Consider the following 139,151-nt stretch of genomic DNA (forward strand, 5'->3'; position numbering starts at 1 on the left):
TACAGCATATATATCTAGAGTTGAACATTTTCAGATGTTCTTTTTACAGTGCAGGAGCAGACAATGATAAAAGCAACAAATCATTTAGCTTAAGACAGTCAGGAAGACGTTTCCCCTGTTCAGAGGATTTATGACTGTCTTGTGTCTCAGGGTTTCCCAGTGGAGGGAGGATTAACCATCCGGCTGGCAGATCTGATCAAGAGGTCCAAAGCACAGCAGTTCCACGGCCTGATGGGAAGAACTCCAGGTAAAACTATCAATCAAAATTATAAATGCAATACATTAAAAATCAACGCCTGAGCTCTTTTTTTCTTTTTTTAATATGTCTTTCATATTTTATTTCAGGTGCGTTAGCAAGACTGGGCAGAAAACGTGAGTTTAATCGCATCTTAGTCGTACTGACGTCTTCGAAATGAATGTTTTCCCTTCACCCTTTCCTTTTGTCATGTTTCTTTTTCATCAGGAAATAACAACAACAAAGGCGAGATGTTTGTTGGACTCATGGGCAGGAGAAGTTTAGGAGAAGGTAACGCCGCCTCGCTCTGTCCGGAGTGAAAACCTTCTTCACGCGTTCCTCGTGTGGACGTTCTTGAGGGTTGAGTAAAAAAATATAATCGCTCTGCTTTCCCCCCCCCTCCAGACGGCGACGAAGAGTGGAAACCTGACTCTTTCTGAAGATGACAAAAAAAAAGATTAACAAAAAAAAAAAAGAAAACGTCACTTTAATGACGTTTTCTATTCAGTACCTCTGCAGAGCCACAAGACGCGGTGATGCACACCTGCAGCAGTGAACGTGAATAAATGCAAGATTCTGCAAATTCATGTCATTCAGATCTTTGCCATAAATCTGTCATCTTGTTGTATGTTGCTGATGTTTTATTTATACCCATTTAAATCCCGTCAGTGGATTTATTCAGTAATACTTCTAAACACCTGACAGATCTGCCATCTGTTTGCAATTTCCCACATTATGAGCAATGTTGTTGAAGTGAACAGTTGCAACACAGTGGTATCTTATTTTTGTGTTGTTTTTTTTTACATTTTGATTAGTTAAAGCAAATTTGTCATTGCTTGGTATTGAAAAACAAAGTTCCAATTGTTTCATAACAGCAAAATACATCATATTGTTGCATATTAATTGATAAAACTTGGTTTTGGCCACACGGTTTCTTGTTCGTTCCTCTCCGATTACGTATGGTGGAAAATGTCGAGGCTCAGGCTGCGGAAATATCCGACCTAGCAGCTGTTAGCAAGCATATTAATATCACAAGAACTTTTTCACATTTTGTCAGATAAACGTTTGTTTAATTTAATGTGACAGACCAACACATATCTCTGCAATAGAAGGAAAACGATACACCAATAAAGTAATGAATCATCTTTGGGTTGGATGCTAACGTCTGCTGGGCAGCAGGTGGTGTACAACCACAACAGGCTACCAGTCCATCTTGGCAAAATGTTTTACCAATAAAAAATTGGTTAGTAAGGTGAGCATATTTATTGATCGCCAATGAGTCAATAATGTCAGCCCACCTTTCAATGGAAGGTTTTTGGGGGTATGTGTCTTGAGCAGGCTAGCATTTCTAGGCAGTCAACATTTTTGCAGTTTCTTTTTTGTGAAGTAGCTCCAGGTTATATAAATTTGCTGTAAAACATTAGCGAACATAAATGTTCAAGTTTTGCCACTGCTTCTAATTTGGATTTAAGTCTGGACTTTGACTGCGCCATCCTAAGTTGTGATGTACAGTACAGACCAAACGTTTGGACACACTTTCTCATTGAATTCAATGAGAAGTTGTGTCCAAACGTTTGGTCTGTACTGTATGCGATCTAAACCATTTCCATTCCCGCTCTGGCTCTAGGGTTTATATTAGGGCTGCCGTCTTATAGGAATGTGAACCTCTGTTCACATAACAGTTCAAATACCAAATATACCTTAATATGAATTAGTACACAGGGAAACTGTCTTAACACTGCATCCACTCTTGGATCGGGTGCTTTGTAAACACCAGCCAGTATGTCAAGTTCCATTGACACTCTGGCATTTTCTCTCCCCACTTTTTGTGCTTTCTTTTGTGGTTTCGGGAACTGACGGTCTGACGGGACAACACACCCCTCTTCAACCTCTCCCCTTCCCCGCTGTACAAACGTGATATCTGCCACGTTCTTCCTGAGCATCACGCTAAGACCGCAGGAGGGCTTGAAGAGAAAAATATCCACAAGCAGGCAGATTTTCCAAGAATAATTTAGAGTTGCCTTCCACAGATAAATCCTTGAACGTGCGAACGGACGAACCCTGAGCAGGCGTAGGCACCGTTCTGCTCATTTGAATTTGTCTTGCATTCCAAAGAATAAACTTCATCACAAACTCAAGGATATTTTTTGGTTTCAAGGCATTTCTGAAATGACAAAAAGAAAAATTGCACCAAAGTCCATTGAAAAATAAATGGTGAAAATAAAAGGCCTTAGTTTTGTTGCATGGCTTTCTACTTATTTCCTGCAAACTCAACCTGACTGAAAGTTTTTATCGATTTCCCAGTGACTTCTTAGTGTTGACCTTCTTTAGCGCGATCCTGTCGCAAAGTGAAATAGACCGACACACAAACACACCAGGCCATGTGTTTCAACGATTGCATTTATTAGGTGGAAGGGGGCAAAGCAAGTGCAAAAGCACAACTGAGCTACATACCAATGCCAATTTTTGCTACTTTTCTGTGTTGCTGCTTTGTGAGTATATAGTAGCAGTATACAACAGCTTGCCGCCGACTGATGGAAAGATACTTGGTGATATATATATATATATATATATTTATATTTAGGAAGGTGAAGACCTGTAACAAGTTTGGAAGCTGTCTCTCTATAGCTGCCATTGGCACAAAAACCAAAACAAACACAAAAAAAGGTAAAAAATAACACAAAAACAATAATTGGATTAAAAAAAAAAAACACAATACAAAAGAAACAAAATGGATATGGTGACCTCAAGGCAGACAAAAGACACGATGTGAGAATATCTCACCATAGTTACAATGGACTGACAAGCTCAACACAGAGACTATTTCTGACAAAATAATCTGTGGTGTGGAGCCCCTTATTTCAAGTTTATTTCATCATCAAATGAGAATTTCATGTTCTAAAATAAAGTAAGAGGTAACACTTTATTTGAAGTCATAAACATGACATAACACCTGTCATGAACATGAAGGAATCTTCATGGATGTTTATGATGTTGTCATGAAGTGTCATTCGGTTAATAATGACACTTTTAATGCATTAAACGTCCATTAAAAATGTCGGTTTTGCATTGGAAGTGTCATTATTTGCCGAATGACGCTTCATGATAACAGACGTAAACATTCCTGAAGTGTCTTCATGGTCATGTTTATGTCAGTCTTATACCATTCAAATAAAGCGTTACTAAATAGGATGTACTCCTATTGAGTTAAAAACAAGGTAACAATTCTCCCAGGTTTAAGAAATAGAAAATAGCTTCAAGCTATGGTTTGTTGTAAAAGACCAGAAGATTCAGTCAAGTATGAAAGTCATGTGAAGAGTTTCCTTGGATAGACTTTTGTTCTTTGACAACGTTAAACCAATGGAGTGTGCTTTGCCTTTAACGGTGGGCACAAAAAATAATCCTTACTTAGAATTTAAGTAAAAACATAGTAAGATCGCCCTGCCAGCCATGTTTCTACAGATGCATGAACAGAGGAAACAAAGAAACAGTAAGGACATCTTCAACTTCACATATTTTACAGAAAGAATATATTACACCACACTAGACAAAATGTACAACCAAACTACAGTCTGGCAGAGACAAAAAGTCAGCAACTAAAGGATTAAAGCTCCAAAACAAAACATCAACTGGAAAAAAAATACATGTTTTGTGATCAAATGATGTTGAGAATTGATTTTCATCACGATGTTGTTTCTTGTTGCTTACAAAACTAAAAGCTAAGATAGCATGCACTTATAAGCCAAGTACACAGCTAAGCTAAGCTAGCAGTATAAAGCAAGCTAAATACAAATTTAAGTCAGTATCTACTCAGATTGCTGAGGTAAATAAAAGCTAAGTGAATGCAGCAGTCATTCAGCTTAGCTAAGTGCTAACCCTGTGCTAAGCAACCACTCAGTTTGCTTAACTAAAGACAAAGCTAAGACAGCAGTCAGTCAGCTTAGTTAAGTACAAAGCTACGCTAAGCTACCATTCAGATTGCTTAGCAACCACTCAGGTTCAAGCACTAAGCTAAGACAGCAGTGAGCTAGCTTAGATAGGTTAAAAAAAACTATGCTAGGCTACCACACAAATGTAAGCTAGGACATCAATCAGTAAGCTTAGCTAAGTACAGAGCTATGCTAAACAATGACTCATGTTGCTTAGCTGAATACAAAACAAAGCCAAGATGACAGTCACTTAGCTTGGCTAAGTACAAAGCTACGCTAAGCTACCATTCAGATAGCTTAGCTAAACCAAGTACAAAGCTATGCTCAACAACCACCCAGATTGGTGGTTGCTAAGTACAAATCTATGCGATAGTGGTTTTGCTTAGCCCAGTAAGAAGCTAAGTAAGGATAGCTATAAAGCAAAAAAGTGCAAACCAAAGCTAGCAGCTGGGTAGCTAAGTACAAAACTAACAACTGACTGAACTTCTCAGTTTGCTCATCTTATTTCAAAGACTAAATCGAAAAGAAACTAGAAGATTGACTTTGTTCAAAACAAGGACCCATGTGAGTCTCATAAATATGTTCTACATTTGGTTTATTTTAAACTGTTCAATTACAGGAGCAGAAGAAGCAACAACCTGGCTAGCTAATGGCTCAAAGTCTTTGTGCTAATCTAACGAAAACGGTAGTAGGCCCTAGCTTATTTATCTTACAGCATATTCTCAAAAATAATAAACTGTGCATTTAACAGATTTTGACTAATCACATAAATAGAATTAGATCAATTACCGATACAAATAATAAAACAAAGCCCCTTTCGGTCCGTCAGTGTGGGCTGCCAATCATGCTCATTTAAACCCTATTCATCCTTGTCGGGTTTTTTAGCTGTAACAAGTGGTGACAATGTGCAAAAGTGACACATTTTGACTCAGTCTTATCACTTATAGCAGGCAATAAGCCTCTGAAATGTAAAAAATAAATAAATAAATTTCTGCCACTGTTTGGTGGGTTGGATGACCTGAAATTCTCCTTTTCTAAACGACCTTTCAACTTTCAGATCTACATATTGGTCTCACATAAATATATTTACAAGAAAGCCAGTCCAGCTAAATAAAACATCCCTTTATGCTCTACAGTTAAGAATATAAATACCCCCAAGAGAAAAATGTAAATAATAGCATTAATCCAATTAAAAGAAGGGAAAGGCCAAGTGGATTAAACCACTAGAAAAAAAAATTAAATAAAATTGTCAACACATGGTAAAAAGGAAAACACAGTACAACAGTTGCTTGAACTGTCAAACAGTAGTAAACCTCAGAGATAGAAAAAGTATAAAACTGAAATGAGAACTTTTAAAAACGAAAGGATACAGAACAAACGTGTGTAGCCTCAGACACCGCAAACATCACGAGTGATACGGAAACGAGTAAAAACAGGCAAGAGGTGATGCCACACCCACATCCAGGTGAAAATCTGTCCGACAGCAGAGGGCCGTCTGAATGTGGCCAGTGGCAGCTATAGCTTCCTGGCAAACTGACCGCCGAGACAGACTGAACGCAAGACACGAGACGCGTAGAGATTATTTGCTTTGGGTTCAAACAGACATTTTTTGATTCCATTTCTTCGACGTTACCAGATGAAGGGTTACACAATCACCGCAGGCACAGGTACTGAAATATTTCCAAATCGATATTTTCTCTTTTGATATTTAGTGGGATTTAAAATGTTGACTTCAGATGCAGATGGGTAAGAAGTGCTGGTTCTCTTGTACACAGTAATTGGAACAAAAGCAGTAGATTTTACAACCAAAGTCTAAGGAAATCGTCCCATTCAAGTCGGAAACAATGTGTAAATGAGTTTCTTTAGATATTTGAAAGACAAATAGTAATAATCTTAACTCTAAACAGGTTTGTAAGACACAATTATTTTTAAAAAGTCCACTTGTTCAGAGCTCCTATTTTCTCAAACTGTGTGTTTTCAGGGTGTGTCCTTCTAATTCCCAGCCAGGCCAGCTGGTTTGCTTCAGCCTGGACGTGTTCGCATAGGTCAACGTGTTGCCGACCTGCGTTGCATCTCCACAGCGGAACGAGGTGCAGCTCCAGGTCGATGCCGCCCATCACAGATTGGATTAGCAGGCGTGCCTGGTGCCCGTTACTAATTGAGTGAGGAGGTAGGCGAGCGGCGCTCTATTAGTTTCACTTTTCAGAAACACATGGGCTCATTGAGACCTAAGACCAAACTACACAGTGATTCAGACATCCTGCATGCAAAGACTTCATAGTTCCTTGCAAAACGTATTCATACTCCTTGATTTATTTATTTTTGGGTCATTTGGGAATGTTTTCCTTCAGCAGACGGGAAAGCTGGTACGGGTTGGACGATGGGTGGAGCTAAATACATGGAAATCTTGGAGGAAAACCACTTACAGGCTACAAAAAGTTCAAGACCGAGGAGGTTTGATGTAAAGTACGTCAACATCAGTGGGTATGAATACTTTTGCAAGACACCGTCGGTCCAAATCTAAAAAGAAACGATAAAAAAAATCCTTACACGTTTAACTCTGCTCTCAACCTAAAATTCATAAAAAGTGTAAAACTTTATCTACCCTGTACGAACATTTGGAGGTCAAGTCTTTCTTTGCATAAATTAGTTAATATATAGGAACACCATAAGAGTTCTTCACATATACAGCAAATATCACAATTTATATCTTGATGCAGCCATTTTAGCTGTAAAAACTTCTCATTCACTAACCCATACATTTAATGGCCTAGTCCAAGTACAACTTCTATTTTTCTTCATGTCATCAGTTCAAGCCCTATTAAAATCCAGGTCCAACTTTGTCCACATTCTCCCTACTGTTCCTTTTCATGTAAAGTATTTTACCATGTGAACCCCAGGAATAATAATAATAAAAACCTTTAAAATTTACATAGCGATATATTTGTTCCACTTAAGTCAACACATAAAACTGTTTGAACCCAAAGAAATGATGAACGGCAGTCAGATGTGGCTGTGCTGCAGCTGTGACGACGCCAGTGAACGAAGGAGGAGGAAGAAGGAAGCTCCTTTACGTCCCTTTAGGCGGCGTCCATTTTAAGGCCGTGGGGTCAATGGTCTTCCCATTACCGCGTTTGGTCTCCTTCGCTTTCCAGTCGTCAATGAGGTCCTTCGGAAAAAGAAGAAAAAACGAGTTAGTTAATGACTAGATGGGAAAATAAACTGTAAACCAAAGACAACGGTCCGAGTTCTTCACCTGTCTCTTTAAAACCAGGTGTTTTCCTTTCCAGTATTTGAGCATTTGAAGGGACTGCAGTGTGCTGACAATGTCCACTGGATTCACTGCCGTCTCCTGGCTGATCTCTGCAACAGAAAGGGAGAAATTAAAGGAGTTTAGGGTAGTGGGGTCAGCAGCGCCTGCTGAATCCATGGTCCTCAGTGGTTCAAATACTGTAGGTCCGACTGATTGGTACCAATATGGCTGCTACCAATGAGCCATATCGGTACCAATATTGGTACCAGCCATATTGGTCTGTACCAATATAGCTAGTATTTAAATGACCAAATTAGGATGGTCAATTCTAATTTGACAATATAATTGTACAAGTCAGAATTACAAAAATAAATAAATAAGCTTAATGGAAATATGCCAATTTTGAGAGAAAAAAAAAAGCATCAAAATTATTGTATTTTGCTAAACTGCAATGGAAACACTTTTTTCACATCACACAAGTCATGTGATCAACAGTTTGATGTTACTACTGGCAGAAACGACAAAGCAGACGACAGGAAGTGGTAGGAGGAGGATGTGCAGCATGTTTTTTTTAATAAACAACCCTATCCATATCCAATTTTAATTTTATTTCTTTTAAAATAGAACAAAGTTTTGCGCAAATTTGAAATGGAAACGCAGCTAATGAGAGATGCTACGGTAGAGATCTTGCTAAATATTTTAGCTCTAGAATGTGACTTCAGTGCTTTTTCCCTTGAAGCATATCGACTTCAAAGGCTTTCAAATACAGCAATTATACTGTTAGTACTATTAATGACGGATTAAATTTGTTAAATACATACCTCATCCATGACAGAGCAAATTGGAAATGAAAAACATTTTAATTTCATCTTCTCAAAGTAAAGTCAAGTTTACTTCTGTACCATATTTCAGCAAGCAGGCAGTTCAAAGTGTTAACAGTATAAAAATATAACACAGCAACTAATTTATGAAACAAGATTTTGTCAAATGAGAACATCAAAATCATCAAGCTCATATACTTTGACTGTATTTATTAATGTTCCAGTTATTATGAATCAAACACAGATTTAAATCAAAGGGTTTTTAGCCTTAATTTAAAAGAACTGTTTTGGCAGTTTTTCTGAAAGTTTGTTCCAGATTAGTGGTGCATAGAAACTGAATGCTGCTTCTTCATAGCAACTTTTCAGACAAAAAATTTTTAAAAATTTGTATTGCTCAAAATCTGGTTTATAAACATTGGTGATTGACCAGGAAACTGCAATCAGTGAACCCCTAGTTTTCACTCATACGTCTGAAGCCATGGTGTGAAGAATTGTACGGAATTTTCCTTAAAAATCTGTAATCTGTCTCTCTCTATAAGCACATTCAAGCACATCAGAACTGCTTCTAACTGTTGCATGACCTTTGCTGCCTCTTGGCAAGTGCTCTCTTGAAAAAGAGGTTTTTAATCTCAATGGGACTTTCCCGGTTGAATAAAGGTAAAATAATAATAATAAAAGAAAAACATTCCGACCTTTGATGGAGATCTCCTTTCCCTGAAAACTGTTGAGGTACCGCAGCAGAACATCTTTCCAGTAACTTCTGTAGCTTATCAGACCCAGGTCGGACAGAGGGCGCTCAGGCGAGCCCACCTTCTCCTCCACCTTGGACAACAGGTAGCCTGTTTGTTGTTTTTGGACAGGAGAGAACGTTGTTTTTAAATGAGTTCTCTGCGCATATCTTAGTGCAGACCAGAAAAGACGTACAGCAGTTTTGATGAACGTTTTCTGAGAGGCGCCCTCCAAAATCAGGTGACATTTATCAGTGAATGAGAGCAGTGCTGGTACTCACTGAAGTCAATGAGCATCTTTCCGTAGCCTTGCCTCATGTACTGCGGCATGGTGAGGATGCAGGACACGTTGTAGTTCAAGAACGAGTTCTTCTCCTGTGGAAGGAGAGGAAACTGCTGTGACAGAACAGGATGTTGCCCCTGGGTTCATACCCAGTCTTAACTGGGTACGAACTGACGATGACAGGTTTAATACGTCCGCTGGGCAGTAGCTCCATGTTGCTTATATTCATAAAAATCCCAAAATAAAAAGTACAATGTCTGCAAAATATGCATTCCTTAAAAAAAAATTACAAAATAATTTGTGGGTGCCCTGGCTCAGTATCTGACAGTATGAACTAGGGCGGGACGGGAAATATGGCTTAAAACTAAAATCTTAGATTTTGTTTTTTATCCAAGATAACATTTCCAACTTTAATCCATTTCCCCCTTTTAGTTCTTTAAAAAAAGAAGGAAAAATACAAATGACTGGCTTTTATTTCAATCATTCTTTCTTTGAGTTGACTTGAATTCAAAGTCGAAATAAATAGAACCTGTAGGACAGGCTTATCGAGCAAGATGGTAGTTCTTAGACGGGCTAACATCACTCTGAACTATGGAAGCCCAAGCAGTCCATTGGTGGAAAGAAACAAAAACTAGATTTTCCAAAAATCTAAATTTGACAAATCGATAAACTCGATTTATCGAACGGCCCTAGTATGAACTCCTCCAACTTCCTGGGGCTTTAAAAACTTAAATAATTAGCTTGGTGTTGCATTCACAGGCTAACATCACGCGACCCAGTTTCCACAAAGTGAGGAAGCAGTAGGCTTCTGAAGGCGTTACCTTGGAGAAATATCCGACCAGGTGACATCCCGTGTTGTCGGCTTCCGTCATGACATAGAAGAGGAACGGCTCCACGTCGTAATACAGCGTCTTGTGGTCCAGGAAGAGTTTGGCTAGCAGACACAAGTTCTGACAGTAAATCTGGGAGTGGAGAGAACGCAACGGGTTGATGAAACCGATTCGTTTCGACTGACAATGGTTAGCAAAAGGGATTACAGATGTAAAGCTTTTGCCTTGTTCTTCTTTCCGTCCACCTCAAAGACAGAGATGTTCCCCTTTCTGTAGATCTCGTCACCTGGTGGATGCTTCCACACGCACTTGGCCTTGAGTAGCAAAAACGACTTCAGGTTAAAAAAAATTGTTCAAAACCAAAATTTTTACTCAAACATTGAGCAGTAGGGGTGCCCTACCATGTGCCTGCGCAGAATGGTCTGGCTCTTCATATACTTGAGGCAGAACTCGCACATGAAGAGCCTCCCCAGGCGGGCGTACTCCTCGGGGTACGGCGAGTGGTACCAGGTGTCCAGCTCGAAGCGGCCGAACACGATGGTTTTGATCATGTTGCTGCCCTCCGACACCTGGCCGGCCAGACGGAGCTTCTCCTGCGCAGCCGGGTCGGGACGGACGGGCGGGGCAAACGGGACAGAAGGCGGCGGAGAGGAGACGGGGAGGGAAGGAGGGAAGAAAGATTCAATTATTGAAGGGAAGACAAAGGAACCGCCTGAGTGGAGGGAACCGGCCAAGACAATTAAAGGTGCAGGAAGAAAAAGTCAGATGAGGAAGTAATGCTTTAAGCTTCACTTGGATACATGAAAGTCATCTGGACTGGAAAAAAATGTAAATAAATCTGAACGCTGCAAAAGCAATAAATCGTACCAAGTATTTTGTCTAGTTTCTAGTGAACATTCTTGAATATCACCGTCACTAAATACATCTTGTATTACCATGTTTGTTCCAATGGTTTGAACTTTTATTATTACATATGCATACGTTGATTGTTTCTGTGTTTTCTCGGTTTTCTTTTCTCTCTTTCTGCAGGTTTAGAGGCAGACTTCCAGAGCCTTGACTTGTGTTCCCTTTATGCTTCTTTCTCTTATCTACGCTTTCCTCTTTTCCATTCAAACCTTTTCCCCACCTTTCTCCCTCTCTTTTTTCTTCTCTGTGTCCATTAAATTAGGAATAAATCCAAAGGAATTTCTAATAAAGTTTCTTCTATATATCAAAGGGAGCAAAAGGCAAAAGCAGTAATCCTGCACTTGTGAAAGTAAATCCGTTGGGCCTCACCTTGACACACTGCCATACAGGACATGTTTAAAAATATATATATATATGTATTAAAAATTATAAGCTCCCTTTAGGCCTGTTACAATAAAAGTTGCTGGACCACAAGCTGTCCCTGTTATTATTGCAATAATCGATATTATTGTTGTTTTGAGATCGTTGTCAAGTTATATAATGATGATGGCATAATAATGCAAGTTTTCTCTCTCAAAAAACAGTAACTTTAAATTTTGCATAGAACACTTTGAACTGGAACTAGAAGATTTTTTAAAATATCCAAATTAAAACACGACAATCAAAAAGCAATAAATAAAACGGAAATAAAAACCCCACACAACTGAATCCGGAAATAAAACGGATTATGATGTTTCTGTAAACAAAATTGCCTGGTGAGAAATATGAATCATCAGAACGGAAATGATCAAGTTCATTTTAATTGATCATGTTATTAAATGGTTAATTACTTACTGTGACAGGCACAGTTCTACAAAACGTCTTTCCCATGTTATAAATTTAAAAACAAAATCTGTTAGTAGAACTAGACTTTTTAAAATCAATATTCAGGAATTATTGACTTTAAAAACATATCTTGCAGAAAAATTCCTTGTCAGTTAGTTTTGTCTTATTTCAAGTGTATGAAGATATCTGCACTAGAAACTAGGCAAAAAATACTTGGGTGAGATTTTGGGTTTTTGAAGTGAATTTACTGGGTTATTAATATATTTCATTATCAGCTAACATCTGGTAAATCCCTCTCATCTGAAGTATCAGAAATGAACATGGAATGACATGAAGTGATCGTCCAAACTACCAAATCTATCTGAGACTCCTGCTGTGGCTGCAGAGGAAGGTTTTCAGACTGAAAAAGAGAAGAAGAGAAGTAAGGTAGGAAAAGGGGAGAAGCGGGGGAGGTTAACAACAAAAACAAAAACAAAAACAAAAAACGGAAGGAAGGAAAAGTGGAAGGGTGGGAGGTGATGATGAGTTTTCTCTCTTACAAGGTCCTCCGAGGCACGTGCCTGCGCTTTCCTGAACAGCTCGAGGTCGTAGTCGCTGGTGATGTTCTCCAGCATCGGCTCCCGGCTCGTCCCGTGGCTCTGTCGGTGTTCCTGGGAGCAAGTGGGGAAAAATAACAAGAAGTGGGATTTTTATAACGTGGAGAAGATTCAGTCTGACGTCTCCTCTCTGCTTACTGTGTATTTCTCCTTCTGCTCCTTATTGAGGCCAGAGTTCCTCTTCCTCCTCAGCTCTGTCACCTTATCTTTGTAGCGCTGCTGTCCGTCTGTGGGGGCCTGGAACAAACACAGTTGGTTTGAACGAAAAGCTGATTTGGGCCTTCGCAGATGAAGATTATGGGCTGATTAGAGGTATCATGTAAAAAGAAATGTTGCTTAAATTCACGCCTTCACACCAGTCAACATGTTAGCTAGCTGCAGAGTGTGTTTTCATAAACTGATTACTTATAGCTTATTCGTTGTTTCTACCAGTTGCTCAGAATTATACCACAAACACAATCTGTATTCTGGTAATATGACTTTATTCTCCCACTGCGACTTTATTTTCATATTATAACGACTTTATTCTCATAATATTACTACTATTCTGGTTTTACTACATAGTATCAGATTTGTCATTTTTTGACCAACTGAGATGCAGAGATGCGGTACAGTTTTGATTTTTGGCCAATTGATTGTTACATCACTAACAAGACAATTACTGGTACCAAAGTATGACAAGGTTTTAAGAAGTTGTGGTTTTAAAACAGCAAAAATCTTAAACTGTTTTTTTTATGATTAAACATAGACAGCCGCGGCGTTGAAGATAAAGTGGCGACATCCATCACTCCAGGTTTTAACGCCACACTTGGCCAGCTGTTTTAAACCAATCAATTTAAAAAAATAAAACTAATTAAGTGTTTTAGTTTTAAATATTTATCTAAATGCAATGATAATTTTACACGAGGTTATATCAAAAGAATAGAAAAAGATTTCGAATCAAGTAAAAAGAACTTGTTTGTTTTCTCTTTGGTTATTCCAATCTCATAATCTCCTTTCAGACATTTAGAACGACCTGTCTTATCAAATCAAGTAAACAGGTGCATCAGACGTGGATTTTACTGTGAACCAAGTGACAGTAACCCGTCATCGCTCTGACCCTGCCACCCTGACGACCAGCGGTGCGATCTCAGCTGCTCCTGCCTCAATAGCAGCGCACCAGTCAGAAGGGACACAAACCTGTGTGCATGTTTGCTTTCCAGCACATTACCTGGTGCCTTGTGGAGTGTCTGTTCTCATCCTGCCGATGCGACAGCGCCCTTTCTTCGGACTGCTTGTCGCGTGTCGTCGCCTTGCCCTGTCAAACAAATCAACACTGTCTGGAGCCCCGTAGCAAAAACACAACAGCCGCCTCCTCCATGTTTCTACAGCATGCCAATTTCTATTTGCTCCTCTTGCTTTTTTCACATTCACTCACCGGACACTTGGTGTGACGGCAGACCAGAGGACCAGTTCGACCATCAACACGTTTCCTCAGTAACGAGGAGAACGGTTGTCAGATTTATGTTTTATGTCAGATTTATGTTTGTGGATCGCAAACATTAAACCACAAACAATGTAATGTAGAAGTTTGTGGTTGTATCATAAATTATTGAAAAGTTCCAGGGTGTGAAAACTTTTGCAAGGAAACATATGCAGCCATGTAAACGTGTAAATGTATCGCTTTGGGCACTTTCCAGCCATTCCAGCTTTGTGTGACTATTTTTTCATAGTTTCACACAATTTATCTGAAATCCTTGCAGATTGTGTATTGAGTGTATGTGTGTGTGTGTGCAGTCTACTTGTATATCTTTATTTAGGGGATCACATTCACCATTTTTACCCACAGAAGAAGGTCTTCCGTAATAAATGAGGACTTTTTCCTGAATCTCATATTTTTCGACTGCTACTTTGGTCTACTAGCTGGGTTTAGCAGTATGATGTGAAATAAGTTTTGGTTAAGGTTAGAAATAGACTAGGACTAGTTATGAAAAATGTCTTGGTTAGGCATAAATACAGTTACTACAATGAATGGAAGACAATACAAAGTCCTCAGTTTTATTGAAGTGCACAGATGTGTGTGTGTGTGTTCTTGTATTTGATACATTGTGAGGACCATCGTCCTAACACATCAGTTGTGGGGACTGACTGCTGCTCTTGGGGCCCAAACCTGAGTCCCAGAAGAAGTGCTGTTTTTGGGTTAGAGGTTAGGTTTTGGACTAATGTGTGAATTGAGTTTATAGTTAGGTACAGAGTTATGCATGTACTGGTGATGGTTATGTTTAGGGTAAGGGTCAGGGCTAAACTATAGAAATGAATAAAAAATAATTGAAGAAATTTCAAAGTCCTTGTGACAGAAAGGACTTTGGACCTTTAAGGACTTTATGTGTACCTGCCTGGCTCTTTAGGACTATTTATGATATTTTACTAACCTCTGAAAACTGATGGGCCTTAGGGGGACCAAAGTCCAGTCCTGATACGGTAGACCCCTTTGTTTATGTTTAGCAGTTAGCTTTAGAGTTGAGGTGTGAATTAGGTTTTGGTTAAGGTTAGAGTTAGGAAAAGACTAGTATAAGTCAATACAAAACCCTAATATGTATGGAAATACAAACATGTGTATGTGTGTGCGTGTGTGGTGCACGTGTGTGTGTGTACCTTGCATTCATCAGCAGAGAGGTTGTGGTACAGCGGGCAGCCTGATATGGAGAAATGTCTCTCATGTCTTCCTGTTAGATGACCTGGGAGAAAAATCGGACGGGTGAGAACAAGAGGAAGATGAGAGGATGTTTGCAGATGAAAGGCAGTAAATTTAAAGCGGTATGACATTTGATCGGGGGGGCAGCGGGGAATCGTGGCTGTGTGGAGTTTAGGTCCTCTCACCGAGCGAGTTGCATCCTGGGGTCGGACACTTCATGTTAAAATTGTAGCTTTCGTGGAATCGTCGTCGTTTGGGTCGATGGGAGAGGTTGTGGGCGGCGGCCTCTTTGAGCGACAGCTCTTTCGCCAGTCTCTCGTCCTCCTCTTGTGAAACGACAACATTGTTGTTAGAAGACACGTGGTCATTGCTCGGACTGGAAACGTCAATATCTGACTCCGAGGATGGGGCGTTGCCTGTCGGGGTCCGCGGGGGCGTCTCGTCCCGGTCCGCTCCTTGTTTTGTGTCTGCTGGGCGAGTTGAGGAAGATTAAAAATCCCAAACTCTAACGCTAATTTATTTGAAATGAAAGCATCTTTACAGCTTTTACTCCTTCTGATTTATTTTAAGGGGGGGAATCTCTGCAGGCCACATATGTCCACACGTACAGATGCAATGAAACAGCCTTCAGCAGTAGCAGCACTCAGATAAATCCAATAGCGAAGAGTGATGTTACTGCTGCTGAAGAACGGGCAGCTGTGAGACCCTGGCTGCCAAATGAAAGCACATATTTCAACCTGTTTTCTTTTATCTTTTAGCCTTCAGTTAACACAGAAGGTGTGGTTGTGTGTGACCAGCATGTTAGAGAAGCAGCAGCAGCAGCAACTCTGAATATGGTTGTGAAGGAAAATAGCACAAAAACAGATTTTTTTCTGTTCTCTTTTGTTTATCTTTCTATTGCGACCAAAGTCCTCTTTCTTTAAGTTTGCATATAGTTTTATGATGATGTGTTAAGAAAATTGGCTTGTTAATAGAACTGGTCAATCTCCATCTCAATTAGCCGGTCACAAACCATAGCTAGTTGTAATTGTTCTGTAATGTCAACTAGTATTGGCGAATTTACATGCTGTTTGGAGACGTAGTGTGAAGGAAAAATTTAGTAGCAAAGTTTAAATAAATTTGAATGTACACTTTATGATGTTTTTATTAAAGGTTTGCACTCAGTTGCAGCTCAACAGGATATATGCTCTTCTGACCCGCCTCAAAGAAGTGAAGAACAGGGTGTTCAGCAGTTAGAGATGTGAGACATGGCTAAGGTGATAAGCCTAGGTTGTAGAAGTTCAGTTACTAGTATCTGTTTAGCCATCAGCAGAGAGGCCTTTTTGGAGAAACGCCTAAAGTTGAGCTGTGAATGTGTATGCAACTCTGCTCCACTGAAACTGACAGATAAGTAACGTATAGATTTTTACCTGACACTTGAGCCACGGGGTGTGACTAAGTAATGTGTGATGTATCCTATGTAAATGAGGGGACGTTCAGCCCCAAGTCAGAACTCATCCGATTCTCACTGAGATGTGAGCTTTGTATGTTTTCTCCATTTGCAAATGTTAATTAAAGCTGTGTTTGTTCTCTTTTAAAGCTAAAGTTTGGTCTCGAATTTTGTGCAACTTAACAGTAGAGAAAGAAATGCAATTCTAACGCACGCCAACAGCAGAAACATCTGATCAGTCATGTAAAGGACAAGTTTCAGCGCTTTCTGTTAAATGTGTTCCCGTCTTCTTTAGCGCATTTTTTGGGAAAAGCTAAAAGCCAACTCAAGCAAGCATAAAAACCTTTTTTTGAGGAAGTTATTTCCCATTTTGCCGTTTCCATCAACCTTTTTTAATGTGATGCTTCAAAATGTGCATTAGAAAAATGTTGAACAGTGAAGGCACCATACTTAATCGCTGCAACATTGCGCCAAACACAACCACATTTACCTCAGACACAACATCCAAAGTGTAGAAGTTGTTACTGAAGGAAAAAGACTCAAAGTTGGCAAATTTATACTCCAGTAAGATGTTACTTCATACATGTTGAGATATCACTACTGGTCTGTTCAGGCCGTCATTTAAAAAGAGAACAACAGAACTAAAAGTATAACAGCAAAGTGGCTTTGTTAAATCCTGTCAAGCTTTCAGGTTTCATCTGTGGAATATTCTGGATTTGGAGATAAGCGGCAACCTCATTGGAGTTTCAGAGTCTTCAGAGAACACACACAGAAATGTCTGTTAATACTTAGCATTGCTAACCATGCTAATTTCAAATATAAGATGCTAAAGACAGCTAAAAATTTCAACTCTGCAATAATTTCTAAATTTAATAGACTTAGGAATGCACTGATATGAAAACTTGGACCAATGTTGCTAGGTGATTTTAATACCACCCCTAATCAATATCGTATTATTTTGAATTTTGTCATTTCCATCAACCTTTTCTAATGCGTCACTTTAATATGCGCATTAAAAAAACTATTGATGGGAACACAGCTGGTATCTCTAACAATAAAATCAATTGCTTTAGCAGTAGGACAGAAAAGATATTCTGAATGCCATGAATTATTGTTCTTCTTGAACATCTGGAGTCGGCTTAAACCTTTATCATCAGGGGAAAGATTTCTTTCAAATAAAATCAGGGATGAGATTCAGCTCCATCTCCAGTCTTGGCACGCAATTGGTAAACAGATCCATCAGATTTTAAAAGTAGATATTTTATTTATGCAAAACATTTCCACAACGTAAAACCCCACCTGCTCTGCATCTACAAGAGACACCACTCAGTGACAGTAATTAAAGAGCGGGCTCGGGGAATCTGACGTAACAGTTTCTAACAATAGATTTCACACTAAGTCAAAGCAGGAAGCTGGACGTCAACTCAATAAGTCAAACGAGGTTTGCTGGCTCTAGCTGCAGGTTCATATGTAAAAGGCTGGGGTTCGTGACAAATGGTGAATACGTAACAAAAAAGGCTGCGAGTATCACGGCACAGAGAAAAAACATTATGAGTTTTTATCATCAGTGTGGCCACTTTTAGGAAAGCGGGAGTTTTGACAATGTCGATGTGAAAAGAAAGAAGCAACAATCTTGGGAAAACAACGGCTGCTGCTGATCCATCTGTTGTAACGCTATTTCTACATTCAAATGTGTTGAGTTTATTATTCTACAGTGAAAAAGGAAAACATCTCGGTAAAGTCCAGACCTCAACTTAACTGAAATACTTTGGAAAAAATATCAAGAGATGCAAATAAATGACCTAATATATTAAGTTTTTTTTTCCATTAGAGGTTATATTTGTCTAACGTTTCAACTTGATATGAGTCAGATCTTTTTATTTTGTCCCAATAAATAAGATGTCAAAAGTAAAAGGCTGATCTTTTTTTTTTTTTTTTTTTACCCCTCCAGGGGGTCTTTTGTGGGCTCTAGTGTCCCTTATATGACAGTAGGCTGACAGGAAACGGGGAAAGAGAGGGGGGAAGACATGCGGCAAATGTCGTTGGGTCCGGGAGTCGAACCCGCGACGGCCGCGTCGAGGACTCAAGGCCTCCAAATACGGGTCGCGCTAACCGCTACACCACCATGGCATGCCCCAAAGGCTGAGCAGCTGCAGTTTTCAGGAAGGTTTGTCATTGGTTCCTTTGACAAGCCTCCAATTTCAGGCAACACTTATTAGTCCCCTTTCTAACCAGGAACAGACTGACTTCATATGACTTATATCAACTCACCTGCATCATAAGAAAGAAAGAAAGAAAGAAAAACATACAGATCCTCCGCCTCTCGTTCTCCCTTCTTGCCTCTATAAGCCACTTCCTAAAATATCCCCTAATGCTGCTGCTTTGCTTCACACCTTCATCTCTTCTTCATGCCTCTAATTCAGATCTCATCTTATCTTTTTATAAAACAGAAAGGAAGAACGGCGGCTTACCATTGGCTTCTGTGTCTGAGCCAGACGACCTGCTCTGACGCAAATGGTATCTTTTGGCTTTGGGGTTTGCCGCCCCCTGCTGGCTACGTGTGATCCTGCGTGCAGAGGAGAAGACGGAGGCAGGCGCTGCTGCTGCTGCTGCTGCTGCTGCTGCTGATGATGGGGCCGACTCTGCTGCAGAATCAGGGCCCTCATCGTGAGCGGCAGCAGCCGGGGAGCCGCTGCGTAACGAGCTGGAGTTATCTAGAAGGAAGAAGGAAATGCCACTTTTCTGAGACGAACTTTAAATCACAGACATGATATTTTATCAATTCAAATCTCAGAGGTGGATCCAGCTAAACACAGGATGACCCTGGAAGAAAAGCTGTTCGAGGACGGTTCAGTCAAATCTTTACAACTCATGTTAGGGCCATTGTAGATGGGAAGAAAAGAAGTACATTTCAAATATTTTTTTTAACAATTTAATAATAACATTTTTAGGTCAATCTTAAAAATTTTCTTTAAAAACAAAAATCTGAATCTCTGAGTTTCCAAGTACAAAATTTGATTTAACCCCCCCCCCCAAAAAACTCTGATTTTGAGACTAATCTCAAAAACTTTCTAGAAAAACACTGGAAATGTCAAAACTTTTCAACTTTGGAATATGTTCAAAGTTTCTTTATTACACTAAATTGTTACAATATTGTTTTATGAATTAAATTGCTGTGATCATCCAGATTCAGTTTCGACTAAAAAGTCTGGATTCTAATATAAGTTCTGTTATAATATCAAGTTAAAGAACGATTTTAAAAAGTACGTTAATAAAGTGTAAATAGTAAATACTGACATTTCTTTAACAAAAAAAGAAACAGTCAAAAACTAATCACTCAATTCCTTTGAGAAGTGGAGGACTTATTAATTCATAATAAAACTTTCTCAGCTATATACTGATGTACAGATCCCATTAGCATTTAGGCTAAGTACTGATGTACTGTTGTCTGTTTCTCAATAAATTATTGAAATTATTGTATTGTCCAGCTTTACTAACAACTGAAAAGGGTAGAATTCTAACCAAAAAATAATTATAGACAATTATTGGCAACATTTTGAAGGTTTTTGTGACTTTTATTCAACTGTATCTGGATCTTCAACTGTCACTCGAACAAGAGACAACGGCCTCTATAGCCAAGTTGCACTGATGGGAATATATTTTTTTAAATGGTAAATTTTTGCTATGTTATGACATTTTACATATCTTTAAGAAGACACTAACAAAGTAAAAATCTGAAGTTTCATAACATAAGGGTTTTTTTAAAGACACATATAGCCTTTTTCCAATCTGAAGTGTTTTATCTACCTATAAATAAGTAGATAAAAATTAGGCCCTGAAATATTGCTAGCAACCCCGAAAAATGGTAAAAGTTTTAAGAAAGAAAAACTTTTCCTTTGAACCACAAGTTTGTTAAAAAGACTCATTTTATTTATTTAACAGTGGTAGGAACGGTTTACCTTGTGAGCTCTGGCTGAGGCGCAGGGATGCGCGAGTCAGACGCGTGCTGCTGCGTCGACGAGCCCTTACTGCAGCTCTGATGTGTTCGAGGTCGGCGGAAAAATCAGAGTCCTCTGTTCCATCCGAGCTGCTGCCTGCCGTTCTCTGAGAAACCAGAAACAGTCAGCAAATGTATGTCTTTGTTTTGTTTTTTAAATAAAAAAACACACAAATATGTGTGTGTGTGTGTATATATATATATATTTATATATATACACACACACATGCAAAGAAAAAAAAATATATATATATATATAAATATAATATATATAATAAAAAATCTTCCCCCTGCCTGTTTCTTTTTACCAGTGATTAATTCAGCAGAGATCCCATGTCGGACGGGAATTATCGCTGTTAAGCACCTTTTGCTTTCCAAATATTAATTAACTAACTAACAGTACAGTATGACAGATAAACGTAGTTTGAAAGCAATTAACAGATTGTTTTAATGACAAAAAATATATTTTCATAATGAAAATATGTCGTATAGATACATTACCAATTCTTTGTAAAAAAGAAAAGTTTGGAGTGAGCACTCCTACGTTTCACAAAGATTAGTTCCAATTACGTATAATTATTATTTTTTTGGTTTGCTTTTTTATACACATTTCTCTACTTCAGATTTGAAAATTAATAAATAGATACAATAAACAACAACTCAAACACTCCGAAAAAATATTTTTAAATAAAAAAAAATATGCCCTGCGTATGTATACAGTTATATACATACTAAACAAATCCTTAGAACCACAAGCATAGAACTTATTCATAATTCTCTATGGATAGATATACAAGTAAAGATTTTTTGTCCCCCATGGTTACTTGTGAACCAAGACAAGCTTACAGTCAGATAGGCTTAGCTAGAACTGCCCCCTCCATTAAAACTGCCTGGGGCCTCATCCAAGATTGGGCCGCCCCTGCCTCCTTTAAACATGAATACATGTAGCGAATAATGTGCCACAGATAAACACAACTACAGCAGATAAAAATACACCTCACGGAACTATGGAGGCTATTAAATACGTAACTGTCATCGATTATATACCAAAAATCAATCAATTATACACTAGAACTGTAAACTGTAAGGATACACTGACATCAGCGGACGTACAAGCAACAGTAAACATTCGCGTTGGTAGAAGAGAAATAAAGCTGCTCTGGTCCGTTTGCTTTATCCTCCAAAAAGAAAAATGTTCCAAGACGCGACATCCTGGTCGAACCGTTTGATCCAGACGTAAATATGAGTAATTGCTTTGGCAGCATGGCCGCATATTTGACAACTTCACAACAAGAGGGCAGTGCATTCCATTTGCATCTCACCAATTAAGTGAGAGGTGAGGCGGGACTTGCGCAAGTCCAACCAATTAACGCAGGCGTAGTTCAAACTCCGTCCAATCGGAGCGTTGTTTTGGTGTACAGCGTTCTGTCCTGAGGAAACCAAAAAACAACCCGTCCTCATCCGTTTGCTAGAGACCGTTACAAGCCGTTAAACTTTGGTCTGCCCGTAAACACGGCATGTTGGAGGAAGAGTCAACCTAAACTAGCAATCAAAGAGTAATAAGAGGTTTAAGAAACAGCAATAATTTCTTGCAAGTACGCTGTAAATGTGAGCTAGCTTAGCTTAATAGCTCTAGCACAAACATAACTCTTATTGGAGGGAGTTATTAAAAACATGCGCAGTTTGTTATTAACACCGTGTAGAAAAACATTCAAGCGCCTCAGCGGCGTTCGTTTTCCAGCCTCAGTTTCATTTCCACGGCTAACATTAGCCATGACGTTACACTGCACTGCCACAGCCTCTAACGTCTTCTCTCACCTTTCTCCGTGGCATATCTTCAGCTGTGGAAGTATCTTATCCTTTACGTTGGGGGAAAGTATTCAAGCTTCCATACAGGCTGCAAAAGAGAAACGCCACCAAAGCATAACATGGACCAACTAGGCTAGAAGAAGCGCACAATTTCCCCCGCACTTCCTCGAGTGCGGAGCAAGTTCGGTACGTTGACAAAATAGATCCGCCAGATGATGCCACACCAATGAGCTTAAAAAGTCGTTTAGATGTTTTAATATTTTTATAACACAATATAAATGAATTAGAATAAAAATGTTTTTTTTAAATAATAATTATGTATGTCATAAAGTGTTAATACTTTTGTTTTGCACCTCGACCACAACACAGGTGTCACGTTGAGATGGGTCTTCCCCGCAAGTTGCGCCTTTACACAATATTTTACGGCTTCGTTTTTATCGCGAGGGTTCACTTAATGAACTCCTACATGAGAACACCGGTCTCTTGAAATAACTTCAGAAATGACTACCAAGATCTTTTCAGCACTTTATAAATAACATTCCATGCCATTTAAAAATAAATTTAACTGCTTTACATTGGTTTTTATGAAATTGTCATTCTCTTTTTTTGAAAGCGAATGATTACAAATAATTAAAATAAAATTATTATCATTACATGAGTATTTTTCCGGCATGACGTTATTTCTTTTGAGTCAATTTCCTAAATGGTCTTACATCTACCATGACTTGACCATAAAACTCTACAAATAAGCGCAATGATGTGATTACTTCATGCTACCGAACACATTTTGGTGGTGGAACATGAACACCGGAAATAAGTAGGAGTGAACCCTCTCGCGGTGGATATAGAGCAATAGGTCGGTGGTCTTGTCTTATAATCTCCAATTCTTGCTCTATAGTTAGACCCCAAACGGAAACGGCGTGATTTCCCTTTTATACCGAGTCCTAACTATTATGGCTGATAGCACCAACCCGACGGTGTACGACATTTTTCAAAACATGGAGCAGGGACCGGCTGCAGCTACTAGCACTGCCACTGCTCAGGTGAGTTTTCCAGTCTAATTTACTGCGGCTAACGTAATAAATTCGCTGTAGTTGCGTCAAAAAGCCTATATGTGGCTGCATAGACATGTATATATAGCAGTGGTGCAGGGCCAGTGGAGCCCTGTTTGATCCATTAACTCATTAACTGTTAGCTGACTGTAATTCACAAGGCAAACATGTGACTTCTATCAGTGGACAGGAACAACGTTAAATGAAGGAGCTACGAAATATCTGTAACATATGCAATTTTAATTATTGTATATTCTTGGAGCCTTAAAAAATAGCCTGGAAAACAGAAACAAAACTATAGTAACTTCTTCTAATCAGGTTTAAAGAGAACATTTCTTCCAGTTATGTGTTACGTGCAATGAAAAGCTACTATTGAATATTTCTGTTTTGTAAAAACATTTAGCTTGTAGAAACATGAGCATGTTTTGCAAACATTGCATTTATATATATATCTACTTGGCCCATATGAGCTGAGTTGCATAAATATTTTTTTTTTTTGATGAATTTAAACTGTACTCAAGTATTTATATATTATCAAGTTATCGTAAATATTTTGGACTCAACATGGAGCTGCTGGCCAGGGAATATATAAATTATTATCATCATTGGGTCATTCTCAGTGATACACAGGACTATTTATTAATTCATATGTAAAATACATACTTTTCTTTAATGGATAGGGCACCAAATCTGGCTCCAGCCCAGGGCCCCGGGTTCTTGCAGATCCGGCCCTGGTTTCGTTCCATTCTGTCCTACAGAACGGATTAATAGCTGGAGAAAACTGAAGACTTTCTATACGTCTAGAACACAAAACTACGGGGGAAAAAAGTACAGTTCAAGGTTCAGCTCTGGACTTTGATGTCTGTCAATAATTGCCACGGTCCATCCAGTCTGACCAGTCCCCGTCAAACAGAGGAGGCATCCTGGTCACCAATAAACTGAGAGCCTCACTTCGAGTCATTCTTACCCCTTTTGCCCCATCAGAGCTTTTAATTGCTGAAAGAATGTATTGTGAGGCAGATTTGTTGGTATCATTAGCAAAGATGTGTAAAAAGCCATAACATTATCAGAATAATCTCCAACTGACTTTTTTTTCCTTTTTTTTAAAGAAATTCAACTTGTTGGAGAGAAAAATTCCCACAATATTTAAACATGTGTGTTTTTACCACTATAATTCTTTTTAAAATAAATGTACCTGAAGCAGTTATTTAAAATCAGAATTTCTAAGAACTTATTTAAAGAAAAGTGATGAGTGAGTTCCTTGCTGCGGAGGGTTAAGACCAGATATAAGAGATGCTCATTACTTTTAGCCAGTAGGCAGAAATTAAACAGTTTGTTTTATTTAAAAAAAAAAAGTATTATATAAGTAACATATTTGCTAAGGGGAAAAGTATAAAATAAAACAAAAATAAAATCAAACTACATGTTTACCCATATTTAGAATTACTTTATTGATTTTAAATCCCATATCTGGACAGGAAGTGGGAAGAAGTTTACTCCCATCTAATTCCAACCTTTTCTGTAAATCAGCAGTTTCAGTAAGATTAAAACTTATTATGTAACTTTAATAAAGATGTGTTGTTTTTTTTTTTACATATTTGTTAAAACTATTATGACAGTATAACATGAGACAAATAATCAGTGAAAATAAAAACACTGCCTCCTCACTGTGGTCCTACTGCCATCTGCAGAAACACACCGCTCAGTCAGAAATGACCAATCAGAGCCAGGAGGAGGGGCTTAGCGCTGTCAATCACGCTCGTGTATGTACCGCTCGATGTGCTGATAGTGCAGAAACAACTTACAGTTAGATTGAAACTGCTCATTGGCGGCCATGCTGACTAGCCTTAGCATCATTGAGTGATTGACAGCGGTACAACCCCCTCAACCCTCCCCTCCCCAACCCTTCCGCTCTGATTGGTTGTTTCTGACTGAACGGTATCTGCAGACGGAGGCAGGCGAATCTCTTCAAAAAGAATTTCACAGATCATTTGTCTCATGTTATATGCTAATGAGATAGTGACAGTTTCTAACAAATATGTAAAAGTAGTATATTATTCATATTGTTTAAAAATTAATTTCTGTTCCTGTTCTCCATCAGGCCTGGCTGGACCATCACTCCCGTTCTCTGGGTTTCTTCATGGATGGGAAGTTCATCCTGCCAGCAGACAGACGGAGCCTCTCCCTGACTGATTCCAAAGGTGACGGCTGCGTCCATGTCAGCTGACGACGTTTGATGAGAAATATGGTTTCATGTTCCGTCCCGTTCGTCCCCAGGCGGTGTCGTGTGCAGCACGGCGTGCGCCGAGGACAGCGACGTTTCCCAGTGTGCTTCTTCTGCCACCGCTGGCTGGACGTCCTGGAGCAGCCTGAGCTGCTCCCAGAGAGCCAAGGTCCTGCTGAGGTTCGACTCGCCAACGCTGTACCCAGACCGCTCTGCCGGGCTTTGTTTGAGCCGCTAACGTGGAGGCGTCATGTCTACCCCGAACAGGTTGGTGGGCGTCCTCGGGCTGCACGATCAGTGTGTGTCGGAGCTGTGTGCGCTGTGTGAGGCGTCCTGCTCGCCCGCCGCCCTGGTCAGGCTGCTGCAGTACTACAGCGGCTGGGCTCAGCTCAGAGACACGCTCATACCCGGCTGGACGCCTGTCGGTGAGAAATCAGTGATGCTGTGTCATTTCTTTATTTTTATTTTTTCAAGGTTTTTGAATTAATTTTATTGTTTTGTCTTCCAGGCGTGGTTGTAGTCGTCTCTTCTGATGATTGCTCTCTCTATTCTCTCATGCTCAGAGTCCTGCCGGCGCTGGCCATGGGTAAAACACACACAGCTGGACCTCAAATACAGTTTTTGTTTTACATCTAAACCTTTAAAATAGTCTCAAACATTCAAACTTTGTCCACACGTAGCTGTGTTTTGTTTTTTTTTATGAAAACGAATATCTTCGCCACATCGCTTAAAAAAATATATCATGCCAAACCCATAGGGGGCAGTGTAGCACAAAACTAAGACCTTCATCAGCCAGTCAGATTGCTTCAAAACATCCCCAACTTCCTGTTAGCAATTAAACATGGCACCAAAAGCTTTATTTGTCTGGAAAGATTTATGTACATAGATTGAGCTCATTTTAAATACTATATTAGAATAAAAAAATTTAAAAAACAAGAAAATGTCGATTTTGAATCATCAATGTGTGGACGTAGTGGTGCATTATTTGTCTCAGACTGTAATGCGAATGACACCAAATCTCTGTTTTTCCATGTACACACGCATATCTTGACTTTGGAAGTAGTTTTTCTTATCAGTTTTAGGGATATTAAACAGTTTTGGTGTGGATGAAAGGAAAAGAAATTGCATAAAATGTATTTGTTTTCCCAGATGTTTGGCTACGTGTGGACGAGGCCTAAGATGTTTTCATTGTGCCTTGAAAAGCTTTAATACCCCTTGAACTTAACCACAAGCTTTAAAATGCACTTAAAGTCTTAAATTAATGTTCTGCGCCTGGAGTTGGAGGGGCCTGCCAGTAGCTAGCTGTTAAAATATTATTGCTAGTTATCTTTTTTTGCATTTGCCATTTGTAATTTCAAATTTATCGCCAGTTGGCTGGACAAAGTTTGCGTGGAGATGTAGGTTTTTATATCCATTCATAATGTTTTAGAAAGTTTTACATTCTTGTATCTAAAAGATTAAGGCTTTGAAATGTCTTGGATTCATTTTAAGAAGCAAGTCGGCCTTAAATATGGGATTCTGGTTTCAGTTTTTATTTTTAAGCATAAAAAAATCTGCAATGTCTTACTTTGTGTTGGTCTTTCCCATACATTTCTTGTAAAACGTTGAAATTTGTGTTTAGAACATTTTTACACAATGTAAGAAAGTTAAACACTTGTAGCAGGTTGCTGTACCGGTGCTCCCTGTTTGCTCCAGGTAACTCGGTGATTGTCGTTCCCGGTCGGAGCGCCGCCCCTCCAGCGCTTCTCTTAGCGCAGCTCTTTACCGCAGCAGGGCTTCCTGCCGGGACTCTTAACATCCTAACAGGAAGTGATGTCACGCTGGGCGCCAAAGTGTCCCGGAATCCCGACGTGAGATTGATCGCTTACTGTGGTAACAAGCAGGTGTGTCACATGTCTGACGGTAGAATTAGCATCTGTTTGTTGGATTATTTTTATGTCTGACCTTTCACCCTGCTCTCTCAGGATGGGCTGGCTCTGTGTAAGGCCTCGGCGGGGATGGGCGTCCCCGTGTCCGTCTCCTCATGCGTTGGTGCCACCTGCCCCTTTATCATCTTCGAGTCAGCTGACATTGACAGCGCCGTGGATGAAGTCATACAGATTGCTTTCAAGAAGAAGAACGAGGTGGGAGGAGAGAAGCGGCTGCAAATTGTCTCTTGTTTTCTGTAAATCCACCAAAGCGTTGCGTTCTAAACTATTCTCTGTGCCTTCAGGTCCACTGGGTGCTGTGTGTTCAGGAGAGCGTGTCGGACAGCGTTGTGGCCCGGCTAAAGCTGCGCATGGCGGACATGAAGAGTGTACCACTGAGCAGCGACGCGGACAGGGTCCTGGTGGATGCTGCAGTACAGGAGGCTCTGCAGCAGGGGGCGACGGTTAGTTACAAAGGCTCAGGAAGCTACAAATGCTTAAAAATGTAATGCTGCATTCCAGCTGTAGTCGAAACTATGGTAAAGTCAGCTGAAAATCTCTCCGAGATCGCATCCCCCCCACTGGGAAAATGGGATCAACTCCGACTACCACCAGTTACGACTTATAAGACCGACTTCACGTTTCAAAATGGCCGCTCCTCACATCAGTAGTAGTAAGCTGTGGTAGAAGCAAATTTATTTTACAAGACACACATGTAAAAGGTGCTTCTTAAATTAATGTTACATTCAAGCAACTGCACATATAATCCGAACAAATGACAATTGATGTTTGCTAATGGAAAGTAAAGCTCAAAACGATGTTTGCAAACAGTGTTCATGGGCGTCGCCACGTTGAAATTCTGACTTCTCAACCAGAGCGCCTTTACCTGGAGTCAAACCCAGCTCTGGGTTCCCATTTCGCAGGTGACTGGAACGCAGCAAAATGGACCCCTGTGTGAAAGCAAAACCCCGCCTCCAGACCGGTTCCACAAAAGTGGGTGGGGCCAGGAGACACTAAGGGGCGTGGCCAATTGTTAGGTTGACAAGAGAAATCCTTATTGCCAACTTATTCAGTGTGTCTCTATATGTAGCCACTTTTCAGACCCCACTAAGAACTTTTTTTTTTTTTAAGCGACTATCAACAATGTGACTTGTGACTTTTTTCTTTGTTATTGGAGATTTTTATGGCATCAACATGTGAAAGCACCAGATTGTTTTCGAGCCTAACATTTGGCTCTGTGATGTAAACATCGACCAAGAACTTCCATCCATCCATTTGCTTACACCATTTTCCCTAGTGGGGTCGGGAGGTGCTGGTGCTTATCTCCAGCTAACGTTCCGGGCAAGAGGCGGGGTCACTGTGGACAGGTCGCCAGTCTGTTGCAGGGCAACACAGAGACAGACAGGACAAAAAACCTTGCACACACACACACTCACACCTAGGGAGAATTTAGAGAGACCAATTGACCCGACAGTCATGTTTTTGGACTGTGGGAGGAAGAGGAGTACCTGGAGAGAACCCACGCATGCACAGGGAGAACATGCAAACTCCACACAGAAAGACATGGGAATCAAACCCTGGACCTTCTTGCTGCAAGGCAACAGTGCTATCTTCTGTGCCACTGTGCAGCCTCCACAGTGGAACTTTTGTCTTGAAATTTCAATGCTATAAAAAAATCTGACAGACACTTAAACTTTCTCAACATGAGTTTTATATCCCAGCTGATGGAATCAGGACGAGGTTAAAATGTTTTCCCGTTTTGTGTCCCCGTCCTCAGCTGGTCCAGCCCTGCGGTGCCAGTAGCGGGGCCCGGTACCCGCCCACGGTGCTCTGTGGGGCGGCCCCCTCCTCTCCGTATGTGGTCTCCCCCCCTCCTGGACCGCTGCTGCCTCTGCTGACGTTCAGGAGCAACACAGAAGCTGTGCTGCTGGGTAAACAAACAACTCTTTAAACAATTTGCCATTCTGTCAAACTCCCCTTTACAAAAGCATTTTTGAAATTTGGGGAATGGCATCTGTTGCTGAAACATAATGGCTTTCTACATGGTTTTTATTGTTACTCACTGAATCAGTCACATATTTAAGTAGAATTTGACCCCGTGTGTTTGGCGCCGTCATTGTTGTCGCTCTGTTTCCACACAGGGAACCACAGCCCTCACGGCCACGCAGCGTCCATCTGGACTGAAGACCTCACCCTGGCTCTGGAGACCGCTAAGAGGTCCACATTGCTATACATGTTTTCATTACGTCACCGAAACGCATCATCGCATCACTCTTAAAGGGGCAGTATTATGTAAAAACGACTTTTTTGAGCCTTACATCATGTCGTAATGTTAGTCCTTCATTAATCGCTTGCTGTGATTCTTTCATGCATGATTGAGAAATCCTTTGATCTCCATGGCAACCATTCAGCTGCGCAAAACACCTGGGCAGACCCAGCTCTGCCTTGGAAGACGACGCTCCTCCTCAGAGCTGCAATTTCCAATCTTCTTCCTGGCAGAGCGGCTGTACTCTGCTCCTTCAGACTAGCCAGCAGCAATTAGCAAACACCTGGTGGAACTGCACATCTGCTGAGCTCACTATATGAGCTACTTCTCAGTGCAATGTTAATTAAATAAAACGTGAAAGGTTTAATAGAGAAGCCATGTTGTGATGACTTGCTGAAGGCGAAGTTTCAGAAAGAGCAGGAGTTTTTAAAGACACAGTGCCAATTTCAAGATGTTAATTTATGAAGTAAAAGTTATTTAAAGTTATATTTGACATATACCACATTTTTATAGGAGCTGAAGGTAATGTAGTTACTGTATTATGCTATAAAATGGCACTATGTGCCTGGAAAACGCATAACACTGCCCCTTTAATAACTGAAAATATTTTTAAAACTGTTAAGTTAGTTCCTCCAATTTTTAACAGTTTCTCAATCGTGGAAATTAACGCAAAATCACCAGACTCCAGAATTTTTTCACACTAGTGTATAATTATTACCTTATTGCAAATTTTCTGGAAAAATTGTTAAAAAACAACTTTGGATTTAAGTGATGCCAACTCCCACCTGCAGGTGGCAGTACTTTTTACTTCTACTAAGCTGCTGCCTCAGCCTTATTTCATATCCATGATTGATATATCGAGTAACACGTAGTCACGTTTACTGTCATTATTAAGTGGAAATGTTCCAAAATTCCTTGCTAATATTTGTAACGTAGAAGCCCCAAAAATCATGAAACTCTTGTTGATTTTTTTTTTTAACCCACTTCCTGTGACTGTTTCCCTCCAGTCTGTCTGTGGGCTTGGTGTGGGTGAACTCCAGCTCCGTCTCAGATCCCTGTTTTCCCGTTTCCGGTCACAAAGACAGCGGAACCGGCACCGACGGAGGACAGGAGGTGAGTTTGCCTCTTTTTTCCGCCATGGCAACAGTTTGACTGTTGAGACCTGTGAAGCCACACAGCTGACTGCAGTAAAACACAATAAGCAATATTTTTCATTTCGAACCCCCTTTTTACTGCTAACTAATGGAATAAATAGACATATGAGCTCAAAAACAAATATTTATAGTTTTTAATATGTTCAGGTTATTTAACCATCAGGAACAAAATGCTAATCTGTCCATTCAGTGTTTCAGAGCTACAGGATATTTTCCCCTTAACCTTTTTGACATGTTGTCACATTACAACCATAAACATCAACATGTGGTTTGGACAATACAACACAAACAATTCTGTAACTGCAAAGTGAAGGACGGTATTCAGTCCCCTTGAATCATTCATTGCTTTGTAGAATAAGAATCATCTTTAAGCTCACGCTCAGTCAAACGGCACAGAGAGCATCTGTGAAGATTGAGTTTAAATTTTTGCCCCAGATTTTTCATTGGCTTTAGCAACTTTTCAGACAAACAAATCAGTATCGATCAGAATTGGAGTCGGCAGGCCACGCTATTTAAAGATTTTTGATTGGTGCAGTCCTACTAATAACGATTCTTATCTCTCCTCCAGGGTCTGTACCAGTTCCTGCGTCCTTCCTTTTCGTCCGCTCTTCCTCGCCCGTCTCCTGTTTCTTTGGAATACTCAAAGTTTGGAACAGAAGCTGCCCAGGTTGTTATTCCTGATAGCCCAAACGGTGACAGGCAAGTTTTATTTCTCCCCAGATTAAACAGTACACTATGGAGCAGCTAGCACAGAGGTAAATGTTTATCTCTTTGTGTGACAGCATCCCTCAGTCATACCCTCAGTTTGTCGGTGGGAAAGCATGTAAATCGGTGTCAGGCTGCAGTGTGGCTGTTCAGGCACGAGGGGGCGACAGCGTACTGGTCTTTTGTCCCGATGGAGGCCGCAAAGACGTGCGGAATGCCGTGGAGGCCGCGATCAAAGTTCAACCTGGGTGAGAACTTTGAGCACATATTCACGAATAAAAACAAACAGCACAATGAAAAGAAACATGTTCTTTAACTAAGGAAGAGAGACAGTTTTTATTCAACTGGTTACAAGAAAGGAAAGGGGGAAAAAAAAGAAACAAAAAACAAGAAAAAGACATGAATGGAAGAAAAAACAAAGGAAGAAAGAGGAAAAAGAAAAAAGCAAGAACGGAAAAAACACAAATGCACAAAGAAAAATACACACAAAATATTTAAATAAAAGAGGACAAACTTGAAACCTTCAACAAAACTGATCCCTCCCTCTAACGTACAAATATTTTCATAAACCTACATCTGTAAGGTTGCACAGTCAATAACCAGCCCACATCTGTTTATGCAAATATTAAAGATGGAAAGGAAAAAACATTCAGAAACTAGATTTTGTCCCTTTACAGTTGAGTAAAAATGCAGCCAACAGGAAGAAAGTTAAAAATAAACACTAAACATTTCCTGTCATTTGTATCACGTAGGCTGACCAAATGTATGTTGGAAACGTGTCCAAACATACAGAACCTAGCAATGGTTAAACGGAGCTTTTCAAGTTCAGACACAGTAGAAAACACATTTTATTATTTTCCCGTGCTCCTCTTGTCATTCCCCCATAGTTCAATGTGATCGAGATAAGACTGTTCCTGCTGAGTCAGACAGTGTCTGAACAAAGTCCAGAGATTAATCATCAACAGAGAGTGATGAAACGATTTGTGAAAAACACATCGTCTCCGATCCCGAACAGCTGCTGGCAAAACTCTGTAAACCTTTAGAGTTGGTGATCACACGCTAAAATCTGACCGAGCAACACAAAGTGGTGTGTGTGGCGGAGTAGAGCTGCAGCCAGCGATTAGTTTAGCAATCAAATATCCTGTTGATTATTCCAACGATTAATCGATTGTTCCAACAATTAATTGATTATACCAACAATTTATTTGATAAAGAAAATTGCCACTTTCTGCAGATTTATTTATCTGCTTAAGTTTGTTTTGTACAAAATTTAAAAATACATGAAAAATGGAAATAACTGATTCAATTCCTTGTTTGAATAAGAAAATAAACATTCTATTTCCTTAAAAACAACAAAAAAGCATTCACTTAGTGAACAATTGATCATTTGCAGCAAAAGATGCATCTGCATGTAAAGTAAAATACTTCTAAATGTGAAAGGGTCAGCCCCTTCTGGTTGACTTAACGTGATTGCAGTGTAGGAATGACCTGCTGATTTATTTTTGTATGAACAATTATTAACTGGACAGAAAAAGATGCTTAATTGGAGATTTATTTTTCATAATTTGTACCAGGTGAAGCTAAAACTGCTGTGTAGAACATATTTATTTCCACAGACCCATTTGTTAACGTCAAAGTCCAGTAAGAATTATTCCAACACTCCTTCCCTCCTTCAGCTGGATGAAGAAGAGTCCGTCTGCACGCGCTCAGTCGCTCTACTCTCTGGCTAAGGGTTTGGAATCCAGGAGGAAGGAGGTTTGTGCGTCGGTCGGCGCCCAGCTGGGGGTTCCAGCCGAGGAAGCGGACAGAGAGGTGGAGCTCAGCGTTGGCCGGCTCAATGTCTGGGCGGCGTACTGTGACAAAGTACAAGGTGGCTCCCCGGTGAGGCCCTTAGCATCTCTGCAGCGCCGCGCATCACTGTGATCAGCGTTGACCGTCTTCCTCCTCTTCCTCAGCCCATGACCCAGTCCGGCGCCGCGCTCTCCTTCCCCGAACCGCTGGGGGTCGTCGGGATCGTCTTACCCGACGACGCGCCCCTCCTCTCCCTGGTAACCGTTCTCGGGGCAGCCATCGCAACAGGCAACGCGGTCGTCATGGTGCCCAGTCAGAGGTTTCCACTCCCCGCATTGGCTTTTGTTCAGGTAAAAGAGCAATCCAGCGCTGACGCAACAGATACAGAGACTCGAAAAAAGTATTTCTGAAGTTCATATTAGGGCTGCACAATATATCGGCATTAACATCGGTATTGACCTCTGCTAGTAATTTTTTAAACATTTCAGAATGAATCCAATAAAAGAAACTGGGCCAATAACAACTAGTTAACATCTTATTGCCGTTTGTGTTTCTTGGGACGTGGTTGGCCATTGGGCGCTCCGATATATCGGCCGGCCAATCAATCAGCTTCAATTTCCTTGAATTTGGAAAATTGATTAAATTGATATTGATATGTGAAACCGAACTTATTCACTAATCTTATCTTTCCTGACAAAAGTCTGACAACTTGCTACTAGCTGATTACAAATTTGCGCAAAACTTGGTAAATGTATTAGAAAAAAACACAATTTCACAATAGAAATTTCCATTAAATATGAAATGCAGTTAAAATCACAAGTGAATAAATTTGTTTACGTAATAGGTCTTTAAGAAACATGCTACAGAATCATCCTCAAAGAGCTTCCTGTCATCTTTTTCTTTGTGGTTTTCGCCATTGGCAACATCTGCTTGTTGACCAATGTGACTCGTTTGATGCGAGAAAAAGTGTTTCCATTGCAGTTTTGTGAAATAAACCAATTTCGGTACGGCCGAATAACCACCTCATCATAGCTGCAAAATGTTTTATCAAAAATCAAAATTGGTGTGCTTCCATCAAGAAAATTTTGTTTCAAAATGTCCAATTGTGGAGTTACATGATCAATGAAAACGCAGTTACTGTTCCCTCTTTCTCTGCCATAGGCTAAGAGTCACACTGCTGTTGCCAACTTAGCAACTTTATCACTATATTTAGCAACTTTTCATTTAAAAAAAAGTTGTTATTGGCCTAAATCGGTTCACCCCTAGTTGGTCATTTGTCGAAAGGGTTTAAATATATCTGTTATCAGCCGACAATAATATAGATTTTCATTATCAGCCAAAGTTTTTCTATCAGTGCATCCCTGGTTTATAATCTTCAAAATCTCATTTTAAGTCGGTTTCCTGATCTCACCTACATTCAGATTTATATATTTCAAGCATGTTTTGGTCCTCATCAGGTGCTCCAGTCCTCTGACCTGCCTGCAGGTCTGGTGAACATCATCACAGGAAATCGAGACCAGCTCACAGTGGCGCTGGCTAATCACAGCGTCATCAAGGCCATCTGGTACTGGGGCAGCGCCCAGGTGAGGACGACGCTCTACCATAGTTAAATATAATAAACAGTGTATATATATATAGTCTGATCATGTGTCTCTCCTGTGTGTTGTTTCAGGGGTGTCAGTACCTGCAGCACACCTGCACCAGCCCGCTGAAAACCCTCAGGCTGTCCTGGCAACAGGCCGGGGAGGGGCGCGGCGCGGCCCCGGACTGGGCTCAGCCTCCCCCGTCCTTGATGGAGGACCTGTGGAGAAACGCGGTCCAGTGGAAAAGCGTGTGGATTCCGACCGCGTGAGACGCCGGCCCCGTCCAGCAGCAGAGATGACAGAAGGATGTTTGGTTCTTAGTTCTGGCAGGAGGAGGAATCAGGTTAATTATTAACAGCAATACGCAAGATGATTTACTCACTTTTTACATTCTGTCCAAAATATATCAAATATATGAGGACCATTTTTTTATTATTATTATTCACACAATTTTTTTTCCACTGTGATCGAAATGAGCAGAGGTGGTAATCCTTCATACTGTCAAAGTAAAAAGTGCAATTCAAACTGAACGGTGCTGACATGATGTTATATTTTGTATTGAAATCATTTCATTTCCTCTGGATTTATCAGTGTTACACACATATTGGATAATGCTATTAAAAACCTCTGACAGTTGTCAGTAAGGTGTCGGCCTCAAAGTCTGAGACTTTGGGCTCGATTTGGCCAAACCGCAGCAGGGTTAGTGGGCGGGGCTTCTATCGCCATGGTTTCAGCTCATTTACTCTCATTTTGTGAGTTGAAACGTCTGGTCTTAAACACAATGTGGTTATTGTGACTAGCCTTTGTTGAAATATCACTGTTTTAATGAGTACTGTACCATCCAGAAGTCTTCTGACCCTTTGAATATTTTAATTAACTTTTTAACCCAGGGGCGCACCGATAGATTCTTAATTTTGGACGATCGGCGGTCGGCCGACTTCTTACAGGTGAAACCAATATTTTCTACCTCTGCAAAGATTGTTGTCACTATATTTGGAGACATTTCAAATAGGGATGCATGATATATCGGCGCTACAATCAGTATCAGCTGATATTAAGAATTTCTTTTAACATGTCAGTATCGGTCTGATTAATAAAACTAGGCCGAGATGAACAACCGAGTTTTACTTTCATCTTGTTCACATCTGTTTCTGGTCTCATCAGTAGAGAAATGTTATTAGAGAAATATTAGTCATATAAAAAAAATATCGGCCATCCCCAATTTGAAACAAAAAAAAATCGATATTGGCTGGTGAAGCTTTTTAAAAATTGGTGATTGGCCAGGAAACTGCAACTGGTGCGCCACTAGTTTTGTTTTTTTCCCCCTATTTTTTTTCTTGACAAATGAACATAAATGGCGCATCATTATGAAGTTAAAAGAAGAGAATTTACAAAGTCAAGTTTGTACACTTGGATTAGGCGACCTCTGAAGGGATTTTATTGCACTTGATTTTATTCAAGGTTGTCAGAGTGAAGGACCTGAGTACCAACTTTGCCAGAGATTTGTTTGATTTTTATGACATTGTATCCTTCTCTTTTCACTTCAAAATGACGCACTATCATGTCGGCCTGTCATGTAAAATCCCAATGAAGTAAACTGAAGTTTGTGGTTTATAACGTGACGAAACGTATAAAAGATTCAAGAAGTATCAATACCTTAACAAGGTACATATATGCAGTTTTGATCAGTCTAACGTCTTACCTAACTGCCTTACTGTTACACACCAGAAGTCTATTCAGGTCCACCAGACTGAAGCGTCATCATCATGGGGTTCAGAATGACTTGTAGTGTTAACTGCTTAAAGCGACTGAGCTTAGTCTTCCCAGGAGGCTCTGTGTTAAGAACAGTGGCATATTCATGGAACCGTGCCTGCATCTGTGGCCAAGTGTAAACAGGACTGTCAGTGAGTTAGCAAAAAAAAAAAGCTCACTCAGTTAAAAATGACTGTACTTTTTGCTTGTATGTCTTTATTACTGCACCATAGAACTGTAACAGAGGCCATAGATTCACTATGCAGTGTAAGCATTCTCTTCAAGATGTGAAAATCTGTGTTGAAATTGTGAAATTAAATGTATTTTAAAATGTTTGTTACCACAGACCCACCAGGTACGTTTCTGTCCTAAGCTGTAAATTAAAGGAGAATTACACAAAGTATGCAAGTTGTTGTGTAACTTGATGCTTTTCTTAAATGCATTTCTGTATGCTTACCAGATTTCACTTGTAGATTTGTTGCTTTGAGTTTACAAATTTAGAATTAATTTTATTGCTAGTTTATATTTTACCCAGAAATCTTTGTATTATTGCTAATACGCCAGCCTAACCATTTCTTTCCACTCTCATCTCTCTTCGCTGCTCCGTCTGGGCTTCTTCCCACTGAAGTGAATTTCTTCGGTACAGTTTCTAACCGGACCAATCAGCAAACAGAAGGAGAAGTTGTGAATGATGACATCGATTTTTCTGTGCTGTTTAAAAAAGTTTTGGCAATGGCAGCAGAGGAAACGAACGAAGTCGTTCAATCCATGTTGGCCACACTTCCAAATTTTGAATTAACGTCAACAGCCGCCTCGTTCAGATTAGTAGTTCTCTCTTCGTAGTGCAGGATGGTTGTTGACAGCGAAACTGGCGCAATACCTACGTCACGGCCAAACGTTAGCAGTTGGGTTAAATTAAAAACTTCGACGGAGTCCAGGCCTTCTGCAAGAAATTATTTCTAAATAGCCAAGCATAGAACAGTTGGGTTTTGGCATCATGTAGATGGACTTGGTGCTAATATCTTACGTTGTGGCCAAAAGATGTCATACAGAAGCTTATGTGTTTTAACGTCCACATAAAATCTGCTACTACATTAGCTTTCTAGCTTGAAAACATTTTCTGAATAAAGAGCTTTTTGGGTGGGACATATTACCTCTGATTCTGATTTAAACTGGTGGAGTTCATTTAAACTGGTCAGTTTCCTGTCAGATCTAACTTTTTAAGCACAGGCCATAAATATTCATAATGGTTGCTGGGTAGACTTATGGAGGGCAATGTTAGCTTAAAGCTAGCTTAATGTTAGCCTGCTTTATCCATTAACTTGTTTTGATGCGTTTAGAATCATTGTCCTGTTGGATAATGACTTGTGATATTAAAAATCTCTTGTTTCCACCATGTTCTTTATGTGTTCTTTGTGCATGGCCTCCTTCAAACAAACTGTTATCTTAAAACTTATTTGACCCCCAAAAATCCCCCCACTGTGGTCTATTTATGCTGCCATTTATGTGTCAGAAAACCTCTCAGTCTGTGGCAGCACGTAGTAAAACTCAGTTCACTGTGGACGGAGATGCAGGCGGCACATAATTAGACGACATGAACCAAAAGGGATTTGCTCCTAGCATCTCATTTTCAGAAACCAGTTTTGCTTCCCTTTTAGTTTTCTCCCAAACTGGTTCCAGCCAGCGACCTGCTGACGTAAACGCCTCTGCGGTCACAAGACCTGTCTCCTCTCGCTGCTGTCAAACCCGTAGAGGAACAAAGTACCAGGAAGCGCAACTGAGAAACCGAGGAATGCCGAGTCACAACAGTGACATGGCACTTTTTTAGCGCTGACTCACGTCCTGCTTCTGAAAAAAAGCTGACTAATAGTGTCATATGACAGACAAAAAGATGGAAAGGCGTTGGCAGAAATGCAGAGTCACTCTCTGAGTTTGGCTAAAAGTTTTGCATACAATAAAGTGTAGATTTTAAACTGTGGATCAGAGATACGTTCCTGGACTTCAGCTGTGATGCAAATCAACTTTCTGTCTTTGAGGTTTTATTGTTCTTCATTAATTTCATATCTATTTCTGCTTCATTTTTCTATTTCTCTGTTCATTTAAAGGGACAATTCCCATTAATGCACATAAACTCTTTAAACTCTTTTGTCCGTTGTGTAAATGAAGCAGATTCAGTCCCACATGCTAATTTCAATTTGCAGTCTCTGGTAGCTGAATGGTATAAAACACATTCTGTGAAAACTGATCGATTCCTGTGTTAAGGTCTACCTTCCAGAACATTTAGACCACGGTTGGTTTTTATTTCTAAATGAAGACGTGAACATGTTAAGGAACGGGCTTTTCACATATTTAGCATTGTTCAGTACCAGGAATGTAGTTGGTTACTTCCTCTAATCTCGTGGGGATTTTTTTTCCCACTTTGTTTGTCTCACATATTTCCAGGTTTCATAAGAGTTCCCAGTGAAAGCAACGATTGCAAAATGTGTCAGGAAACATAAACCAAATTGAAAAAAAAGTTACATTTTGTTACCATGCCTACCCTAATTTAGTGTATCGAATTAAAAACGTGCTATCAGCACTTAAAGTCAAGAGACGATCTAATTTCTAAGACTGTTTGCAGTTTTTCATGACGCTTTATCTTACACAGGTAGCCTGTTCTACAGGAGTTGTAACCGAATACTTCAAGTCTACTTTCGCTGACTCAGTTCTCCATGAAGGACAGAAACTAAAGAGTTAAAGGTGAAAAGGCAACTTGGAGAGCAGATATTTATCACCTAATGCCACCTGAAATGTAAAGGTTGATAAAAGTTTGGTGAGATAGTACAGCTAAGGTCGTCATGCGTAAATAATCCAGCTGAAATGGCTACAGTATTTTTCTTAAAAGGATGGAAACACTCTGCATTTGTGTAATTCCCCTTTAACTTGAGCTGTTTACTGTACACACGTGTTTTCATAGACAACTTTCCAATGTGATCTCTTGAATCTCATTCATTTGTGCTTTAATCAAAGACAAATAAATGTCATTCAATTTAAATCTATCTGCATATGTTAGGGAATTACGTAGTTCTATATACTAACAAGTTTGTTACCACAAACTTCAATCTATTCCATTAAGATTTTAAATGATAAACCAACACAAAGTGATGCATAATCAAAAGGTGGGAGGAAAATGGCACATTTGTTTTATTCCTTTCTTTTTATCAAAAGTCTTTTTAAAAAAAAAATAAAGTCAAAATGTTGCCCTTTGCCTACTGTTAAAGACGCCAAACTACTAAACCAAACACTTTCAATGTTCACACAAATTATTAGGATTGTGACTGACAGGATAGGAGTCATTTAAAAAAAAAAGATTTTACTGTATATTTTAATATTGAGTCTGTTTTTACATTAAACTATGTAATGTAACATTCAGGGTGAAGAAAGGCACCTACAAAATAAAAAGTAGTATTATGTAGTATTGTTATTATTCAATTATTTACAACCCAAATACCCAAGCAGACACTTCCATGACTGAAGTTCGGGTTACGTGATGGTGGGTGGACCTGCTCTGCAACGTGAGCCGCTTACAGAAGCAGGGAACGTTCGTTACGCGTCGGCCGTCGATGAGTCACAGAGGAACTCCGTGTTCCCGCCAACCTCTGCAGGTTTGCAGACACCGATTTTGTTGGAATTCATTTCTTATCTATTTGCTTACGACTAGAAGTGTGTCTGTTGAAAAGCGTTGAAAAGTTAACAACGCTGCTTTGTGAAGTAGGGCTGCATGAACAGGTCCTAAACAAAGCAGCTGGCCAAGAAGACAAGCCCTAACACTGAATGAGGCAACAGATGGAAAGAACAGCAAGAACAAGTGGAAAATTACTGACGTGTCAGTCTCTTTTACTTTGTTAGGGTAACATGTGCTAACATATTTATAACAAATTACTAAAACAAATAGAGAAACTGTTGCCACATGTTTCAAACTATGTCTACCGTGAGTTTGAAAGGTTTGGACGTCAGATTTAAAGTTAAAGTACGCCGAGGCCCTGACAAAACCCAACCCTGGGAGTTCCTCCACTGTCAAATTCTTACTAAGAGAAAGACAGCAACTTTGATCATAAAAATGTCACCAGATTACTCCTTGGTTTAATGTTTTCTACAATGACATGATGTCTGAGGCCTTTTCATGCTTTGTAACGTCTCGCAACATTGCTCTGCTATTGAGTAAAGCCCTGAAAGTCGCTCTGGTCGTATCCTAATGCCACGTCAGCGGTTTTAAAAGTCATGTGGTGTTTTAGGAAGTAAAAAGTTCAGTCCACTGGCTCTGTGCAGTCATAAAATTAGCTACTGTGTATCAGTAAAGGTCAAATTAAAGAGGATCTCAAAAGAGTGCAGTCCTTTAAATTGCTAGTGTTTGTGATCCAAAGACATTGAAACGATGACAAATTATTTCACAAAAATAGTAAAAAACAGTGACATGGAAAGCTACCATAACAATGCTGATACACGGCTCTACATTAGGATGTCACCAGATCCAGCAGGCCCAGATGAACTCTGTCAGATTTGATTTGAACACTTTTGAAGTGTCTATGTGGGTCCACACCAGAAAGTGTTCATTTAACTCTTTTTGGAGAGTTGGTACCTTAACTCTAATTAAGTGTCCAATATCAAATCTGCTGGAGTTAATCATTTAACACTTACCAACACTAATTCAGTGTTAGATCTTAATATGAACTCTCACAGAGTATTTTTTTATTTCATAAGAGTTATTTGTCATTAATATTAAATAGGTATTTTCTTGTTTTGAACTTGTAAAAATTCTTTTAAAAATAAACGTTTAATAAAGAGGCAATGATGTTCTCAAATGCATTTATTTCTAAACATGCACCGCAATTACAAAACATATATATATATATATATATATATATATATATATATATATATATATATATATATATATATATATATATATATATACTGTATCTTCCCAACGTGGAATAATGTGCATATGTTTCACATGTCGTGAAGCTTTTATCTGATTTGTGAAACTTCAGTAAAGGGGGATTTTAACACTTTTTTTTGCATCTGGGTTGCACTAGCACTGCTCCAGCTCCAGAACTACAACACCTAGACTCTTCAATCCTGAACTGGATTATTCTGTTCTAATAGCAGAATATTTAAAACCATGTTTGTGATTTGTGAAACCTTTTTCTGATTTGTGAAACTTCAATAAAGGTTGATTTCAACACTTTCAGATAAATCTGACCAGTATTCATGTAAACGTTCAACATCATGAAAAAAAAAATAAAAAATACTCCAGATTATTACGGATCTGTTCGTTAGCCAAGAATTTGACTGAATGTTCACCGGCTCGATTCTTTTTCCAACACTTGTGCTCCGCAAACATTCGGCATGCTAAGCTAACTATGCTAACACCTAGCCGTGTGGCTATGATGTCTTTCATACAGCTTGAGCTCAACTCAAAATAATAGTTATAAACCATGTCAGAAAAAATTTTACTTACCAAGCGCAGTGAATAACTCAGACATGTGGAAAGTAAATTGTCCTGAAATGACTTGGCTTCAGTCGGTGGGAACCTGTGATTCTGGGGCCAGTCAGTGAATGAACTACTTTAGTGTTACAGCCGCTGTAGGAGTTCAGAGTTAAGAAGTCAAGAGTTACTGATTCCACTTTAACACCTCTAGATTTAATACAGAAACACTTTGTTTTAACACTGGACTTTAACTACTACTAACAATATACACCCCAGAGTTACATAAACACAATGTGACTCTATTAGAGTAAAATTAACTCTACTTTTGCACAAAGCCTACTAACACCAAAACATTTAACACTTTTGAATTTGCTGTGTGGATGTGCCACTGCCTGAAGTAATCATCTGTAGACCTAAAGCAGAATGATGAAGCGTCAGCACACATTTTCAGTTGATTGCAGCTAAAAACTACTGATCTGGGACAAAATCGAGGTTTATTGTGACGGACTCAGACCTGAACTTTCAGAGACACATAAAGACAGTTACAAAGTCAGCCTTCTATCACCTGAAAATAATTCCAGGATTAAAGAACTAATGTTCCAACAGGTTCTTGAGAAACTCTTGCATTAATCTTTAGTCGAATTGATTATTGCAGCAAGACTGCCTAAAAAGACAATCGGACAGCTGCTGCTGGCGTTCCCACGAAAACCAGGAAGATAGAAGATGGAGCACGTCCCCCGGTTCTAAAGTCGTTCCACTTTGAAATACTTTTGTTAGCTTATAAATCTAGACCACTCAGATCTTATGGTATTAATCTGCTCTCCATCCCCAGAACCAAACATGCAGCATTCAGGTTTTATTCTCCACTAATCTGGAACAACTTCTAGAAATCTGCTAAAAGTCTGTATTTCAACTTTATTCATACACTTATTGTCTTGTTGCTGGATTGTGCTATACTTAAAACCTGCCTTGGCTTCCCTTGCGCGTTAGTGGTTCAGTGCAACCAGCTCCAAAACAACCGTCAATTTGTGGCTGCAAGGCCTCATCTTTGTGTGTTTCATAAGAGACAGCTCAGAGGACACAGCAGCATATTTTAAGAATTATAGTTAATTTACTTAGAATCAGGCCAAATGTGTCAATTTTTATGTTTAAGCAAAATATCTTATATAATCAGTACACACACAGTTCACATGAACAATTCGGAAAAATTGCTTATTTGGCTTCTTTCTTCACGTAATTCTGAGAAAACACATTGTCATCGCAGGTGGCATCATGTTAAACAGAAACGCGACGGTTAACCATTTCCACGAATCAATAAAGGAGGGAATGAAATTTGATCGCTTCACTGTGTTGTGCTAAAGCTGTGTCTCATAAAAGCGACACTATGATTCTTCTTATCTCACCCTCGATTGCCGATTGGCGGAAACCTGCAGGATGACGTTGACGTCTGTCACGAGGTCTGCCCAAACTGTATAAATAGAGAGGAGCGCCGACTCCCAGCACAGAACGGGGAACAAAGCCTCAAGGAGTTCTTGCTTCAACAGTGTTTGAACGGAACTTCTTTCTTCGCTTGAACCTAGCAGACTGCTTTCCAGCGCTACTTCAATCCTGCTAATACTTGAACACTACTGAAGAAGTCGACTTAAAGCTGTATTTTTCTACGTTTTCTTTTTGTTAAAAAAAGCACAAAGAAACGCCAGCCAAGATGGAATCCCAGGTGCGTCAGAACTACCACCGCGACTGCGAGGCCGCCATTAACAGGATGGTCAACATGGAGATGTTTGCCTCCTACACCTACACCTCTATGGTAAGAAAAATGTGTACTATATGCACTGCCTTTGTTAGGTCGGTCTGCCCTTAACCAGTCGGCCCCATCTCGTTAAATAAAATGCTGCGTCACGGTGAGGCTGCAGTTGTTTTTGCTAACCTCCGCCATTACTCACGCGGCTGTTTTTCGCCAAATAATGATGGGGCGCGAGACGTTTTAATGATAGTTTACCTCGTGTTTGTTCGACAGGGTTTTTACTTCTGCCGCGACGACGTGGCTCTGCCGGGCTTCTCCCACTTCTTCAAGGAGAACAGTGAGGAGGAGAGGGAGCACGCCGATAAGCTGCTGTCCTTCCAGAACAAGAGAGGAGGCCGAATCTTCCTCCAGGATATCAAGGTAACAACTATTAATTCTAACAAGACACGTAGCAGCCATTTTGATGTTTAAATTGCAACTTGAAGCAAATTTATTGCTGCATAATGCAAAAAAAATTGAACTGTAAATGTTTTCCATTTTATAGAAACCAGAGAAGGATGAGTGGGGCAGTGGGCTGGAAGCCATGCAGTGTGCTCTGCAGCTGGAGAAAAATGTCAACCAGGCTCTGCTGGATCTGCATAAATTGGCCTCTGATCATGTTGATCCCCATGTAAGTGAAAAGTCGGAAGCACGTTTTTTTTTTTTTTTTTTGTTTTGACACTTGATGTGTTTAAAATAAAACAATTTTGTTTCAGCTGTGCGATTTCCTGGAGTCCCACTACCTGAATGAGCAGGTGGAGTCCATCAAGAAGCTTGGTGACTACATCACCAACCTGACCCGCATGGATGCCCACAACAACAAGATGGCGGAGTACCTGTTTGACAAGCACACCCTGGGAGGCAAAAGCTAAATACCCAGAAGGGAATATGGAGTAGAAGTGTGTGTAACAAAGGCTTCAGGCTAAATTTGTCTACTCCAGAGTTTATTAAGCATTTCATTGACCTAATCAGTTTCTGAAGTTGTAGAGTTGAGTGTATTAAGTAGTTGGTCTAAGTGTAACTTCTGATTCTCTGAATAAACATCTTGAGCTGGAGTTCTGTGGTCTGACTTGTTTATAATTTGAGGTCATTGTGCCTCCAAAACGGGTAAATTCCTGGTTAAAAGTGAAGCAGTAAAATGTCAAACAAGTTTCCTGATTCCAAAAGAACTGCTAACAGAAGATCCCAAAGGGAAACGTAACGGCATCTAACAAAGTTCATGCAGCTTAAAATGCCACCTGGCATTTGGCCTGAAGGATCTGCTTCAATCACAAGCCTGAGATTTAATACACAAACCTGAGAAGAGTTACTAGACTTTAAAGCAAAACCATCAGGTATTGTGGAGAAACTTGAGAAAATATGTTGAATTTTAACAGGTTTTCAAATTGGAGTTGCAAGACTTTTTTCCACGTAAACTTATAAATAGCAATTTGAAGACAACCACACAAAGATACAGGTCTTACAATGTGGACCAGGAACTGACCATATGAGGCTGTTCCCTAGTAAAACTCCCAGCTGGGATCTTTCTGCATGGAGTTTGGATGTTTCATAGCAAATGTGGGAGCACTGGCTTACTACTACACTAGCAATATATGCATGATGGATTAATTGGTCTCCCTAAATGGATAAAACTTGAATTTACTGGAGTAAATGGTTAAATACAATAATCCATTTTCAAGGCTGTGTGTAGTCAAGATTTGTATGAACCTCCTGTCTTATACTTCCATTAAGGCTGGGCAACATTCAGACATTCTAGTGAATACATTGAAGTGGAAATTGCTATTTATTCAATCTTGAGTGATTTTTAGCATTTTTGCATGAAAAACAAGTTATTTTCTTTATGCACTTTGGACTGAGGTGATAAACTATTTCAACTTGGAATGTCAAAAATTGTCAGTAACCTTGATTCTTAACATTGTTGTTTAAAAAGCCATCAGTTTTCCCATGTCATCTTCACCACCTATTAATTATGGGAAATTATGGAGATTGGTAGATTTATAATATAGGAATTTTAAAATACAAAGTTTTTAATTTTTCAATATCAGAGAATTAGTTACAAAAATTGTTGCAGCTCTAAATACATTTTGAATGTGAGTGTAAGAATGTGAGCTTTATTTAGGTAAGAATAAAAGGAAATCAGAAAAAATGGAAATAAAATACAATATCCTAAACAACACAATCATGCGACATTTAACATATTTTCTTTCATCAAAGCCAAAAGTTACAGTAACACAAAAATATGAAAGGACCCAGGAGCGTTAAATATGTAAAATATATCTGCTTTACTAACTATGTACCTAAAATATAAACAATTTGATTAACAATACTAATTTCCTACATGGTTTTATGAATTTCTGTAAAATAAAGCTTATTTTTTCTGTAACATCGATTCTGAATTGCTTTGGAGTTTTGTTATTACAGAGCGCCATCTGGTGGATAAGATCTGCACGACATTTTGAAGACCGTTCATTTCATTACAGTTGTGTAACTTAAAGGTAAATTCAATTAGATGTTTAATAAGAAGTCAGCTCTAAATACATCTTTCATCAAATAACGTCTAGCCACGTAAGGTTTTTTTCTCCATTTGACTAAATGGCGATGATATATTTTTAAAAAAGGCTATTTCTTTTGGTCAAAATAAAATAAAAAATGATCTTCCATTAATCTTAATTAGTATTTGCAATCAAATCTTTGAAGATCCAAAACTGCAATATATCTTCTAAAAATGTCATGTAATCCTCCCAGAAAATGAGACATTAGCTATGGAGTTCATATAGTTGTTGATCCTATATTTTTAGCATGAAGTTGGATAATTCTGCCTCTACCTCTTATTTGAGGAGTGAAGACATTAATTAAGATCTGACCTGTTCTGTCCCATTGGGCGGAGTTCATCTGACAGATGGATGGATGGATGGATGGATGGATGGATGGATGGATGGATGGATGGATGGATGATAGGCAGACAGAATGGTGTAATTTAGCCTAAGATTATATGTGATCGGCCTCATCAGAGATAATGACGAGGCCGCTTACAGGGAGAAGGTAGACCGTCTGGCTGAGTGGTGCGACAAAAACAACCAGCAGCTGAACACCGAGAAGACCAAGGAGTTTATCGTGGACTTCAAGAGGAACGCTCACCCACATCCACCCATCCACATTAAGGGGACAGTGGTGGAGCGTGTGGACACCTTTAAGTTCCTGGGAGTCCACATCTCCGAGGACCTGACTTGGACGACCAGCTGCTCCAAACTCATTAAGAAGGCGCATCAGCGCCTCTTCTTCATGAGGACCTGAGGAAGAACCACCTGTCCTCAGAGATCCTCACGAAATTCTACCGCTGCTCCATTGAGAGCATCCTCACCAACTGTATTACAGCTTGGTACGGGAACTGCTCTGTCTCCGACCGGCAGGCGCTGCAGAGGGTGGTGAAAACTGCCCAGTATATCGCCGGGGCACCGCTCCCTGCCATCAAGGACATCTACAGGAAGCGGTGTTTGAAAAGGGCCGGGAAAATCACAAAGGACTCCACTCACCCAGCACACACACTCTTTTCCCTCCTGCCCTCTGGGAGGCGTTACAGAAGCCTACGGACCAGAACCACCAGGCACCAGAACAGCTTCTTTCCCACAGCTGTCAAGTTTTGAACGCCTCCTGACATAAAACATAAACTATAAGGACTGTACTCCCCTATCCTCTCATACAACAATAACACATGGACTATCCTCACACACACACACACACATCACGGACTGTTTTCTTCACACACACATACAACCTGTAAATTTTATCTGCCATTATTTATCTATAATCCATTCCCTAACATTCTTGTATATTCTGTATAATCTGTGCATATAGCTCCCATATTTATATTTACACACAATATCTATATCTCTTTGCTATAACCCCTTATAGTCCATACATACATAGTCTTGTACATCTGTAAATAAATATTTATATCTCGTAGAGCACTTCTGGATAGATGCAAACTACATCTCGTTGCTTGTACTTGTGACAGTGCAATGACAATAAAGTTGAATTCTATTCTATTCTATTCTATTATATGTTACTTTTTCTAACCACAAACTTTATCCTAATTAATTGAGATTTTAAATGATAAACCAATACAAAGCGATGCATAAATGAGAAGTGGAAGTAAAATGGCACATTATTTTCTGTCACACATTTCTTTCTTTTTATGAAAAGTCAAAAATGTTGGTGTGGACTTTTAACAGCTTCCTTCACTTTGATGACCATGAAAAGAAATCCAGGGCTGCTAGTAGTTAAAAGCCACTTTTTTAAAGAGACAACTCAGAGAACACAGAAACATATTTTTAAAATAATGATTCATTTAGAATTAGGCCAAATGTGTTGTATTTTTGTGTTAAAGCAACAAAGGTTATAAAGTCACTGCACACATAGTTCACATTAACAATTTGAATAAATTGATATTTAGCTTATTTCTTCACGTAAGTCTTAAAAAAAAACACCTTGTCATCGCAGGTGGCATCATGTTAAACAGAGAAACACCACGGTTCACCATTTCCACGAACCAATAAAGGAGGGAACGAAATTTGATCGTTCACCCTATTGTGTTACATCCTGCTGTGTCTTACAGAAGCGACACCACTATTTTGCTTGTCTCATCCTAGATTGCTGATTGGCGGACACCTGCAGAGTGACTTTGACATCCGTCACGAGATCTGTTTAAATACGGAGGAGCGTCGACTCCATCACACAACGGAGACCAAAGCCTCGAAGAGTTCTTGCTTCAACAGTGTTTGAACGGAACTTCATTTTTTCCTACCCAGCAGAATCCAGAGCTATCTCAACTCTGCTCCTACTTGAACACTACTACTGTAGTCAACGGAAAACTTTATTTTTTCCTCGGTTTTTTTTGTTAAAAACAGAAGAAAACACCAACCAAGATGCAATCCCAGGTGCGTCAGAACTACCACCGCGACTGCGAGGCCGCCATTAACAGGATGGTCAACATGGAGATGTTTGCCTCCTACACCTACACCTCTATGGTAAGAATATTATTTGCACAACCTCTGCTTCATTAGTCTGCCTTCAACTATTTAGCAGCCTCACCTATTACCCACTTTGTCAAATTAAATGCTACTGAGGCTAGCTTTCAGAAATGAAAATAAGCGACACCCACCGGGTTGGTGTGTCTACAAAAGTGGTCACGATAAAATAGCTGACAATAATATTTCCTGTGTTTTATTTTGGCCATTATTGTTACACTTAGTGTTTATGTGTGTATGATAGACAGGTGTGTCTACGGGACATTTATAGAAACACGGAACGGTTCCGTATCTTACGGTGGTAACTCAGCTGAGGCTGCAGTTGTTCTTGCCAGACTCCGTCATTACTCAACGCGGCTTTGGCCAAAGCTGCTTCTTCGCCAGATAATAATGGGGCGCGAGGTGTTTCAATAACTGTACTACTTGCTTGTTCAACAGGCTCATTACTTCTGCCGCGACGACGTGGCTCTGCCGGGCTTCTCCCACTTGTTCAAGGAGAACAGTGAGGAGGAGAGGGAGCACGCCGAGAAGCTGCTGTCCTTTCAGAATAAGAGAGGAGGCCGAATCGTCCTCCAGGACGTCAGGGTAAGCACAGCTAAAGCTAACAAAAGACACGTAGCAGCCATTGTGATGTTTTAATTGCAACTTAAATTAAATTTACTGCTGCATACTGTAACTGTTTTCCATATTATAGAAACCAGAGAAGGATGAGTGGGGCAGTGGGCTGGAAGCCATGAAGTGTGCTCTGCAGCTGGAGAAAAATGTCAACCAGGCTCTGCTGGATCTGCACAAGCTGGCGACTGATCATGTTGATCCCCATGTAAGTTAAAAGTTATATTTTTGCTTCTTTGACACTTGATGTTTTTGAAACTAACAAACAATTTTATTTCAGCTGTGCGATTTCCTGGAGTCCCACTACCTGAACGAGCAGGTGGAGTCCATCAAGAAGTTCGGTGACCACATCACCAACCTGACCCGCATGGATGCCCACAACAACAAGATGGCGGAGTACCTGTTTGACAAGCACACCCTGGGAGGCCAAAGCTAAATGACCAGAAGAGAAGATGGAGTAGAAGTGTGTGTGTAACAAAGGCTTCAGGCTAAATTTGTCTACTCCAGAGTTTATTAAGCATTTCATTGACCTAATCAGTTTCTGAAGTTGTAGAGTTGAGTGTATTAAGTAGTTGGTCTAAGTGTAACTTCTGATTCTCTGAATAAACATCTTGAGCTGGAGTTCTGTGGTCTGACTTGTTTATAATTTGAGGTCATTGTGCCTCCAAAACGGGTAAATTCCTGGTTAAAAGTGAAGCAGTAAAATGTCAAACAAGGTTTTGGAACTAACAAGTTTCCTGATTCCAAAAGAACTGCTAACAGAAGATCCCAAAGGGAAACGTAACGGCATCTAACAAAGTTCATGCAGCTTAAAATGCCACCTGGCATTTGGCCTGAAGGATCTGCTTCAATCACAAGCCTGAGATTTAATACACAAACCTGAGAAGAGTTACTAGACTTTAAAGCAAAACCATCAGGTATTGTGAAGAAACTTGAGAAAATATGTTGAATTTCAACAGGTTTTCAAATTGGAGTTTCAAGACTTTTTTCCACATAAACTTATAAGTAGCAATTTGAAGACAACCACACAAAGATGCAGGTCTTACAATGTGGACCAGGAACTGACCATATGAGGCTGTTCCCTAGTAAAACTCCCAGCTGGGATCTTTCTGCATGGAGTTTGGATGTTTCATAGCAAATGTGGGAGCACTGGCTTACTACTACACTAGCAATATATGCATGATGGATTAATTGGTCTCCCTAAATGGATAAAACTTGAATTTACTGGAGTAAATGGTTAAATACAATAATCCATTTTCAAGGCTGTGTGTAGTCAAGATTTGTATGAACCTCCTGTCTTATACTTCCATTAAGGCTGGGCAACATTCAGACATTCTAGTGAATACATTGAAGTGGAAATTGCTATTTATTCAATCTTGAGTGATTTTTAACATTTTTGCATGAAAAACAAGTTATTTTCTTTATGCACTTTGGACTGAGGTGATAAACTATTTCAACTTGGAATGTCAAAAATTGTCAGTAACCTTGATTCTTAACATTGTTGTTTAAAAAGCCATCAGTTTTCCCATGTCATCTTCACCACCTATTAATTATGGGAAAATATGGAGATTGTTAGATTTATAATATAGGAATTTTAAAATACAAAGTTTTTAATTTTTCAATATCGGAGAATTAATTACAAAAAATGTTGCAGCTCTAAATAAATACATTTTTAATGTGAGTGTAAGAATGTGAGCTTTATTTAGGTAAGGATAAAAGGAAATAAAAAAAATGGAAATAAAATACAATATCCTAAACAACACAATCATGCCACATTTAATATATTTTCTCTCATCAAAGCCAAAAATTACAGTAACACAAAAATATGAAAGGACCCAGGAGCGTTAAATATGTAAAATATATCTGCTTTACTAACTATGTACCTAAAATATAAACAATTTGATTAACAATACTAATTTCCTACATGTTATGAATTTCTGTAAAATAAAGCTTATTTTTTCTGTAACATCGATTCTGAGTTGCTTTGGAGTTTTATTACAGAGCGCCATCTGGTGGATAAGATCTGCACGACATTTTGAAGACGGTTCATTTCATCACAGTTGTGTAACTTAAAGTTAATTCAATTAGATGTTTAATAAGAAGTCAGCTCTAAATACATATTTCATCAGATGACGTCTAGCCACGTAAGGTTTTTTCTCCATTTCACTAAATGGCGATGATATATTTTTGAAAATTGATATTTTGTTTTGTCAAAATAAAATAAAAAATGATCTTCCATTAATCTTAATTAGTATTTGCAATCAAATCTTTGAAGATCCAAAACTGCAATATATCTTCTAAAAATGTCATGTAATCCTCCCAGAAAATGAGACATTAGCTATGGAGTTCATATAGTTGTTGATCCTATATTTTTAGCATGAAGTTGGATAATTCTGCCTCTACCTCTTATTTGAGGAGTGAAGACATTAATTAAGATCTGACCCGTTCTGTCCCATTGGGCGGAGTTCATCTGACAGATGGATGGATGGATGATAGGCAGACAGAATGGTGTAATTTAGCCTAATATTATATGTGATCGGCCTCATCAGAGATAATGACGAGGCCGCTTACAGGGAGGAGGTAGACCGTCTGGCTGAGTGGTGCGACAAAAACAACCAGCAGCTGAACACCGAGAAGACCAAGGAGCTTATCGTGGACTTCAGGAGGAACGCTGACCCACATCCACCATTCCACATTAAGGGGACAGTGGTGGAGCGTGTGGACACCTTTAAGTTCCTGGGAGTCCACATCTCCGAGGACCTGACTTGGACGACCAGCTGCTCCAAACTCATTAAGAAGGCGCATCAGCGCCTCTTCTTCATGAGGACCCTGAGGAAGAACCACCTGTCCTCAGAGATCCTCACGAAATTCTACCGCTGCACCATTGAGAGCATCCTCACCAACTGTATTACAGCTTGGTACGGGAACTGCTCTGTCTCCGACCGGCAGGCGCTGCAGAGGGTGGTGAAAACTGCCCAGTATATCGCCGGGGCACCGCTCCCTGCCATCAAGGACATCTACAGGAAGCGGTGTTTGAAAAGGGCCGGGAAAATCACAAAGGACTCCACTCACCCAGCACACACACTCTTTTCCCTCCTGCCCTCTGGGAGGCGTTACAGAAGCCTACGGACCAGAACCACCAGGCACCAGAACAGCTTCTTTCCCACAGCTGTCACGCTTCTGAACGCCTCCTGACATAAAACATAAACTATAAGGACTGTACTCCCCTATCCTCTCATACAACAATAACACATGGACTATCCTCACACACACACACACACACATCACGGACTGTTTTCTTCACACACACATACAACCTGTAAATTTTATCTGCCATTATTTATCTATAATCCATTCCCTAACATTCTTGTATATTCTGTATAATCTGTGCATATAGCTCCCATATTTATATTTACACACAATATCTATATCTCTTTGCTATAACCCCTTATAGTCCATACATACATAGTCTTGTACATCCGTAAATAAATATTTATATCTCGTAGAGCACTTCTGGATAGATGCAAACTACATCTCGTTGCTTGTACTTGTGACAGTGCAATGACAATAAAGTTGAATTCTATTCTATTCTATTCTATTCTATTATATGTTACTTTTTCTAACCACAAACTTTATCCTAATTAATTGAGATTTTAAATGATAAACCAATACAAAGCAATGCATAAATGAGAAGTGGAAGTAAAATGGCACATTATTTTCTGTCACACATTTCTTTCTTTTTATGAAAAGTCAAAAATGTTGGTGTGGACTTTTAACAGCTTCCTTCACTTTGATGACCATGAAAGAAATCCAGGGCTGCTAGTAGTTAAAAGCCACTTTTTTAAAGAGACAACTCAGAGAACACAGAAACATATTTTTAAAATAATGATTCATTTAGAATTAGGCCAAATGTGTTGTATTTTTGTGCAACGAAGGTTATAAAGTCACTGCACACATAGTTCACATAAACAATTTGAATAAATTGATATTTAGCTAATTTCTTCACGTAATTCTTAAAAAAAACACCTTGTCATCGCAGGTGGCATCATGTTAAACAGAGAAACACCACGGTTCACCATTTCCACGAATCAATAAAGGAGGGAACGAAATTTGATCGTTCACCCTATTGTGTTACATCCTGCTGTGTCTTACAGAAGCGACACCACTATTTTGCTTGTCTCATCCTAGATTGCTGATTGGCTGACACCTGCAGAGTGACTTTGACATCCGTCACGAGATCTGTTTAAATACGGAGGAGCGTCGACTCCATCACACAACGGAGACCAAAGCATCGAAGAGTTCTTGCTTCAACAGTGTTTGAACGGAACTTCCTTTTTTCCTACCCAGCAGAATCCAGAGCTATCTCAACTCTGCTCCTACTTGAACACTACTACTGTAGTCAACGGAAAACTTTATTTTTTCCTCGGTTTTTTTTGTTAAAAACAGAAGAAAACACCAACCAAGATGCAATCCCAGGTGCGTCAGAACTACCACCGCGACTGCGAGGCCGCCATTAACAGGATGGTCAACATGGAGATGTTTGCCTCCTACACCTACACCTCTATGGTAAGAATATTATTTGCACAACCTCTGCTTCATTAGTCTGCCTTCAACTATTTAGCAGCCTCACCTATTACCCACTTTGTCAAATTAAATGCTACTGAGGCTAGCTTTCAGAAATGAAAATAAGCGACACCCACCGGGTTGGTGTGTCTACAAAAGTGGCCACGATAAAATAGCTGACAATAATATTTCCTGTGTTTTATTTTGGCCATTATTGTTACACTTAGTGTTTATGTGTGTATGATAGACAGGTGTGTCTACGGGACATTTATAGAAACACGGAACGGTTCCGTATTTTACGGTGGTAACTCAGCTGAGGCTGCAGTTGTTCTTGCCAGACTCCGTCATTACTCAACGCGGCTTTGGCCAAAGCTGCTTCTTCGCCAGATAATAATGGGGCGCGAGGTGTTTCAATAACTGTACTACTTGTTTGTTCAACAGGCTCATTACTTCTGCCGCGACGACGTGGCTCTGCCGGGCTTCTCCCACTTGTTCAAGGAGAACAGTGAGGAGGAGAGGGAGCACGCCGAGAAGCTGCTGTCCTTTCAGAATAAGAGAGGAGGCCGAATCGTCCTCCAGGACGTCAGGGTAAGCACAGCTAAAGCTAACAAAAGACACGTAGCAGCCATTTTGATGTTTTAATTGCAACTTAAATTAAATTTACTGCTGCATACTGTAACTGTTTTCCATATTATAGAAACCAGAGAAGGATGAGTGGGGCAGTGGGCTGGAAGCCATGAAGTGTGCTCTGCAGCTGGAGAAAAATGTCAACCAGGCTCTGCTGGATCTGCACAAGCTGGCGACTGATCATGTTGATCCCCATGTAAGTTAAAAGTTATATTTTTGCTTCATTGACACTTGATGTTTTTGAAACAAACAATTTTGTTTCAGCTGTGCGATTTCCTGGAGTCCCACTACCTGAATGAGCAGGTGGAGTCCATCAAGAAGTTCGGTGACCACATCACCAACCTGACCCGCATGGATGCCCACAACAACAAGATGGCGGAGTACCTGTTTGACAAGCACACCCTGGGAGGCCAAAGCTAAATGACCAGAAGAGAAGATGGAGTAGAAGTGTGTGTAACAAAGGCTTCAGGCTAAATTTGTCTACTCCAGAGTTTATTAAGCATTTCATTTACCTAATCAGTTTCTGAAGTTGTAGAGTTGAGTGTATTAAGTAGTTGGTCTAAGTGTAACTTCTGATTCTCTGAATAAACATCTTGAGCTGGAGTTCTGTGGTCTGACTTGTTTATAATTTGAGGTCATTGTGCCTCCAAAACGGGTAAATTCCTGGTTAAAAGTGAAGCAGTAAAATGTCAAACAAGGTTTTGGAACCAACAAGTTTCCTGATTTAACATGTTTCAGAAATAACTGCTTTTAATGTCAACACAAGATCTCGCAGGCAAACCTAACCAAGTTCATGCAGCTTAAAATGCCACCTGGCATTTGGCCTGAAGGATGCAGCAATCCATTTTCAAGGCTGTGTAGTCAAGATTTGTATGAACCTCCTGTCTTATACTTCCATTAAGGCTGGGCAACATTCAGACATTCTAGTGAATACATTGAAGTGGAAATTGCTATTTATTCAATCTTGAGTGATTTTTAACATTTTTGCATGAAAAACAAGTTATTTTCTTTATGCACTTTGGACTGAGGTGATAAACTATTTCAACTTGGAATGTCAAAAATTGTCAGTAACCTTGATTCTTAACATTGTTGTTTAAAAAGCCATCAGTTTTCCCATGTCATCTTCACCACCTATTATGGGGATTGGTAGATTTATAATACAGTAATTCTTAAACACAAATATTTTATTCTAATATGAGAGAATTAGTTACAAAAATTGTTGAAGCTCTAAATACTTTTTTAATGTGAGTGTAAGAATGTGAGCTTTATTTAGGTAAGGATAAAAGGAAATCAGAAACAATGGAAATAAAATACAATATCCTAAACAACACAATCATGCCACATTTAATATATTTTCTTTCATCAAAGCCAAAAATTACAGTAACACAAAAATATGAAAGGACCCAGGAGCGTTAAGTATGTAAAATATATCTGCTTTACTACCTATGTACCTAAAATAAAAACAATTTGATTAACAATACTAATTTCCTGCATTTTTTAAATGAATTTCTGTAAAATGAAGCTTAATTTTCTGTAACATCGATTCTGAGTTGCTTTGGAGTTTTATTACAGAGCGCCATCTGGTGGAAAAGATCTGCACGACATTTTGAAGACAGTTCATTTCATTACAGTTGTGTAACTTAAAGTTAATTCAATTAGATGTTTAATAAGAAGTCAGCTCTAAATACATCTTTCATCAAATAACGTCTAGCCACATAAGTTTTTTTTCTTCACTAGACTAAGTAGCGATGATATATTTTTAAAAATGTCTATTTTTTGTAAAAATAAAATTAAGACTGATCATCGATTAATCTGAATTATTATTTGAAATCAAATCTTTGAAGATCCAAAACTGCAATATATCTTCTAAAAATGTCATGTAATCCTCCCAGAAAATGAGACATTAGCTATGGAGTTCATATAGTTGTTGATCCTATTTTTCCCCCTTAAATTCATTTAAAACTCTGTATTTCAGATGATGGACTTCAGGCTTTATAGTTTTGAAAATGAATGCCAAAATATAACATGAAACACTTTTTAAAAATAATTGTGTTAACATAGCTGTATTGTTGTGTGGTAAACTGACTGCTCCTATAACTATAAAATATATGTGTTAAATATTGCATGACTACTGTTATCTAGTTGAGGGTGAAACATCAATCCCTTGTTGGTGAAACTCTCTTTAGGGACATGGTACACCAAGTCACCTGAGGCTAATATCTGTTCTGGTAGTTACTAGAAACCACTGATATCGATACTGGTGCAGAAAGTGTAATGATGTGGTAAAGAGAGAAGTGAGCCTAGAAAGCAAAAGGAATAGTCCACTAAGCTGGGTGGATTGTCTGGTCCAATACTCAGTTGGTTTCAATCATACCTGAGGAACAGGGATTTTTTTCTTTCAATACGTAACTTCTCATTGGAAACCTCATGTGAGGTACACAAAGGATAAATCCTGCAACCATTTCTATTTAATATCTACCATAAGTATGAAGATGATACACAACTCTGATGTTTGAACAAATCAATGTGGGTGGATGGATGACAGGCAGGCAGAAGGATGTAATTTAGCCTAAGATTATATGTTACTTCTTTTATTTTTACTTTTTTTTTTACCACAAACTTTTATCTATTTCATTGAGATTTTAAATGATAAACCAATACAAAGCGATGCATAAATGAGAAGTATAAGGAAAATGGCACATTGTTCTCTGTCACACATTTCTTTCTTTTTATGAAAAGTCAAAAATGTTGGTGTGGATTTTTAACAGCTTCCTTCACTTTGATGACCATGAAAGAAATCCAGGGATGCTAGTAGTTAAAAGCCACTTTTTTAAAGAGACAACTCAGAGAACACAGAAACATATTTTTAAAATAATGATTCATTTAGAATTAGGCCAAATGTGTTGTATTTTTGTGTTAAAGCAACGAAGCTTATAAAGTCACTGCACACATAGTTCACATTAACAATTTGAATAAATTGATATTTAGCTTATTTCTTCACGTAATTCTTAAAAAACACCTTGTCATCGCAGATGGCATCATGTTAAACAGAGAAACACCACGGTTCACCATTTCCACGAATCAATAAAGGAGGGAACGAAATTTGATCGTTCACCCTATTGTGTTACATCCTGCTGTGTCTTACAGAAGCGACACCACTATTTTGCTTGTCTCATCCTAGATTGCTGATTGGCGGACACCTGCAGAGTGACTTTGACATCCGTCACGAGATCTGTTTAAATACGGAGGAGCGTCGACTCCATCACAGAACTTCCTTTTTTCCTACCCAGAGCTATCTCAACTCTGCTCCTACTTGAACACTACTACAGTAGTCGACGTAAAACTTTATTTTTCTCGTTTTTATAGTTAAAAACAGAAGAAAACACCAACCAAGATGCAATCCCAGGTGCGTCAGAACTACCACCGCGACTGCGAGGCCGCCATTAACAGGATGGTCAACATGGAGATGTTTGCCTCCTACACCTACACCTCTATGGTAAGAATGCTATTTGCACAACCTCTGCTTCATTAGTCTGCCTTCAACTATTTAGCAGCCTCACCTATTACCCACTTGTTCAACAGGCTCATTACTTCTGCCGCGACGACGTGGCTCTGCCGGGCTTCTCCCACTTGTTCAAGGAGAACAGTGAGGAGGAGAGGGAGCACGCCGAGAAGCTGCTGTCCTTCCAGAATAAGAGAGGAGGCCGAATCGTCCTCCAGGACGTCAGGGTAAGCACAGCTAATGCTAACAAAAGACACGTAGCAGCCATTTTGATGTTTGAAATACAACTTAATCAAATTCACTGCTGCATACTGCAAAAAAATAAATAAATTGAACTGTAACTGTTTTCCATTTTACAGAAACCAGAGAAGGATGAGTGGGGCAGTGGGCTGGAAGCCATGAAGTGTGCTCTGGAGCTGGAGAAAAATGTCAACCAGGCTCTGCTGGATCTGCACAAGCTGGCGACTGATCATGTTGATCCCCATGTAAGTTAAAAGTTATATTTTTGCTTCATTGACACTTGATGTTTTTGAAACTAATAAACAATTTTGTTTCAGCTGTGCGATTTCCTGGAGTCCCACTACCTGAACGAGCAGGTGGAGTCCATCAAGAAGTTCGGTGACCACATCACCAACCTGACCCGCATGGATGCCCACAACAACAAGATGGCGGAGTACCTGTTTGACAAGCACACCCTGGGAGGCAAAAGCTAAATGACCAGAAGGGAATATGGAGTAGAAGTGTGTGTAACAAAGGCTTCAGGCTAAATTTGTCTACTCCAGAGTTTATTAAGCATTTCATTGACCTAATCAGTTTCTGAAGTTGTAGAGTTGAGTGTATTAAGTAGTTGGTCTAAGTGTAACTTCTGATTCTCTGAATAAACATCTTGAGCTGGAGTTCTGTGGTCTGACTTGTTTATAATTTGAGGTCATTGTGCCTCCAAAACGGGTAAATTCCTGGTTAAAAGTGAAGCAGTAAAATGTCAAACAAGTTTCCTGATTCCAATAGAACTGCTAACAGAAGATCCCAAAGGGAAACGTAACGGCATCTAACAAAGTTCATGCAGCTTAAAATGCCACCTGGCATTTGGCCTGAAGGATCTGCTTCAATCACAAGCCTGAGATTTAATACACAAACCTGAGAAGAGTTACTAGACTTTAAAGCAAAACCATCAGGTATTGTGGAGAAACTTGAGAAAATATGTTGAATTTTAACAGGTTTTCAAATTGGAGTTGCAAGACTTTTTTCCAAGTAAACTTATAAATAGCAATTTGAAGACAACCACACAAAGATACAGGTCTTACAATGTGGACCAGGAACTGACCATATGAGGCTGTTCCCTAGTAAAACTCCCAGCTGGGATCTTTCTGCATGGAGTTTGGATGTTTCATAGCAAATGTGGGAACACTGGCTTACTACTACACTAGCAATATATGCATGATGGATTAATTGGTCTCCCTAAATGGATAAAACTTGAATTTACTGGAGTAAATGGTTAAATACAATAATCCATTTTCAAGGCTGTGTGTAGTCAAGATTTGTATGAACCTCCTGTCTTATACTTCCATTAAGGCTGGGCAACATTCAGACATTCTAGTGAATACATTGAAGTGGAAATTGCTATTTATTCAATCTTGAGTGATTTTTAACATTTTTGCATGAAAAACAAGTTATTTTCTTTATGCACTTTGGACTGAGGTGATAAACTATTTCAACTTGGAATGTCAAAAATTGTCAGTAACCTTGATTCTTAACATTGTTGTTTAAAAAGCCATCAGTTTTCCCATGTCATCTTCACCACCTATTAATTATGGGAAATTATGGAGATTGGTACATTTATAATACAGGAATTTTAAAACACAAAGTTTTTAATTTTTCAATATCAGAGAATTAGTTACAAAAATTGTTGCAGCTCTAAATACATTTTGAATGTGAGTGTAAGAATGTGAGCTTTATTTAGGTAAGAATAAAAGGAAATCAGAAACAATGGAACTAAAATACAATATCCTAAACAACACAATCATGCCACATTTAATATATTTTCTTTCATCAAAGCCAAAAATTACAGTAACACAAAAATATGAAAGGACCCAGGAGCGTTAAGTATGTAAAATATATCTGCTTTACTAACTATGTACCTAAAATATAAACAATTTGATTAACAATACTAATTTCCTACATGGTTTTATGAATTTCTGTAAAATAAAGCTTATTTTTCTGTAACATCGTTTCTGAGTTGCTTTGGAGTTTTGTTATTACAGAGCGCCATCTGGTGGATAAGATCTGCACGACATTTTGAAGACCGTTCATTTCATTACAGTTGTGTAACTTAAAGGTAAATTCAATTAGATGTTTAATAAGAAGTCAGCTCTAAATACATCTTTCATCAAATAACGTCTAGCCACGTAAGGTTTTTTTCTCCATTTGACTAAATGGCGATGATATATTTTTAAAAAAGGCTATTTCTTTTGGTCAAAATAAAATAAAAAATGATCTTCCATTAATCTTAATTAGTATTTGCAATCAAATCTTTGAAGATCCAAAACTGCAATATATCTTCTAAAAATGTCATGTAATCCTCCCAGAAGATGAGACATCAGCTATGGAGTTCATATAGTTGTTGATCCTATTTTTAGCATAAAGTTGGATAATTCTACCTCTACCTCTTATTTGAGGAGCGAAGACTTTAATTAAGATCTGACCCGTTTTGTCCCATTGGGCGGAGTTCATCTGACAGATGGATGGATGGATGGATGGATGGATGGATGGATGATAGGCAGACAGAAGGGTGTAATTTAGCTTAAGATTATATGTTACTTTTTCTAACCACAAACTTTAATCTATTATATTGAGATTTTAAATGACAAATCAATACAAAGTTATGCATAAATGTGAAGTGTAAGTAAAATGGCACATTATTTTCTGTCACACATTTCTTTCTTTTTATGAAAAGTCAAAAATGTTGGTGTGGATTTTTAACAGCTTCCTTCACTTTGATGACCATGAAAGAAATCCAGGGCTGCTAGTAGTTAAAAGCCACTTTTTTACAGAGACAACTCAGAGAACACAGAAACATATTTTTAAAATAATGATTCATTTAGAATTAGGCCAAATGTGTTGTATTTTTGTGTTAAAGCAACGAAGGTTATAAAGTCACTGCACACATAGTTCACATTAACAATTTGAATAAATTGATATTTAGCTCATTTCTTCACGTAAGTCTTAAAAAACACCTTGTCATCGCAGGTGGCATCATGTTAAACAGAGAAACACCACGGTTCACCATTTCCACGAACCAATACAGGAGGGAACGAAATTTGATCGTTCACCCTATTGTGTTACATCCTGCTGTGTCTTACAGAAGCGACACCACTATTTTGCTTGTCTCATCCTAGATTGCTGATTGGCGGACACCTGCAGAGTGACTTTGACATCCGTCACGAGATCTGTTTAAATACGGAGGAGCGTCGACTCCATCACACAACGGAGACCAAAGCCTCGAAGAGTTCTTGCTTCAACAGTGTTTGAACGGAACTTCATTTTTTCCTACCCAGCAGAATCCAGAGCTATCTCAACTCTGCTCCTACTTGAACACTACTACAGTAGTCGACGTAAAGTCTTAATTTTCTCAGTTTTTTTTGTTAAAAACAGAAGAAAACACCAACCAAGATGCAATCCCAGGTGCGTCAGAACTACCACCGCGACTGCGAGGCCGCCATTAACAGGATGGTCAACATGGAGATGTTTGCCTCCTACACCTACACCTCTATGGTAAGAATATTATTTGCACAACCTCTGCTTCATTAGTCTGCCTTCAACTATTTAGCAGCCTCACCTATTACCCACTTTGTCAAATTAAATGCTGCTGAGGCTAGCTTTCAGAAATGAAAATAAACGACACCCACCGGGTTGGTGTGTCTACAAAAGTGGCCACGATAAAATAGCTGACAATAATATTTCCTGTGTTTTATTTTGGCCATTATTGTTACACTTAATGTTTATGTGTGTATGATAGACAGGTGTGTCTACGGGACATTTATAGAAACACGGAACGGTTCCGTATTTTACGGTGGTAACTCAGCTGAGGCTGCAGTTGTTCTTGCCAGACTCCGTCATTACTCAACGCGGCTTTGGCCAAAGCTGCTTCTTCGCCAGATAATAATGGGGCGCGAGGTGTTTCAATAACTGTACTAGTTTGTTCAACAGGCTCATTACTTCTGCCGCGACGACGTGGCTCTGCCGGGCTTCTCCCACTTGTTCAAGGAGAACAGTGAGGAGGAGAGGGAGCACGCCGAGAAGCTGCTGTCCTTTCAGAATAAGAGAGGAGGCCGAATCGTCCTCCAGGACGTCAGGGTAAGCACAGCTAAAGCTAACAAAAGACACGTAGCAGCCATTTTGATGTTTTAATTGCAACTTAAATTAAATTTACTGCTGCATACTGTAACTGTTTTCCATATTATAGAAACCAGAGAAGGATGAGTGGGGCAGTGGGCTGGAAGCCATGAAGTGTGCTCTGCAGCTGGAGAAAAATGTCAACCAGGCTCTGCTGGATCTGCACAAGCTGGCGACTGATCATGTTGATCCCCATGTAAGTTAAAAGTTATATTTTTGCTTCATTGACACTTGATGTTTTTGAAACTAACAAACAATTTTGTTTCAGCTGTGCGATTTCCTGGAGTCCCACTACCTGAATGAGCAGGTGGAGTCCATCAAGAAGTTCGGTGACCACATCACCAACCTGACCCGCATGGATGCCCACAACAACAAGATGGCGGAGTACCTGTTTGACAAGCACACCCTGGGAGGCCAAAGCTAAATGACCAGAAGAGAAGATGGAGTAGAAGTGTGTGTAACAAAGGCTTCAGGCTAAATTTGTCTACTCCAGAGTTTATTAAGCATTTCATTTACCTAATCAGTTTCTGAAGTTGTAGAGTTGAGTGTATTAAGTAGTTGGTCTAAGTGTAACTTCTGATTCTCTGAATAAACATCTTGAGCTGGAGTTCTGTGGTCTGACTTGTTTATAATTTGAGGTCATTGTGCCTCCAAAACGGGTAAATTCCTGGTTAAAAGTGAAGCAGTAAAATGTCAAACAAAGTTTTGGAACCAACAAGTTTCCTGATTTAACATGTTTCAGAAATAACTGCTTTTAATGTCAACACAAGATCTCGCAGGCAAACCTAACCAAGTTCATGCAGCTTAAAATGCCACCTGGCATTTGGCCTGAAGGATGCAGCAATCCATTTTCAAGGCTGTGTGTAGTCAAGATTTGTATGAACCTCCTGTCTTATACTTCCATTAAGGCTGGGCAACATTCAGACATTCTAGTGAATACATTGAAGTGGAAATTGCTATTTATTCAATCTTGAGTGATTTTTAACATTTTTGCATGAAAAACAAGTTATTTTCTTTATGCACTTTGGACTGAGGTGATAAACTATTTCAACTTGGAATGTCAAAAATTGTCAGTAACCTTGATTCTTAACATTGTTGTTTAAAAAGCCATCAGTTTTCCCATGTCATCTTCACCACCTATTATGGGGATTGGTAGATTTATAATACAGTAATTCTTAAACACAAATATTTTATTCTAATATGAGAGAATTAGTTACAAAAATTGTTGAAGCTCTAAATACTTTTTTAATGTGAGTGTAAGAATGTGAGCTTTATTTAGGTAAGGATAAAAGGAAATCAGAAACAATGGAACTAAAATACAATATCCTAAACAACACAATCATGCCACATTTAATATATTTTCTTTCATCAAAGCCAAAAATTACAGTAACACAAAAATATGAAAGGACCCAGGAGCGTTAAGTATGTAACATATATCTGCTTTACTACCTATGTACCTAAAATAAAAACAATTTGATTAACAATACTAATTTCCTGCATTTTTTAAATGAATTTCTGTAAAATGAAGCTTAATTTTCTGTAACATCGATTCTGAGTTGCTTTGGAGTTTTATTACAGAGCGCCATCTGGTGGAAAAGATCTGCACGACATTTTGAAGACAGTTCATTTCATTACAGTTGTGTAACTTAAAGTTAATTCAATTAGATGTTTAATAAGAAGTCAGCTCTAAATACATCTTTCATCAAATAACGTCTAGCCACATAAGTTTTTTTTCTTCACTAGACTAAGTAGCGATGATATATTTTTAAAAATGTCTATTTTTTGTAAAAATAAAATTAAGACTGATCATCGATTAATCTGAATTATTATTTGAAATCAAATCTTTGAAGATCCAAAACTGCAATATATCTTCTAAAAATGTCATGTAATCCTCCCAGAAAATGAGACATTAGCTATGGAGTTCATATAGTTGTTGATCCTATTTTTCCCCCTTAAATTCATTTAAAACTCTGTATTTCAGATGATGGACTTCAGGCTTTATAGTTTTGAAAATGAATGCCAAAATATAACATGAAACACTTTTTAAAAATAATTGTGTTAACATAGCTGTATTGTTGTGTGGTAAACTGACTGCTCCTATAACTATAAAATATATGTGTTAAATATTGCATGACTACTGTTATCTAGTTGAGGGTGAAACATCAATCCCTTGTTGGTGAAACTCTCTTTAGGGACATGGTACACCAAGTCACCTGAGGCTAATATCTGTTCTGGTAGTTACTAGAAACCACTGATATCGATACTGGTGCAGAAAGTGTAATGATGTGGTAAAGAGAGAAGTGAGCCTAGAAAGCAAAAGGAATAGTCCACTAAGCTGGGTGGATTGTCTGGTCCAATACTCAGTTGGTTTCAATCATACCTGAGGAACAGGGATTTTTTTCTTTCAATACGTAACTTCTCATTGGAAACCTCATGTGAGGTACACAAAGGATAAATCCTGCAACCATTTCTATTTAATATCTACCATAAGTATGAAGATGATACACAACTCTGATGTTTGAACAAATCAATGTGGGTGGATGGATGACAGGCAGGCAGAAGGATGTAATTTAGCCTAAGATTATATGTTACTTCTTTTATTTTTACTTTTTTTTTTACCACAAACTTTTATCTATTTCATTGAGATTTTAAATGATAAACCAATACAAAGCGATGCATAAATGAGAAGTATAAGGAAAATGGCACATTGTTCTCTGTCACACATTTCTTTCTTTTTATGAAAAGTCAAAAATGTTGGTGTGGATTTTTAACAGCTTCCTTCACTTTGATGACCATGAAAGAAATCCAGGGATGCTAGTAGTTAAAAGCCACTTTTTTAAAGAGACAACTCAGAGAACACAGAAACATATTTTTAAAATAATGATTCATTTAGAATTAGGCCAAATGTGTTGTATTTTTGTGTTAAAGCAACGAAGCTTATAAAGTCACTGCACACATAGTTCACATTAACAATTTGAATAAATTGATATTTAGCTTATTTCTTCACGTAATTCTTAAAAAACACCTTGTCATCGCAGATGGCATCATGTTAAACAGAGAAACACCACGGTTCACCATTTCCACGAATCAATAAAGGAGGGAACGAAATTTGATCGTTCACCCTATTGTGTTACATCCTGCTGTGTCTTACAGAAGCGACACCACTATTTTGCTTGTCTCATCCTAGATTGCTGATTGGCGGACACCTGCAGAGTGACTTTGACATCCGTCACGAGATCTGTTTAAATACGGAGGAGCGTCGACTCCATCACAGAACTTCCTTTTTTCCTACCCAGAGCTATCTCAACTCTGCTCCTACTTGAACACTACTACAGTAGTCGACGTAAAACTTTATTTTTCTCGTTTTTATAGTTAAAAACAGAAGAAAACACCAACCAAGATGCAATCCCAGGTGCGTCAGAACTACCACCGCGACTGCGAGGCCGCCATTAACAGGATGGTCAACATGGAGATGTTTGCCTCCTACACCTACACCTCTATGGTAAGAATGCTATTTGCACAACCTCTGCTTCATTAGTCTGCCTTCAACTATTTAGCAGCCTCACCTATTACCCACTTGTTCAACAGGCTCATTACTTCTGCCGCGACGACGTGGCTCTGCCGGGCTTCTCCCACTTGTTCAAGGAGAACAGTGAGGAGGAGAGGGAGCACGCCGAGAAGCTGCTGTCCTTCCAGAATAAGAGAGGAGGCCGAATCGTCCTCCAGGACGTCAGGGTAAGCACAGCTAATGCTAACAAAAGACACGTAGCAGCCATTTTGATGTTTGAAATACAACTTAATCAAATTCACTGCTGCATACTGCAAAAAAATAAATAAATTGAACTGTAACTGTTTTCCATTTTACAGAAACCAGAGAAGGATGAGTGGGGCAGTGGGCTGGAAGCCATGAAGTGTGCTCTGGAGCTGGAGAAAAATGTCAACCAGGCTCTGCTGGATCTGCACAAGCTGGCGACTGATCATGTTGATCCCCATGTAAGTTAAAAGTTATATTTTTGCTTCATTGACACTTGATGTTTTTGAAACTAATAAACAATTTTGTTTCAGCTGTGCGATTTCCTGGAGTCCCACTACCTGAACGAGCAGGTGGAGTCCATCAAGAAGTTCGGTGACCACATCACCAACCTGACCCGCATGGATGCCCACAACAACAAGATGGCGGAGTACCTGTTTGACAAGCACACCCTGGGAGGCAAAAGCTAAATGACCAGAAGGGAATATGGAGTAGAAGTGTGTGTAACAAAGGCTTCAGGCTAAATTTGTCTACTCCAGAGTTTATTAAGCATTTCATTGACCTAATCAGTTTCTGAAGTTGTAGAGTTGAGTGTATTAAGTAGTTGGTCTAAGTGTAACTTCTGATTCTCTGAATAAACATCTTGAGCTGGAGTTCTGTGGTCTGACTTGTTTATAATTTGAGGTCATTGTGCCTCCAAAACGGGTAAATTCCTGGTTAAAAGTGAAGCAGTAAAATGTCAAACAAGTTTCCTGATTCCAATAGAACTGCTAACAGAAGATCCCAAAGGGAAACGTAACGGCATCTAACAAAGTTCATGCAGCTTAAAATGCCACCTGGCATTTGGCCTGAAGGATCTGCTTCAATCACAAGCCTGAGATTTAATACACAAACCTGAGAAGAGTTACTAGACTTTAAAGCAAAACCATCAGGTATTGTGGAGAAACTTGAGAAAATATGTTGAATTTTAACAGGTTTTCAAATTGGAGTTGCAAGACTTTTTTCCAAGTAAACTTATAAATAGCAATTTGAAGACAACCACACAAAGATACAGGTCTTACAATGTGGACCAGGAACTGACCATATGAGGCTGTTCCCTAGTAAAACTCCCAGCTGGGATCTTTCTGCATGGAGTTTGGATGTTTCATAGCAAATGTGGGAACACTGGCTTACTACTACACTAGCAATATATGCATGATGGATTAATTGGTCTCCCTAAATGGATAAAACTTGAATTTACTGGAGTAAATGGTTAAATACAATAATCCATTTTCAAGGCTGTGTGTAGTCAAGATTTGTATGAACCTCCTGTCTTATACTTCCATTAAGGCTGGGCAACATTCAGACATTCTAGTGAATACATTGAAGTGGAAATTGCTATTTATTCAATCTTGAGTGATTTTTAACATTTTTGCATGAAAAACAAGTTATTTTCTTTATGCACTTTGGACTGAGGTGATAAACTATTTCAACTTGGAATGTCAAAAATTGTCAGTAACCTTGATTCTTAACATTGTTGTTTAAAAAGCCATCAGTTTTCCCATGTCATCTTCACCACCTATTAATTATGGGAAATTATGGAGATTGGTACATTTATAATACAGGAATTTTAAAACACAAAGTTTTTAATTTTTCAATATCAGAGAATTAGTTACAAAAATTGTTGCAGCTCTAAATACATTTTGAATGTGAGTGTAAGAATGTGAGCTTTATTTAGGTAAGAATAAAAGGAAATCAGAAACAATGGAACTAAAATACAATATCCTAAACAACACAATCATGCCACATTTAATATATTTTCTTTCATCAAAGCCAAAAATTACAGTAACACAAAAATATGAAAGGACCCAGGAGCGTTAAGTATGTAAAATATATCTGCTTTACTAACTATGTACCTAAAATATAAACAATTTGATTAACAATACTAATTTCCTACATGGTTTTATGAATTTCTGTAAAATAAAGCTTATTTTTCTGTAACATCGTTTCTGAGTTGCTTTGGAGTTTTGTTATTACAGAGCGCCATCTGGTGGATAAGATCTGCACGACATTTTGAAGACCGTTCATTTCATTACAGTTGTGTAACTTAAAGGTAAATTCAATTAGATGTTTAATAAGAAGTCAGCTCTAAATACATCTTTCATCAAATAACGTCTAGCCACGTAAGGTTTTTTTCTCCATTTGACTAAATGGCGATGATATATTTTTAAAAAAGGCTATTTCTTTTGGTCAAAATAAAATAAAAAATGATCTTCCATTAATCTTAATTAGTATTTGCAATCAAATCTTTGAAGATCCAAAACTGCAATATATCTTCTAAAAATGTCATGTAATCCTCCCAGAAGATGAGACATCAGCTATGGAGTTCATATAGTTGTTGATCCTATTTTTAGCATAAAGTTGGATAATTCTACCTCTACCTCTTATTTGAGGAGCGAAGACTTTAATTAAGATCTGACCCGTTTTGTCCCATTGGGCGGAGTTCATCTGACAGATGGATGGATGGATGGATGGATGGATGGATGGATGATAGGCAGACAGAAGGGTGTAATTTAGCTTAAGATTATATGTTACTTTTTCTAACCACAAACTTTAATCTATTATATTGAGATTTTAAATGACAAATCAATACAAAGTTATGCATAAATGTGAAGTGTAAGTAAAATGGCACATTATTTTCTGTCACACATTTCTTTCTTTTTATGAAAAGTCAAAAATGTTGGTGTGGATTTTTAACAGCTTCCTTCACTTTGATGACCATGAAAGAAATCCAGGGCTGCTAGTAGTTAAAAGCCACTTTTTTACAGAGACAACTCAGAGAACACAGAAACATATTTTTAAAATAATGATTCATTTAGAATTAGGCCAAATGTGTTGTATTTTTGTGTTAAAGCAACGAAGGTTATAAAGTCACTGCACACATAGTTCACATTAACAATTTGAATAAATTGATATTTAGCTCATTTCTTCACGTAAGTCTTAAAAAACACCTTGTCATCGCAGGTGGCATCATGTTAAACAGAGAAACACCACGGTTCACCATTTCCACGAACCAATACAGGAGGGAACGAAATTTGATCGTTCACCCTATTGTGTTACATCCTGCTGTGTCTTACAGAAGCGACACCACTATTTTGCTTGTCTCATCCTAGATTGCTGATTGGCGGACACCTGCAGAGTGACTTTGACATCCGTCACGAGATCTGTTTAAATACGGAGGAGCGTCGACTCCATCACACAACGGAGACCAAAGCCTCGAAGAGTTCTTGCTTCAACAGTGTTTGAACGGAACTTCATTTTTTCCTACCCAGCAGAATCCAGAGCTATCTCAACTCTGCTCCTACTTGAACACTACTACAGTAGTCGACGTAAAGTCTTAATTTTCTCAGTTTTTTTTGTTAAAAACAGAAGAAAACACCAACCAAGATGCAATCCCAGGTGCGTCAGAACTACCACCGCGACTGCGAGGCCGCCATTAACAGGATGGTCAACATGGAGATGTTTGCCTCCTACACCTACACCTCTATGGTAAGAATATTATTTGCACAACCTCTGCTTCATTAGTCTGCCTTCAACTATTTAGCAGCCTCACCTATTACCCACTTTGTCAAATTAAATGCTGCTGAGGCTAGCTTTCAGAAATGAAAATAAACGACACCCACCGGGTTGGTGTGTCTACAAAAGTGGCCACGATAAAATAGCTGACAATAATATTTCCTGTGTTTTATTTTGGCCATTATTGTTACACTTAATGTTTATGTGTGTATGATAGACAGGTGTGTCTACGGGACATTTATAGAAACACGGAACGGTTCCGTATTTTACGGTGGTAACTCAGCTGAGGCTGCAGTTGTTCTTGCCAGACTCCGTCATTACTCAACGCGGCTTTGGCCAAAGCTGCTTCTTCGCCAGATAATAATGGGGCGCGAGGTGTTTCAATAACTGTACTAGTTTGTTCAACAGGCTCATTACTTCTGCCGCGACGACGTGGCTCTGCCGGGCTTCTCCCACTTGTTCAAGGAGAACAGTGAGGAGGAGAGGGAGCACGCCGAGAAGCTGCTGTCCTTTCAGAATAAGAGAGGAGGCCGAATCGTCCTCCAGGACGTCAGGGTAAGCACAGCTAAAGCTAACAAAAGACACGTAGCAGCCATTTTGATGTTTTAATTGCAACTTAAATTAAATTTACTGCTGCATACTGTAACTGTTTTCCATATTATAGAAACCAGAGAAGGATGAGTGGGGCAGTGGGCTGGAAGCCATGAAGTGTGCTCTGCAGCTGGAGAAAAATGTCAACCAGGCTCTGCTGGATCTGCACAAGCTGGCGACTGATCATGTTGATCCCCATGTAAGTTAAAAGTTATATTTTTGCTTCATTGACACTTGATGTTTTTGAAACTAACAAACAATTTTGTTTCAGCTGTGCGATTTCCTGGAGTCCCACTACCTGAATGAGCAGGTGGAGTCCATCAAGAAGTTCGGTGACCACATCACCAACCTGACCCGCATGGATGCCCACAACAACAAGATGGCGGAGTACCTGTTTGACAAGCACACCCTGGGAGGCCAAAGCTAAATGACCAGAAGAGAAGATGGAGTAGAAGTGTGTGTAACAAAGGCTTCAGGCTAAATTTGTCTACTCCAGAGTTTATTAAGCATTTCATTTACCTAATCAGTTTCTGAAGTTGTAGAGTTGAGTGTATTAAGTAGTTGGTCTAAGTGTAACTTCTGATTCTCTGAATAAACATCTTGAGCTGGAGTTCTGTGGTCTGACTTGTTTATAATTTGAGGTCATTGTGCCTCCAAAACGGGTAAATTCCTGGTTAAAAGTGAAGCAGTAAAATGTCAAACAAAGTTTTGGAACCAACAAGTTTCCTGATTTAACATGTTTCAGAAATAACTGCTTTTAATGTCAACACAAGATCTCGCAGGCAAACCTAACCAAGTTCATGCAGCTTAAAATGCCACCTGGCATTTGGCCTGAAGGATGCAGCAATCCATTTTCAAGGCTGTGTGTAGTCAAGATTTGTATGAACCTCCTGTCTTATACTTCCATTAAGGCTGGGCAACATTCAGACATTCTAGTGAATACATTGAAGTGGAAATTGCTATTTATTCAATCTTGAGTGATTTTTAACATTTTTGCATGAAAAACAAGTTATTTTCTTTATGCACTTTGGACTGAGGTGATAAACTATTTCAACTTGGAATGTCAAAAATTGTCAGTAACCTTGATTCTTAACATTGTTGTTTAAAAAGCCATCAGTTTTCCCATGTCATCTTCACCACCTATTATGGGGATTGGTAGATTTATAATACAGTAATTCTTAAACACAAATATTTTATTCTAATATGAGAGAATTAGTTACAAAAATTGTTGAAGCTCTAAATACTTTTTTAATGTGAGTGTAAGAATGTGAGCTTTATTTAGGTAAGGATAAAAGGAAATCAGAAACAATGGAACTAAAATACAATATCCTAAACAACACAATCATGCCACATTTAATATATTTTCTTTCATCAAAGCCAAAAATTACAGTAACACAAAAATATGAAAGGACCCAGGAGCGTTAAGTATGTAACATATATCTGCTTTACTACCTATGTACCTAAAATAAAAACAATTTGATTAACAATACTAATTTCCTGCATTTTTTAAATGAATTTCTGTAAAATGAAGCTTAATTTTCTGTAACATCGATTCTGAGTTGCTTTGGAGTTTTATTACAGAGCGCCATCTGGTGGAAAAGATCTGCACGACATTTTGAAGACAGTTCATTTCATTACAGTTGTGTAACTTAAAGTTAATTCAATTAGATGTTTAATAAGAAGTCAGCTCTAAATACATCTTTCATCAAATAACGTCTAGCCACATAAGTTTTTTTTCTTCACTAGACTAAGTAGCGATGATATATTTTTAAAAATGTCTATTTTTTGTAAAAATAAAATTAAGACTGATCATCGATTAATCTGAATTATTATTTGAAATCAAATCTTTGAAGATCCAAAACTGCAATATATCTTCTAAAAATGTCATGTAATCCTCCCAGAAAATGAGACATTAGCTATGGAGTTCATATAGTTGTTGATCCTATTTTTCCCCCTTAAATTCATTTAAAACTCTGTATTTCAGATGATGGACTTCAGGCTTTATAGTTTTGAAAATGAATGCCAAAATATAACATGAAACACTTTTTAAAAATAATTGTGTTAACATAGCTGTATTGTTGTGTGGTAAACTGACTGCTCCTATAACTATAAAATATATGTGTTAAATATTGCATGACTACTGTTATCTAGTTGAGGGTGAAACATCAATCCCTTGTTGGTGAAACTCTCTTTAGGGACATGGTACACCAAGTCACCTGAGGCTAATATCTGTTCTGGTAGTTACTAGAAACCACTGATATCGATACTGGTGCAGAAAGTGTAATGATGTGGTAAAGAGAGAAGTGAGCCTAGAAAGCAAAAGGAATAGTCCACTAAGCTGGGTGGATTGTCTGGTCCAATACTCAGTTGGTTTCAATCATACCTGAGGAACAGGGATTTTTTTCTTTCAATACGTAACTTCTCATTGGAAACCTCATGTGAGGTACACAAAGGATAAATCCTGCAACCATTTCTATTTAATATCTACCATAAGTATGAAGATGATACACAACTCTGATGTTTGAACAAATCAATGTGGGTGGATGGATGACAGGCAGGCAGAAGGATGTAATTTAGCCTAAGATTATATGTTACTTCTTTTATTTTTACTTTTTTTTTTACCACAAACTTTTATCTATTTCATTGAGATTTTAAATGATAAACCAATACAAAGCGATGCATAAATGAGAAGTATAAGGAAAATGGCACATTGTTCTCTGTCACACATTTCTTTCTTTTTATGAAAAGTCAAAAATGTTGGTGTGGATTTTTAACAGCTTCCTTCACTTTGATGACCATGAAAGAAATCCAGGGATGCTAGTAGTTAAAAGCCACTTTTTTAAAGAGACAACTCAGAGAACACAGAAACATATTTTTAAAATAATGATTCATTTAGAATTAGGCCAAATGTGTTGTATTTTTGTGTTAAAGCAACGAAGCTTATAAAGTCACTGCACACATAGTTCACATTAACAATTTGAATAAATTGATATTTAGCTTATTTCTTCACGTAATTCTTAAAAAACACCTTGTCATCGCAGATGGCATCATGTTAAACAGAGAAACACCACGGTTCACCATTTCCACGAATCAATAAAGGAGGGAACGAAATTTGATCGTTCACCCTATTGTGTTACATCCTGCTGTGTCTTACAGAAGCGACACCACTATTTTGCTTGTCTCATCCTAGATTGCTGATTGGCGGACACCTGCAGAGTGACTTTGACATCCGTCACGAGATCTGTTTAAATACGGAGGAGCGTCGACTCCATCACAGAACTTCCTTTTTTCCTACCCAGAGCTATCTCAACTCTGCTCCTACTTGAACACTACTACAGTAGTCGACGTAAAACTTTATTTTTCTCGTTTTTATAGTTAAAAACAGAAGAAAACACCAACCAAGATGCAATCCCAGGTGCGTCAGAACTACCACCGCGACTGCGAGGCCGCCATTAACAGGATGGTCAACATGGAGATGTTTGCCTCCTACACCTACACCTCTATGGTAAGAATGCTATTTGCACAACCTCTGCTTCATTAGTCTGCCTTCAACTATTTAGCAGCCTCACCTATTACCCACTTGTTCAACAGGCTCATTACTTCTGCCGCGACGACGTGGCTCTGCCGGGCTTCTCCCACTTGTTCAAGGAGAACAGTGAGGAGGAGAGGGAGCACGCCGAGAAGCTGCTGTCCTTCCAGAATAAGAGAGGAGGCCGAATCGTCCTCCAGGACGTCAGGGTAAGCACAGCTAATGCTAACAAAAGACACGTAGCAGCCATTTTGATGTTTGAAATACAACTTAATCAAATTCACTGCTGCATACTGCAAAAAAATAAATAAATTGAACTGTAACTGTTTTCCATTTTACAGAAACCAGAGAAGGATGAGTGGGGCAGTGGGCTGGAAGCCATGAAGTGTGCTCTGGAGCTGGAGAAAAATGTCAACCAGGCTCTGCTGGATCTGCACAAGCTGGCGACTGATCATGTTGATCCCCATGTAAGTTAAAAGTTATATTTTTGCTTCATTGACACTTGATGTTTTTGAAACTAATAAACAATTTTGTTTCAGCTGTGCGATTTCCTGGAGTCCCACTACCTGAACGAGCAGGTGGAGTCCATCAAGAAGTTCGGTGACCACATCACCAACCTGACCCGCATGGATGCCCACAACAACAAGATGGCGGAGTACCTGTTTGACAAGCACACCCTGGGAGGCAAAAGCTAAATGACCAGAAGGGAATATGGAGTAGAAGTGTGTGTAACAAAGGCTTCAGGCTAAATTTGTCTACTCCAGAGTTTATTAAGCATTTCATTGACCTAATCAGTTTCTGAAGTTGTAGAGTTGAGTGTATTAAGTAGTTGGTCTAAGTGTAACTTCTGATTCTCTGAATAAACATCTTGAGCTGGAGTTCTGTGGTCTGACTTGTTTATAATTTGAGGTCATTGTGCCTCCAAAACGGGTAAATTCCTGGTTAAAAGTGAAGCAGTAAAATGTCAAACAAGTTTCCTGATTCCAATAGAACTGCTAACAGAAGATCCCAAAGGGAAACGTAACGGCATCTAACAAAGTTCATGCAGCTTAAAATGCCACCTGGCATTTGGCCTGAAGGATCTGCTTCAATCACAAGCCTGAGATTTAATACACAAACCTGAGAAGAGTTACTAGACTTTAAAGCAAAACCATCAGGTATTGTGGAGAAACTTGAGAAAATATGTTGAATTTTAACAGGTTTTCAAATTGGAGTTGCAAGACTTTTTTCCAAGTAAACTTATAAATAGCAATTTGAAGACAACCACACAAAGATACAGGTCTTACAATGTGGACCAGGAACTGACCATATGAGGCTGTTCCCTAGTAAAACTCCCAGCTGGGATCTTTCTGCATGGAGTTTGGATGTTTCATAGCAAATGTGGGAGCACTGGCTTACTACTACACTAGCAATATATGCATGATGGATTAATTGGTCTCCCTAAATGGATAAAACTTGAATTTACTGGAGTAAATGGTTAAATACAATAATCCATTTTCAAGGCTGTGTGTAGTCAAGATTTGTATGAACCTCCTGTCTTATACTTCCATTAAGGCTGGGCAACATTCAGACATTCTAGTGAATACATTGAAGTGGAAATTGCTATTTATTCAATCTTGAGTGATTTTTAACATTTTTGCATGAAAAACAAGTTATTTTCTTTATGCACTTTGGACTGAGGTGATAAACTATTTCAACTTGGAATGTCAAAAATTGTCAGTAACCTTGATTCTTAACATTGTTGTTTAAAAAGCCATCAGTTTTCCCATGTCATCTTCACCACCTATTAATTATGGGAAATTATGGAGATTGGTACATTTATAATACAGGAATTTTAAAACACAAAGTTTTTAATTTTTCAATATCAGAGAATTAGTTACAAAAATTGTTGCAGCTCTAAATACATTTTGAATGTGAGTGTAAGAATGTGAGCTTTATTTAGGTAAGAATAAAAGGAAATCAGAAACAATGGAACTAAAATACAATATCCTAAACAACACAATCATGCCACATTTAATATATTTTCTTTCATCAAAGCCAAAAATTACAGTAACACAAAAATATGAAAGGACCCAGGAGCGTTAAGTATGTAAAATATATCTGCTTTACTAACTATGTACCTAAAATATAAACAATTTGATTAACAATACTAATTTCCTACATGGTTTTATGAATTTCTGTAAAATAAAGCTTATTTTTCTGTAACATCGTTTCTGAGTTGCTTTGGAGTTTTGTTATTACAGAGCGCCATCTGGTGGATAAGATCTGCACGACATTTTGAAGACCGTTCATTTCATTACAGTTGTGTAACTTAAAGGTAAATTCAATTAGATGTTTAATAAGAAGTCAGCTCTAAATACATCTTTCATCAAATAACGTCTAGCCACGTAAGGTTTTTTTCTCCATTTGACTAAATGGCGATGATATATTTTTAAAAAAGGCTATTTCTTTTGGTCAAAATAAAATAAAAAATGATCTTCCATTAATCTTAATTAGTATTTGCAATCAAATCTTTGAAGATCCAAAACTGCAATATATCTTCTAAAAATGTCATGTAATCCTCCCAGAAGATGAGACATCAGCTATGGAGTTCATATAGTTGTTGATCCTATTTTTAGCATAAAGTTGGATAATTCTGCCTCTACCTCTTATTTGAGGAGCGAAGACTTTAATTAAGATCTGACCCGTTTTGTCCCATTGGGCGGAGTTCATCTGACAGATGGATGGATGGATGGATGGATGGATGGATGGATGGATGATAGGCAGACAGAAGGGTGTAATTTAGCTTAAGATTATATGTTACTTTTTCTAACCACAAACTTTAATCTATTATATTGAGATTTTAAATGACAAATCAATACAAAGTTATGCATAAATGTGAAGTGTAAGTAAAATGGCACATTATTTTCTGTCACACATTTCTTTCTTTTTATGAAAAGTCAAAAATGTTGGTGTGGATTTTTAACAGCTTCCTTCACTTTGATGACCATGAAAGAAATCCAGGGCTGCTAGTAGTTAAAAGCCACTTTTTTACAGAGACAACTCAGAGAACACAGAAACATATTTTTAAAATAATGATTCATTTAGAATTAGGCCAAATGTGTTGTATTTTTGTGTTAAAGCAACGAAGGTTATAAAGTCACTGCACACATAGTTCACATTAACAATTTGAATAAATTGATATTTAGCTCATTTCTTCACGTAAGTCTTAAAAAACACCTTGTCATCGCAGGTGGCATCATGTTAAACAGAGAAACACCACGGTTCACCATTTCCACGAACCAATACAGGAGGGAACGAAATTTGATCGTTCACCCTATTGTGTTACATCCTGCTGTGTCTTACAGAAGCGACACCACTATTTTGCTTGTCTCATCCTAGATTGCTGATTGGCTGACACCTGCAGAGTGACTTTGACATCCGTCACGAGATCTGTTTAAATACGGAGGAGCGTCGACTCCATCACACAACGGAGACCAAAGCCTCGAAGAGTTCTTGCTTCAACAGTGTTTGAACGGAACTTCATTTTTTCCTACCCAGCAGAATCCAGAGCTATCTCAACTCTGCTCCTACTTGAACACTACTACAGTAGTCGACGTAAAGTCTTAATTTTCTCAGGTTTTTTTTGTTAAAAACAGAAGAAAACACCAACCAAGATGCAATCCCAGGTGCGTCAGAACTACCACCGCGACTGCGAGGCCGCCATTAACAGGATGGTCAACATGGAGATGTTTGCCTCCTACACCTACACCTCTATGGTAAGAATATTATTTGCACAACCTCTGCTTCATTAGTCTGCCTTCAACTATTTAGCAGCCTCACCTATTACCCACTTTGTCAAATTAAATGCTACTGAGGCTAGCTTTCAGAAATGAAAATAAGCGACACCCACCGGGTTGGTGTGTCTACAAAAGTGGCCACGATAAAATAGCTGACAATAATATTTCCTGTGTTTTATTTTGGCCATTATTGTTACACTTAATGTTTATGTGTGTATGATAGACAGGTGTGTCTACGGGACATTTATAGAAACACGGAACGGTTCCGTATTTTACGGTGGTAACTCAGCTGAGGCTGCAGTTCTTGCCAGACTCCGTCATTACTCAACGCGGCTTTGGCCAAAGCTGCTTCTTCGCCAGATAATAATGGGACGCGAGGTGTTTCAATAACTGTACTACTTGTTTGTTCAACAGGCTCATTACTTCTGCCGCGACGACGTGGCTCTGCCGGGCTTCTCCCACTTGTTCAAGGAGAACAGTGAGGAGGAGAGGGAGCACGCCGAGAAGCTGCTGTCCTTTCAGAATAAGAGAGGAGGCCGAATCGTCCTCCAGGACGTCAGGGTAAGCACAGCTAATGCTAACAAAAGACACGTAGCAGCCATTTTGATGCTTTAATTGCAACTTGAATCAAATTTACTGTTGCATACTGTAAAAAAAAAATTGAACTGTAACTGTTTTCCATTTTATAGAAACCAGAGAAGGATGAGTGGGGCAGTGGGCTGGAAGCCATGAAGTGTGCTCTGGAGCTGGAGAAAAATGTCAACCAGGCTCTGCTGGATCTGCACAAGCTGGCGACTGATCATGTTGATCCCCATGTAAGTTAAAAGTTATATTTTTCCTTCTTTGACACTTGATGTTTTTGAAACTAACAAACAATTTTGTTTCAGCTGTGTGATTTCCTGGAGTCCCACTACCTGAACGAGCAGGTGGAGTCCATCAAGAAGTTCGGTGACCACATCACCAACCTGACCCGCATGGATGCCCACAACAACAAGATGGCGGAGTACCTGTTTGACAAGCACACCCTGGGAGGCCAAAGCTAAATGACCAGAAGAGAAGATGGAGTAGAAGTGTGTGTAACAAAGGCTTCAGGCTAAATTTGTCTACTCCAGAGTTTATTAAGCATTTCATTGACCTAATCAGTTTCTGAAGTTGTAGAGTTGAGTGTATTAAGTAGTTGGTCTAAGTGTAACTTCTGATTCTCTGAATAAACATCTTGAGCTGGAGTTCTGTGGTCTGACTTGTTTATAATTTGAGGTCATTGTGCCTCCAAAACGGGTAATTTCCTGGTTAAAAGTGAAGCAGTAAAATGTCAAACAAGGTTTTGGAACTAACAAGTTTCCTGATTTAACATGTTTCAGAAAAAACTGCTTTTAATGTCAACACAAGATCTCACAGGCAAACCTAACAAAGTTCATGCAGCTTAAAATGCCACCTGGCATTTGGCCTGAAGGATCTGCTTCAATCAGAAGCCTGAGATTTAATACACAAACCTGAGAAGAGTTACTAGACTTTAAAGCAAAACCATCAGGTATTGTGGAGAAAATTCTTGGAATTTTAACAAGTTTTCAAATTGGAGTTGCAAGACTTCTTTCCAAGTTAACTTATAAATGGCAATTTGAAGACAACCACACAAAGACCCGATTCTTGCAATATTTCAGGACACTAGACACATTTTCTTAAGACATGTTCTGTTTACATCTTTTATAATTTCCATAGATAAGGTACTGTAGTTATCAGGTCTGTGTCTGAATAGTGAAATTTAACAAAATCTATGTTCAGGTTGGCTTGGAAATGTTTTGTTTTCCCCCCTTTAATTCATTTAGTAATTTGAAAACTACATTTTGTTTCTACTTTTTTTCTATTTTTTCAATGATGTATGCAAAGTGTCACAAGAAAGTAGAAATGGAAGAAATCTGCAAATACTGTTTATTTTTTTTAAAGCTGAAGAGTTTTTGCTGAAATCACAATGGTTTTTGGAGAGGAAGTGGGCAGTAAGTAAGTGGTATTGAGGGATATTGTGAGGATTAACACAGGAGGGGGAGAGAGAGGGAGCTGGACTTGGACCCAACCGCTTCCAATCAGTCAGTGTTGGTGGATTTGTGGGGAATGACGTTTGGATGACACAGAAGAAGAAAAGTTAAAAAGAATATAAGGACTGAGGACATATTGGGTGAGTTGAGATGTTTTATGTGTTTGTTAAAGTTCCTCTATGGCCAACAATCACTGAATAAAAAGAGTTAGCACCTTTTTTATTCATTAACGATTTTCAAATTATTAACATTTCAGGTGGAATGTGTCCGTCCTGATTTATTTATTTTTGTTCTTGCCAGAAGCTTTATAACATTTCTTTGATTTTCATTAAATCCGCCAAAATGGAGTGAGAGGTGAATGACTTCAGGGTTAATTAAATTCGATGCTTCAGTGCTAGTGTTTAGCTTCATATTTAATTCTTTGAATAGCACACGGAGAGAGTTCATGGATGATTGTAACATTTGATTTGACATGATGGACGGCGTTCTAAAAGTGGAAGAGATTAGTTTAAGTGGCTTATTGAAGCCTAAAGCTGCGTTGGTTGGTGTCCGTGTTTACGTGAAGTCACCTGCAGCAGGCTGGACACAGCTTGGTACGGACAGAGGTTTATATGACTGTCTGCTGTTCAGGCAGACTGCTCTTCTGATGTGGTTGTATTGTTAAGCCTCTTTCTTACGTTACTCATAATATGCAAGTTAGCTCCCCCAGAACATCAGACAGTTTGTAAAACGTTGCATGTTATGTGAACGTGTTGAATCTATATCTCTTCTGTAAAGTTATGGAAAGCCATCCAGCTCAAATGTATGTGACGTTTAGCACATAGGCAACACATAGTCTGTGTGCTGTTCGCACAGTGCTGCTTATGTGTTAAATTTTCACGCGTTTTTGAAAAAGTTAACACAACACCTGGTTGGGGCGCCGACAAAACAGAAATGTTCAAGTCATAAGGAAAGTTCTATGATTTTCAAATGTATCTACAAGTGAAACCCTGAAAATGTGAAAAATGAAGTTTGTTTCCCCTTTGGTTCAGTACTTAAACCCATTTTCTTTGTAACCAAAGCTGCAGGCCTTTGTTTCTAGCAACGTTGGACATCTAAAAATGGAAATTCCTGCCCATTCTTCTTTGCAAAGTAGCTCAAACTCCACTAGATTGGTTGATCTCCGAACATCAGTTTCTGACTCTTACAAGAGATTAATTGGATCCAGGTCTGTAACTAATTAATATCATTAATCAATACTGATTTAAGAGTTTGAAACAATAGCAGATTTTGCTGAACGATCAATTGACCCAGAAATGATTGCGATAAATGATGGTATTGTTGTTTTGAGACCATTTTCAAGTAATATATTGACAATTGCTTTCTTTTCCACATAGTTTCTGGCAAAGTTTAAACATGGCTTTCTCTAATTTTATTATTTCTTATATAAATAATATGTACTTTTCTTTTTTATTGACAACAAAAACCATTAATTACAATTACAATTTCAATATCATACACAACTTTGCATTGATCTGTCCCATACAATCCAAATAATATACAGTCAGTAATTGTAATGTGATAAAATATAAATATGTCGTAAATCTTTTGAAAGCTGTATTTCAGATGATGGATTTTAACCTTTATACTTTTGAAATGAATGCAAAAATATAACAAGAAACACTTAAAAAAATTGTGTTAACATAGCTGTATTGTTGTGTGGTAAACTGACTGCTCCTATAAATCTCTTAACACATATTGCATGACTACTGTTATCTAGTTGAGGGTGACACATCAATCCCTTGTTGGGGAAACTCTCTTTAGGGACATGGTACACCAAGTCACCTGAGGCTAATATCTGTTCTGGTAGTTACTGGAAACCACTGATATGGGTTACTGGTGCAGAAAGTGTAATGATGTGGTAAAGAGAGAAGTGAGCCTAGAAAGCAAAAGGCATAGTCCACTATAAAAATTATAAGTGAAATGTGATACTTGATGGGAAATATTCATCTACTCAGGCTAGATAGAAGGCACCTTTGATACATGTTCTTCTGTAACATTGGAAATCACATGTGGAGTACCCCAAGGCTCCATCCTGGGATCCTTACTATTTTTTTTTTCTCCAAAGAGTTTTTGCGGCGCTAGTGGCTCGTATTTTTTCAACAATAGGCAGACAGGTGAGAAGACATGCGGCAAAGGTCGTCGGGACCGGGAGTCGAACCCGCGACGTCCGTGTCAAGGACTAAGGCCTCCAAACGTGGGGCGTGCTAACCCCCTGCGCCACCACAGCACGCCCCGGATCCTTACTATTTAATATCTATCATAAGTACGCAGATGATACACAGCTCTGCATTTGTGGATGCATCCATCCACAAATCAATGTGGATGGATGGATGGATGGATGGATGGATGGAATTTAGCCTAAGATTATATTAAAACATAAACTAATCCTGTTCTTTTTCGAGCCTTTCTGTCGTGGAATGCTCCACTCAGAAACAACAGAAGATCCATGTGGCAGAATAAAGGATGATAAAATAAAACCATATCAATGGAGGATTTGGATAAATACATTTAAAGATAAACACCTTATGTACAGCAGTCATTCACCACACTGAGATCGCCCTCTGTAATCCTCTGCAGATCCCATCTGGGCCCCGTTTTGAAGCTCGCTACCTAAATCAGGTCTAGTTCGGGGAGTTTGGTCATTCTCTCTCTCTCTCTCTCTCTCTCTCTCTCTCTGTGTGTGTGGGTGTGTGTGTGTGTGAGCAGGATGTGGTAGGTATGAGGCCGGATGGGTCCCAAGCAAGAGAGGAAAGAGTGAAGAAAATGGTGACAGGATGGGCGGGTACAGAGGAGGAAACTCAAAGCGGGAGCAGCAAACTGTCCTTAATTTGTTTAATCCGAGGATTTTTGGATTACCTCTGACAATTAATCTTGTTATACAGCAGTGCTGCAACAGAGGGCTGTCTGCTGTGGGCGCGGCCTCCATGTGTGTGTGTGTGTGTTTAAATCTCCCTTTTTATATACGAGGATAAGGACTGACAGCTGGAACTCCTTGCAGGCACGACTACCAAAAACTGGCAGATTTTATTTTGTTTTCTGTTACTTTTGTTCACAGACTCACAAAAACTAAATATCAGTTTTGCATCATTTTAAACTACGACACAAACTTGAAGTACATTTAAAATCACTTTGAAGTAAATGAGACTGGATATTGGATACAAAGCTTTACTCACTGATATTTGTTGATATTTACTGTGGATAAAAACAGATTACATTTTTCAAAATTGATGCTCTTTTTTTTTTTTTACATAGTTTTATCTTTTGAAATATGGCACATTTCCTATTAGAAACAAAGTCCTGGATTGAATAATAATAAATAAGAATTTATTCAGAAGTATTATTACAGGTGTAACTCATAAGCAGGTATAACCAAACACAACGAAGTGTCTAAACTTAGCATGAAAACTAAGGCTAATTTTACTTTATGTTTTTTTTTCTTCCTCAGCCTCAAATTGTACACATTTGAAACATTTTTTTATTTCTCATAAAAAACTCATTAAATCCTCTCAGCCAATGACAGACAGTCTGTTCTGCTACTGACTCTAGTTTGGTGGGTTTTTTTATTGAACCAGATCATTGCAGGTTAAAGAAAAAGGACATATTAGCAATCTAACAACTCATATCCATCCTTTGTCTCTTCAGAGCAGCGATGCCGTTGGTCAACATGGCCGCAGTGCGGCTTCGGAGGGCGGCGGGGGAAGAGGAGAGGGAGCCGCGGCCGCCTCCATCCCCGTCTCACCACTCCAACCACCAGTTCGCCAGCATGAAGAACAAGTTCTTCAACGAGCTCACACACCTGCCAAGTGAGCACAACACAATGCGCCTTACGTAGAGCATTTAGGAAAAACATATCGCTGAAACATTATGAGATCATAACAGCATCCTGTTTTCCTTTATCATCTTTCCTCTTTTGCCATTTCATGTGTCATTTTTTCATTCTGTCTTTCCTCATTTTCTCCTCGTGTGAACAATGTGTCCCGCTCTTCAAGATCACAAACTCAAGAGTAAGTCCGCCTTGTGTCTCGTGCCACCACACGTGTCCTACGTTAGGTTGAAGAAAGACCCAACTAGCAGGAAAAGGGTCATTTTCTCCATTCTTCTCATGTTCCGTAGGAAGTTTTGTAGTAGTCAGGGTCAAAGTCTGAGCATTACTCATCACATGTACTAGACATACGAGGAATCAAAATGTTGTTTCTTTCCCTTTGCCGGTGAAACTAACAACGTAAAAATATCACATAACAATAAATAAGAACAAATAATCAAAGAAGAAGTTTTCCATAATCCATAGAAAACACAACAATAATATTAGCAAAAATCCCACAAATCAGGTACGACATACAATTTTAAAAACGCAACTCTTACATAGTTAACAGCTAAGATGGAGAGCATTCAGGCTCCTTACCGGCTGATGGAAGAAACAGTTTGATTATCTAGTACAGTGTGTAGAAAGGCTGAATTGTGGTACAGTCATGTGTTAGCAGGGTAAAAAGCAGAGGACCGAGTACTCAGCCCTGAGGACGCCGCTGTTCAATAGAAACCTGCTGGAGATTTTATCTTCCTACTCGTACTACTTGCAACCTCTGGCTGAGAAAATCCAAGACCCAGTTGCAACGAGATGCACTGAACCCCAACTTATCTAATTATTTAATCAACTGTTGTGCTATTAAGTGCTTCAGTGAAATTAACAAACCAATCTTTCTTTTAATCCAGATGAGTAAACTCAAAATGAAGAGCAAAACCAATCGCACCCTCTGTTGATCGCTTAGCTTTACATGCAAACTGGAAAGGATCTAAGGTGGAAGGAAGAACAGATTTAATGTGCCACATGACCATGATGGGCGTTCAAAATGTTTCGTAACAATACATGTCAATGTCACAGGGTGATAGTCATTAAAGCGGGTTGGTCCAGATTTGTTGGGCACCAGTATAACAGCAGCCATTTTGAAACACGGTGGAACATTAGCTTATTCCAGAGAAACGTTAAACACGTCACTGAAGACGTCTCTTAGATCCTCTGCACATTCTTTAAGCCCAGGATCTGGTATATCATCTGCCGTCTAATGGATATTAATGACAGAAAAAAAAAAATCCTCCTTAGACTATCAGCTGAAAGGCACAGGATGGAATCATGAGGGACAGATCGAATCCTCTGGACACGTCTGTCGTATGAAGACGTGCAACAAACCTGATCTCCGTTAGATCATTTTAGCAGAGAGCTATCACTCTCAACGCTCCAAGCAGCAGGTAGCCAGGATGCTAATGGTCTTCATTTGAGTCACATCATCAATACCGGTGTGAGGTTTTGATTCTGGCAGCCGAAGGAGCAACAGCTTGTCCTGCTCTCTCCCGTCCTTACTGATAACTTCGCCTGAGCTACTTTTAAAGTGACAGTTTTTATAGTTATATTCACATTTTCAACATCATAACTGGATTACTACAAACCTAAGGACTGGGGGATTTTCTTACTTTTATTTTTACCTTACTTTACCAACTTCATCTCCAAGTTGAACCAGGACAAAATGCCTCCGGCCGACCCCAAGGACATTAGCAGTATTATACAACGACTTCAGTCTATAGAAATGAAGATCAAACAGCTGGAGGTTAACTTTGAAATCAACGCTAACTGTGGAAATCAGACAACTCTTCCTCAAATCAACGGAGAGGCTGTACACCTCGCATCAAGCAGCTCACCCTGGAACGCTCTGGGTGCCAAGCCGAAGCAAACGTCTCACACCGCAGATCCGATGAGGCGACTGACAGGAAGAACCCCTCACCTGGACGAATCAGCGTGGCCGGCTCTGAGCCGAAACCCACCTTCAACCTCAACACCTGCTCCACCAAAGAAAAACAAACAAGCAGCTGCAACCAAAACGGTTCCACCGACCCCGCTCCCAAGGACAGAGCGACCAGCCCGGGCCTCAAAACATTCTGACTCTGTGGGAATCCCACTGAAAAACAGATTTTCTGTACTCCAGCCTGAGCCTCTGAGTGAAACCTCGCTTTCAAACATCAACAGTGAGGCAAGTCTAACACATCCACCCCCCAAAGCTCCAAAGGACAAAGCGGCTACCAGGAAAACGAAAGGTATGCCAAAAGTGCTTATTGTTGGAGATGAGGCAGTAAATGGAATCAGTCACGTTTGCAATCCCAAGAAAACGAGAGTGATTTCTTTTCCTGGTGACACTGTATCTGATTTAACTCGTAAAGTTCTTTCGCTGACTGCTGATCAGCCAGATATTGAGTCCTTAGTTGTGCATGTTGGAGCCAACGATGTGGCAAAGCAGAAATCTGAGATTCTGAAAAAGGACTTTAATATTCTACTGAACACTATTGGAAAGTTAAAAATGAAGTTATTTCTCAGTGGTCCAATTCCATCACCTCAATGGGGAGACGAAAAACACTCCAGGCTGGACATGATAAACAAATGGCTGATTAAAAGCTGCTCTGCCAGCTCAGTGACCTTCATCGATAACCTCTGGATCTATTGGCAGCGCTTTCACCTTTTTGGAAGAAGCGGACGCAATCTTAATAAACATGGGATAAAGTTGCTCACTGCAAATCTTTTTCACTTTATCAACAAGGACAGCAACGTGATCATCGCTTCAGAAGAACAGGCTCAAGGATTTCTGACTAGGAAGGAACCGTCGGCTTATCAGGCAAAAACAGCTGATATAACATCGACTGGAGACGGAGCGACTAGTTCCCTTCCTCCTTCTCCCCTCCCTCTCTGCTCACCCACTCATTCACAGGATTCACAAGATACACATGGAGAAATGTCTTCTGGACCGGAGTTTCTTAAATTTACAGATGGAATGAATCAACAGGTTGTACTTGGGACGTCTCTTCTTAGCGCTCACGTAGCAGACCTCACTTCATTTAAGCCACCCGACTCTAACGTCCCAGAGGATCCATCACTCTGCGTTTCTGAGGTCTGAGGCCGGGGTCCAGACTTTATCTTTATGCCCTTCTTGCTCCAGAATGTGTCTGGCCCCTCGGCACTGCAGAACAGGACATTACCTGTCCGGATCACTACAAGAAACAGAAACATAAAATATAGGGGACCTAATTCAAACATCAGACTGTTCCCCTGCCTAAAGGAACCTCAGACTGAAGAGTTCTTGGCCTCCAAGTCACTTAAACTAGCTCTTTTAAATACAAGATCTCTCTGTGCTAAGGCTCTATTAATTAATGATTTCATCACTGAGCATAATATTGATGTTATGTTTCTGACAGAAACATGGTTGAATGATAATAATGAATCGATCGTACTAATTGAATCTGCGCCTCCTAACTACAATTTCTTCAGTGAGAATAGAAAACACAAAAAAGGAGGAGGCGTGGCTTCAATATTTAAGAATACCATAAATTGTAGTAAAATCTCTTTGGGTCACTTCACCTCTTTTGAGTATCTTGGAATTGAGGTTAAGGGCCACAAACGAACTTTGACTGTAACTTTATACAAAACTCCAACTTTTGTGGAAAATTTCTTTACTGACTTGAATGAACTTCTATCTCTTATATGTATTGATTATGATTGTTTAATAATTGTTGGTGATTTCAACATTCATGTTGACAACCCGCAAGACAGAGGGGCAAAAAAGCTCGCTAATATTTTAGAGACTTTTGGTCTAACACAACATGTCAAACAAGCAACACACACTCAAGGACACACACTGGACCTGGTTATCAGTAAGGGTGTGAATATTTCCAATGTCTCTGTAAATGATGTCGCATTGTCGGATCACTTCGCTGTTATCTTTGAAAGTTCTTTATCTTTTAACCCACTTGGACAAACAGCAACCATCACAAAATGTTCTCTCACTGAAAACACAGCAGAAACTTTTAATCAAATCTACTCTTCTTCCTCACCCTTAAGCTGTAATGATGTAGATAAGTTGGTAAATGATTTTCAGTCTAAAGTCTCAGATATTATTGATTCCATTGCCCCAATTAAAATGAAGGTTGTGTCTGGTAAAAAGAAATCTCCATGGAGAAATGCACAAACAGTTAGATCTGCAAGACAACTCTGCCGTAGGGCAGAACGAAAATGGCGTAAAACTCAACTCCACGTTCATTGTGACATCTATAAAGAAAGACTACGTAACTATCATTTAACACTAAAACATGCGAGAGGCTTGCTTTGCAGATGTCATAAACAAAAACATTAACAATGCTCGAGCTTTATTTGCAACAGTTGACAGAATCACAAACCCTCCTGTGACGTTACCGCCTGAATTCCAATGTATTGCCGCCTGCAACCAGTTTTCCAGCTTCTTTTCAGAGAAAATTCAAAAAATCAGAGCATTAATCTGTACATCCACTATAAAGCCAGTACCAATGCTGTGCCCAAACAAAACAAATACAGGAAAAATGACCCAATTTCAACTACTTAATTATAAAACCCTACAGGAAATTATAAGTCAACTAAGCTCCAGTTCCTGCTGTCTGGATGTTTTACCCACGCATTTCTTTAAGAAAGTCCTGCCTGTTATTGCTGCTGATCTGATCCAAATAGTAAACTCATCGCTCTCATCAGGCGTTTTCCCCCAGGCTCTGAAAACAGCAGTAATCAAACCACTTATAAAAAAGAACAATCTGGACAAATCACTAATGCAGAATTACAGGCCGATCTCCAACCTCCCATTCATCAGCAAAGTTATTGAAAAAGCTGTGTGTAAACAATTAACTAGCTTCCTAACGATAACCAACCGCTTTGACTCCTTCCAGTCTGGTTTCCATGGTCACCACAGCACAGAGACCGCCCTCGTAAAAGTGTTCAATGACATCCATATAAATACGGACTGTGGCAGAACCACAGTGCTGGTTCTGTTGGACCTCAGTGTTGACCTTGACATATTACTGAATCGACTGGAGAGTTGGGTCGGACTCTCCGGTCCAGTGCTTAACTGGTTTGAATCCTACATAAAGAACAGGGATTTCTTTGTTTCAATTGAAAACTTTTCATCAAAGAGGTCAAAGGTCACATGTGGGGTACCCCAAGGTTCAATCCTAGGGCCCCTTTTATTCAATATTTATATGCTCCCACTAGCTCAGGTTATAACAGGAAATAATATTAGCTACCATAACTATGCAGATGACACACAGCTCTACATTACGATGTCACCAGGTGACTCAGAGCCCATCCAATCATTGAACAGATGCTTAGAACAGATAAATGTGTGGATGTGCCAAAACTTTCTCCAGCTGAACAGAAACAAAACTGAAGTTATTATTTTTGGACCTAAAGAGGAACAATCTAGAGTCAATGCACAGCTTCAGTTATTACAACTGAAAACTAGCGATCAGGCCCGAAACCTGGGAGTAGTGATGGACTCTGACCTGAACCTCCAGAGCCACATAAAGACAGTCACAAAGTCGGCCTTCTATCACCTGAAGAACATTTCCAGGATTAAAGGACTAATGTCTCAGCCAGATCTAGAGAAACTCATCCATGCGTTCATCTTCAGTCGTGTTGATTATTGCAACAGCGTCTTCACAGGTCTGTCCAACAAATTAATCAAACAGCTGCAGCTGATTCAGAATGCTGCTGCTCGCGTTCTCACTAAAACCAGGAAGATAGAGCACATAACACCAGTTCTAAAGTCCCTCCACTGGCTCCCTGTAGCTCAAAGAATAGACTTTAAAATACTGTTGTTAGTTTATAAATCACTGAACGGCTTAGCACCACAATACATTAAAGATATGCTTTCATTGTATTAACCTTCCAGACCTCTCAGGTCTTCCGGGTCTGGTCTGCTCTGCATCCCCAGAACCAGAACCAAACGAGGAGAAGCAGCTTTCAGCATCTATGCACCACGAATTTGGAACAAACTTCCAGAAAACTGTAAAACAGCTGAAACACTGACTTCTTTTAAATCTCAACTGAAAACCCACCTGTTTAGAATTGTATTTGAAATGTAATCAATTACAAATTTATTGATGTAACTTGACTTAATGATTGATTCTATATTGCATTGTGATTCTGTGTTTGTTATGATGTAAAGCACTTTGAAATGCCTTGCTGCTGAAATGTGCTATACAAATAAAATTTGATTGATTGATTGATTGAATACAATTTGCAATATTAGAGATCACAGTGTCTGTATATTCTCCAAAATCTATACGGTAGCTTCTTGTTTAAGCGTTGTCCAGTAACGAGACCAGAAAAACCAACCTGAGATAGCGGAGTAGCTTTTTTGAGTGTCATATAAACTAAATCCAAAATAGCGTTGCCTTGTTGGTGAAGTCCACATGTTGATAAAAAACTATAGCAAAAACAGTTTTAACATCAACACGATTAAAATCTCCAGCAAAAATGATAAACCCATCAGGGTGTCGTCTGTTCTTCTCCCATCGGATGTTTTTCTGCTTTAATAAAATGGCAAAATTCAAATAAAAATTGCTGAAAGTTGTAAACAATTACATTCAATCATATATAACATTTGGGTATTTCAGAGATTATTTATTTCATGTTATTTCTGAAAATACTTATTTTTATAAAAATAAACACTATAATAAGTCTGGTTTACAGCTGGAATTCTGAATTTGTGTGATATTCTTATATTTCCACACAAGAACTTAGAAAATATGAATTTCAAGTAGCAATGGAATTCATTCATTATATATCTACACTGGTGGTGACTCTTAGTTTATCAACCATTCAGGTAGAAGCAGAGCTGTCCGCCCCGCTCCTGACCGTTTCTCTCCTCTGTCCAGTGCCCATGTGGGCCGTGGGGGCCATCGTGGTTGTGGTCCTTGCCCTCGTCGCCTGCCTGGGATTCTGCATCTACAAGAAGTGTTTCAACAAGGGCAAGAAGCAAAAGGCTCGAGAGAGGAAGGGGGGAGGCGGACGGGGGCGCAGAAAGAAGGATAAGGAGGGAGAAGAAGGAGACGAGAAAAAGGTGAGAAGAACTGATTCCTTCTACGGATTTGTGTTGCTGAATAATTCAGAAAAAAAAACAAACCCCTAAGCAGAAAAAAAAGGACAAAATGAATGAATGTATGCAGAGTGGGAATACATCCCAATCAAATAAGTATTCTGTGATGTGCAATTCAAGTTTTAAATCTTTGAACAATTGGAAAGCATTTGTTCTGTGACATCACACACACACACACACACACACACAGAAATTGTACCTTCTGGCCTACGTGTCAAGCTTTGACCAAGACTTGTGCAGAAGACCTGCAACATATCATTTGACTGAAATAATATTATACCCTGCAGTTGATCATCCTGCGATTGCTGATGTCTTGGACATGATAACCACGACGCAGCTGGAGACATAACATATGCAACATCTACATGCGATATCGACATATCCATAAAGCACTAAGACCATAGACATCAACCAAAGACACATAGCAACGACATAGACCAACAACATCTACACATATGACTTCTACTTGTTTTTGACACAAATGGAACCCCATACAATGACAGTTTGCCACCCTGTCATATTTTTCAGGATGGAGAGGAAGAGAAGGAAGAGGAGAAGGAGTTCCTGGGCAAACTGGAGTACTCGTTGGATTATAACTTTACTGATAATCAGGTGCACAGTGCTCACACGCAATACACCACACTGACTCTTCTAAAGTTATCATAACTAGAACAAGATTTTACAGCCTTCATTTTTTTATAGCTTTGACTTACATGAGTGATGCCTGGATTGGGAACTGAAACTTAAAGTTATTTTAATTGGAAATACATTCAGACAGTAAGACGTACGAGACTGTTTTTTTTTCTCAAAGGTACCAATTGGTAAAGGTGCGAGTTTACCCAGAGCACAGCTGTTAGCTCTTAGTATGACAGGTTCACCTGCTGAACAAAGATAAGATTTTTGAGTTTCTAACTGACTGGTGATTTGTCAGCAACAAAATGATTTAGGTTACGTTCTTGACTCAGGACACAGGGGAGCACTGAACCTCAAAACAGAGCTACACTAAGCCTAGGCTTCAAATAATGTAGTAGCATAGGAGACACTAAGAAATCTCCCATTATGCTTTTCCTATTTGTTTCCCGTTCTAAATACAGCTCTGGTCAAAATGAAAGTCCATGAATACAGTAGCAAGAGATGGAAATCTTTAAAGACTTCAGAGTCTTTCAACTTGTACTTTCCTTTGGTAGGAAATTTATTAAGGTCTGAACACAAACAGGCTTTGGTATTACAGTATACAAAATATGATGCCTTACATGGGTTTGCTGGCAAAAAATAAACAAATACATAAAGGAAAACATTGATGAGCTAGTCATCATTTCAGCTACACATTAAGAAAGACCATTAATATTTTACCACCTCATTATTTTCAATTACACATCCAAAACAGTGGATCCGCAGCCGCTCCCAACGCCTGAATAAGACGCTGACGTCTCCCCTGATTGGCTGATAGATGATGAGCGCTACCATCTCATGCAACTGTTCACATCAGTCACTGCCATGATATTTACTGACTTATCAAGTGAACAAGATAATTCACATGTGATTTTAATTTCATTTCTCATTTAATAGAAACACCACAAATGCAAAATTGTGTTTTCTCAACAGTAGCAGAAAATAGACTTTACGTAGATTTGTGTACATTTGTAACGGAGACCCAGCTGTAGTTTGGAACTTGAACGGCTCTTCTGCTCTTGGATTCTTCTCCAGTTGATCGTGGGCATCCTTCAGGCTCAGGACCTCCCAGCGATGGACATTGGCGGAACCTCTGACCCTTACGTTAAAGTGTACATGCTGCCGGACAAGAAGAAGAAGTTCGAGACCAAAGTTCAACGCAAGAACCTCTGCCCTGTGTTTAACGAGACTTTCACTTTTAAGGTCTACACACCGATGTCGTTTTAGAATACCGTAGCATTTTCTAACAGAATTCAAAGCTAAATTTGATGCTAATACTCTTCCTGTCCAGATCCCTTACAGTGAGCTGGGTGGTCAAACTCTGGTGCTGCAGGTTTTTGATTTCGACCGTTTTGGAAAACACGATGTCATCGGCGAAATCAAGATCCCAATGAACAGCATAGACCTCGGACAACCAATACATGAATGGAAAGATCTAGTTAGTGGAGAAAAAGAAGAGGTAAATGTTCGGTTTTTTCCATCCAAAACTAGGCATTTCCAATATCTAGGCTTTAACAAAATGCCTGACATATGCATTGTGTTTCTGACAGCAAGAGAAACTTGGTGATATCTGCATTTCCCTTCGCTACGTCCCCACGGCCGGTAAGCTGACGGTCAACGTGATGGAAGCAAAGAACCTGAAGAAAATGGACGTCGGAGGACTGTCAGGTATGTGTTGCTTGCATACCTAAAGGCTGATGATCGACTCGTATTGGAAGTCTGTGTTGACTCGTGTTTGTCCCTCTCAGATCCGTTTGTCAAGGTGGTTCTGCAACACAACGGCAAGCGACTCAAGAAAAAGAAGACATCTGTGAAGCAAAACACTCTTAACCCTTACTTCAACGAGAGCTTCAGCTTTGAGATCCCCTTCTCCCAAATTCAGGTTTGTTCAACTGATATTTGGATCTGTTGACTGTTGCATGAACGTAGTGCAACACAAAATTATTTCTTTTGAAATAAGGAAACATTTTCAGACTATTTTCAGTAAATATTTCTTATAAGCAGGCTTGATTGCTTTGCATCAACAAAATTTAACATAGTTTGCTTTTTGATTTAGTCATTGTTAATGTTTTTTGTCGTCGAGGAAATGTGACGTATCCAAAACACAATCGGGTCACAATGTCTTAATAGTGGATCATAAAGCTTTCTCAGGCATATACAGGAAAACAAAAACCAAGTTATTATTGAACAAAGCTATAGGATTTTAATTATTTAACAACATCATCATACTATGCTAACTATTTGAAGCTTAAATCAGAAAGTTTGCATGACCATACATCAAGTCCCTGAACATCAGATTTCAATGCCACATTGAGCGAGACGTTTACAGGAGCTACCTCTGACGCCTCCTCTGTCTCCACGCACAGAAAATCCAGGTGCTGATCACTGTGTACGACTACGACAAACTGGGCAGCAACGATCCCATCGGGAAGTGCTGGATCGGCTACGGCGCCTCCGGCGTCGGGCTGCGCCACTGGTCAGACATGCTGGCCAATCCCAGGCGACCCATAGCCCAGTGGCACACGCTGCTGCCTGAGGAGGAGGTGGATGCTGCCCTGAAGGCCCCCATCCGCTAACATGGCCCCTGAGACCTGGCCTACTTACAGTGTGACTTCCCAGGAACTACTGACTTATTTGTAATATTTTACTTTAAATGAAGTTATTGTGTGTTTGTGCGTGTGTGTGTGTGACCTTCATTTTCACAAATCAACAGATGCATGAACATGCATGCTCACTAGTGAAGGAATATACAAGATGCTGAGTAAATTGTGCCATGTTGTCATGTGGTCTACAGTCTTCAAAATATTGTATTATGTATTATACTTTATGCTTTCAATGAGAAATGGAAGACAGGAGGGTTATGTGTAGAAATTTAAAAAAAGACTCCATTTCATCTTTATTTAGATGTTAGCACTTTGACGCAGAATGCTATGTTCAGCAACAAAAGCACAAGATAACTGTGTTAACCTTGTTAGCTAATCTATTTGTTAGCTGGCTCCTTTAGCTAGCCGGCGTACTTGAGCCAGCTATCTAACAGATTAGCTAGCTGGTTAATCTGCTAGCCAGCTAGCTGATGACGTTTAAAATCTAACTGTTTTTGTTTTAGTTCGTTAGTAATTGTCTCCCATTTTTACATCAGCTAATTTGAGTCTCAAAGGTAAAAGACTTAAGAAAATAATTCAAAAGTGGTGAATCATTTCTTGTTTCTAAACCAACATCGAAGGCTCTGAAAGGTTAAAGCATAGCTCTGCTACTTATGTAAGCCTGAAGGAGCCATGACTTCTTATGTCTTAAAAATGTTCAAGTCTCAGAATATCATGGCGGTTGATGCTAAAGCTATTTTGCTACCATTTAAATGGTTGTTGCTTTTGTGCTGTCCGGTTGATTAAGGACAAACGGCTGATTATTTTTCATTTTAACTGGAGGTTGGAGGTGTTGCACCATTAATAATCTTCCTATGTGAAACATACACAGAATACATCATAGAAGCCTTTGGTCAGAGTAACTGATATAAAATGATGCAGTAGAATACAAACATGCTAAAAAGAAGAAGAGCATTTACTGATCCCACTTTTTATATAAGGTATTTACTGTGAATGAAAACACGTTACATGTTTCAGACAGGAAGATTATTGACGGTGCACCGTTTCCTACCTACATTTCTCCGTCATTTGCTTCTGTTTTATTTTTCTAGTGCAAACAGGGTGACACTTGAAAGATTCAAAAAATATCTTTTACATAAATTGCTCTGGAGCTTTTGATTTTAGAGTTATTTTAAGACAGTAAAAGTTCTCATGGTCTTTGCCCCTCTCGAGCTAGCTGCTAGCTTTAATATACAAGGACAACTAAGTTGGATTTATACTAAATGAAGATGCCAAGTGAGCCATTTAAAAAAATCTGAGGTATCCCTTTAGCATCAGATTAAGATTTTGTTTTTAAGGCTGGCAAGGGTGTCCAGATAAAACCAAGACCCATTTTATCATGTACTTACAAGATACCACTAGAATCTGGAGTCGGCTAAAAGGAAAATGGACACCAAGACATTGTTGCTGACCAGAAATGTTCATGTCCTGTTCTGTTTACCTGAACTCCTCCTCTTTGCTCGTTAGCGTATCGGATCTATGCTTGATTGTTCCAGTTTAATGTGCTGTAGTCAGATTTGTTCTCAGAACAGAACAGAAGTCATGTTGTGAGTGGCGGTGTCATGCATGTGTGTGTTACTATTCGTTTCTTTAAAAAAAAAAAAAAAGAAAGAAATTCTTTTGGCTTCACTTTCTATCCCTTATATTGTGATTGTTAAATAAAAAAATGGAATAAATAAAAGACAGATGGTTTGGCGGATTGATGGATTGGCATCGAGCTACAAAGCCACACACACACAGTCAGATATTTAGTTGTTTATAGTGAAAGGTGCTTTACTACAAACCATAACAGAGGCTGATTTTGATCCAGTCAGTGTGGCTCTCTGCCCAGTGCTGTATAAACTAGGGGGAGGTACAAGCTCTCCTAAAATAAATAAAATGAAGTTTGGGCGGCAGAAGGGTGGGATTCTTTCAGGAATTGCCACTGGTTGTATTTTGATACTGAATGGAAATGATATCAATCCACTCCTCTTGAACATGATGGGAAAGTGGAACCTCCACCTCTTCCCCCAAAAAGGGATGTGCCAAGAGACACTGCTAACGTAGCAACTTTGTCACCCTTATTTAGTTTTTGCAAATAATTTTCTAAATAACTAGCAACAGCTGTTGTTTACAATTCCAACTCCTGACTCGCCAGAGAAGCATTTTTTGGAGAGAGATGACGTTACAGTGGACCCTCCTGGTGGAGACGTCAACAAAGTGTTAAACAATAAGAAAGTTTGACTGCAGTTTCCTCCCTTCAACCCCAAGAGGGCAGCACTGAAACTGTTTAAGGCAAAATGTTTCAGCATTAAACAAGTTCACACTAATATGTTAACATTTGTAAAATGACATAAACACAGCACCGATTTGTAAATGTTATCTGCAAAAAAAAAAAAGAAAAAAAAAGTTGATTGGGATTTAGTTATTCTTTAAGGTTCGACCAATATTTCCTGAGTGGAAGTCAGCATGTTGCCATTAGTGTCACTAGTTCAGTTTGGTTCTCGCCTCAGTCAGGTTTTACAGTTTACTTATTTGAACTCAATAATCACCTTAGACCCACAGCAGCACTGCTGCTTTTATAGGTCTGTCTGTGTTTCCCCCGACTGACTGTGAACCAGCGACAGAGCGGATTATTGGTGTGCCCTTATTAGTCCTTGACTCCTACAGAGAGCCAAACATGTGAGGCAGGAATTAAACTGGGGGGGATGAAGGGCAGAAAACCTGTCCACAGTAAGAAGAGAGAAGGAAAAGTAAAAAGAAAAAAAGAACAAATAATTACTGATCTTTATTTATTTTTTTACTATCACAATGAGGCATTACCACCTTTTTAAAATATGTTTTTTTTTCTTAAATACAAGAATTTTGTGTTATTTTATGTGACTCAAATGAGAAAGAGGAGACTCACTTTTAATGCCTGGTTTTGTTTTATGAACATGTGAAATAACACATCTCTTTCTCCTGTTATTATTTGTTTTTCCTGTTAATTATGAGACTTTGTTGATCAGCTCTTGAGTTTTTTTTTTTTACGCCACCTAATCCTTCTGCTTTAAATCAAACTACGAATGTCGACTCGACTGCCAGCCAAGGAAAAGATGACTTTGAAACAAATTACTGGGGGGGAAAAAAAAAAAAAATTCAGAAAACTTGCTTTCAAAAACAAATAGTTACTGCATAAAATAAATAAATAAAACATATCAATATATATTTTAAACATAAATTATATACTTGAATTGTTGTTCAATATGTTTTTCACTCTCCTAAAAATGATGGCAAGTAATTTTTTATAAATTTTTTTGCCAAACGTGTTTTAGGCAACAACAACAAAAACAAAATAAATAAGTAATAAAAAAATATTAATTAAAAAAACACGTTTGGCAAAAATGACATAGGTCATTATTTTAGGGAGGTGACTATATATACATATGTAAATAAACAGATTTATATTCTTTATTACTGACATGGACTGACATTTAATTTTGGCTAAAACCGATCTCTCTGTTCAACCTTTCAGACTTTCTTAATCCGTAACAGACAGCAGCCTGCTGGTTTTCATACATACACACGCAATGCCGCTTTTTGCCACCAGAGGGCGACGTCTGGCATTATTTTTGGCCTGTCATTAACCTCAAGGCAATCTTCCATCTTTCGCCGTCTAAATCCGTATCGCCTCTAGAGAATTTCACCACGTCCATCGTATTTCAACATTCCGTTCACGGTCTCTTCTTCCGTCAGAATGCATGAGTGAAAGCTTGACTCGTTAACTACATCAGATAGCAGCTCTGAGAAAAATCAAGACGCCATCATGAAACGGACATGTGAAATGCTCACTGTGCAGCTGTCCACGGTCTGCCTCACAGCCATCCAGCTCCTCTGGAGTGATGGAGATCTTCAGAGCGATATCTGATACCCCCTTTTCCCCAGAATCATTCAATCTGCAGCACTCAAGCGTTTCTCTAACTGACAAGTCAACGTCCCCCTACCTGTTTCTCTTGGCAGATCAGTAGACCAGGACATCACTAAGATGCTCCTTGAGTTTTTTTCTTCCAAAACAACTATGTGCCTCGACAAGCTGAAGCACCAAACAAACAAAAACAAGACTTTCTTTGTGCAATTGTGGCGATTGGTGGTTTAATTTATCTCACCGGCAGTGTTGGCGGTCCGAAGCCATTTTATTGTGGAACTAGCCTGAGTTTTTAAAAAAAAAGTGTGTTTAATTGTGGCAGCAGTTTTGTTTAACCTACGATGTCCAAGACGAATTTCCCCTAGCGTGGAAAATAAAGTACCCACTGACCGACAACCTGTCGAGGTTCCAAGTAAAACTGAATCGGAAATTGCGGCGGCTAACTCTTTGGTGTGAAAAACATGGCAAAGTGTTCTGGGAAGAGCCACTGGAAATAACCACACAAACAGTAACGGGTTTTTCTCCTTGCGGTGAAAATGTACAGTCGCGGTATCCTAAAGAAAAACCGGCTGACGATGTGTGAAACGCTCGAAAGTAAATTTGTGGTTTTCTACTGCAGTAACAAAAGCTTATGTCAACTCTAGAAAAATGTAATTTAGAAAAGCCCAATGTATGATTTTAGAATCAGAAGCATTTGTTTTTATTTAAACACTATCTTTTAATTTAAATTAAAGTCTCTGTGTGTGTGTGGTGTGGCTGTTGTACCTCTAAGCACAGTGGCGCCCCGTGTCTAGGAACCTTTCATGAGATGATTTCCTGTTTTCTTAGAATACACTGGAAGTGTTTCATAATACAGAAGCCGTTGGGTCTATTTTAGCTCCCGACCTGCAAGGATTCAACCAGAGACATAAATTGCTTTTCTGCAGAAGAGGGGAGCAGAGCAGGACTCAGTGAACCGCTGCCAAACACTGTCTGTGGTCGACTCCGCCGGTTCTCAGTTCCCAGCTGCCTTTTATTATGATTACATGTAAAGACGTTGGGTTTTTTCTCACAGTCACAGAAACAATTGATTAGACTTTACCCACAAGATGTTCTGGGCCCTTCTGTGGGCATGCCCTTACAAAGGCACAAAGCTGACCGTTATAAATCAGCTTCGCAGGCAGCTAATGACAGAAACATGTAAACGTTTCTAACGGCCAAGCAAACATCCAAAAAACAGTTACCACAAAAGAAAGGAGCCAAGTAATAATATTCTATTAACACAGAATATTAATATGAAAACATAACCTTTCAAATACACTCATAAGTAAATGAACTTAGATAATTTTTCTAACAGAGGCCCAATTCAGAAGCCCACTCTTTAGAGAGAAGAAACATATTTCAAGGTGCAGTAGAACTGGAAGGTGAGTCTTAATAACAACCATTTAATGACAGCTGGATGCTGTTTTCCAGCTGCTGCTGAGACTTTAACAGGAAGCTAAATTCAACAGCAGCCATGATGCTTTTCCACGTGTAGAAAGACATCGCGGTTGTTGCTAAATTTTATGGAGGATCTGTGATGCTCTTCCAAAAAGCCCCAGGAACCTTGCAAAAAGCTCTTGGCATTATGAATTCCTTAGATGAAAATCTGATTGATGGAAATTTGCCATCACTGGGTCCTTGGAGATAAAGATCCAAGACCAAAATGGTTCCACGGATACAAACTCAGCCTTCTTCCGTCGCCATCAGTCTCAAGACATGTAGCGGGAGGAATGGCAGATAGGTCTCTGTCCTCCATAGGAAATGCTATGGTGGGTGGGAACAACTAGTTAATTCTAACTAATTGTACCCCAGCTCATTCAGAGGTAACGCAGCCATTTGCTGCTTCTCCGTGGCTCATGGGTCGAGTCGGACGGCCAGGTCTCGACTGGTTTGGAGTTGTGCCGTACTTTTTCCAGTTTCAGATGATGGATTGAACAGTTCTCTTTGAGAATGTCAACTCCGGGTTCATCGTACCTGTCTGCTGTGTTCCTGAGCTAGCAATTCTTCCACTGCAAGAAGGTGAATGACGAAATACTACATACCACCTTGAATCTAGCCTTTTCAAACCAGCCACTTGTTCTACGCTTTGCTTCGTCCCGACGGTCTACAACCCTCAGCTGTTGAGAAACGGTCGCTTCCTGGAGGCGTGGACTTTGTTGAAGCTGAACGGTTGGATCTGATTTGACCTAGCTAACAATCAATAGCATACGTCATGGCTAACGTTTAGTCGTAACATGTGGAATGCGTCAGCTCAGTAAGGCTTACCGGGAATCGTCTGAGCTGTAAACAGCCCCATAGCAAGTAGGGCCACGACATCATTGCCAGCAATAAAACGACTTAAAGGAGCAGTGTTATGTAAAATCAACTTTTCTTAGCTTTACATCACGTTGTTATGCTATTTCCTCAACAGAAAATACCTGGAGTGTTGCCATGATTTTTTTCATGCAGGTTTGAGAAATCCTTTCATCTCCCATGACAACGGTTCATCCATGGAAAAATCCTGGGTGGAGCTAGCGCCGCCTTCGAGACGCAGGTTCTCCTCGGCGCTGCAATTTACAAGCTTCTGAGGTTCTAAGCTTTCGCCTCACAGAGCAGCCTTACCCTGTGACTCAGCTCCTTCAGACTAGCCAGCAGCATTTAGCAAACACCTGGTGGAGCTGTGCATCTGCTGAGCTTGTTATACGAGCTACTGGTAAAAACGTTATTAGAGTGTTAGTAGAGGAGCCCTGTTGTGATGACTTGCTGAAGGCAGTGTTGGAAAGAGCAGGAGTTTCTTAGAGACACAGAGCCAGTGTCTCAGTTGAAACTCCTCCTGAGAAATCCAGCTCAATGAGAGAAAGACCAGACGGAGTACTGAGGGGAGATGAGAATCAAGTGGTATTGTGTAGGAAGGCGGAGGCCAGAGGATTCTTCTCAAAACTTGATACGTGTTTTGAAAGACAATCCACTATCCAGTCGTTCTCTTTTTGTAATAGTTCCATATATCATCTTGTGGTTCTTTGTCACCATCACTGCTTCTGCTTCTCTACAATTTCTTCACCTCATAAATGTTCTTACTCTCATTGGCACTTTAGCCACACGGCTTGTCTTCAGCTTGTGGCTCCAAGTTCCAACCATGTGTGCTGGGATAAATACATCTATTTGCTAAGAAAACACAACCTCAGTGACGCTACTGCCCCTTTTTAGTGTCAACAACTGCAGGCTCCTGTTAAGGACTTGCATCTTGTTTTTGCCAAGAGTTTTCATTGCTGCTGTACCGCAGAGGCCCGATAAGTCATCCAGTATTATTTTCACCACAAGCAAAGCAATATAAGCCTCAAGACAGGAGAACACAACATTTTTAAAATAAGTTATGTCCTGAGAATATTGAGAGAGAAGACTGAAGAGCTGAACTGCAGACTGCAGTTAGGGTTATTTCATTAAACTTTACTCGTTAAAAAACAACAACAGCATCAAAAAAAACAAAAAAAAGAAATCAGACCTACAGAGTGCTTGTTAACTTAGTGCTAAAGAGATAATTTAGTTCTAATTTCGCCACAAGTGTCAGTGTACTTTATTGTTGTTTTTGTGGTGGTGGGGAGTTCGGCTCTTTTTAAGAGAGTCGGCTTTTTCAGCTGCCAAACGGCTCTGAATTGATGAAAACAAGCCTCCGAGGCTATAATTTTCCAGCTGCTGAAATACAAGCTGAAACCAGGATCCCCCCCAATCACCAAACTTTACACTTGGCACCGTGCAGTCAGACAAATACCGTTCTCCTGGCAACCGCCAAACCCAGACCGTCCATCAGATTTTCAGATGGAGAAGCGTGATTCGTCACTCCAGAGGACGCGCCTCCACCGCTCCAGAGTCCAGTGACGGCGCGCTTTACTCCACTGCACTTGGTGATGTAAGGGTTTGGATGCAGCTGCTCCACCATGGAAATGTTTGTTAAGAAATTCTTTTGCATTCGCTGTTTTTACGAGAAGCCTGTTTTTACTCTTGCCTAATTTTACATATATGATCTTTTACAAAGGCAGGGATTCTTACTTTTGTGTAAAAGTGAGAATCCCTTACTTTGTACACAAAAAAATTTCTTTTTTTTGTGTTAAAAAGAGAAAATCAAACTTTGATTTTCTTCTCGTTTTTTTTTAAATGGACAGTATTATGTATTTTCCAGGCATATAGCGACATTTTATAGCACAGTCAAGTAACTATGTTACCTCCAGTTCAATCTGGAGAGACTCAGACGGAGATGAGAAGACAATTAGAAGAGTTTATTGACAAACAGAATTTAAAGTCTTTGGCGCTCGGGCCCCGGCTGGGGATAACGGTTATCGCAGCGTTAGCGATAGGCTTCAGATGAGCATCCCCGATGCTGTTAGGAACGTCATCCCCCGGGGCCCGGCACTGGTGGTGGAGGTTGAAGAAGGGTGCGGGCCTCAGGACCGGGCGAATGGAGGAGAAGGGGTGGTGGTGGGTTGAGCTCGGCTGGAGAGCGAAGGACACCATGGATGAAGGTCCTTATCAGCTGGGACTTGGTCGGTGATTGGACGTGACGTGGCTTGGTCCGGCGTTGATAGGTCGACGATTGTGGGCAGGTCGCTTCAATTAACGGGTCCCGGTGGGGATAAAAGAGTCTTCCAGTTTGAATTTGCGCCTAGGCTTCATTTCAATCTGGAGAGACTCAGACGGAGATGAGAAGACAATTAGAAGAGTTTATTGACAAACAGAATTTAAAGTCTTTGGCGCTCGGGCCCCGGCTGGGGATAACGGTTATCGCAGCGTTAGCGATAGGCTTCAGATGAGCATCCCCGATGCTGTTAGGAACGTCATCCCCCAAAAAGAGGCCGAGGCCGGGGCCGAGGCCGTGAATATAAGGCAGAAAGTAAAAGGGGGAAAGAAGTTGCGCTGACTTTGGCTACCGAGTTAATAACGTAAAGGAAGTGACATGACAGTTAAAGGAGAGGGAGAGTAGGACGGGAAGTGAAGACCAGCTGGGAATGCTGCAGGGCAAGAGGCGGTAGAATACACAAAACACAGGGCATAGGGACGTGGTGTGAGAGCCGGCTGGGGATACGGCAGGACAAGGGAGGAAGGGATGTTGGGAGGTGACGGCCGGCTGAGGACACAACGGGGCATGGGGTAGCAGAACGCAGGGCATAGGGATGCTGGAGGATGAGCCGGCTGGAAATGCTGCGGGACTAGTGGGATGGACGTGGGCTGGCGATAGTTGGCAGAGGACACGGCAGGGCATGATGATAGGAAAGCCGGCGGGGAATGCGTGGGGTGAGAATGAAGGGATAGAAGCAGGGCTTAGAAGAGGGGATGCTGGTTTAAAAAACGCCAGCATTAACTAAAGAGGGTTGTAGGATGAGGGGAGCAGGGCATAAGACAGGGGATGCTGGTTGAAAAACGCCAGCATTAACTAAAGAGGGGTGTAGGATGAGGGGAGCAGGGCATAAGACAGGGGATGCTGGTTGAAAAATGCCAGCATTAACTAAAGGAGGGTGTAGGATGAGGGGAGCAGGGCATAAGACAGGGGATGCTGGTTGAAAAACGCCAGCATTAACTAAAGAGGGGTGTAGGATGAGGGGAGCAGGGCATAAGACAGGGGATGCTGGTTGAAAAACGCCAGCATTAACTAAAGAGGGGTGTAGGATGAGGGGAGCAGGGCATAAGACAGGGGATGCTGGTTGAAAAACGCCAGCATTAACTAAAGAGGGGTGTAGGATAGAGGGAGCAGGGCATATGATGGGGGGATGCTGGTTAAAAAACGCCAGCATTAACTAAAGCAGGGTATAGGATAGAGGGAGCAGGGCTTAAGATAAAGGGACGCATTGAATAGAGGAGATGGAGCGGGGAAAAGGATACGGGGCAGCTGGCTAGAAAAAGAAGCCAGCTGGTAGCGGCAGGGCTTAGGAGGTAACGAAGACATGGAAGGGACCAGCAGAGGAAGGAACAGGACAAGGGATGAGGGGCAGCTGGTTAGAAAAAGAAGCAAGCTGGAAGCGCAGCGAGGCATTAGAGGAGAGAGGCAGATGGCTGAAGGACAGCTGGGAATGGTTCGAGGCATAGGGAGAAGTGCCGCTGGGAGAAGAGTGATCACTATGGGTGAGCGGGGACACAGCGGGGCAAGAGAAGGTGGAATGCTGATGGGTGAAGGCCAGTAGAGGTGAAATAATGATACTATGGAGTGATATTACTGATAGAGAATGAGATCCCCCCAAAAAGAGCTGAGGCCGGGGCCGAAGCTCAGAATTAGAGGCAGGAGGAGCTAGGCTAACTAGGGGCTTACGGGCTATGTCTCGAGGAGTAATTAGAAGATGATTGCAGAGATAGAGGTAAGAGATGAGAAGATGGCAGATGAAGGTGAACAAAGGTAAAGTGGATGCTATGAAAAGATATGTTAGCTGGTGGAAGGAAGCTAGCTGTGAGATAGCAAAAGAGGATGGGAGAATGAATAGACTAGAGTGAGAAAATAACTGCCTGCTACTGAAGGTGGGATGCTGATGCTAGGATCAGACTCAGAGGGTGACGTTAGAGGAAACGGGCGAAAGACAAGATCATTCTAGAATGAACCTGAAAATAAAAGTGTGAAGGACGATGAGGGGAAGGACATGCATCACGTTTGCTGCATAAGAGTGTGCACTTTTGCCTGAGGTTGACCAACCACCACCAGTGGATCGTGCAGTGCTCGTCTGGCACTGAGGGAAGCTGCGAACACGGAGGAGAGATACTCATTACGTGAAAAGAATACTGAAGATGAACTGGGGATTTTTATATATATATGCCCATATATAAATTATGTAAAATTTTTTGCACTTATTGGAATAAAGAACAACGACTCGCCAGATCTAGATCATCATCCATGTGTTTATCTTCCGTTACATTGGTTACTGCCACGCGACTTCGCGGGTCTTTCCGACAAATCAATCGAACGCTGCAGCTGATCAGAAATGCTACTGATCGCGTTCTCACTAAAAACCAGGAAGATGGAGCACGAAACGCCAGTTTTAAGATCCCGACACTGGCTCCCTGTTGCCCAAAGAATTGACTTTGAAATACCATTGATAGTTTGCAAATCACTGAACGACTTAGCACCACGAAACAATGAGGATCTGCCGTAAAGCATCAACCTCCCAGGCTCATGAGGTCTTTCGGTTTGAGCCGCTCTACGACCCCGGGACCAGGCCAGAAAGAGAAGGAGCATTCAGCATCTAAACCCCGCGGATTGGAGCAACTCCCGGGAGACCCTAAAACAGCTGAAACACGACTTTGATTAATCTCGACTAAAACCCGCCTGTTTAGAATGTATTGGAAACATGCTCAATTACAAAGTTAATGATGGAACTTGACTTGATATAATATTTTGTTTGTTGCTTCCCTATGCATGACTTTGGTTCTTGAGCTGTTATGATATAAAAGCACTTGCGCTGAAGACACCTTGCTGCTAAAAAGCTTTGTTGAGTGAGATCTTTAAATACTACAGCAGCCACAAGCATCCGGTAAGGGATGAGAGGAGAGATTTCTGGTTCGAAATTTATTAAATAGAGCTGTATTTCTACGAGAAATACAGAAGATGAGACAAATGAAGCTATTATTTTCACTCGCTATGGAGTTAATTTTTTTTTTTTTTTTGTACCAGCAGATGGCAGCGAGACGACAAATAAACCGCAAAAAACGTTATCGTGATGATAACTCTTTAGATTGACATACCTGAATTTAAGTTGCTCGGATATACGAATCCTGCTTGAACGCGGAGAAAACTTACTTTTATTCGTTGACCCGCTCCCGGTCTCTTGAACAAACAGCTCTGAACGGCCTCTAACGATTACTTCATAACGCTGAACGTGAGCTCTTACAACAACGGCTGATGCAGCTTGAGAGTACAAGGAACCAATCAAGGTAAATGTGAATCGGACGGTTTCCTGAGCTCTTAAAGCGCAGTTATGTTAATCCATTTACGACATGCTATACGATAGGAATTTGATTGATTGATTTGGCTGGCTAGTTGAAAAGTGCCGTGCGACTACTTGACTTGGACCCAGGCGATGATGAGGGGGTTTGGTTCCTTTATAAAAAGCCGTGGCTTCAGGGCGGCTTGTAAGTGCTGATGGCCGTGTTAACGAATCCGTAAGGGAAACCGGAGGGTGCTTTATGATGATTAGTTCAGAAGCGAGATGGAACGAACGCATCTGAGCCTGGAACCTGAGTGAGCTAGAGAACAAGCTGAGTGAACCAGGAAGTGGCAGGATAATCTGAGAAAAAATGGTATGCAGATTTCAGATGAGAGATGAAGCGTAAAAGCACTGGACGGGACATGAGCTTGAAATATGAGAAAATGGGACAGCTTGCTTATTAGCGGAGAACCGCCCTGGCTCAGGATAAAATTTAACGGGTAGGGCGAAATGAATCTACGAGGCTGAACATGTACCACAACATCGGTAGCCTGCAGGCTACTTGTCAACGAGCTTAAGGTATTACTAGAGTCGACTTTCAGCTATCTGTATTACTAGAGTCGACTTTCAGCTATCTGTATTACTAGAGTCACCTTTTAGCTAACTGAATTACTAGAGTCACCTTTTAGCTAACTGAATTACTAGAGTCACCTTTTAGCTAACTGAATTACTAGAGTCACCTTTTAGCTAACTGAATTACTAGAGTCACCTTTTAGCTAACTGAATTACTAGAGTCACCTTTTAGCTAACTGAATTACTAGAGTCACTTTTTAGCTAACTGAATTGCTAGTCACGTTTTGGCCATCTGTAGTACTAGAGTCGCCTTTTAGCTAACTGAAGTGCTAGAGTCGCCTTTTAGCTAACTGAAGTGCTAGAGTCGCCTTTTAGCTATCTGTATTTATGAGAGTGAACTTTTAGCTATGATTGCCTGTATCAAACGGCCCTATTCGCCTCAGTCGGTTGGTTTGGGGAAACATTTGCACGGTTCTTTGCGTTTGCTGATTGTTGCCGAGGTTCTAACGCGCCTGCGCTCTCCTTCGCTGCCCTCGGGGTAACCCAGCGCGAGCGTCTCAGCACTCATGATGCGTTTAAAGGCGGCTTGGAGAAAAAGGCCACGACATGAAAACATCAGATAAGCAGTTTTAACTGCGATAAAGAGCGAGAACACATGCATGGGAAGTACGGAAGCCCCCAATGTAACTAATTGATGTAAGAATGATGAAGCTTGGAACGCAACCTGAAAGGCGCATGCGAGTAGGGCCTGCGAGTTCAGGAAGGGGATAAACTAATAAAGTTCCTACGTTTTGTCGCGTTGTAAAGAGTGAATGAGGCACGTGAAGGCTACATCTTACCCCCGAAGCCCGAGGCGGGCGTGGCGTGGGAAGTCCGATGGGAGGTGCTGACGGGCGGGCTGACAGCGGCCATGCGGATTTGAGCCAAAGCGGGGAACCAGTGGGAAGGCGGTGCGATGAACGCTGGCGGTGGAAAGGAAGATGGTGGACGATGAGCTGGGAGGAAACGGCAGCGTAGATCGAAGCAGCGAGACGTTGAGGCCCGGCCGGGGCGGAGAAAGGCTGCCAGGGGATGTATGCAACGTAGACGGTGGGATTATGTGTCCACTTGCCAGAGACAGATCGTGAAGCGGGTGGCATAGGAGCGAGGGCCGGTAGATCCCAGATCGGCGAGAGAGCGGCGGGAGAAGCTGTCTGGAATGAATGAGGCCTGGACCGTAAGGAACTCTTCTTCCATCTGAGGAGCGTCTGAAGGAAAAGAAGGCGCCGAGCCCGCGGCTAAGCGGCTTTTGTGACTGACATTAGAGGTGGAAGGACGAGCAATGACGACGAAAAGGATCTGGTGAGATGGCTGACTGAGAGCTGAGGCGTGCAGCTGAACAAGTTGAGCTCGGCTGGAGAGCGAAGGACACCATGGATGAAGGTCCTTATCAGCTGGGACTTGGTCGGTGATTGGACGTGACGTGGCTTGGTCCGGCGTTGATAGGTCGACGATTGTGGGCAGGTCGCTTCAATTAACGGGTCCCGGTGGGGATAAAAGAGTCTTCCAGTTTGAATTTGCGCCTAGGCTTCATTTGTTATAAAATGCTGTGTACATATCAAACGTGACTTAAAGAAATTTGACTTCATGATTTAACGCTTTGAAATTGGGCCTCTGTCTCTTTAAAAACTCCTGCTCGTTCTGATGCTCCGCCTTCAGGAAGTCATCACAACATGGCGCCTCCATTAACCCTTTAACAACTTTTAAAAATGTTTTAACTAGAGTTTCACTATAGTGAGCTCAGCAGGCATGTAGTTCCACCAGGTGATTGCCAATTGCTGCTGGCTAGTCTGAAGGAGCTGAAGTGAAGCTCTGTGGAGCTTGGAAACGTGCCGAACAGAACCGCAACAGAAACAGAACCAGCATTTTTTTTTTTTGTCGCCTAACCCCACATTAAACCTTTTCCGCACGTTTCTTCCCTGACTGGTCTGCTGTTCCTCGGTCTTCATGAAACCGTTTGTTCCCAAATAAATATTAACGGCCTGGCAGAATGCAGAAACCTTGGTTTGAAAACGTACACTGACCTTAGATTGGCTGAGGGAGATCAGTCAAGTAGTGATATCCAGTTTTCTTTCCAACAAGGTAACAGGCCAAAGAAAAAAAAATATATATATATATATATATATATATATATATATATATATATATATATATATATATATATATATATATATATATATACACTGCCTGGCCAAAAAAAAGTCGCCACCAAAAAATGGTCACACTCTCTAATATTTTGTTGGACTGCCTTTAGCTTTGATTACAGCCCGCATTCGCTGTGGCATTGTTTCAATAAGCTTCTGCAGTGTCACAAGATTCATTTCCATCCAGTGTTGCATTAATCTTTCACCAAGATCTTGTATTGATGATGGGAGAGTCTGACCACTGCGCAAAGCCTTCTCCAGCACATCCCAAAGATTCTCAATGGGGTTAAGGTCTGGACTCTGTGGTGGCCAATCCATGTGTGAAAAAGATGTCTCATGCTCCCTGAACCACTCTTTCACAATGTGAGCCCGATGAATCCTGGCATTGTCATCTTGGAATATGCCTGTTCCATTTGGGAAGACAAAATCCATTGATGGAATAACCTGGTCATTCAGTATATTCAGGTAGTCAGCTGACCTCATTCTTTGGGCCACAATGTTGCTGAACCTAGACCTGACCAACTGCAGCAACCCCAGATCATAGCACTGCCCCCACAGGCTTGTACAGTAGACACTAGGCATGATGGGTGCATCACTTCACCTGCCTCTCTTCTTACCCTGATGCGCCCATCACTCTGGAACAGGGTAAATCTGGACTCATCAGACCACATGACCCTCTTCCATTCCTCCAGAGTCCAATCTTTATGCTCCCTAGCAAACTGAAGCCTTTTTTTCTGGTTAGCCTTACTGATTAGAGGTTTTCTTACGGCTACACAGCTGTTCAATCCCAACCCCTTGAGTTCCCTTCGCATTGTGCGTGTGGAAATGCTTTTGCGTTCACAACTAAACATACTCCTGAGTTCTGCTGTTGTTTTTCTTCGATTTGATTTGACCAAACGTTTAAGTAATCGCCGATCACGATCATTCAGGATTTTTTTCCGACCACATTTCTTCCTGGAAGACGATGGTTCCCCACCATCCTTCCAGTTTTTAATGATGCGTTGGACAGTTCTTAACCCAATTCTAGTAGTTTCTGCAATCTCCTTAGATGTTTTCTCTGCTTGATGCATGCCAATGATTTGACCCTTCTTAAACACACTAACGTCTTTTCCACGACCACAGGATGTGTCTTTTGCCATGGTTGTTTAAGAATTGTTTAAGAAATGAGGAGTTACTCATTGCATCAGCTGGGGTTAAATAACTTGTTGCCAGCTGAAAGATAATCACCTATGCAGTACTTATCCAATAGGAGGCTTGTACCTATTTGCTTAGTTAAATCCAGGTGGCGACTTTTTTTTTGGAATTACTGTAATTCTTTGTGCCTTGGAGTTAATCATTATTATATCACCTTCAGTTGGTGCAAAGCATGAAGGGACATGAGAGAGAGAGAGAGAGCATATTGCTCCTGGGTGGTCTGGCTGCCTGTCTGTTTCAGAGATTTTTTTCAAATTCTTTAATTTGTCTTGAAGACATTGAAGAAAATCACACATCCTCTCAAATGTAGCGCATGCACTTTTATTTCTACATTTCTTGATGCTGCTGGTTTGTAACGTCGAGTTACAACCCAGAGAAACCCAGGAGCGCCAGAAAGAATCCAATAAAAAAAAAAAAAAAAGTGTTCCTTTTGTTCTTCGTCTTTAAATCCCGCTGCTCCCATCTTTGTTTTTTGTGTTTGCGGTTTTACTTCCAGCGGCCGCCCACCTTCCCCTTGCCGTGGACTTTTTTGCTGAGGGAGGAAAGACGGACAGGAAAAGAGGAGTGAGGAGCCGGGAGGAGGCGGAATCAAACGTGTGGGATTTTGCGTCTACTCACAATTTCTGAGCATGTTGGATTCTGTTCAGTAACACAGTAATCTGTGGGAGGCAAGGAAAAGTGTTCTTGGGATTAGCAGATTATTACTAGATTTTTATTAGAGCTTAATTAAAGTTCATCACCCTTGAACTTTTCCACGTTTTTTTTTTTGTCTTGCTGAAACCACAAACGTAATAAAACGCATTTATCGTCAGATTGTTTCACTTATAACAAAAACATTTTTCAAGTAATCTGCCATAGCCTGTACTAATGTGGCTTAGTGCTTTTTCATCAATATAATTGAATTATTGAATTAAAACAAGCTCCTATATCTCTCCTGAAAAGTTACTTGTAAGTTATTTTTGTTCAAGTGTACTAAGATATTTGCACTAAAAACGAAACCAAAAGCACTTGGTAAGAGTTTGTGGTTTTGCAGTGTTGATCTTCGTGCTGCTGTTTATTCACTAAAGCTCTCGGATGACAAACAGATTCCTCACAGCTGCTCAACTTAGAAGAAAAGATTCAGAAACATGACCAGAAATTCAGAAACTGTAGAGTGCTCCTGCTGAATACGTTCATGTTTACCAGTTTAATTCCAAATTGTGTGATAAAAATGGATTGCTCAACCAGCTGAACCCGCCTTCCTCCCGTCACAGAGAGGTGGTGCAGCGGGTTGTGAAGCCTACCTCATATCTCTGGTGCTTCATTTGCTCCATAAAGTCGAACTTCTCGGATTCCAGCTGCTGGATCCAGTTCCACATCTCCTGGGCCCGGTTCCTGAGAAACACAGACCCAGAATTCAGAGCCAGACCGTATGCTGTAAATCTGATTAGTGTGTGACGCTTTAACGAGTTTGGCTGGGTCAGTGTACAATCCTTTAAGAGATAAGAAGAGTGCTATGAAAATTCAGCCAAAGAACAAAATCATGGAGCACAGAAATAATGAGAGCTGTACTTCAGGATTAGTTTTCATCTCATACCTGGTACATACTGTACATACATCATACATACATCTACAACACTCGGTGACTGCATTTGTAACACTGGGTTACAAAAAATATATGTTGTTTGGAAGATGTCTATGTTTTTTTCAACTGAACTAAGACTAATTTTTTTTTTTCCAAAAATGAGGTCAGATTTTTCAATCAGGTCAGATTTTTATTCTAACTAGATTTAGAGAAATATAATGTTCTGACTAAACTGATGACATTATTGTGATAAAACGTCATGCATGTGTGCAAATTATTGCAAACGTTCCTAAATTTTTTATGACAAACATTTGATTTTTTTTTTTTTTTTTGTTGCAAATAGTCACAAAACCGATCACAAAACCCTGAAGGGACGGATTCATGTCAGAGTTTCCTCCAGTGTTTTATAAGCCTGGCGGGCCACCAGGCTTTACTTGTGCCCCCACCAGGCTAAGCATTGCTTATACATTTAAATCTTTTTAAAATGTTGGCAATTTTTAAGACTATTGTTGGTGTTCATGTATTGATCTTTCAATCTTTCAATAACACATGATTATCAGGTGATATTTTCAAATTTCCTGTCAACTTTAAACATTTTGAAACTCAAAAACACAACAGGCCGCTGGTTGAATGTCCGCCCTCGAGCCCAGCCAACGTAGGAAGTTGTCTGGGGGAAACCTTGAATGTGAAAAGATTGGTCCATATAATGTCTCTTTTAAAAAAAAAAATTATTAAATTCTTACAATAACATTATTGTAAGAATTTATTCATATTTTAAAAGTTTGTTCATGAGTTTTATAAGAGATAAGATAGGGTAACCATATTTTCAATTGGGAAAACCAGGACACCTTGGAGCGGGGGGCTCTTAAAGCGGGGAAACTCTTTTGTAAATCGTCGGTAAACATACATTTGCGCTTTGGCATGTTGTTGGCGTACTGACAGCCACGCTATCTATCTTCTGATTAAGAACAGGGCTGCCCGCACTGATGCGGCTCAGGGAGTACGTCACACGCAGCTCCGTGCGCAGTGCCCTAGTGCCTGTAAATTTAATGGTCCAATGAAGGTAATTTAAAAAACAGGACATTTCCTCACTTTCTAAAAAAAACCCGGGACTCCCGGGACAGGACGTGAAATACGGACATGTCCCGGGAAATACGGACGTTTGGTCACCCTAGATAAGATAAGATAAATCTTTATTGTCATTGTCACAAGGACAACGAAATTCAAAAGGCGCCACCAGTCAGTGCACATGCTTAAAAACAAAAAATAACTGTCTCACAATTCACACACAATGTAAGAATTAACAAATAACTGGTAAAAAACAAAAAACAAAAACAAAAAAACTAATAAATAAGAACAGCCACATTCTCACATACATCATTATGGTGATTAATGGTTGTTTTCGATTGCATTTAGTTTTGTTATTGCTATCGGGTAAAAACTGTCTCAGAATATTCGGGCACAACCGGCCCTTTAAGAGCGTTCGTGGTTTGGCCCAAAAGTAAAATGAGTGAGTCGCCTCCTGCTCTACTGTGATGCAGACCTGAGTCAAGCTCTGCACCACTAACATAAAAATCCACCGCTGCACAGGATTACTAGCTGACTGCGATACATCTGGGAGGGACTCACCTCAGGCCGTCCTCCCTCATGCTGTCGATGCCTAGAGGCTGCCGTCTGTCGGCCAACGTCTTCCTCTTGATCTCCCTGCCCGTCAGGCGCTTGCTCTTCCTCGACTCGGCCTGGTTCGGGGTTAAACGGCACACAGTCATCCACAGCTTTTCTTACTTTTCATCATCGGCCCAAGGTGAAAACACCAGGCGAACTGACTTTGGCCAGGAAACCTCCAAAGTTGGCTCCCATGCCAGACAGCACTTTCTTCTTCTTCAGGTCATCGTCTGCCTTCTTTTTGGCCTCCTCTTCCTCTTTTCTGTGACGTTCCTCCTGCGAGGCGGAACGGACGAGGGATCGAGACAAAACATCATGTTTGCTTTGCGTTATTGTTGTAGCATAGCAGATGTAAAGGCCTTGCATAGGTTGATGAAGTTCCTCCAACAGATGTACAGGGTTTCCCACAAGGTATTATAAGCCTGGAGGGTTGCCAGGCTTTGCTGGTGCCCCCACCAGGCTTAGCATTGTTAATTTATTTTAGTTTGTTCTTAATTATTGCCTTTTTTTAAAGACTCTATAGTTGGTGTTTACAGTAGGTGTTAATCTTCCCAATAACACATAACTATTACGTGATATTTTCAAATTTCCTGTCGACTTTAGACATGTTTGAACTCAAAAACATGGCCGCCGGCTGGAGGACCGCCCTAGCGCCCCGAACACCATCCAGGTTTTCTGGGGGAAACCCTGGATGTGAAAGTAGGCATCCTCTTCTGACCTTTTTACATTTCGCCACTCGAATGTTTTATATGACAGAATCAAATTGGAACTGTAAAGCAAAAAAAAAAAACAATTCTACATGATTTTTGAACATTTCTTGTGAGATATGTTTGACGTCGCAAATGCGAAAAAGTTACTAGAACTCTACATATGACGTATAAACTGTAAGTGGCAGGTAAACTTATGATTCCATATTGTGAACAGGTATGGAATACAGCTTTATGAAGGGATCCGGCTCTTTACCGCAATCCTGTTCTGTCGGTCCTTCTCCTTCTCGGTTCTGACCCTCTGGATCTCGGCCCTCTCAGCTCGACGGTGCTCCTGGAGGGAAAAACATTTGGCCGATTCATTTCATCCCACTTGCTCTCCAAACCGGCTTTGAGACTTGACAGGCCGCACGAGTCTTAAAGTGATCTCACAATCCGATCCTTCAGCCCAATGAGTTCCTCCTCATCCTTCTTCCTCTGCTCGAAGTGAGCATCGATCAGCGTGTGCAGCTCCAGTAAGTCCTTCTCCATTCGCTTCCTGTGGATGTCCTGACAAAGTGACGAAGGAAAACAGTTGAGAGACGACTGGCAATCAATCGTTCCACGTCTAGAGACGACCGAAGAGAAAGACCAGGACCAACTGTTAGTAACTAGTGGACTTGATCCAAGAGTTAATCTAGGAGATGGTCATTGGGTGATTACTGAGCTACAACCAAACTAACAGCTTACCTTGATGTTGCTAAAGCATTTTGTCCAATGATGGGACTGGACTTGAGTTTTAGCTCCAAGCTATCCGGGGTTTTGTAGCAACAATAAGATCATTATATTTATTGTGAGAAAATTTCTTTTTCTTTTAGACGTAGATAATTTCGTGGCTAGTCTCAGATTTCTCTCTGACTTTTTCCGGAATGAAATGAAGCCATCCGCTGCAGGGTGTGTTTACGCTCAGTTCTGATCAGTTTTTTTTTTTTTTACAGAATGTTGATTTTATTGTTTTGCAAGGTCATTTGTCTAAGATAAATGCGACCGCAATCAGACTTCTCTGTGAACGTTTGCGACCCCAAAGTGACCCGCATGCGCAGCGCTCTGGACAGAGCCGTGAATGCACGGATGGATTTTAATACTCAGTAATGTGAGCTGATAGTATTGTTACAAAACCGTAACAAGACGATGGACTCCGCTCCGTTTCCCTGTGTCGCTCATCGCTTCCACATTCACCACAACCTTCACGGTTACCCCACCATCACCCGGCGAGAAAGTGACAAAAGCAGAACTTAACTCTCCGTCTGATCCCAGTCAGAACCTTCTGCTTCAGCTGCAACTTTAGTCGTGAACATGCTGTTTCAATCGTCTTCTTAACTTACGTCAAAATCCACTCGTTCTCCCTCAGGAATCTTTGGAGGAGCAAGTTGGGGCACAAGAGGCCTTTAAGACAAAAGAAGAAAAAACCCCAAAGTTTAGTGAAAGATAGTGGAGGAAACCACAGAAAGACAGATGAAGCAATGTGAGCTCAGGGTTACACAACGTACTTTGGCTTGGGGCGCTCTTCTTCTGCAGAGAAAAATGCAGAAAATAAACAAATTAAGAGTTTATGCGTGAGGCGAAAGAAAGGATTGTGAAACGGTGAAAAGGATGGTTCATCTTTTGAAAAGGGCAACAGAGGAGATGTTCAGAAAAGTTTGTTATCTTTAGAAATTACAGCAAAACAAGAATCCAAAGACTTTTGTGTATTAAATATACTTGACAAAGAACTACCAATCAGGAAAAAGGTTTGGATCATGACTGCTTAGTTTATTAGAAACACACAATGTCTGAGCGGGAAGTATTAAGGGTATTGCATCAAACATACAACAGACCATAGAAGTTATTACACAATAATAATCTCTATGGATGCCACAGATCCACTGGGCTTGTAGAAAAGCATTTGAACTGTTCTGTTTTCTGGATGATACATCAAACATGAATTAAGGGAATTATTTCCATCACTAACAGCTGCTTAAGTTGCAGAGGAAGAAGCTGCAGTTAAGGTTCTGATTCTTCACTGTTCTTTATTCATTTCCTGCGAAGGACTCAGCGTTTGGACCCAGACTAGACTTGATTTAACATGGTTGAGGTTCAAGTCATTTCTAAATTTAGGGCCGTCGTGGATAGAAAAAAATGGAGGAGTAAATGTCTGCCAAAACGATGGAAAATGTCTTGAACGGAATCGTTTCTATGCTACAAGGTGACATAAACCGCAGCGAACGTTTTAGGTAGGAAAACAGCTGTGGATTTCCACAACAAAACGAAAGAAAAAAAAAAAAACCCTGACATTTTGAGGTCAATCTCAGAAATTTCCTAGAAAAAACCCCCAACAAAACTGGGAAATTTCAGAGTTTGAAAAGTTGAACATTTTCAAGTGTGAGGCGGAAGCTTTGAAGCTCGGAAAGCGCACCGCAGGGGAGGAGCTCCGTCCTCAGAGGCGGGGCTAGATTCACCCCGGCGTTTTGCACTGCTGAATGGTCGCCAGGATTTCTCAAATATTCATGAAAGAATCAGAGCAACACTCCAGGTGTGGTTTTGATGATTGAAAAACATCGCAACATCATGTAAACCTCAAAAAAAGTCGATTTCACACAATGCTGCTCCTTTAAACAAGATTTTTACTTCCTATGTACTTTGAAACAGGGGAAGTTGTGCCAGAAACCTTTAGATCGCTCCGTTTTCCATCAAATATTCTACATTGACAGTAACGCAAGGTGAATGGTCCAAGATGCAGAGCCTAATAATAATAATAATAATAATAATTTAGCATGATGTTCATTATAGGTGGACGCGTGTAAATCTAATAGAAAATGCCACGAGGTTCTTTCTAAACACTCTAAACAATTTTCTTTTATCTTGGTGGCGACATTTCGGTCAAGATGAGTGAAACTTGGACACAGTTGGGTGTTAAACCTGCACAATGACCCCAAACATACATCAGAACTGGTTTTTGGAGATTCTTGAAAGGGAATGATGTCAGCCCAACACGAAATGTGCAGGATGTGAATAAAAGCTGAGTCTGTGTCCGGAGAGCAACCAGTGGGGTTGGCCATATTTGCCAGGACGCAACATGCAACATACAGGCACCACTAGAAGATCTGTGTTAAATTGAAAAGTCATTAAAGTTCAGTCCACCCTGAAAAAAGAGCAGTCCAAACAAAATCACTGACGGCCTCAAAGCAGAGCAACATCTAAGCTGATGATCTGACCAGAACTTTACCTTTAATCAAGGTCAACTCCAACGGTTTGATGTTAAGAAGTGAGTCATGCTGGATTTATAAAAGTCAATGTTCTTTTTTTTTAATGTTAGGCAATTATTTTAGAAAGGTGGGAAAAATAGTTTTTTTTTTCCATGTTCTCACCTTCCTCCTGGGCATCTTGGTCTGATGGAGCAGCCGCATGAAAGCACAGTGAGAGACGCACAGATGGCAGCAAAGCAACAAATGAATCGTTGATATGGGTCAAATGTGAGATCAAGGGAAAAAAAGAGACTACGTCACAGATGGTAATAGAAAATGGATAAAAGTAAGAAATGAATGTAAAAAGAAATGTGAGGACAGAATCATAAATATCAATAAAAACAAAACAAAGAGGTTAAAAGCAGACAGACGATGATGGCTAATAAGCAAGTTAATATTGATTCTGCAGAAGCACAAAGTTGAACTTGTTGAACATTTTGGACGTTCAGGTCCACTTTATTCTCTCAGCACCACTTCACCGGAGCCAGACTCTCCTTTCATCCCCTAAAGTTGTGCTGAGAATATTTCTTGAGACTTTTCCAAAGGGTTTGGAGTTATATGTACTGGCAAGTACATATACTGTAACTCCAAGTATGAGTTTATTATTCTTAGTGGACTTTTTACTTGAAACTCTTAAACCTATTTAGCAAATTTTGCTGCAGTAGATTCCAAACCTTTTAAAACAACATTAGCTCCTTTGTGACAGAATAGAGTTTCTTTGTTTCTTACAATAAGACCAGTGTCAGTGTCACCAGCAAACTCACGATTTTCCAAGCAAAATCTTTGAGAAGAGAAATTTCTCACATAAATCATTTCAGATAAAAACAAATGTAAGAGGTCTGCTCTTCTGGTTCCTGCATTTCAATGTTACATTAGCATGAAAATATCCACCATGTGATGTTCCAAAAAGCTTTGAAGAAAATTTGTTGCCTTTACAAATTAAGTCATAACATTACAGGGTTCGGTTTATACTCAGGATCCAGAGTTCTGGAAACATCCACTGCAAAATCTCCTGAGATGAGAATCTGACAGGAATAGTGAGAGATTTAGCAGCAGCTGCAGCTGCAGCCTTAAGGTCAGATGTTGCTGCAGTTTCCTTGTTGAATAGCGACAAATGTGGTAATAAAAACCTTACAAAAAATCTTAATAATACTTCTGATGGTGTATATGTCTTTAAATCAGTGATAGACGTATCAATTTGTGAAAATGTTTGATCAACACTTCAAATGAAGGTGGAGAGAACCTGGAATAATTAGCTTGTTGCTAACAGCATTTAGTTTGCCCTACAAGCGCAACAGCTAGCAGTTGTCAGTGATACTGTGACTTGTAAATGGCTAGTTTGGTTGAAATGTCAACTTTAGGTTCAAATTCCATCTTCCACCATAAGAAAAACATTTTATTATGTATTACATTTGTTCCTGCAGTTGGAGCTTTAATCTGGGAACAACATGGCACACCAGAACGGCTAACTGTGGTGCTAAGTGCTATTAGCAACACAAGATGATGACAACGTATGTCTCCCTATTTAATCTTTTTATTTAATGTACTGAAACAATAAAGAAACATGTTCATACACAGATATTGTAATTCACTAATCATGTCACTAAGATAGAAAACATGAAAAAATTCAAACTAATCATTTAAATTTACAACCTACAGATACAGAAAACATATTAGGTCAACTAATGTGGGTGTGGGTGTGTTCTTCATGCATTTTAGACTGGGAATTCAGAAAATGTGACTAACTAACTAACTAACTAACTAACTAACTAACTAACTACATACATACATAATTTAACACGCATACATTCTAACACATATAAAACTATATCACATATGATTCACAGTACATACAATACAGTGCAATGCAAATGTGTAAAAATGTGACTGTATAATTTTTAAACTTTTTCCCAAACAGAAAACACATGTCCTGTCATGAACTTTGCAGTAAGATCTCTTCACCAGCAAATTTGCCAGCTGTGAATTTCAGAGGAAACATAATTAAAACCATTCTTTGTTCGTGTGCAAAATGAAACTGAATCTGACTTCAGTTTTTTTTTGTGTTTGAGCCTTTAAAGCTCTGTGTGAGGGAGCAATGAAAAACAAAAACCAGTATGCTTACGACAGTGGAAGTACGATGCCTTGGAAAAACTACTTCTAACTCTGGAACTTCTTTGAGTTTGAGTCACATTAGAACAAAAAACATGACTGTATCGTTTTGGGATTTTATGTGATAGAACAATACAAATTGCCACGCAATTGTAAAGTGGAAGGAAAATGATACGTTGATTCATTGTTTTTCTTCTCACAACAATTGAAAAAGCTTGGAATGCTTTTTTTTTTTTGTTCAACACTGAAATAAAATCTAGGGAAACAAATATCTTCCCTAATTAGTAAAACGAGCCTATTAGTAAACAAATAACTGTCCTGCTAATCGTCAGAGTTTTTCTAGGGAATATTATATTATTCTCCAGTCCTCAAGGCTCTGTGTTCGGAACATTCAGATGTTTCTCTGGCACAGCCAGGGCCGGAGCTGGACATTTGGTGCACTAAGCACAGCAGCTTTGTGGTGGCAAAAAAGATCAAGTGATATAAATACTTATAATACTTGACACTGTATACTAAGATCTGGGATAAAACCTCAGTCTCAAACTGACTAGTTAAAGTATTTTAGTTGCTAGGTGACGTTTGTGTTGTCAGAGGTGATTTGTCATACCTTGGTACTCCTGCTGTTCTATTGGCCCGGACCAACACAGTGACACCCAATCAGAAAGCAGGAAAAAGATGTTAATGCATTAAACAAAACCTATCAGCATAACATCTTATCAGCACGCAGTTACAATCTGCGCAATTCTTCCTTCTTAATTTGAACCATACCTCCTCCATCTTCTTCAGCCTGTTCAGCTTCCTCCTCCTCTTCCTCAGGCTCCGCCTCCTGCTCCTCCTCAACTTCTAGTCAGACGCAAAACAACAGAGTTCAGAGAGTTAAAAACTCGGAGGGAGAAAATAACGAGACGCAGGTGTCGCTCCTGGAACTTACCCACCGCCTGATCCCTGCAGAGACACATTAAAGTAAAGAGTTTGGAAACATACAGAGTGACGACATTTAATAAATCAGGATCAATTAGAGAAACTCCACTCACTCGTATTCCTCTTCAGCGTCCGACATGGCTGGAAGTAAAAAGAGACACATGAGAATGGCTTCCTTTCTCCAACCTGAGGCGTGTGAACGTTACAAACTTTCTTTTATTACCCGTCCATCACAGAGGAACACGGACCAGCAGCCACACATGCACACACTGATGTCTGAGGGAAGTAGAGACTTCCCTCACAACTGTTTTCAATGCCTACTGTGACAGTGTATTAGGGTCATTGTAGATAGAAAGAAGAAAGGGGAGAGTAAATTTCCACCAAAAAAAAAAAACACCTGAGAAACGTTGAGAAAAATCTCAGAAATGTCGGAGCTCCAGAAGTCAAACATTTGCGAGAAAATAAACTCAGAAAGTTTGAGATGAATCTCAAATTTTCTAGAAAAATGCTTGAAATTTCCAAACTCTCAAAGTCGAAAATTTGTGAAAGAAAAATCTCAGGAATTTTGACATTTCACATGTTTCCTACAAAAACCTGGGACATTTTTCTGAGCTTTCAAAGTTGAAAATGTTCAACTTTTGCAAATAAAAAAACAAACAAATAAAAAAAACTCTGACAATAGTCTCAAAATTTCTGAATTTCTACTCACAAATTTTCAACTTTTGGAGCTCAGGAATTTCACAGATGTTCTAAAAAATTTCTGAAATTCAAAATCTCTGACTGCAGCTAATGGTGGTTTTCCCTCAGATTTTAGAACATTTTTATCATCTGTTCAAATTTTCAGACCTTTCATCAATACATCTGCTTTACGGTTTTCTATATGTTTTTTTTTTTTTTCTGAGGTCGTGCAAATTCAACCTTTTCACTCAGAAAAGGTAAGTTTCTGGTGTTCCCCAGGTCCCAGTGCTTTTTATTAGGATTCCCTGTTACAGACAAACACAGTTACTGTCTCCTGCAACCTGCAGCAGGTTTCTGTTGAATATGACAGTTAAAGACATGGGAATTTGTGGTTCTAAAGTAACAGAAATGTGACAATGTGTAAATAAAACATCGCCTAAAAAGGCCACATCCTTTTAAAAAAAAAGAAGAAAAAATAGAAACAGTAACTGCACCTCATTATACTGTATCCAACGCCGCTGCTACAGTATGTGCAAAATAAAACTGTGGTAACATAATACTGCCTACTGTCAGCTCAGAAGCAGGAGTGAGTCATCCTCACTATATTTCACATTATGCTGTGACTAATCACTTTGGAGGAAACACACACACACACACACTGATAGATTTGGCTTTAAATTGTCCATCCGAGCTGCCATTGTCCTGACATAGACCCTGGACACAGACGGACGGTTCCCCAGGGCGCGGCCTGCTGACACCTTCCTGGCAGGGGAGCGTGAGAGATTGATGAGGTGTCAACAGGTGAGAATGCAACAGAGGGGTCAAACACATAGAAACCATAAACGATTGTGTTTCTGTCACTTCCATGCCCCACACATCCACACACACACCCATCCACGCACACACACACACGCGCACACACACAGGTTCATCCTCTCGGACCTTTAGACCTTTAGCTCCCCACATCACAGGCTTTCTGTCAGACTGGTTCTAAGTGGGTCGATGTGTTTTCAAATCAGTTACCAAGAAACAAGTTCTGCTAAAACAATCTGTACTTTGCACTTGCCAGATTTGGAAAAAAAAAGATAATTTAAATTAAATTGAGTTTCATTTAAATTTTCAATTAAATTCAATTAAAACTGATACTTCCGTGTTCACCCATTTGCTGACAAGCAGACGTCAAACGGAGAATCTATAACGAGTTTGGCACTTTTAGTAGAAGTCAGAGGTCCATTTTACACTACAATAAACCTACAAGAAGACGACTCATCATGTCAAATAATATGTTTGTTTTTCTTTCCACGTTTCTTTCTCTAATAATTTGATTTTAAACTTTATTTAACTTCTGTTGCCATGCTTTCTCTGCACTCTTTAGGGGTTTGTGCTCAGGCAGAGCTTGGGGCAGCCGTGTGACCGCGGCCTTAAATCAAAGATCAGACTAAAGCTTCGCTGACAGCTCTGCTCCGTCTCTCCTCCGTCGGCTGTTGTGACAGCCATCATACACGATCAAATAGCCTGGAGCAGCTCTGCTGTCAGCAGTGAGTCTCTAACCTGCCCATGTGCTGCTACTGATCTGCTGTCACTCGGTCTGCTGAGGAACGGAGCTCTGTGAAGAAACCCGCTGCGTCTTCCAGAAACATCTGCGTACAAACAATGACTTTTACTTGTTGAAAGTCGATGCTTGTGCTGACGTATATTTCACAGATTTAGTGCAACTAACCCCCCAAAAAGTGTTGGATCCATAACTCTTCTGTAAAATCGAGGATATTGCTGGGTTTCAGACACGTGACCCGGACGACGCGCGAAATTCAGATGGAGGGCCGCAAAATTGATCACAAATGGATCACAACTGGTACACCAATTAGTGTTGCGAAAATGTGTGTGGGGTTTTTTCCCCCCCGACGTTAGCAGAACGCAGAAAGATTTGCGAACTGTCGTAAAGGAAACTAGTCTTTCACCGTGAACTGCTTTGCACGCCAAAGTTCTCCAGAGTTAAATGTGACGTTAAATACAACAATAATCCTGAAAAAAGTAAAAGCATAAAGGTTTGCTGTGTCAGCAAACATTTGGAAGAAGGTTCTGTGGTCGGATGTGGTCAATATGGCCTTCATGGCCACAATTGACATATTGGGCAATTGGTCACATATATATTGCCATGAAGGCCACAATTAATATATTGTGTCATATTGTGGCCATGAACAACATGCCAGTGTTTTTCACTGCCACCACATCACTTGAGCAATGCTTTTCCTTTTCAAGAGACTGAATACATTCCCTCCCCAACATAAAAGACATCCAGAGTGGGAGGGTGTGAAAAACGTCTGGAAAGATGAATGAGGTGCACATTTCAACACCTCTGTAGAAACAACTGGAAGCTACCGGGGGTGGGGTAGGAGGGGAACAGGGATGAAAAAAAAACAAAAAACAAAAACGAAAACAGGGGATTTGGAGACAGCGTCATGTTCCGAAGCCTCAGTGGTCAAGGGCAAACTTTTGTGTGGGTATGAATGTCCGGCAGCGCGCAGCTCTCGGCTGGCTGTGGGCTGGAGAGAAGCCAGCCGTGTTCTCGCTCGGGTTCCGGGTAATGCAAAGGCTGCTGGGAAATGTGGCTGATAAACGGGGTATTTTTACAAAGATCAAAAAGTGACTTCAGTGGGGTTAAAGCTGTGGACCGAAGCCAGCCTGGCGGTGAGGATGTCAGCTAACGTTCAGCTGTTGCTAAGGGGCGGGGCCAAGTGCCAGCTGGAGGGAGGAAACACGACACTGTTGGAGGGGGAGATGCTGGCCCAAATAAGTATCTGATCAGATCGGACATTTTAGCTTGATTGGTGTTGGAGTTTGTGTCCGGATTGCGGCACAAAGCCGAGCAAATCCAACCTGCAGGTGCGGCTGGTTGATGTTCGCTTTTTCACATGTGAGGTGCCAAAAATAGATTCCCCTTTTATCAGAGGTTCATTTGCATTCATCGTAATTTTGGAGCAACTAGAACCACATTTGTTGACCTGCTATTACTCAACAGCAAATACTGCAGCTTAAATAGAAAACAATAATAATAATAATGAAAAATAAACTCAAAACAATTACAAACTGTGGGCTTGTCTTGTACTAATGCAATCTGGTAAGACTCAGGATATTTTCTTTTTTTAAAGGACAGCAGAGACAGCTGGGGGAAAAAATAATCTGTTTCCATCAATTAAAAAAAAAAAAGCAGGGTCAGCATCTCTGTCTCTGTGTTGCATTTTTTTCAGTCTGAAGCTAAATTAGTTACCATGACTACAGTTTTTGGCTTTGCAGTTGGCTTTTGTTGCGTTACTTTTTGAATTTGTCTTTCTCCAGTGGTAAAAGTTTGATTTGAAAATGACAGATTTATATTGAATGATGGAAAAGAAAAATGTTGGCGGTTCGACTCCCAGTTGGTACACTGAGCGTCCAAGAGTCAGTGTGTTAAAATGTAGATTTTTATTTTTCTTTGTTTGCTGGTCCTAATAAAATTACAGTGTAGAGAAACGGCGTATTAGTGATTAATGGTCACAAAACAATACAGTGTTTGATGCTTTAGGAAGATGAGTAGAAACCAGAGGAAGTCATTTTCATTTTAGCTGCATTAGATCACAGAAGCTGTTAGATGGACGTAGAGATGGACATACCTGTAAGATGAGGCGGTAGCAGCTCACACAGGAGACACACAGACGGACGGGGACGCACAGTACGTCCAACGCACGAAGACGGACAGATTTTATACCAAGAGGTGGAGCGATATTATGTGTATATATATATATATAACTGACTGAATAACAATGAGTGAATGCAGGCTGTGGAATTACTGTGGGACTGAGCATACAATACAAGAATAACTGGGTCTGTGCACATATGAGCAGATGTGTGTGTGTGTGTGTGGTCAGGGCCGGGGGCCATGGGCGGATTAAGCAGAGGCAGAAAGACGAGCACCTCGGAGGATTAGGGAGAACACAGGGATGACCTCACTGGACAAATGGAGGGGTGCCACAGGGCAGGTGGAGAGGGGGATGAAAGGAATAAAGAGGGGCTGGGGGGGGGGGGTGATGGATGGAGAGAGTGAAAGAGGGAGGGAGGGAGAGAGAGAGGGAGGTATGGATGAGCAAAATGAGCAACATTCTCAATTTAAAAAAACAACCTTTTTGCTACTAAATTGTTGCATGAATAGACATGTGAGCTCAACAGCAAAGATTTATTATTCTTCATCTGTCATTTGGGTTATTTAGCCGTTAGCTTGGTGCATAAGCCTGTAACACCTGTTCAGTTTTCCAGGTGTTTCATGAAAAGCCCCGATTCTTCATGGGACTTCTTTAGAAATGTGGACGCTAACGTTAGCATTGGGGACGTCTGTGCTGCTGCTATATGTTTAGCATTCAGTTGCTATCTTAGGTTTGAATAGCTTCACCGATAGGCTAATGCCTGTTAGCACTACTTGAACACAGCAACAGTTTTTTCCAGCGTCCAATCAAATCGATTTTTTGAAGCCAAAGTTTGTCCAAGAGAAGCGGCTCTGTCGACCATTTCCGTCTGCAGATGTCACCTGTCCGCTAAGATTAGCGGCGTACCAGAAACGCACAAGTATAAAGGTTCCGCTCTGAACTTTTGTCTGTGTTGAAACACAAAAACAAACAAAACTGCAATTAATTGCGCCAACGTTTTTAAGGCGTCACCATCCACACAATCAATGAGTCGGAATGAATTAGTACGGGTCCTAATAAAATTAGAAACGGATTTCACTTTTAACAAAAAAACAAACTTTAATTGTCACAGCATTTTTTTTGTGTAGGAAAAAATAAATAAGATCCTTCAGCAGCTTCATGGCGCTGATGAGCCCACCGGCATGGTGACAGTGAGAATCTGTAAGAAACAACAGAAACCGTAAATTTTTCACACTGCAAAGCAGAAGTGATAAAGCTGCATATGTTGTGAACGTAAGGAGCAAATTTTGCGGACGCAGTTGTGGAAACCAAGGAGGGAGGGCTCTCCTTTCCCACCTGGTTAGTTCTGCGTACCTGTGTGCTCTTGTTGTACTGCGCCACACTGTTCTGCTGGTCAACCAAGAACGGGTGGAAGATGTCGAGGTGGTAGAGCGACGGTCGCGCCGTCAGCACCAGCCGGTCCTCTCCGACGTCCAGAACCAGAGAGCGAGAAGATGACTGCAGAGAACAAGGTGACTCGCTTGAAACAAACCCAGCCCTCTACAGTGTGAAGGTATTTTGGCATAAAACACATTTTCCTTTTTAATATTTGACAAAATAAGGCATTTTTTTAATGCTGCAGTATGTGACTTTTATTTTAAAACAAATGTTTACATATTTGTTGAAACTGTACTATGGTATGAGACAATCTGTGAAAAAATTTAGCTTCTCTGCCTTCTCCCAGTGCTATCAACCAATCAGAGCCAAGAGGCGGGTCTTAGTGTTGTCAATCACCCTCCTTGCTGTCTGCTACATTGCATTTAGCAGTCCCTGTTGCGAATGCTAAGGATAGTTAGCATGGGCACCTAATGACAGGTCTCCATGCTAACTGGACACCAGTTAGCATGTTTTAATGGAACGGTTGCATACACAAGCTTGACTGACAGCGCTAAGACCCTCCCCCTGGCTCTGATTGGTTGTTTTTGGCTGGGAGCGGTGCAACATGGTGACACTCTCTGGATCTGGTTTCTACTCCATGTTCCTGTGTGTGAGATCCACTCAGGAGGTCCAGGAACCTAAACCAGAATATTTTCATTGGGACTTCGTGCGGCTGACCCACACAAAGTAATGCAGATTGTTTGTTCTACAGAGAACCCAAAAGGCCGCCAAAACCCAACGACTGCTCTGCATTAGTTGACGCCGTCCCTGTTCCTCATTACCCCTTTCATGTAATATGCCAGCTCGACTGCAGATGCTGCGGTGAAACTAACTGCTAGGTGTCGGATCAAGATGAAGCAAAAACCTCTCCGTGAAACGAGACGACACCACGGCACCTGCTGAGACGTCCCGGCCCAAGGCAGCGCCGCGCTGGCTGCCAACGTGGTGTGCCAAAGAAATATTCCAATTAAATCTCTTAAATCAGGTTGTGAACAATGACTTGTAGCAACGATTTAAACAGGTCAGTACAGAAGGGTAGATAATTATGTCAACCGAAACGCCTTCTACTGTTAAGACTTAATGCACAAACTGGTCTGAACCGGCTCCTCGATGCTTTCAATTGTGTTACTTTTGCGAGGTTGTCGAATGTCATGACACAACAAACCGTCCAGCTGGTTCGGGGGTGAAGCCGTGCGCCTCTGGCTGAGTGTCAGCGACAGGTTGTACTGCATGTAGAGCGGGAGGCAAGCATGCCATGTCGTGTAATGTTTGTTTCCTCTTTAGTAATGAAACTAGCAACAATAACACTTTAACTATCGGATTCTGGCTGCAGTACCAACAGAGCATGGATGGATCAGGCTCTGGAGAATCTTGCTTTATTTTGACAGATTGACATTTTAGGCATGGGGAAAGTCAGCACATTTCACTAAAAGTCTTTAAATGGCAGCCAATATTTTTTTTACTGCGTCATAAAACAACCTTTATCCAAGTCAATTTTTTTTATAGACACTTATATAACAGCAAGACTGAAGAAAGTATCAAACAGAAGCAAAACGCATCAAAACACTGAAGACATCATTGGCAGTTACTTAGGGTACATTATTTAATGACTCAATCAGACTGGTTTTAAAATATTGCTTAGGTTTATTACAGATGCTGTGAGGCTGTTATGAACTCTAGGTATGAATTTAGAGGCAGTGTTATGAATTCTCCAGGTACATAGAGTCATTTTATAGCACAATCAAGTAACTGTGTTACCGTCAGTCATCCTAAAAACGCTGTATGTATCAAATATAACTTGAAAGAAATTTGACTTTGTGATTAAACTTCTTGTAATTGGACCTCCGTCTCTTTAAAAACTCCTGCTCTTTCTGAAACTTCAGGAAGTCATCACAACACGGCTCCTCTATTAACCCTTTAACAACATTTTCACCTGCGATGCTCTGAGAAGTGGCTCCTGTAATGAGCTCAGCAGACGTGCAGGTCCACCAGGTGTTTGCTAACCTGGTGGAACTAGTCTGAAGGAGCTGAGTGGGGGCGTCACGGGCTACTTGTGAGACAGAAGCTTGGAAACTGCAGCCCTGAGGAGGAGCTGCACTTCGAAGGCGGAGCTAGGTCCACCCAGGCGTTTTGCCACAGGACCTTAAGTTATGCATGAAAGAATCAAGGCAACACTCCAGGTCTGTTTTTGATGAGGGAATAACATTACAGCATGATTTTCCATAACACTGTCCCTTTAAATCAGCACTCTGCTGTAGATTTGCTGACCTTTTTTATTTTTTTTGTGAAAACTACCTCGAGACGACGTGTTGTGAATTGTGTAATTCTAACAGGTCCATCTGGTAGAAAATAAACACATGAAGAAAAAAAGAAAGATGATTTGCTGTGTTTGTTTCACTCCAAGCAAGCATTTGCAGTTTATCTCCCTCCCACCCACCAAATGTCCTGCCATAAATTTTAAACACTAAACAAGCTTCCGCCCACAGTGTTTTGGGACTGCTGGCCTCATAACGTTCCCCAGTCGAAATAATTGCTTGGGTAATATCTCATCATCTTCACTTCCCACAAACTCTGTTTTCTAATTGTTTAATTTGGTCCCTAAGGACCAAATGCACAGCTTACCACTCCAGGGAGCTTTATCTCTGCAATGAGGTACTCCGGGTGTCCAGTAGGGGGCTCCACCACCAGCGAGCATTCTGGTCTGAGCACAGAGAAGATCCACACATCCATGTGACCAACGCTACTTTAATGTAGCATAAAAGGCAGCGAGAGTAAGAGCCGTCTCACCTTTTAACACATGCTGGGGCGTTTTCCCTGAGGGCAGACAGAGATTCAACCTTCATTCATTATTTACACCATTTCAGTGTAAAATTAAAGCTTCCATTGTTTTAATATGGAATTCCATTACTTCTAATGTTGCCTCATGCCAAGAACAAGCACTGAACTGCAGCTAGAGGACAAATCAGAGACTTGCACAGTGCATTAGAACGCTGTCACATTAAAACTTCAACAAGATTTCACGTGACAAAAAAAGTACATGGGAATCCAGAAACGGAAAGTGAAATATGTCGATAGAAAAAGCAGGACGGAGAACCGATTGCAGTTTTCTGACTGATGATCATTCCCATATTGGCCAATACGGATTTTTATTTATTTATTTTTATTTACAAAATTGCTAAAAATGGCAACACTGAGGCTAAGTCTGTTGCAATAAACCAATTAATCAGATGCTAAATTAAAACAAGCTCAACAGTTTCCATTTGCATGATGGCTTATTTTGCTCATGTCTCTGTGTTTCTACCAGAAACTGGATGACAAAAGTCTCCAGTCTTTTCAGAGTTTTAGTTGTAATAAATAAGACACAATCCGCTTTATGTTGGTTTCTCTCTCGCTTAATCCCGATAAAATACACTGAGGTTTAAGGTTGTGATTCTAACGAGTTAAAGTCGTAGGAAAACTTTTCGGGGCACCGCGAGCGTTCAGCGTTGAAACGAAGCGACGTACTGAGGCTGCAGTTCCTGGATCACCGGCCTGCTCTTCGTCCGGATGTTCTGCTCACTGACAGAGCCCAGGAATTTTCTGTTCTTCAGCACTTTCCAGTCTGCACAAACACATCCCCAAAACCCGTGTCTCGACGTGGTCCGACATCATCAGAGAGACAAACACGCGGGCGCAGACTCACCTCTGTTCAGCTCCAGACTGTATTTATTCTCCAGGCCCTCCACAGACACCAAGATAACAAACTGCTGGAACAGAGGATCCTTCTGCGAGACGCCGTCACACACACTTTACTACGCTGTACAGCACCAAACATGATAAACGTGCCATCTGACAAGTCACCTGACTCTTCTGGAAGAAGTCCTGGTTGATGACGACGTCGTAGGCTGTGCAACCCTGAGAGTCTGAAAGACAGCAGCAGATAGGTGGCGCTATAATGGAATGCAGCTGCTCAGATTTCATGCAAGTCCAGGGTTTCATTCACATGTAGCTGAGTGTTCTTTACTTTTATCGTCTGTAAGATCAATTATAATGGAATGCAGCTGCTCAGATTTCATGCAAGTCCAGGGTTTCATTCACATGTAGCTGAGTGTTCTTTACTTTTATCGTCTGTAAGATCAATTTCTTCTTAGTGCTAGATGTTGTCCCAACAAACCCATGGCACTTCAACAATATTATTTGACCTTTTATCTGAAAACGGCATCTGTCTGTTCTTGTCATATAGTTCTCTGTATTAATTATTGCTTGAAAGGTCTTGCCATACAGCCTTATTCCTCTGTATTTACTTTAGTTTCTTAGTTTATTCTTGCATTTTGTCCTTCATTCATTTCCATTTAGTTTTCTTTGATCAGTATTATCCTCTCTTGGTTTATTATGTCCTCTTTCGTTTCTTTCCCATTGCTAGATTTATTTTATCGTTTGTATTGACGCTCACCACCAGTAATCTTCGCTCATCATGCTATTCACCTGCTGCGCCGCCTGATCATCATGTGTTTCCCATCATGTATTGATTTGCCACTCATTGATTTTTCACTGTTCAGCGTCAGATTTTCTGTTTTTATGCCCTGATTCACATCTAGTCTGTCGCTCCGTTCTGTGCCCCGGTTCTCCTGTTTCAGAGTTTTGTGCAACGTGCTCATTTTATTCTGTATTTACATTGGTTCATTTTTTTTGAGGGATACACAGAGAGGGTGTCGTGATTTTAGTCATTACATGTTTATAAGAGCGATATTTCGTTGTCCTTCCATGGAAGCGGGCAGCGTCCAGACGGACAATAAAACACTTTTCAATATAAGTTCCTGCTTTGACGTGATCACAGCTCTGGCAAAACATATGTACAAAAATCCTCAATAAAGCATAAAATATTTGAAAATCAGACACCAGACAAGTGAATCACAGCAACGTCATCAGCCGGTGTGACGCTGAACTGATGCGGTGAAGCTACCAGTAGCAGGAGCGCAGAGCTGCGCCAATAAGCTAACAAATACTGAAGAGGAGGAGAGCTGCCATCGATACAGTTGCAGCCAAGCATGTTTTAATGTTACACAACACAGTTTTAGCAAGTTGCTCAAAGTCTAAACTGGTATTGTTGTGCATTTGAGGTGTAAAGTTCATCTTGTACCAAACGCCCCCCAAAGGAATCGCAGTGCCCCCCTTTTGTAAAAATTTCCGCCAGCACCCCCTGCTGTCCTCTGAACGCCCCCCGGGGGGCGATACCGCCCCCTGTTGAGAAACGCTATTCTAAACAAATAAAGAGAAAGATTAGCTCAGAATGTCAAATACTGTAGCACTATTTTGACTAAACAAGCCTTTTGACCCAATTACAGGTCACATCACAACCTTCACATTTCCGTCATCTTAAGAAATCTGTAGGCTTCGGCTTTTTACTGTTGTCTGTTTCTGCGTGCGGCTCGCCCAGGCTCATCGGAACTCTGTAGCCGCTGGGATCCTCCGACTGGAGCAGCAGCACAAGCTCCTCTCGGGAGAGCTCAGGCGGGGGCGGGACGGAAGTCGACTGGCAGATGTTTATGAAAACCTTCTGCTTGTTCGGCTCCGAGAACGTCTTCACACACAGACCTGGGTGGAGGAAAGAGAGGAGATGTGGAAAAGAAAGTACTAAAGAGGAGAAAGCGAAAGGAAACCATAAAGTCTACAAGCTTCGTATTAATGAAAAAAAAAAAAAGTCTTCCAGATGTTTCGTGTCTGGGGGTGGGAGGAGTCAGTCCAGACTAATTAGGTGAAATGTTACCATTACAACATGACACGCTGATCTATTCCACTTTACACCCACTAAGGCTTAACATGATTTAAGATACAAAGTCATAAAACCCTGAACCCTCCCAATGACATAAGAACTGTAGGCCTGCAGCCATCCAGAATAATTAGGTACAAGCAATTTTCTATTGTTTATCGACTTCCAACAGCAACTCTGTTGAGAGTTTGGGACACTGGGTGTTTTCCCACCTCGGTTTGATTGTGGACCATAATTTCCACATCTGTTCCATTTTCAGCTGGCCCGGTTCGCTTCCACACTGCACTGTGTCAAACCAGTTAAAAAAAAAAAAAACCTGCTCACCCCCTCGCCCATGGGGGCGCTGCACCACGAACCACTGAAGGACACAACAGGGAAACCTTTGAATCAATTGAGAGCAACTTTCTTCTTCACAAAATGTAAGTAAAAATTTTGTGGCGTCAGATTTTAGCGATCGTAGGATTTCCCTTCTGTCTTTGGCAAAAGACCACGAGTCGTTCCTTCCGTTAGCGAGTTTGTTTTGGTTGTATCCATACAGTCGTAGATGATGTAGTCCACTTCCTGCTTTTGGAGAGGTCTGCTGTCATGCATTCGCACCGCATCAGAGTTCACTTTAACAGAACAGAAACCCAGGCTTATAGGCAAACCAATGTTCGCTTTTTTGGTCCACATCGGAGTTCGTTTACGAAATTGTCACGCCTGGCTCAAAGGGGATGGCAAAAACGGGAGACAGGCGAGTGGGTCTATACAAACAACTATTTATTTATACAAAAATATGGCTCTGGGATATATGGTTCAAAATATGGTTCAATTAGGGGGCCAATCCATCTGCCGGCTTCCTGAAAAGAATTTTTTTTAAAAAGAGAGACACCTAGTGGATGGGAGGGGAACGTCACGGAATTCACTCCTCCGCAAACGAACCAGACTTTCTAAACAAACAAAGGAGAGTTTGAGTATGAAACTCTTGAGAATGAACAGGGCTGGTGTGAATGCGCCCTAAATTACACTACTTTGTTTTCTGTCCTTTAGACTTCCACTGCAGCATTTCATCAGTTTGAGGTGTGGACTTTAGCTGGAGACGTCAGGTAGGAGTTTCTTTCTGTTTCAGATATTTCAATCTTGATTATTTGTGTCCTTTTGGACGAACCAAGATTTAAATGATGGACAGAATTTCTTAAATGAAACATTACGATTCTAGAATTTCCACCTTTCCACCTCCACTCTTGGCGGTAGCGATCAGGGATTTCAGCATTGCTTGCTCTGCTTTGTTCCACACCTTGCATGATCCCGTAATCCTACTGTTTGTTCAGGCCTGGATGATTTGAAGTACCTGGATTATGTTTCAAAATGCTTACCTGGTTGAGGCCGGATTAGTGTGGAATCTGGAGTTTCTGCCTGAAGCTTTCCCCTCGTCTGCACAAACAACAGTTATTTTATTACCCATGTGTTTGGACAAGTTATGCATTCTTTACTTTTGCTCCCTTCTCCAGTTGCACGCACTACAAAATACGTTGCTGACTCAGAGCATTAAACTATTTTATTTAACTGCATTCTATATTTTGTTCTCGTTGTGAATTAAGCGATGTAACCTTGTAAATTAAACGGCAACAAATTTCTTCTTAATGCCTGCGTGCAAAACATCCATGGTATGCAAATGTTGTGCTTGTAAATCAGAATCTGGAGTTGTACATAAATTTAGCCACTATTAAGGTCAAAATGTCTGACAAGTTTCATCTTTGTGCATCCAAAGACAAGAATTTAATTGACTGAATTTTCAGATTTTGTCAGAAAAAAGAAGTAAATTAATAAATTGGCATGTATAGATCAGGAAATTCATGAAAAAAAATTCAATATAATTTCAGAATGGCGCGCTGAGATTTCCCAGACTGACACCTGCCTCAGCCTGTATTTATTTTGCTCGACATTCTATAAGGCTGTGGTTTGAAAAAGTGTTGCTGGTGTACCTTTTCATACCAGAGGTTTTCCTTCCACTCAACCTTCAATGAAAACGTGTAAACAACCAGCCTCTTTAGCGATGACCTTTAGTCACCGACCCTCCTTGTGGAGGTTGTTCATAACCGTCCAGTCAGCAGTCTTTTCAAAATATTCTCATTTGCTGAGACGCTGGTTTTTGGCTTTTCATTATCTGGAAGCCACAAATGAAGCTTGACCTATTTCACTCTCTATTAATCAATAAAATAAAATATGAGCTTCAGATTCTGAAATGAAACTTTTCCACAATATTCTAATTTTCTGAGAGAAGCTGCCTGTACAATATATGTTCTACTTTGACTTACTCTCTTATAAAATCCTAATGAAATACCTTGAGATCTACCATTGAAACATCAAAATATATGACAATTGCAAAATTCTTGTACTGTGAATACTAACGGCAAACCAGATGTGATAAAATAAGGGGAGGGTGATGACCTGGAACAGCAGCTGCTGGTAGAGTTCCTCTTGTTGCTGTAACTCCAGCTCGGAGTTGAGAAGCGACGAGTCAGTCATCCTCAGTTTGAGCTCAACGCTGCCAAAGTGAAAATACAAACACGATGAATTCCTCACATAAATATTACACCCATCCAGCTAGAGCAGCTAAGACTGTCATAAATGTGGAAGCTTAATAAACACTTTACAGTAAGAGTTCTTTGACATTAAAGGCAGCTGCTATTAAGGCAGATAAATCTGGGTGCATCATATTTGAAGACTTTGTCAAGCTGTATTCATTATGACAACTTGTTTTTTGTTTTTTACTCAGCATTGAAGAATATAATTACAGTAGTGAAGTGAGCTGAACATCATATCCATGCTGGGCTTAAGATTATGCTAGCATAAGGACACAAAGACTCACTTGTAAGATGTTGATGCCAATTCAAGTCTGCTTGCCAAATAAAAATGCAATTATTTTTTTTTAAAGTAGGAGAACTGGGTCTGCATTCAGGATTTATTAATTTATTGGTACATTGGGTGTCCTATATCATTATCATAACATCCATCCATCCAACAGGATGAAGGGAGGGAATCTCATTAAACTCACTTCTTGAATGACTTCAAAAAGCTGTAATGTTTTCTGTATTTTTTACTCTGACTCTTTCATTTGCTGGCTGACTCTCTCTAATTCTCCCTCTCTTTTTCCGTGCCGTTGGGCTGTATTGGCGTACCGAACAGACAAATAGGCTGATGTAGGTCTGAGCATGCGTACATGTACAAGTACACACAACGCCGCATACAATTAGACCCAATAATCCGGATGCCCTCGAACAAAGAAAGTAAAATTTATGTCCCAAAATCAGATTCCTCGCCATTCTTCCTCTGTTTTATTGTCTTGCAGTAAATCTGTCAGGGTAAACCTGAATGTGGGCCCTCTTTGATCATCCACCAGCAAATGTTTTTATCTCGTCTTTGTCTAATCTACGACCGACTGCATAATGCCAAGGGGACCAAACTATTAAGTCAGCTGTGGCAAAGACATACCTTTGACCACAATGACATCAATCTCGTAACACCACCCTCTGGCTGAAGGAGTGAATGTCTCAGGGGGGTCAGGATCACAGCTCAATGGATCGGTTTGGATGTTAAAGACATAAACATCACTTTAGTTTAAGATTCTGGACACGGTGTGACACAGATACAGATTCATGTGGATGGTGCAGGCACAGTTTTAGAGACTGTATGAGAAATACAGAGCTGTATAGGAAACTTTTAGGTTTCTACATCAGGAATTTTTTTCAGTAACTATGAGGTATCTGGGGCCACGCCGAGAATATTTTCAACACTTGCCAGTTTACACATTCACAGGGAGTTTGGAGTAATTTGACAAATTTCTGAGGGTTTAAGAGAGCCAACTGTAAACAATTACTGATTAGATTGTAATGAGCTGAAGAGAAGCCAGACTCCCACAGTTCTGTACGGCAGTAAAAACGCAACATTAAGAGTTCAGGCTCCAAAAACATCATCAGAAATTCACATGTGGTCATCAAATTTCCTGGGATTTTTTTGTAAGCAGGGGTAAAGGTTCAGCGTAAAGCAATGAACTCTTAACGATCCTGACCTTTACGTTTGATCCAGACCAAGTTACAGAGTATGAGACGAAAAGAAGCAAACAAAGGAGGTTCTACTTCCCAATAATGCCCACATTTGTGTTGTTTCCTTCCAGTTCATTCAGCTCATGTTTGTCACCTGTGTTTCCTGATCAGTTACTGTCTCGCGTAGTGTTTAAGTTCGAGTCATGCCTTTGTCTGGTATGGGGTTCTTGTGGGTCTTAAGCCTGCAGTTTGGTGAATAGGTCATGTCATGTCAAGTCCTTGTGTTAAATAAATCTTCATTATGCCCCGTCGCCGTTTGCATTTCGGTTCTCCCTGACACTTACTAGCCGTTTGTTCTCATCTGAACATCTGCACTCTAGCCATCTTGGGCGGTCTGATCTAAAGGGTCCAGTTCTAAATATGTACAGAGACCCAAAATGTTCGAAGCACATTCAAATCCAATCTGGCAAACCTCATTAAAAGAATGTGGGAAACTGTGTGAAAGCCGAGGCATCTCAGGTCGCTAAGAACAAAAGTCATAAACAGTTTCCCTGAAGCAAACAGCTAACAGGATGTTTTGAAATCTCTAATTAAGTCGTTGAATCAAGAGCTTGCTGCAATCCGCTCATCCAGCTTTCTATGATTACAGACTTTTTTTCTCCACTTTAAAACACACATTTTTAAATCTATGCCTTCCACACAAATAACCTAAAAAAGCAAAAGATGTTATGAACAGAAGACACACGTGATTAGGCCTGTCGCGATAAACGATAAATCAATTAATCGTATAATAAATTAAAACTATCGACCTCATTTTAATTATTGGCTTTATCGTCTCTTCCGGCCTTTTTCTCTTTCTGTTGATGACGCTGAACGAAAAAAGGCTCAACTCCGGTGCTCTCCACTGACCCTCCTTCCTCATTTTCTTAATGAAATGCCCAGTTCACACGACACGATCTTAGAGCTGTTGGCTGATTGTTGGCCCATTTTCAAAACCTGAGACCACACATTAGTCGACAGAAATCCTAGGTATAACGGTTCGATCGTGTGGCGTCCAACAATGGGCACAAAATAATGGCTACAAGCACGGAGGGGAATCCGCGCTTTCTGATTGGCTGCTTGTCACATTCAACAAGCTGCTTTAAGCTCCCAGTCGGGGAAAACCCCTGATTTAGATCGGAGCAGCAACCACGATCTACCGTAACACACCACACACTACACAATGATCGGTTACGAAATCGCAAGCGACAATCTTAGAACGCTCAACGCTCAGCGTTCTAAGATTGTTGGAAGGGGACAATCTGGGCAAAAAAAAACGTGTAGTGTGAACTATTGCATCAGGTAGTCGATGTGCCCATTTTCTCTATTTAAATCTAATTGTTACTGAAGGGCAACATAGTATACAGACTTCACTCTTTTGGTTGAATTTATTTCCACTTTGGCTTTATTTTGTTTAGTTTTTATTCAAGTGCGTTTTTTGTTAATGGAGACTGAGAATCCATTTTATTTTTGTTTTTGGTTGTTTTGTTTATTTTGTTTACCAGTTCCAGTGTTTAGTGTTCTTTTGAAAATAAAGTGTATCTATCTTTGGCAGGAAATCGCATGCATTATTACGTCATTTTCAGTGTAAAAAGGTCTTCAAACAATATTATCGTTTATCGCAATAATTTTTGAGACAATTAATTGCTCAGCAAAATTTGTTATCGTGACAGGCCTACACGTGATTTCATCAAACGTTCAAACACACAACTGATCTGAAATAGACGTCAAAGTTTCATGTCTGGAGGAAGTTATGGGTAGAATAAAACGAAAATCACAAGCGGTGGTTTAAAAACTCTTTAAAAAGCCTCCTCTGCCTGAAGCACAAAGCTCTCGTTCCACATACAGGAATGAAAACATGTGTGGAAGAAAACAGACCACCTTGAAAGATGAAGCTTTTAAAATTGCCTAGTAAACTGGTATCAAGACTAAATTCTTCTTTCACATAAAAATCTTCAGCATAATGGACGCTAGCACGCATTAAAAAGAGTTAAGGTCAAGGTATACCAAGGTTTTACAAAAATGATGCCGTCAAAACTGCCATAATTCTCAAAGATGGCGTCTCACTAATGAGATTAAGCAACAGTAAGAACGGCTGACACTTCTCTGTTTCACATCAGATCAATTAGATCCTGTGACGGTGTGAAACCAGACTGTTCTTACTCTGGGTTTTCATGCCATTAAGAGTTCATGCCTGCCTTTCAGACCAACACTGGGCTGTGAAACAGAAAGTAAAGTTTGTTTACTCGAAGCCAAAAAAAACAGCTTAGTCACTGGCTGACATTTTGCAACCAAGTGAATTTGTTGTTTTGTTGTGAGTTTTTTTTTAATGAAATTCCCAAACTCCCTAGAGCTCAAGTACAATTAGGCACAGATACATTTTCTCACATTTCGGGATAAATCAGAAACTGTTCTCATGATTATTTCTGTCATTTGTCAACCGTGCGCAATACTTGAAAACATACAAGACGACGCATCGGCGATTAAATTCCACAAAAATTTAGGTTATTTTCAGGCAACTATTAGTGTGACACATGTACTCGAGTTACACAAAGTCATACACAAACAGCTCAGCGGGTTTTTTTTCTGTCTAATCTCTTCTGGCAGTTCAAAAAGCCATCGTCTCCAGACATAAATATGACGTTGCCAGACGTTGTTCATTTCCTCAAACCAGAGTTGAATTTGTGTTCACCTCTCTGGTGTGAAAACAAATTGTACTGCTGTGTTGAATAAAGAAGTTTTAGTCTGCTAGCAAAACTCTGAGACACTTACTGCAAACCTTAATGTGGCAGGGAAAACATGCAAAGTGCTAATTTATACATTTATACGAGACAAGAATTGCTTCCAAACAGCCTGGCTCAGATTTGTGGTGAAGACCAGCTTCTGACAAGCTGACACCCGATGTTCTGAGATGGAGGGGAGGATATGGGGGAAGACATAAAGATGAAGGGTGGAGGTGTGGAGCAGAAAAAGAAAGTCATGTAAGGAGGAGGTGCGGATGAAAGGCAAGATTCTTGCTCAAAGTATTACTGTTCTTATAGGGCACAGCGGCAGATTCACAGTCTCCTCATTGCAGCCTAGGTGACTGAGAGGTCGGAGGTTGTGTGTACTCAGTATGCGTGCACACACTCGGATACACACCCAAAAATATCAACTTCAATGGTGTCGCAACTTTCCCTCAGCCTGCCTCCATCCCTCTCTGCTCTCTATGCAGAGCAGATGTGCAGGACCATCTCTCAGTCTGCTCTTATTTCCTCTGATTCTCCTGGTTCTCATTATTTCGCTCCAGCAGCTTTGACAGTATTCTCCCCATGAGATCCATAACAACATGCAGCCAAAGTGAAAACACAATGA

At 40.1% G+C, this 139,151-nt stretch overlaps 14 protein-coding genes and 1 long non-coding RNA gene across 20 annotated transcripts in view; 11 read left to right on the forward strand and 4 right to left on the reverse strand.

Annotated features, from left to right (window-relative positions):
- Positions 1–2,617: 2,617 nt before the first annotated feature.
- LOC116736063 (histone acetyltransferase KAT7-like) lies at positions 2,618–22,518 on the reverse strand. Of its 4 annotated transcripts, none has more exons than XM_032588287.1 (15): positions 22,325–22,518; positions 20,469–20,613; positions 18,981–19,223; positions 15,266–15,406; positions 15,041–15,123; positions 13,617–13,703; positions 12,545–12,643; positions 12,350–12,460; positions 10,481–10,672; positions 10,304–10,393; positions 10,071–10,211; positions 9,248–9,341; positions 8,931–9,077; positions 7,421–7,527; positions 2,618–7,333 (listed from the first exon to the last, which is right to left on the reverse strand). In XM_032588287.1, the coding sequence occupies exons 1-15, from the start codon at positions 22,337–22,339 to the stop codon at positions 7,235–7,237; spliced, it is 1,794 nt and encodes a 597-aa protein (XP_032444178.1). In that variant the 5' UTR covers positions 22,340–22,518; the 3' UTR covers positions 2,618–7,234. The 4 variants fall into 4 exon arrangements, with proteins under 4 accessions (XP_032444178.1, XP_032444176.1, XP_032444177.1 ...); XM_032588285.1 differs by having other exon boundaries at positions 15,266–15,547; XM_032588286.1 differs by having other exon boundaries at positions 12,371–12,460; positions 15,266–15,550.
- A 593-nt stretch (positions 22,519–23,111) lies between these two features.
- aldh16a1 (aldehyde dehydrogenase 16 family, member A1) lies at positions 23,112–37,272 on the forward strand. The gene is made up of 17 exons (XM_032588283.1): positions 23,112–23,358; positions 25,469–25,568; positions 25,645–25,771; positions 25,859–26,016; positions 26,100–26,177; positions 27,287–27,474; positions 27,556–27,714; positions 27,804–27,962; positions 29,276–29,429; positions 29,640–29,715; positions 30,772–30,877; positions 31,487–31,617; positions 31,701–31,871; positions 33,300–33,504; positions 33,579–33,764; positions 34,872–34,997; positions 35,087–37,272. Exons 1-17 carry the CDS (start codon positions 23,269–23,271, stop codon positions 35,264–35,266), a joined length of 2,394 nt encoding a protein of 797 aa, XP_032444174.1. The 5' UTR covers positions 23,112–23,268; the 3' UTR covers positions 35,267–37,272.
- Positions 37,273–43,709: 6,437 nt separating this feature from the next.
- LOC116736072 (ferritin, middle subunit) lies at positions 43,710–45,057 on the forward strand. The gene is made up of 4 exons (XM_032588297.1): positions 43,710–44,026; positions 44,237–44,383; positions 44,508–44,633; positions 44,719–45,057. Exons 1-4 carry the CDS (start codon positions 43,925–43,927, stop codon positions 44,872–44,874), a joined length of 531 nt encoding a protein of 176 aa, XP_032444188.1. The 5' UTR covers positions 43,710–43,924; the 3' UTR covers positions 44,875–45,057.
- Positions 45,058–48,758: 3,701 nt separating this feature from the next.
- LOC116736073 (ferritin, middle subunit-like) lies at positions 48,759–50,262 on the forward strand. The gene is made up of 4 exons (XM_032588298.1): positions 48,759–49,029; positions 49,468–49,614; positions 49,724–49,849; positions 49,922–50,262. Exons 1-4 carry the CDS (start codon positions 48,928–48,930, stop codon positions 50,075–50,077), a joined length of 531 nt encoding a protein of 176 aa, XP_032444189.1. The 5' UTR covers positions 48,759–48,927; the 3' UTR covers positions 50,078–50,262.
- A 3,750-nt stretch (positions 50,263–54,012) lies between these two features.
- On the forward strand, positions 54,013–55,434 carry LOC116736079 (ferritin, middle subunit-like). The gene is made up of 4 exons (XM_032588305.1): positions 54,013–54,207; positions 54,646–54,792; positions 54,902–55,027; positions 55,096–55,434. The coding sequence occupies exons 1-4, from the start codon at positions 54,106–54,108 to the stop codon at positions 55,249–55,251; spliced, it is 531 nt and encodes a 176-aa protein (XP_032444196.1). The 5' UTR covers positions 54,013–54,105; the 3' UTR covers positions 55,252–55,434.
- Positions 55,435–58,180: 2,746 nt separating this feature from the next.
- Positions 58,181–59,229, forward strand: LOC116736076 (ferritin, middle subunit-like). The gene is made up of 4 exons (XM_032588302.1): positions 58,181–58,327; positions 58,414–58,560; positions 58,693–58,818; positions 58,891–59,229. Exons 1-4 carry the CDS (start codon positions 58,226–58,228, stop codon positions 59,044–59,046), a joined length of 531 nt encoding a protein of 176 aa, XP_032444193.1. The 5' UTR covers positions 58,181–58,225; the 3' UTR covers positions 59,047–59,229.
- Positions 59,230–61,826: 2,597 nt separating this feature from the next.
- On the forward strand, positions 61,827–63,332 carry LOC116736077 (ferritin, middle subunit-like). The gene is made up of 4 exons (XM_032588303.1): positions 61,827–62,104; positions 62,540–62,686; positions 62,796–62,921; positions 62,994–63,332. Exons 1-4 carry the CDS (start codon positions 62,003–62,005, stop codon positions 63,147–63,149), a joined length of 531 nt encoding a protein of 176 aa, XP_032444194.1. The 5' UTR covers positions 61,827–62,002; the 3' UTR covers positions 63,150–63,332.
- A 2,748-nt stretch (positions 63,333–66,080) lies between these two features.
- LOC116736075 (ferritin, middle subunit-like) lies at positions 66,081–67,129 on the forward strand. Its single transcript, XM_032588301.1, has 4 exons — positions 66,081–66,227; positions 66,314–66,460; positions 66,593–66,718; positions 66,791–67,129. The coding sequence occupies exons 1-4, from the start codon at positions 66,126–66,128 to the stop codon at positions 66,944–66,946; spliced, it is 531 nt and encodes a 176-aa protein (XP_032444192.1). The 5' UTR covers positions 66,081–66,125; the 3' UTR covers positions 66,947–67,129.
- Positions 67,130–69,726: 2,597 nt separating this feature from the next.
- LOC116736078 (ferritin, middle subunit-like) lies at positions 69,727–71,232 on the forward strand. Its single transcript, XM_032588304.1, has 4 exons — positions 69,727–70,004; positions 70,440–70,586; positions 70,696–70,821; positions 70,894–71,232. The coding sequence occupies exons 1-4, from the start codon at positions 69,903–69,905 to the stop codon at positions 71,047–71,049; spliced, it is 531 nt and encodes a 176-aa protein (XP_032444195.1). The 5' UTR covers positions 69,727–69,902; the 3' UTR covers positions 71,050–71,232.
- Positions 71,233–73,980: 2,748 nt separating this feature from the next.
- LOC116736074 (ferritin, middle subunit-like) lies at positions 73,981–75,029 on the forward strand. Its single transcript, XM_032588299.1, has 4 exons — positions 73,981–74,127; positions 74,214–74,360; positions 74,493–74,618; positions 74,691–75,029. The coding sequence occupies exons 1-4, from the start codon at positions 74,026–74,028 to the stop codon at positions 74,844–74,846; spliced, it is 531 nt and encodes a 176-aa protein (XP_032444190.1). The 5' UTR covers positions 73,981–74,025; the 3' UTR covers positions 74,847–75,029.
- A 2,733-nt stretch (positions 75,030–77,762) lies between these two features.
- Positions 77,763–79,156, forward strand: LOC116736080 (ferritin, middle subunit-like). Its single transcript, XM_032588306.1, has 4 exons — positions 77,763–77,909; positions 78,345–78,491; positions 78,620–78,745; positions 78,818–79,156. The coding sequence occupies exons 1-4, from the start codon at positions 77,808–77,810 to the stop codon at positions 78,971–78,973; spliced, it is 531 nt and encodes a 176-aa protein (XP_032444197.1). The 5' UTR covers positions 77,763–77,807; the 3' UTR covers positions 78,974–79,156.
- Positions 79,157–80,012: 856 nt separating this feature from the next.
- Positions 80,013–94,248, forward strand: syt5a (synaptotagmin Va). The gene is made up of 10 exons (XM_032586409.1): positions 80,013–80,103; positions 83,648–83,808; positions 83,995–84,009; positions 90,722–90,906; positions 91,471–91,554; positions 92,650–92,817; positions 92,906–93,073; positions 93,165–93,282; positions 93,363–93,496; positions 93,981–94,248. Exons 2-10 carry the CDS (start codon positions 83,655–83,657, stop codon positions 94,188–94,190), a joined length of 1,236 nt encoding a protein of 411 aa, XP_032442300.1. The 5' UTR covers positions 80,013–80,103; positions 83,648–83,654; the 3' UTR covers positions 94,191–94,248.
- On the reverse strand, positions 92,108–98,225 carry LOC116734871 (uncharacterized). 2 transcript variants are annotated; one of them, XR_004342282.1, is made up of 4 exons: positions 98,067–98,225; positions 93,302–93,382; positions 92,915–93,049; positions 92,108–92,733 (listed from the first exon to the last, which is right to left on the reverse strand). It is a non-coding gene; the product is annotated as an uncharacterized LOC116734871 (long non-coding RNA). The 2 variants fall into 2 exon arrangements; XR_004342281.1 differs by lacking the exon at positions 98,067–98,225 and having other exon boundaries at positions 93,302–93,974.
- A 12,062-nt stretch (positions 98,226–110,287) lies between these two features.
- LOC116735774 (troponin T, slow skeletal muscle-like) lies at positions 110,288–124,646 on the reverse strand. Of its 2 annotated transcripts, XM_032587858.1 has the most exons (15): positions 124,542–124,646; positions 120,330–120,357; positions 120,227–120,240; positions 120,064–120,138; positions 119,903–119,920; positions 117,310–117,330; positions 115,453–115,474; positions 115,288–115,348; positions 114,356–114,472; positions 114,180–114,257; positions 113,379–113,492; positions 113,181–113,290; positions 111,271–111,361; positions 110,606–110,646; positions 110,288–110,519 (listed from the first exon to the last, which is right to left on the reverse strand). In XM_032587858.1, exons 2-15 carry the CDS (start codon positions 120,353–120,355, stop codon positions 110,474–110,476), a joined length of 834 nt encoding a protein of 277 aa, XP_032443749.1. In that variant the 5' UTR covers positions 120,356–120,357; positions 124,542–124,646; the 3' UTR covers positions 110,288–110,473. The 2 variants fall into 2 exon arrangements, with proteins under 2 accessions (XP_032443749.1, XP_032443750.1); XM_032587859.1 differs by lacking the exon at positions 117,310–117,330.
- Positions 124,647–125,650: 1,004 nt separating this feature from the next.
- The window catches only part of pih1d1 (PIH1 domain containing 1), a 14,275-nt gene continuing 774 nt past the window's right edge, over positions 125,651–139,151 (reverse strand). The window contains exons 2-11 of the mRNA XM_032587856.1: positions 134,164–134,260; positions 133,089–133,146; positions 131,370–131,558; positions 129,825–129,886; positions 129,667–129,748; positions 129,489–129,585; positions 128,772–128,798; positions 128,607–128,685; positions 125,922–126,065; positions 125,651–125,766 (exon numbers count right to left, since the gene is read on the reverse strand). Of these exons, the coding sequence (XP_032443747.1) occupies positions 125,725–125,766; positions 125,922–126,065; positions 128,607–128,685; positions 128,772–128,798; positions 129,489–129,585; positions 129,667–129,748; positions 129,825–129,886; positions 131,370–131,558; positions 133,089–133,146; positions 134,164–134,241 (858 nt within the window). The 5' untranslated portion in view covers positions 134,242–134,260 and the 3' untranslated portion in view covers positions 125,651–125,724. The remainder of the gene's footprint in view (positions 125,767–125,921; positions 126,066–128,606; positions 128,686–128,771; positions 128,799–129,488; positions 129,586–129,666; positions 129,749–129,824; positions 129,887–131,369; positions 131,559–133,088; positions 133,147–134,163; positions 134,261–139,151) is intronic.

The sequence above is a fragment of the Xiphophorus hellerii genome, chromosome 16 (assembly GCF_003331165.1).
Source record: "Xiphophorus hellerii strain 12219 chromosome 16, Xiphophorus_hellerii-4.1, whole genome shotgun sequence".
NCBI classification, from domain to species: Eukaryota; Metazoa; Chordata; class Actinopteri; order Cyprinodontiformes; family Poeciliidae; genus Xiphophorus; species Xiphophorus hellerii.

Bases quoted from the DNA above. Each gene is read 5' to 3' on its own strand.
- LOC116736063 (XM_032588284.1), bottom strand. The intron at 15,551-18,980 runs GTAAGCCGCCGT...CAACTCGCCCAG, and splicing joins CTCAGACACAGAAGCCAATG to CAGACACAAAACAAGGAGCG. The intron at 10,212-10,303 runs GCAAAAGCTTTA...CTCCACTCCCAG, and splicing joins TGGACGGAAAGAAGAACAAG to ATTTACTGTCAGAACTTGTG.
- aldh16a1 (XM_032588283.1), top strand. From the start codon at position 23,269: ATGGCTGATAGCACCAACCCGACGGTGTACGACATTTTTCAAAACATG. The intron at 26,017-26,099 runs GTGAGAAATCAG...TTTGTCTTCCAG, and splicing joins ACCCGGCTGGACGCCTGTCG to GCGTGGTTGTAGTCGTCTCT. The intron at 31,872-33,299 runs GTGAGAACTTTG...TCCCTCCTTCAG, and splicing joins GCGATCAAAGTTCAACCTGG to CTGGATGAAGAAGAGTCCGT.
- LOC116736072 (XM_032588297.1), top strand. From the start codon at position 43,925: ATGGAATCCCAGGTGCGTCAGAACTACCACCGCGACTGCGAGGCCGCC. The intron at 44,027-44,236 runs GTAAGAAAAATG...TTTGTTCGACAG, and splicing joins CCTACACCTACACCTCTATG to GGTTTTTACTTCTGCCGCGA. The intron at 44,384-44,507 runs GTAACAACTATT...TCCATTTTATAG, and splicing joins TCTTCCTCCAGGATATCAAG to AAACCAGAGAAGGATGAGTG.
- LOC116736073 (XM_032588298.1), top strand. From the start codon at position 48,928: ATGCAATCCCAGGTGCGTCAGAACTACCACCGCGACTGCGAGGCCGCC. The intron at 49,615-49,723 runs GTAAGCACAGCT...TCCATATTATAG, and splicing joins TCGTCCTCCAGGACGTCAGG to AAACCAGAGAAGGATGAGTG. The intron at 49,850-49,921 runs GTAAGTTAAAAG...ATTTTATTTCAG, and splicing joins CTGATCATGTTGATCCCCAT to CTGTGCGATTTCCTGGAGTC.
- LOC116736079 (XM_032588305.1), top strand. From the start codon at position 54,106: ATGCAATCCCAGGTGCGTCAGAACTACCACCGCGACTGCGAGGCCGCC. The intron at 54,793-54,901 runs GTAAGCACAGCT...TCCATATTATAG, and splicing joins TCGTCCTCCAGGACGTCAGG to AAACCAGAGAAGGATGAGTG. The intron at 55,028-55,095 runs GTAAGTTAAAAG...ATTTTGTTTCAG, and splicing joins CTGATCATGTTGATCCCCAT to CTGTGCGATTTCCTGGAGTC.
- LOC116736076 (XM_032588302.1), top strand. From the start codon at position 58,226: ATGCAATCCCAGGTGCGTCAGAACTACCACCGCGACTGCGAGGCCGCC. The intron at 58,328-58,413 runs GTAAGAATGCTA...CTTGTTCAACAG, and splicing joins CCTACACCTACACCTCTATG to GCTCATTACTTCTGCCGCGA. The intron at 58,819-58,890 runs GTAAGTTAAAAG...ATTTTGTTTCAG, and splicing joins CTGATCATGTTGATCCCCAT to CTGTGCGATTTCCTGGAGTC.
- LOC116736077 (XM_032588303.1), top strand. From the start codon at position 62,003: ATGCAATCCCAGGTGCGTCAGAACTACCACCGCGACTGCGAGGCCGCC. The intron at 62,105-62,539 runs GTAAGAATATTA...TTTGTTCAACAG, and splicing joins CCTACACCTACACCTCTATG to GCTCATTACTTCTGCCGCGA. The intron at 62,687-62,795 runs GTAAGCACAGCT...TCCATATTATAG, and splicing joins TCGTCCTCCAGGACGTCAGG to AAACCAGAGAAGGATGAGTG.
- LOC116736075 (XM_032588301.1), top strand. From the start codon at position 66,126: ATGCAATCCCAGGTGCGTCAGAACTACCACCGCGACTGCGAGGCCGCC. The intron at 66,228-66,313 runs GTAAGAATGCTA...CTTGTTCAACAG, and splicing joins CCTACACCTACACCTCTATG to GCTCATTACTTCTGCCGCGA. The intron at 66,461-66,592 runs GTAAGCACAGCT...TCCATTTTACAG, and splicing joins TCGTCCTCCAGGACGTCAGG to AAACCAGAGAAGGATGAGTG.
- LOC116736078 (XM_032588304.1), top strand. From the start codon at position 69,903: ATGCAATCCCAGGTGCGTCAGAACTACCACCGCGACTGCGAGGCCGCC. The intron at 70,587-70,695 runs GTAAGCACAGCT...TCCATATTATAG, and splicing joins TCGTCCTCCAGGACGTCAGG to AAACCAGAGAAGGATGAGTG. The intron at 70,822-70,893 runs GTAAGTTAAAAG...ATTTTGTTTCAG, and splicing joins CTGATCATGTTGATCCCCAT to CTGTGCGATTTCCTGGAGTC.
- LOC116736074 (XM_032588299.1), top strand. From the start codon at position 74,026: ATGCAATCCCAGGTGCGTCAGAACTACCACCGCGACTGCGAGGCCGCC. The intron at 74,128-74,213 runs GTAAGAATGCTA...CTTGTTCAACAG, and splicing joins CCTACACCTACACCTCTATG to GCTCATTACTTCTGCCGCGA. The intron at 74,619-74,690 runs GTAAGTTAAAAG...ATTTTGTTTCAG, and splicing joins CTGATCATGTTGATCCCCAT to CTGTGCGATTTCCTGGAGTC.
- LOC116736080 (XM_032588306.1), top strand. From the start codon at position 77,808: ATGCAATCCCAGGTGCGTCAGAACTACCACCGCGACTGCGAGGCCGCC. The intron at 77,910-78,344 runs GTAAGAATATTA...TTTGTTCAACAG, and splicing joins CCTACACCTACACCTCTATG to GCTCATTACTTCTGCCGCGA. The intron at 78,492-78,619 runs GTAAGCACAGCT...TCCATTTTATAG, and splicing joins TCGTCCTCCAGGACGTCAGG to AAACCAGAGAAGGATGAGTG.
- syt5a (XM_032586409.1), top strand. From the start codon at position 83,655: ATGCCGTTGGTCAACATGGCCGCAGTGCGGCTTCGGAGGGCGGCGGGG. The intron at 93,074-93,164 runs GTAAATGTTCGG...TGTTTCTGACAG, and splicing joins TTAGTGGAGAAAAAGAAGAG to CAAGAGAAACTTGGTGATAT. The intron at 93,283-93,362 runs GTATGTGTTGCT...TGTCCCTCTCAG, and splicing joins GGACGTCGGAGGACTGTCAG to ATCCGTTTGTCAAGGTGGTT.
- LOC116735774 (XM_032587858.1), bottom strand. From the start codon at position 120,355: ATGTCGGACGCTGAAGAGGAATACGA. The intron at 114,258-114,355 runs GTGAGATCACTT...TTTTCCCTCCAG, and splicing joins TTGGGCTGAAGGATCGGATT to GAGCACCGTCGAGCTGAGAG. The intron at 111,362-113,180 runs GTGAGTCCCTCC...TGTGTTTCTCAG, and splicing joins ATGAGGGAGGACGGCCTGAG to GAACCGGGCCCAGGAGATGT.